This window comes from Oryx dammah, unplaced genomic scaffold (assembly GCF_014754425.2).
Source record: "Oryx dammah isolate SB20612 unplaced genomic scaffold, SCBI_Odam_1.1 HiC_scaffold_27, whole genome shotgun sequence".
Classification (NCBI taxonomy): domain Eukaryota; kingdom Metazoa; phylum Chordata; class Mammalia; order Artiodactyla; family Bovidae; genus Oryx; species Oryx dammah.
This window is the reverse complement of record NW_024070211.1, coordinates 24582793-24726971: the sequence shown is the minus strand read 5'-3', so window position 1 is coordinate 24726971 and position 144179 is coordinate 24582793. Positions and strand designations below refer to the sequence as shown.

At 41.5% G+C, this 144179-nt stretch overlaps 1 protein-coding gene and 1 long non-coding RNA gene across 2 annotated transcripts in view; one reads left to right on the top strand and one right to left on the bottom strand.

Annotated features, from left to right (window-relative positions):
• The window catches only part of LOC120854468, an 18150-nt gene extending 1501 nt beyond the window's left edge, over positions 1–16649 (bottom strand). Inside the window, exons 1-3 of the long non-coding RNA XR_005718995.1 lie at positions 16638–16649; positions 14823–14827; positions 12393–12402 (exon numbers count right to left, since the gene is read on the bottom strand). This is a non-coding gene — a long non-coding RNA (uncharacterized LOC120854468). The remainder of the gene's footprint in view (positions 1–12392; positions 12403–14822; positions 14828–16637) is intronic.
• Positions 16650–33906: 17257 nt separating this feature from the next.
• ACSL3 (acyl-CoA synthetase long chain family member 3) lies at positions 33907–113232 on the top strand. Its single transcript, XM_040228485.1, has 15 exons — positions 33907–34170; positions 79888–80304; positions 89996–90173; positions 91381–91490; positions 92536–92674; positions 94285–94435; positions 95604–95727; positions 96270–96341; positions 98185–98324; positions 100354–100526; positions 102449–102523; positions 103589–103780; positions 105356–105470; positions 106838–106995; positions 111173–113232. The coding sequence occupies exons 2-15, from the start codon at positions 79927–79929 to the stop codon at positions 111328–111330; spliced, it is 2163 nt and encodes a 720-aa protein (XP_040084419.1). The 5' UTR covers positions 33907–34170; positions 79888–79926; the 3' UTR covers positions 111331–113232.
• Positions 113233–144179: the final 30947 nt, after the last annotated feature.

Below are 144179 nucleotides of genomic sequence, written 5' to 3'. Positions count from 1 at the left end.
AGGAGCTGACTGTGGCTCAGATCATGAACTCCTTATTGCCAAATTCAGACTGAAATTGAAGAAAGTAGGGAAAACCACTAGACCATTCAGGTATGACCTAAATCAAATCCCTTATGATTATACAGTGGAAGTGAGAAATAGATTTAAGGGCCTAGATCTGATAGAGTGCCTGATGAACTATGAACGGAGGTTTATGACATTGTACAGGAGACAGGGATCAAGACCATCCCAATGGAAAAGAAATGCAAAAAAGCAAAATGGCTGTCTGAGGAGGCCTTACAAATGGCTGTGGAAAGAAGAGGAGGGAAAAGCAAAGGAGAAAAGGAAAGATATAAGCATCTGAATGCAGAGTTCCAAAGAATAGCAAGGAGAGAAAAGAAAGCCTTCCTCAGCAATCAATGCAAAGAAATAGAGGAAAACAACAGAATAGGAAGGACTAGAGGTCTCTTCAAGAAAATTAGAGATACCAAGGGAACATTTCATGCAAAGTTGAGCTCAATAAAGGACAGAAATGGTATGGACCAAACAGAAGTAGAAGATTAAGAAGAGGTGGCAAGAATACACAGAAGAACTGTACAAAAAAGATCTTCATAACCAAGATAATCATGATGGTGTGGTCACTCACCTAGAGCCAGACATCCTGGAATGTGAAGTCAAGTGGGCCTTAGGAAGCATCACTACAAACAAAGCTAGTGGAGGTGATGAAATTCCAGTTGAGCTATTTCAAATCCTGAAAGATGATGCTGTGAAAGTGCTGCACTCAATATGCCAGCAAATTTGGAAAACTCAGCAGTGGCCACAGGACTGGAAAAGGTCAGTTTTCATTCCAATCCCAAAGAAAGGCAATGCCAAAGAATGCTCAAACTGCCACACAGTTACACTCATCTCACAATGGCAACCGACTCCAGTGTTCTTGCCTGGAGAATCCCAGGGATGGGGGAGCCTGGTGGGCTGCTGTCTATGGGGTCGCACAGAGTCGGACACGACTGAAGTGACTTAGCAGTAGCACATGCTAGTAAAGTAATGTTCAAAATTCTCCAAGCCAGGCTTCAGCAATATGTGAACCGTGAACTTCCAGATGTTCAAGCTGGTTTTAGAAAAGGCAGAGAAACCAGAGATCAAATTGCCAACATCCGCTGGATCATGGAAAAAGCAAGAGAGTTCCAGAAAAACATCTATTTCTGCTTTATTGACTATGCCAAAGCCTTTGACTGTGTGGATCACAATAAACTGTGGACAATTCTGAAAGAGATGGGAATACCAGACCACCTGACCTGCCTCTTGAGAAACCTATATGCAGGTCAGGAAGCAACACTTAGAACTGGACATGGAGCAACAGACTGGTTCCAAATAGGAAAAGGAGTACGTCAAGGCTGTATATTGTCACCCTGCTTATTTAACTTCTATGCAGAGTATGTCATGAGAAAGGCTGGGCTGGAAGAAGCACATGCTGGAATCAAGATTGCTGGGAGAAATATCAATCACCTCAGATATGCAGATGACACCGCCCTTATGGCAGAAAGTGAAGAGGAACTAAAAAGCCTCTTGATTAAAGTGAAAGTGGATAGTAAAAGAGTTGGCTTAAAGCTCAACATTCAGAAAACGAAGATCATAGCATCTGGTCCCATCACTTCATGGGAAATAGATGGGGAAAAAGTGGAAACAGTGTTAGACTTTTTTGGGGGGCTCGAAAATCACTGCAGATGGTGATTGCAGCCATGAAATTAAAAGACGCTTACTCCTTGGAAGAAAAGTTATGACCAACCTAGATAGCATATTGAAAAGCAGAGATATTACTTTGCCAACAAAGGTCCGTCTAGTCAAGGCTACGGTTTTTCCAGTAGTCATGTGTGGATGTGAGAGTTGGACTATGAAGAAAGCTGAGTGCCAAAGAATTGATGCTTTTGAACTGTGGTATTGGAGAAGACTCTTGAGAGTCCCTTGGACTGCAAGGAGATCCAAGCAGTCCATTCTGAAGGAGATCAGCCCTGGGATTTCTTTGGATGGAATGATGCTGAAGCTGAAAATCCAGTACTTTGGCCACCTCATGCAAAGAATTGACTCATTGGAAAAGACTCTGATGCTGGGAGGGGTTGGAGGCAGGAGGAGAAGGGGACGGCAGAGGATGAGATGGCTGGATGGCATCACTGACTTGATGGACATGAGTCTGAGTGAACTCTGGGAGTTGGTGATGGCAGGGAGGCCTGGTGTGCTGCGATTCATGGGGTCACAAAGAGTTGGACATGACTGAGTGACTGAACTGAACTGAACCCCTTCCCAGAGATGAGACTGATTCCTGGGCAGGGGTGAAATTCCTGCTATATCCTGTGGGCAGGAAATAGAATCACTGATACAGAACAGGTGACCATCAGACACCATCCTCTTTTCTTCTTCATCCTATTATCTTTCCCATTGCCTTTTAATGGGACACACGTGAATGCAGGAAAAGCTACCCAAGGTATTGGAAGCTTATCTGACTGCTTTCAGATGGATGTCCTCTAGCGTAAACTTTCCATAGGGCCAAAAAAAAAAAAAAAATTTGTACTTTAAAAAAAAACGTGTTTATTTATTTTTGCCTACACTGGATCTTTGTTGCTACACACGGGCTTTCTCTAGTTGCGGCGAGCAGGAACTCCTCTTTGTTGCCATGGGTGGGCTTCTCACTGTGGTGGCTTCTCCTGTTGAGAAGCCACAGAAGAAGAAGAAGAACATGGGGTCTAGGCTCGAGGGCTCAGTAGTCGCGGTGTACAGGTTTAGTTGCCTTGAGACGTTTGGGATCTTCCTGGACTAGTGATCCATCCTGTGTCCCCTGCAATGGCAGGTGGATTCTTAACCACTGGACCACTAGGGAAGTCGTGTATTCCTTGTTGATGTCATTTCGTCAGCCATCAGCTCATTATTTTCCTCATTCATTTGCTTATTAAATATATACATATATATATACACGTGTCTGCCAGGTGGTATGCTTTTCTTCTCATCTCTTCCTTGAGGACTGAGTGAAGGTGCTGGGCCTGGTTGAAGGAGCTGAATCCAGGTAAAGCCAGTGTGCTCAGGGGTGACAGGAACAGAGGGGACAAGGTTTGAGTGATCTTTCCAAATATGCAGGCCTCTGAGTGCTTCTTGTGATGCATTTATAACTCCACTCCCACTCTTGCCTGGAAACACCTGGAGATTTCAAGGGTTGTTAATTAACTGCTCAAAGATAATCCTTGGAAAGTTCCTATTCTCAAACCAAGTGTCTTTTAACAGTATTTTAAAATTCTCTTCTTAGATAAAAGAGGTAATCAGTGCCATTTATTGGACGCCTACAAGGCATTACTTATTCATTTTAGTTACATTGTTTTAACAAATCTTTACAACAAAACTCCATGGTAGAAATTACTATTTTACCCACAAAAATATGAAGGCATACAGAGGCCTGGTAGATTCCCCAGGTAGAAAGCAACAGATCCAGGATGTAAAACTGTATCTGTACAAGGCCATAGCCAGTACTTCTGTGGGCTTCTCTCCCATATAGGTATACCGCACCCTGTTAGTAAATAACAAGTCATTTTCATTATTAAGTCTTCCTCAGCCTCATCAATCTTATCAGTGTCTATTCAATTCAGTTAAGTCAGTCTGAAACTGATATCCATCTGGACCTGGAATGGACCAACAAGACCATGCAAAAGAACTACATTTTCCAGAACTTCAGTTTCCAGATTGACAACCCAGAGTTCTTTCCTGGATCCCACAAAAGAAATAACCCAGACCTGTCTTGAGCTAATGCTTGAGTCAGAGAATATAACTTCCAGAAGATGACCTTACCCTTGGCTGTGACGTTTTTTACTTTTCACAATTATTGAGAGAAATCTTCTCTCACATTGCCTCATGTTCCACCTGGAGGAAATCCCATCAGAAGGACACGCCTGCGTTAGAATTGAGTTATCTGACTGGTGGATGGCCAGGATCTCGTACTTAATGGTGCAAGCTCCTCCAGTGAGTAAAATGAATCTATTTAAAATATGCAAGGCTGCAATGACTGGCGCTTCACCCTCTTCCCTTTCTGCCAGAGTAGCGCAAGGCAATGACCCCAGATACGTGCATCTGCTCAGGTGGTTGGTGCCACAACTCAGACAGCGGTGTAGGAACAGAACATTCACCAGCCCTGCCCTTTTGGCCCCAGGCTTAACTCCATGATCTCCAATCTACCGCCACTTTCATCTATCTGTTACTCTCCTGCTCTTATTTCTCAGTTGCTCCAGAACTCCACAGGGGAAGAAACAGGTGTTATTATTTACTAATCTCTTCAAACTCCCCTGGTGGCTTCGACGGTAAAGTGACTGCCCGCAATGCGGGAGACCTGGGTTTGATCCCAGGGTTGGAAAGATCCCCTAGAGAAGGAAGTGGCAACCCACTCCAGTACTCTTGCCTGGAAAATCCCGTGGACGGAGGAGCCTGGTAGGCTACAGTCCATGGCGTCACAGAGAGTCAGACACGACTGAGTGACTTCACTTTCTTTCAAACTCCCCACATATAAAGCATCCACTTTCTTCTTTACTTAAAACTCAGCAACCACTGTGGCTTATTCTGGAGTGGAAAGAATGCAACATAAACCTTCTCTATTAATACAATTTTAATTTGCATTATAAATGCTCAGCAATGATTTGTGAAGATGTACTTATTAAAAACATGTAACTCCTTTCCTTGGGCCCATGGCAATTTATTTGACTGTAGGAGGGGTCTGTGGTATGGGCTTCCCTAGTGGCTCAGACAGTAAAAAATCTGCCTGCAATGCAGAAAACTCAGGTTCAATCCCTGAATTGGGAAGATCCCCTGGAGAAGGGAATAGCTACCCACTCCAGTATTCTTGCTTGGAGAATTCCATGGACAGAGGAGCCTGGAGGGCTACAGTCCATGGGGTCACAAAAGCTGGACCCGACTGAGCAAGTAACACTAACAAGGGGTCTGTGGTGGCCTGTATCCCAGCCTGCCAGCCACTCTGATTTCAGCCACACTGAGGTGGAGGGTTCCCTGTGAGCTCAGACCATCCTATCTGAGAGAGATACCCTGTGTTGCTCCATTTTCAACCTCAGAGTCTTCTCTCAAGCTGGACAGCTGCTCACACAACCTGCAAGAATATCCTGGAATGGTGGGGAGTCAGTGTCTACAGGGGCAGCCCTCAGGTAGTGTGGGAGTAATGCCCCAGATTCCGTATCTACCAAATAAATGTATGCATAATTCTGGGAGGCATTGGCAACACTTTGCAGACGATGCCAAAGGCACTGAATGTCTTTTCCTCCACAGAAGTGATAGATCAACACCCTTCCGTGAGCGTGTCTCCTTTCCTCTCTCTGCTCTCTGACTCCTGAGGGATCACCTCTCAGTTCAGCTACCTGCAGCAGTTCTGCCTTTGGGGAAATGCCAAGTGAAGCAACGGCCAAAGAGGATATAACCTGTCCAGGAAGGGCAGATTCCTTCTCCTTTGTGCTGGGTAATCCTTTCCCAACCTACCTGGTACACTAAACACCGCCTCCACCCCAAACACATATGCATGTGTATACATACACACTCAGCCACAAGTGTGCACACATACACACAGAGATAGACATAGAGACACACATACACAGTGACACAAACACAGACGCACGCAGAGACATATATATACACAGACACACACATACAGAGACAGACACACAGAAACACACACATAGACACACACAGAGCAGGCCCTGATCATTGTCTCACGTCACTTCGGGCTAAGTCACTTCAATCATGTCCGGCCCTTCATGACCCTATTGACTGTAGCCTGCCAGTCTCCCCTGTCCATGGGCTTCTCCAGGCAAGAATATTGGAATGGGTTGCCATTTTTTCCTCCAGGAGATCTTCCCAACCCAGGGATCAAGCCTGCATCTCTTATGTCTCCTGCATTGGCAGGCAAGTTCTTAATCACTACTGCCACCTGGGAAGCCCTTTATGTCATTGCTGCTGCTGCTAAATCGCTTCAGTCATTACTTAAGGGTAAAAAGAAAGACCATCTCTCCATCAAACTGTGCCTCGGAATGCTGGCCTTGTCTCATAGCCTGGGCTTGTCTAGCGATCTTAATGTGTCCTGTTTGCTATAACCAAGCCACAGGCTCAAGGGCAAGACAACATCTAATAAAACTGAGAAAATGTCAAGGTTTTAGTTGAGCTGAATTACAATACAGTTTCAAGTTCTTTTGTTGGCTTATCCTTGTTCAGTTCAGTTGAATTGCTCAGTCGTGTCCAGCGCTTTACGACCCCATGAATTGCAGCACACCAGGCCTCCCTTTCCATCACCAACTCCCGGAGTTCCCTCAAACTCGCATCCATCGACTCAGTGATGCCGTTCCAGCCATCTCATCCTCTGTTGTCCCCTTCTCCTCCTGCCCCCAATCCCTCCCAGCATCAGTCTTTTCCAATGAGTCAACTCTTTGCATGAGGTGGCCAAAGTATTGGAGTTTCAGCTTTAGCATCAGTCCTTCCAAAGAACACTCAGGACTGATCTCCTTTAGAATGGACTGGTTGGATCACCTTGCAGTCCAAGGGACTCTCAAGAGTCTTCTCCAACACCACAGTTCAAAAGCATCAATTCTTCGGCGCTCAACTTTCTTCACAGTCCGACTCTCACATCCATACAGACTACTGGAAAAACCGTAGCCTTGACTAGATGGACCTTTGTTGGCAAAGCAATGTCTCTGCTTTTTAATAAGCTGTCTAGGTTGGTCATATCTTTCCTTCCAAGGAGTAAACATCTATTAATTTCATGGCTGCAATCACCATCTGCAGTGATTTTGGAGCCCCCCAAAATAAAGTCTGACAGTGTTTCCACTGTTTCCCCATCCATTTCCCATGAAGTGATGGGACCAGATGCCGTGATCTTCGTTTTCTGAATGTTGAGCTTTAAACCAACTTTTTCACTCTCCTCTTTCACTTTCATCAAGAGGCTTTTTAGTTCCTCTTCACTTTCTGCCATAAGGGCGTTGTCATCTGCATATCTGAGGTGATTGATATTTCTCCCAGCAATCTTGATTCCAGCTTGTGCTTCTTCCAGTCCAGCGTTTCTCATGATGTACTCTGCATAGAAGTTAAATCAGTAGGTTGATAATATACAGCCTTGACGTACTTCTTTTCCTATTTGGAACCAGTCTGTTTTTCCATGTCCTGTTCTAACTGTTGCTTCCTGACCTGCATACAGGTTTCTCAAGAAGCAGGTCAGGTGGTCTGGTATTCCCATCTCTTTCAGAATTGTCCACAGTTTATTGTGGTCCACACAGTCAAAGGCTTTGGCATAGTCAATAAAGCAGAAATAGATGTTTTTCTGGAACTCTCTTGCTTTTTCCATGATTCAGCGGATGTTGGCAATTTGATCTCTGGTTCCTCTGGCTTTTCTAAAACCAGCTTGAACATCAGGAAGTTCATGGTTCATGTATTGCTGAAGCCTGGCTTGGAGAATTCTGAGTATTACTTTACTAGCATGTGAGATGAGTGCAGTTGTGTGGTAGTTTGAGCATTCTTTGGCATTGCCTTTCTTTGGAATTGGAATGAAAACTGACCTTTTCCAGTCCTGTGGCCACTGCTGAGTTTTCCAAATTTGCTGGCATATTGAGTGCAGCACTTTCACAGCATCATCTTTCAGGATTTGAAATAGCTCAACTGGAATTCCGTCACCTCCACTAGCTTTGTTCGTTGTGATGCTTTCTAAGGCCCACTTGACTTCACATTCCAGGATGTCTGGCTCTAGGTGAGTGACCACACCATCATGATTATCTTGGTCGTGAAGATCTTTTTTGTACAGTTCTTCCGTGTATTCTTGCCACCTGTTCTTAATATCGTCTGCTTTTGTTAGGTCCATACCATTTCTGTCCCTTATTGAGCCCATCTTTGCATGAAATGTTCCCTTGGTATCTCTAATTTTTTTGAAGAGATCTCTAGTCTTTCCCATTCTATTGTTTTCCTCTATTTCTTTGCATTGATTGCTGAGGAAGGCTTTCTTATCTCTTCTTGCTATTCTTTGGAACTCTGCATTCAGATGCTTGTATCTTTCCTTTTCTCCTTTGCTTTTCACTTCTCCTCTTTTCACAGCTATTTGTAAGGCCTCCTCAGACAGCCATTTTGCTTTTTTGTATTTCTTTTCTATGGGGATGGTCTTGATCCCTGTCTACTCTACAATGTCACGAACCTCATTCCATAGTTCCTCAGGCACTCTATCTATCAGATCTACTCCCTTAAATCTATTTCTCACTTCCACTGTATAATCATAAGGGATTTGATTTAGGTCATACCTGAATGGTCTAGTGGTTTTCCCTACTTTCTTCAATTTCAGTCTGAATTTGGCAATAAGGAGTTCATGATCTGAGCCATAGTCTGCTCCTGGTCTTGTTTTTGCTGACTGTATAGAGCTTCTCCATCTTTGGCTGCAAAGAATATAATCAATCTGATTTCGGTCTTGACCATCTGGTGATGTCCATGTGTAGAGTCTTCTCCTGTGTTGTTGGAAGAGGGTGTTTGCTATGACCAGTGTGTTCTCTTGGCAAAACTCTATTAATCTTTGCCCTGCTTCATTCCATATTCCAAGGCCAAATTTGCCTGTTACCCCAGGTGTTTCTTGACTTCCTACTTTTGCATTCCAGTCCCCTATAATGAAAAGGACATCTCTTTTGGGTTTTAGTTCTAAAAGGTCTTGTAGGTCTTCATAGAACCGTTCAACTTCAGCATCTTCAGTGTTACTGGCTGGGGCATAGACTTGGATAACTGTGGTATTGCATGGTCTGCCTTGGAAACAAACAGAGATCATTCTGTCGTTTTTGAGATTGCATCCAAGTACTGCATTTTGGACTCTTTTGTTGACCACGATGGCTACTCCATTTCTTCTGAGGGATTCCTGCCCACACGTAGTAGATATAATGGTCATCTGAGTAAAATTCACCCATTCCAGTTTATTTTAGTTTGCTGATTCCTAGAATGTTGATGTTCACTCTTGCCATCTCCTGCTTGACTACTTCCAATTTGCCTTGATTCATGGACCTGACATTCCAGGTTCCTATACAATATTGCTCTTTACAGCATTGGACCTTGCTTCTATCACCAGTCACATCCACAACTGGGTATTGTTTTTGCTTTGGCTCCATCCCTTCATTCTTTCTGGAGTTATTTCTCCACTGATCTCTGGTAGCATATTGGGCACCTACTGACCTGGGAAGTTACTCTTCCAGTATCCTATCATTTTGCCTTTTCATACTGTCCACGGGGTTCTCAAGGCAAGAATACTGAAGTGGTTTGCCATTCCCTTCTCCAGTGGACCACATTCTGTCAGACCTCTCCACCATGACCCGCCCATCTTGGGTGGCCCCACACGCATGGCTTAGTTTCCTTGAGATAGATAGACAAGGCTGTGGTCCATGTGATTAGATCAACTAGTTTTCTGTGATTATGGTTTGTGTGTCTACCCTCTGATGCCTCTCACAACACCTACCGTATTACTGGTTTTCTCTTACCTTGGACGTGGTGTATCTCTTCACAGCTGCTCCAGCAAGGCACAGCCGCTGCTCCTTACCTTGGATGAGGGGTATCTCCTCACAGCCATCTCTCCTGACCTTGAACGTGGTTGTAGCTCCTCTCGGCCCTCCTGCGCCCGCACAGCCACTGCTCCTTGGACATCCTTTCTAGGAACAGTTAAACTATATACATTTACTCTGCTTTCCCCATTTTAGCCAATAGGCTTTCCCTTTAGATCTCAATGCCTAAGTTTTTCCTAGACTATCTTCATTCTTTTGTGTGCATTACTGCTATTTAGTTCCCCTTAGGGTTTTTAGAGGAAGATAGATAGAAAAATCCAAATCTTCTACTTGGATTCCTGGACTATTTCTTGAGATGCTGAATAAAATGATTACTTTAGAAGCAACTTCCCACACAGTCTTTCCCGCTGTCTCACTATAGCCATAGTCTAGAATCCTACTTCATTTGTATCCCCATAGTGGGTTTTTTCTCTTGGAGTCTCCATGTTTGGGGTCCTGTGATAGGTTGTGTTTCCCCAGGAACATACACTGTATTTACCATACAATATATTTGTAAGGGAATATTCCTAAGGCCAACAGCTAGGGTAAGAGTTAGAAACAAGAGCAAATGGGGCAGAAGTGGAAGATGTGCTGTGACGCAGATGCAACGAGGCCTTAATTTCCAAAGAGTCATGAACTAAGAAGGCTTTTGGGGCGTTCTCCTGAGTTGGTGCAAAAATCTGACCTTCAAGATATGGAAGCAACCTAAGTGTTCACCAAGAGATGAATGGATAAAGAAGATGTGGTATATATGTGCAATAGAATTCTATTCAGCCCCACAATAGAATGAAATTTTGCCATTTGCAACAACATGGATGGATTTGCAAGGTATGCTAGTGAAATAAGTCAGAGGAAGACAACTCCTGCATGCTATCACTTGCACTTGGCATCTAAAGAACAAAACAAACTAGTGAATATAACAAAAAAGAAACAGACACAAATATAGAGAACAAACTAGTGGTTACTGATGGGGAGAAGGAAGCACAGAAGGGCAAGACAGGGGCAGAGGATTAAGAGATACAAGCTACTATGTATGAAGTTGGAGAAGGAAATGGTGACCCACTCCAGTATTATTGCCTGGGAAATCCCATGGACAGAAAAGCCTGGTGGGCGACAGTCCATGGGGTTGCAAAGAGTGGGAAACGACTGAGCAGAGCACAGCTGCTGCTGCTAAGTCGCTTCAGTTGTGTCTGACTCTGTGCGACCCCATAGACGGCAGCCCACCAGGTTCTGCCATCCCTGGGATCCTCCAGGCAAGAATACTGGAGTGGGTTGCCATTTCCTTCTTCAATGCGTGAAAATGAAAAGTGAAAGTGAAGTCGCTCAGTCGTGTCCGACTCTTCACCACCCCGTGGACTGCAGCCTACCAGGCTCCTCCATCCATGGGATTTTCCAGGCGAGAGTACTGGAGAGGGTTGCCATTGCCTTCTCCACAGAACAGCAACATGAATAAAATAAATAAGCTACAAAAATATATTGTACAGCACGGGGAATATAGCCATTATTTTATAATAACTGCATATTTTTTAAACTTATTTATTTTTAAATGAAAGAAAGATGCATATTTGAATGATAACAGGTACAATTCAGGAAGAATATAGAGATCATAAACCATTAGACACCTAACAACAAAGAAACAAAGGTACATAAAGCAAAAATCAGAAGAAATGTAAGGGAAAAGAAAAAAATATATAATCATAGTGAGGCATATTAACATTTCTCTGAGAATATTTTCTCAAGTGCAGAAGAAATGAGAAAAACCATTAATAATTTAAATATAATAGATTTCTATTTATATTAATTTTTATTAATCTTATATCCTACATATAATAACTTTAAATGGAGTATAACTTGTGAAAATTGTGATTCTCTAGGCTGTACCCCTAAAAGTGTAAATCAACTGTGTCTCAATTACCTGTCTGGGGACCAGCGCTTGGATGCTGGCTGCTCTGGAAAGAGATAGTGACTTTCGGCATGGATGGGTGACTCAGGCCAGGCAGCTCCTGAAGAGGGCTGACAGCTGAGGGCTGCTGGCTGCCAACCTTCCCAGGAGCTGAGGAAATAGATCTGTCTGCCTGAGGAATGAGGGAGGGAGCTCAGACTGCATCATCCTCTCTTCTTCAATCTTATTTCTTCACCAGTCAACCCTCATCGTCTATGTCCCCAGCCCTCTGTCTAGAGATCTTCTGGGTGAAAAATCAAAGATCTTGCTGTCGTTCAGTCACTCAGTCGTGTCTAACTCTTCGCGACCCCTTGGACTGCAGCACACCAGGCTTCCCTGTCAGGCACCGACTCCTGGAGTTTGCTCAAACTCATGTCCGTTGTGTCGATGATGCCACCCAAACATCTCATCCTCTGTCACCCCCTTCTCCTTCTGCCCTCAATCTTTCCCAGCATCAGAAAATCAAAGATCTAGCAATGTCTTAAAAAACAAACAAAAAAAGCCTGTAAAAGTTGTGGTACGAGGTAGTCTAATTTCTTACAAAAGAAAAATTGAAACATCAAATCTTTTTTTTTTTTAAATATTTTGGTTAATGAAGGTTTATGTTCCAAATTATATTTCTGAAACCTAAGACCTTCTTTTCCAGATACACTATGTGAATTCCGTAGGAAAGGGAAAAACCTTAAGAATAAACCTTGAAGCAATTTAAAAATAAAGACGACCTTCCTTTTGAACCGATGCTAAAAGTTAAGCAGGCCCACAGGCACTGTGAACCAAACTTCTTAAGAGTTTAACATTTGAAAAGATTGCAGTACCAGATGTCCTAGAGTATGTGGCAGGATTCTTAAGTAGTTTAGGGAATACAGAGCAGGCAGCCAGTTAGAAATGAACACTTTTTCCCCCCTAAAATTAAATTCATTCTAAAGTCCTTTAGTGTCTTTATAAAGTTACATGCAAGCCCATTTGGAAGTTTGAACAACTTAACATTCGAGCCACCAGAACTGAGACAATGACTGTTTGTTGTTTAGGCCTCTCAGTGTGTTGGTTGCTGAGCTGTGTATGACTCTTTGCGATCCCATGGACTGTAGCCCGCCAGGCTCCTCGGTCCATGAAATTTTCTAGGCATTTATACTGGAGTGGGTTGCCATTTCATTCTGCAGGGGGATCTTCCTGACCCGGGGATCGAACTGGGGTCTCCAGTATTGCAGGCAAATTCTTTACAGTCTGAGCCACCAGGGAAGCTCTTAGCCTCTCAATGGTGGAACTTATTACTACAGCCCCAAGAAGCCACCCTGACAGTACCTTTTCCCTTCAGCTCACACAGTCTCCCATGAAGGCAGCTCAGAAGTTTGGTGGACTTGATCTCTTTTCATTTGGGCAACTTACATAATTTTCTGAGCATATTTTCTCAGATGTAAAATAAGAACATTAATAATACTGACTGTAGCATTCTTTTGAGTATTAAGAAAGCTAAAATGGAAAACTAAGGCAAAGAGAGGGTCTCATGGCCAAATAGCTACTACCTGAAGAGCTGGGAGTAGATTCGAGCCCAAGGCTTTCCCCGGTGCTAATTAGATGATAAATACATTACTCTACCTACAATCTAACAAGATGGCCCGAATATAAATATCCATTTCTTCTTTACTGCAATAGTTCCAGGTTAGTAAGGAAGATGGTCCCTGTGTGCCAAGTAAAGAAGCACTTCCTGCCTCTGAAGGGAAATTGAGCAGTTTTCTCAAATCCAATGGATTATTTGTAAAGAGAAGGTTTACCTTGAAAGTGCCACTGGAATGCTTTAGGTATTTGTAATCTCAGTTGTCTGGAAGACAGTCAGAGATTCAGAAGTGAGCAAAAATCACCTGATAACAACCCATACTGCTGCTGCTAAGTCGCTTCAGTCGTGTCCAACTCTGTGCGACTCCATAGATGGCAGCCCACCAGGCTCCCCCATCCCTGGGATTCTCCAGGCAAGAATACTGGAGTGGGGTGCCATTTCCTTTTCCAGTGCATGAAAGTGAAAAGTGAAAGTCAGTCATGTCCGACTCTTCGTGACCCCATGGACTGCAGCCTACCAGGCTCCTCCGCCCATGGGATTTTCCAGGTAAGAGTACTGGAGTGGGTTGCCGTTGCCTTCTCCGGATAACAACCCATAGGAAAGCAGAAATGATTCAACTGGCTATTATGTTGAGGTTGTAGCCTCTTCTGCATATTTTTGCAAAGCCTTTTCTTATCCCAACTTCCAGTCTGCAGCTTTGGCAGGGAGGAGCTGGAGAGGGCAAGGGAAAGAGATAGTTTTACAAATGACTATGAAGAAGACCAGGCTTCCCAGGTGGCTCAGTGGTAAAGAATCTGCCAGCCAATGCGAGAGACATAAGTTCAACCCTGGGTTCAATCCCCGGGTCAAGAAGATTCCCTAGAGAAGGAAATGGGACTCCAGTCCAATATTCTTGTCTGGGAAATCTCATGGACAGAGGAGCCTGGTGGCCTACAGTCCATGGGTTGGCAAAAGAATCAGACATGACTGAGCGACTAAACAACAATGAAGAACATCTTCCCTTCCTGGTGAGGCAGACATCCTCACTGTTCCCTTTCATGTTTGGTTCTTTCATTTTTGCCTCTTTGTTGACTCCTCTTTTTCTGTTGGACTTCTACATGTTGGTGATGTCCAGGCTTCTTCCAACTTCTCTTTTCATGTTATACCCTTCCCTTGACGGACTCATCCACCCAGTGGCTTCAGCTACTCCTGGTCCCTGATGTCATCTACATTTCCAGCCCTGATGGCTCTGCTGAACTTTGGCCCCTTGGATCCATTACACATCTCCACCTGGATGTCCCCAGCCGTATTTATCCTCTTCCTCTGAAGCCTTGGTTTCTGTTGGAAAGACAGCATTAACCAAGCAGTCAGCCAAACCAGGAAACTGAGAACACTCCCAGACTCTCTTCTCCTCTCTCTTTTTTTTCCTTTGTGCTCCTTAGTTTTTCTGCCTTATCAACTCCATCTCCTGTGCATTGCTCATTCACTCCTCCTTCTCCACCCCCACAGTCTTTTGTTTTCGTCCTCCTTATCAAAACCTGCTGGGAGCATTGGTCTTTCTATGTCCCATCTTATTCTTTTGCAACCTGCCCTCCAGGAAATGATTAAACAGATAAACAAAGCCACAGTTGGTCATATTTTTCTTTTGTCTAAAAACTTTCAATAGCTAATACTAGCTTTCAAAGTAAATTTCAAACATCCAGACTTGGCATGGCTGACAAGCTCATTTCTGTTCCTTATAGCCTTGTCTCAGGCCACTTTCCTACACACTCCCTGAGCTGTGGTTCACCTGGCCTCCTTACAATTCCAAAAATGTGCCGTGGCTCACCTTGCCTTTGTGCTTGGGCACATACTGTTCTCTCCACCTAGAACACCATCCACACCTTCTCTGCATATTCTTTGCTTGTTTTCAGGGACTTTTATTTTCTTGGGCTCCAAAATCACTGCAGATGGTGATGGCAGCCATGAAATTACAAGACGCTTGCTCTTTGGAAGAGAATCTATGACAGACATAGACAGTGTTTTAAAAAGCAGAGACATCACTTGGCCTACAAAGGTCCCTATAGTCAAAGGTATAGCTTTTCCAGTAGTCATGTATGGATGTGAGAGTTGGACCATAAAGAAGGCTGAGCACAAAAGAAATGATGCTTTCGACTTGTGGTTCTGGAGAAGACTCTGGAGAGTCCCTTGGACAGCAAGGAGATCAAACCAGTCAATCCTGAAGGACATCAACCCTGAATATTCACTGGAAGGACTGATGCTGAAGTTGAAGTTCCAATAATTTGGCCATCTGATGCAAAGAGCCGACACATTGAAAAAGACCCTGATGGCTGGGAAAGATCGAGGGTGGGAGGAGAAGGGGGTGACAGAGGATGAGATGGTTGAGCAAACTCAGAGATAGAGAAGGACAGGGAAACCTAGAGTGCTGCAGTCCATGGGGCCACAAATAGTTGGACATGACTGAGTGACTGAACAACAACAGGGACTTAGCTAGACTGTCGTCTTCTCTTTGAACCATTCTGATAGCCCTAAGCTGACTTGGAGGCTACTCTTTTATAGTCTTCCCTTATCAACCTGTATTAATATTGACCTTCTCATAGGTTACCCTTACTAGGCTAAATATAGTAGGCAGGATCTGGGTCAAACACGTGTGTGATATAGAAGGGATAAAAGACACATTCAATTCTCCCTGCCTGGGAAATCATTCCTTCTCAGCCCAAATCATATGGGGTTGATAGATAACTCCTCCCAGAATTGACAGTAGTGCTCTGAGGGCTCCCTGAGACTCCAAGTTTGGAGAGAAAAGACCGATTGTTTGACATCTGACAGTCAGCATGTTCAATAGAGACACAAAAAGAATAGTAATGATAATAAACTTGGATTATTTGGTGTGGTTACTTGTCAAGGAAACTGGTGGACATCCCTTGTTTGTGCCTCCCAGTAATCCTTTCCTTTCTTTTAATGAACCCATTGGTACTACCTCCTCCAGGCTCCTACTCCACTGGAGGGCATGTGGCTTGGACTGGTCCAATCAGAGCATCCCATTCCCTTTCCCTGAGCAATTGGTTCAGAGATTGTACGTAACCCAAGCCAGACAAATGACACTAAATACCTGGACTTTCTCTACAGCTAAATAGAGACAGATTTTTTTTGTTTCCACTGAGGTTGCTTGGTGGAAATATAAGGTAGAAGTATACACCTGCAGTGACTGGCTGCCATCTTGGCTTCATATGGGAATGAAGTCCATGCCAATGAAGGAAGAGCTGAGAGACAGAAGAACAAATTGCTGCTGATGATGTTTAAGCATCAAATCCTACTTTGCATAAAGCCAGATCTATTTTGTTGTGGTTGCATGATAAAATACTTTACCATTTTTGAATAAAGTGATTCAATTTGGGTCTCTGTCGCTTTCAACCAAAACGGGTTTATTAATACTGAAATTAGGGGGACTTCCCTGGTGGTGCAATGGATAGGAATCTGCCTACCAATGCAGGAGACAAGAGTTCGATCCCCAGTCCAGGAAGAGTCCACATGCTGAGGAGCAACTAGGCCCGTGTGTCACAATTACTGAGCCTGAATGCTGCAATTATTGAAGCTGGTGTACCTAAAGCCATGTTCCACAAGAGAAGCCGCTTTAATGAGAAGCCATCGCACCACAAGGTGGAGTAGCCCCTACTGGCCACAGCTAGAGAAAAGTCCACACATAGCAATGAAGACCCAGTGCAGCTAAAAAAAAGAAAATAAATGAAATTAGGGTAGTCAGCAAACCTAGAGAGAAAATGTGAATACAGAGGACCCTGGGTCTGTGGTCATGGGACAAAAATGTGCTTCCTTCCATCCAAGTTATTGTACCCAGTGACCCTCTGGGCATGTAGCAGAGGAAAGAATACCCTAGAACAGAGGCAACCAAGCCTCGGACCTCAGACCAGCACCTGTCCATGGCCTGTTAGGAACCAGGACACACAGAAGGAAGTGAATGGTGAATGAAACCATCCCCTTCCCTACCCAATCTGTTTGTGGAAAAATTTACTTCCACGAAACTGGTCCCTAGTGCCAAAAATGTTGGGGACCACTGCTCTAGTGGGTGCAGTGGGTCTCAAACTATGGCCCGACTAGAGGAGGCACATATTTTCTCTCCTTCCAAAGAATTTTTTCAAAATTTATTTTGGATTTATGTTTATTTTCAGTTACTAAGCTAAAATGGCAACCCTCTCCAGTACTCTTGCCTGGAAAATCCCATGGACAGAGGAACCTGGTAGGCAACAGTCCATGGGGTCGCAAGGAGTTGGACATGACTGAGCGACTTCACTTTTAGTTATGAAGCAAACATGAGTGCATTTTTCCTATAGAAATTAAAAATAGAAAATGCATAACGTCATCTTGCTTTTATTGATCACTCCCCTCCAGAGGTTACCCTGTATTCAGCTTGTATTCTTTAAGCCCTATAACTCAGTGTAGACACACACAGGAACATATGGATTCTTTCATATGGTGGTTAGGTCGGGATGGTGGCTGTGATTGTGTAGGTTCTTATCAAAAATGCACCAAGAGTAAAGTTACATTAAAAAGTCCCAACTACAGAAAACATTTCCCTCTAATTGTCGTCTAACCCCAGAACTGTCTCTTCCTATAAACCCCATTTATGTATTTAGTAATCTTTTCTAAAAGATTCTTTCTAATCTGGTATTAAAGAGTTTCCTGGATTGATATGGCCACTATGGAAGACACTATGGAGATTCCTTTAAAAATTAGGAATAAAACCACCATACAACCCAGCAATACCACTTCTAGGTATATACCCTGAGGAAACCTAACCTGAAAAGACACATGTACTCCAATGTTCATTGTAGCACTGTTTATAATAGCTAGGACATGGAAGCAATCTAGATGCCCATCGACAGGTGAGTGGATAAAGAAGCTATGGTACATGTATACAATGGAATACTACTCAGACATAAAAAGGAACACATTTGAGTCAGTTCTCATGAGGTGCATGAACCCAGAGCCTATTATACAGAAAGAAGTAAGTCAGAGAGAGAAAAATAAATATCATATATTAATGCAGATACGTGGAATCTAGAAAGATGGTACTGATGAATATATTCACAGGATAGTAATTGAGACACAGACGTAGAGAACAGACTCACAGACGAGGGCAGAAGGAAGGAAGGAGAGGGTGAGATGAATGGAGAGAGCAGCATGTAAGCATATACACTATCATATGTACAATAGATAGCCAATGGAAATTTGCTGTGACTCAGGGAACTCAAACTGGGGTTCTGTAACAATCTAGAGGGGTGGGAAAGGGCAGGAGGTGGAAGGGAGGTTCAGGAGGGAGGCAACATATGTACACCTGTGGCTAATTCATGTTGACATATGGCAGAAATCAAACTAATATTGTAAAGCAATCATCAGTCACTTAAAAATAAATAAACATAATTTTTTAAAAAGTTTCCTGGAAAAGAAAGTGTGAGTTAACCTACATTTCTTCTCATTCATTTTGTAAAAATTACATATGAACACATGCTTAATGTGAAAGATTAAAAATATACAGAAATACATGGAATAAAGTGAAAATCTTCATCTCATGATCCCACCTCACCATTCCCCTTCCCCCCATTATATTGTGTATTTTTCTGGTTCTTCTCCTCTTCATTTTCATATTATATATATACACAGAGAGAGCAGCTATGTATTCTAGAAACTTTTCTATGTAAGTGTAATAAGATTAAAGGATTAAGTTATGAGAAGCAGAGAACAGGCCCTTAGGTAATAAGATACAGGGCAAGGTTTTAAGGAAGAGCACGAAATCTTTGTACAATAAGCCTGTAGAGGGAGGATTGGGCTGCTGAGGTGTTGAGAGCTTGTATGGTGAGAAGCACTAGCAGGACTGTTTCAAAAGCAAGCCTGACCAACTGCCCAATTTTTCCATCTTTCTTCTCAAATCTTGAGGCTGAGTGGTTGGTTGTATTTCTGGCAATAATTAGACTTTAATTTTTTTCTATTTTTAGCCCAACTGCCACTTAAAACTCAGTATTTTTTTAAAACATAGTATCTATTCTTTCCTTTTTCAGATAAATCAGTCTAGGTATGTTCTCAGATGGCTCATATGGTAATGAATCTGCCTGCAATGCAGGAGACACGGGTTTGATCCCTGAGTTGTGAAGATCCCTTCAAGAAGGAAATGATAACCCACTTCAGTACTCTCGTAAGGAGAAGTCCATGGACAGAGGAGCCTGGTGGGCTATAGTCTAGGTATCGCAAAAAGTCAGACACGACTGCACAGCTAACACCCACACTAAAACTCAGTAATTTTTAAAGACATATTATCTATTCTTTTCTTTTTCTGATAAATCAAGCTAGATAACTTTTTTTTTTTTTTAACTACATATGAGTTTCAAGTATGGCTAAATTGAGATGGATGGTCTTTGATGAATGATTCTTTTATTTATTTGGCTGCCTTGGGTCTTAGCTGTGGCATATGGGATCTATGCTATGTCATGTGACCTTTGATGGATCCTGTGGGATCTTTCGTTGCAGGGCGTAGTCTCTCTAGTTGTGGTATGTGGGCTACAGCGGTTTCAGGGTGTGGGCTTAACTGCTCCGAGGCAGGTGGGATCTTAGTTCCCCAACCAGGAACTGCACCCATGTCCCTTGAATTGTAAGGTGGATGCTTTTTATTTTTCTTATTATTTTTTTTAAATGAAGTATTTAAAAATTTATTTATTTATTTATTGGCTGTACTGGGTCTTCTTTGCTGCCTAGGCTTTCTCTAGTTGCAGAGAGCGTGGACTACTCTCTAGTTGCAGGGCACAGGCTTCTGATTGTGGTGGTTTCTCTTGTGGAGCATGGACTCGGTGTGGGCTTCAGTACTTGCGACTCCTTGCCTCTACAGCACAGGCTTAGTGATTGTGGCTCATGGGCTTAGTTGCTCAGTGGCATGTGGGGTCTTCCTGGAGCAGGGATTGAACTCTTGCATTGGCAGGTGGATTCTTTACCACTGAGCCACCAAGGAAGCCTGCAAGGTGGGTGCTTAACCACTGGACCATCCGTGAAGTCCCAAAATGAATGATTCTTGTTTTGAGTTCTCTTTCTTTAACTGGTAGAAATTTCCTCCTCCTCAACCTCTCCTTGCTCTTTCTTCATTACTCTTCCTTCTCTTCCAGTATTCAACTGACTTTTTTTTTAGGATGGGGGATGTGTTTTCTTTATTTTCTTTCCATTTTGGACTCTCATATAATTCAGGCTCAATCTTATTTAACCTGCTAAGTATTTTACACCGAAGCTTAGAGAATGCTGATCACAATTCCAAAATATTTGAGCACAAACCACCAGGATGACTGAAACTATTGCCCTCTTCCCTGGGAAGCAATATAGTGCTGTAGAGAAAATCGTGAGCTGGGAGTCAGACCTGGGTATGTGTCTAGGTTCTGCCACACACTAATTTCAGGATCTCCAGGCAGTACCTAACAAAGTCTCAGTGTTTTCTTCCATAAAACAGGAAAATACTTAACTAGGGTATTTGCTTTTTTAAATAAAATAATATATGCAAACCACTGATTCAATACACAAGTGCTATTTTTCCATTCTAACATTTTGATTTAGAGAATAGTCCAGAAAAAATTTCACACCATCCATTCAGTTAACCAGGACAGAGGAGGAGAGAGTGACACAGACAGGAGGTCTGTCTAAAAGGAAACACTGTTTTACGTTTCTCTTTTATTCACCCAGAAACCTGAGCTTGCATGACTGGTGCAGTGAGAAAAGGAAGCCCTAGAAATACGACTCCTGCTTCACAGACAAGGGATGATGGAATATATAGTAAATGACTCTGTTTGTTTACTAAAGACATAACCACAGTTTCATAATAGTAACAAAATACCTTCCTGAGCATCAGTGAATATCATTTTGAAATCCTTCTTTCATTTTCCTGTTTGTATTCCAGTAAGCGTGTGCTGTGAATAAGTAAAAACTAGAGTAAGCTCTCTCTCACACACACACACACACACACACACAGAGGTACTGACTTATTTAACTGGAAAGAATAGGAGTGGGCTCAAGCACCACTGGATTTGGGGTTTCTCATCACTGTCTCTTTCCTGAGCTGTATTGGGTTGCATGATGGCCTCTAAGATAGAGCTGATCTGGATTCAGCAAACTTTATGCTTGTATCATCCTAACTCAGCTTCTTTCTGAGGATACAGGTGTAAAATGCTTGGAACAGACTCTGCTTGGGTCTTCTTGGACCATATCATGGCCCTTGACCCAGTGGCTGGGTAGGGGAGATAGGATGTTCTGATAGGCAGGTTCTGTGGCCAGTGCAGACAAGGGTTAATGACTAGTACTTCTGCCAGAAACATAGAAATGAAGAGGGACTCTTTCCTAATGTCACAGTTAGGTTTTCCCCAGTTCTAATTACAGCTTGTTTATACACAGGTGTGATAAATCAGGTACTCACTTTAGTTAATGCTTTGATACTTCCACAATTTATATGAGTTTGAGAAATATGCTCCTAAGCAAGGTGTGACCACATAAGGACTACTAGGGTGGTGTGATTTAGAAATTACATACAAAGTATATAAAATAGATAATATATAAAATATAGAAAATGTTTTTATATTTGGGTCTGAAGCCTAGTAATGTTCACAAGATCATTAGAGACAGCATATAAATGAGAATAAACTAACAATATGCAAAAATAAACAGTCTTAAGCATTTAAAAAAATTGACTGTTGTGGCATAGCCTTACTTCATTAAAAATTTCTAGACTAATTATGTCTTTACTAAGATAAATACAAATGATGAAGCTTTTCAAGATCCAGAGGAGAAACAGAGAAAAACTAAAATGACTTCTCTTTTTTGACTTTGACCATAAGTCTCAATTATGTTCACCGGATGCCTCTACCTTTGAAAGAGGGAAAGAAAAGAAGGAAGAATTGGAGGGAAGATAAGAGTGGAGAGGAGGGTATTTGGGATTAATTTTTACCTTCTCAAAAGTGGGATAATGAAATAGAACAATGTAGGTCCTGGTGTAGATGTTATTGTGTTTTGAACACCAGCTTGCTCTCCCCCATCTGAAGCATGTTTACTCATAGTCCTTCCTCACTCAAATCCTGGCAGGAGTTGGCCATTGCTGTCTCCACTCTCAGCTCTGGGGATGGGCTGTGATGAACTTGAGTCAGAATATTTTGTCTCCCAACAGGTAAGGGCCGTTTTAGAGGTAGTGATAGCAACTAACCCAGTCATGGCCAACACGATGAAAGATGTTCCTAGGATTTTTGAAAAAGATAACCATTCTTTCGGGCTTGATTTGGTGATTTGAGACAGAGTAGCTTAGGGTGAGGGTAGCCATGGATAAAGAAGTCAACTCAGGAAGGAAGACAGTTCCAGAGAGGCAGAAAAATGGAGGAGCCTCCTGACACCTGAATCTGGAGGAAGCTGCATGAAAAGCCAACTCTACCTGTAGAGTTTCAATCATATGACTAATAAATGTTGTTCTTTATATAAATTTGGGCTTCCCTGGTGGGTGAGGAATCCACCTGCAATACAGGAGACCCAGGTTCAATCCCTGGGTTGGGAAGATTCCCTGGAGAAGGAAATGGCAACCCACTCCAGTATTCTTGCCTGGAGAATCCCATGGACAGAGGACCCTGGCGGGCTACAGTCTACGGAGCTGCAGAGTTGGACATGACCAAGCGAATATCACATACACACAGAGTGAGAGTGAAAGTCTCTCAGTCTTGTTCGACTCTTTGCGACCCCATGGACTACACAGTCCATGGAATTCTCTGGGCTAGAATACTGGAGTGGGTAACCTTTCCCTTCTCCAGGGGATCTTCCCAACCCAGGGATCAAAGCCAGGTCTCCCAGGATGCAGGCAGATTGTTGACCAGTTGAGCCACACACACACACACATAAATTAGTTTGAGTTGGGTTTCTGTTTCATTGAAAATGAAAATGACCTTAATTGGTTTTCTTGGAAGCACAGGAATATTATTCCTCTTTACATCTCTTCCCCACTGTGTCCAGCCTGATGCTTTTTCATGCAGTGGTTGTTCACTGAATGAATTAATGCATTAATATAGTGGAAAGCTCTCTGGGTTGGAAGTTAAGACCTGCTTGTCTAAATTGTAGTGTATGTAATACAAAAATATGTGACTAAGTAGACATCCAGGCTTCCCAGGTGGGTCAGTGGGTAAAGAATCCTCCTGCAATGAAGAGACCATCTACAGTGCAAGAGATGTGGGTTCGATCCTTGGGTCAGGAAGATCCTCTGGAGAAGGAAATGGCAACCCACTCAGTATTCTTGCCTGGGAAATCCCACGGACAGAGGAGTCTGGCGGGCTACAGTCTGCGGGGTTGCAAAAGAGTTGGACACAAATTAGTGACCACCAAGCAGACACAACCCACCTGTTGGGACTCTAGGTTCTCATATGAGATATGAAAGGATTGGACCAGTTCCCATGCTATTGGTCCTTGCTTTCTGTGAGTTTCTCTTCTGCAGATTCCACTAACTGCAGATACCAAGGGCTTACGGTACGCACAATGCTACACCATTTTATATAAGGCATTTGAGCATCATTGGAGCTGGGTATCCACAGAGGACTGCTGGAGCCAATCCCTTGCAGATACTGAGGGATGGCTGATATTATGCCACTCCCCTTCAGTGAGGAATTACTGATAGTTTATATCTTGGGTCCATTTTGATTTTATTTGGTCAATACTTTCATTTTGCTAGTTAAATATTTTAAATCTTTCTCTGCTCAAATGTAAAAAATGAAGAGGAACTAAAGAACCTCTTGATGAGGGTGAAAGAGAAGAGTGAAAAAGCTGCCTTAAAACTCAACATTCAAAAAACTAAGATCATGGCATCTGGACCCATCACTTCATGGCAAATAGATGAGGAAAAAGTGGAAACAGTGAGAGATTTTATTTTCTTGGGCTCCAAAATCACTGAGTATGGTGACTGCAGCCAGAAAATTAAAAGATGCTTGCTCCTTGGAAGGAAAGCTATGACAAACCTAGACAGTGTAAAAAGCAAAGACGTTACTTTGCTGACAAAGATCCATATAGTCCAAGCTATGGTTTTTCCAGTAGTCATGTACAGATGTGAGAGTTGGACCATAAGGAAGGCTGAGTGCTGAAGAATTGATACTTTTGAACTGTGGCATTGGAGAAGACTCTTGAGAGTCCCTTGGATTGCAAGGAGATCAGACCAGTCAAACCTAAAGGAAATCAACCCTGAATTTTCATTGGAAGGACTGATGCTAAAGCTGAAGCTCCAATACTTTGGCCACCTGATGGGAAGTGCTGACTCACTGGAAAAGACCCTGATGCTGAGAAAGATTGAGGGCAGGAGAGGGAGGGAGCGACAGAGAACGAGATGGTTGGATGGCATCACCGACTCAATGAACATGAGTTTGAGCAGACTCTGGAAAATAATGAAGGACAGGGAAGCCTGGAGTGCTGCAGTCCATGGGGTCACAAAGAGTCAGATAGGACTTACTGACTGAACAACAACAACCACTCAAATGTATTCATTCGATTAACATTTATTGAGTGCCCAGGCACTATATTTGGCACTGGGTTACTGTGGAGTGTGAAACGACGTGGTCTACTGTCTTCATGCATCTTACAGTCCAGAGCTATGCTGATTAATGCAGTGGCCACCAACCATAGGTGGCTGTTGAGCACCTGCAAAGGCTCTAGTCCAAATTGAGATGTGCTGTAAGCACAAAATAAACGCCAGGCTTAAGCGAGTAACCCCAAAGAGTGTCTCATTAATTATTTTTTAAGCTGATTACAAGTTGAAATGATAATAATTGGGATAGATTGAGTTATAAAAATACACTATTAAAATTAATTTGGCTTATTTGCTTTGTACGTTTTAATGTGGCTGCCAGCAAATTTTAAATTACATACACGACAGTGCTAGTCTAGAGCAGGAGACCAGTGATTCTTCAATTTTAATGTTGTCTATGAATCCTCTGAAAAATCTTGTTAAAATGCAGATGTGGTTCAAGTAGGTCTGGGATTGCACCTGACTGAGATTTTGTAATTTTTTTCTCTACAACCAGGTGATGCTGATGCTACCTCCCACGGAGCACAGCTTTAGTAGACTAGAAGTGATCTGTAGACTTACCAAATGGGAAATTAAATGTGGATTGAAATATATGATTGAGGAAAAAATATATATAGGAATGAACTCACTGTAGAAAGAATGACTATTAAGATAAACTAGGGGGCGTCCCTGGTGCCTTGGAGGTAGAGAATCCATCTACCAATGCAGAAGACATAGGTTCAATCTCTGGTCTGGGAAGATCCCATGTGCTATGGGGTAACTAAGTCCGTGTGCCACACCTGCTGAGCCTGGGTCCTAGAGCTGGGGAGGCACAACTACTGAGCCCAGGTGCTGCTACTTCTGAAGCCTGAGAGCCCTAGGCAAGGCTCTACAACTAGAGGGTAGCCCCCGGTCACTGCAACTAGAAAAAAGCACTTGCAGCAACTAAGACCCAGTACAGCCAAAAAAAAAAAAAAGTAATAAAATAAATGAATAATTAATTTTAAAAAACGGTAAACTATATATCACAGAAGCAAGAACTGAAACAAATGTAGTGTGAGGACAGTCTCTCAGTCAAATTTTAAAAAATTACAGTTTGATATTTTGTGAGAGATTTAAATGTACTGTAAATACCATGGCTGGTGTATGTACCCCTCTACTCCTATGCATGCGTGTACAGAATTCAACAGTTGAATTTAGCAAATATCTGTTGAGCTTACTTGGTGCAGGTATTGTCTATCAGCATGTAGAGCAGACCTTAGGGAGTAAGAAGATGAACATGTACTTCTCAAACAGTTCATCATGGAGTTAGAGAAAGATAAACACAGCTGACCTAATATACCGCAAGATGCACTAATCTCATAGTAATGCAACCGGGTGCTTTTGTTTGCTTTCACCTTTCTCTTAATGGACACGTTGTGATTTCCCTGTGGGTCATCTACACCCACCTTCCAATACTTTCCCTCGTGACCTCCACCCTTGGATCCTGGGATGCCGCAAGTGAGTCAGGTCTGGACAGACAGCAGGTACTGTTGTGGACACATTGGGCGAAATGAGATTTCTGTAGCAGAGTTGGAATTTCCAGTGGGATAGGAGTCTTCCAGAACCTCCAGCCACCTTGCTGTCCTGGAGGTGGGGGGAGGGGAGGGTCAGGATGAAGCAAATGCTATCACCAAGGAAGTAGATCTGAGGAATGAAGAAAGTTAAAGCCGCTCTTTCTAATCCTTTGGAGCTCTGCGTCTTACTATCCCTGAAGGTGTATATGCTCCCTTTAATTCGTAACCAATAAACTTTATTTGCTTAAGCAAGTTTAATGTGCATTATCTGTTCCTTGTAACCCAAGGAGGCCTCACCGATTAACCAATAGGATGAACAAAGCAGAGAGAATGGGACAAGTACTTTTGCTTGGGAGCTTCCCAGAGCACTTGACATTGAGTTCAATGCCTTAAATGACAAAGCAAGATCTAATGGACGTTTGGGTGATGGGACTGTGCTCCTTGTTATAATATTTATGGATTCTGCAAACCGAGCAGGATTTCTAAAAATGCCAGGTCATGTCCACAAGAATATGTTCTTAGTTTCTGGGAGAGGCTCTCTGAGTGGCAAGATGACTTTCCTGCCAAAAATATCAGCCAGTTCCTCATGAGGGCTTAAATGTCACCTCTCAGAGTTGTCTTCCCTGACTTCCCTATCGAAAATTCTTTGTTCCTCTTTGCTCCCAGTCATCCCGTTTAAATGTTGGAAGAGCATTCCAGCTTTGGAACAATCTTTTTATTCATTCATTTATTTACTGTTGTTGTTGTTCAGTCACTAAGTCATGCAAGACTCTTTGTGGCCCCGTGGACTGCAGCATGTAAGCCTTCCCTGTCCTTCCCTGTCTCCCAAAGTTTCCTCAAACACATGCCCATTGAGTTGGTAATGATATCTAATCATCTCATCCTCTGTCACCTCCTTCTATTTATTATAATGTCTTACCTTAGGGTATAAGCTTCCTGAAGGTCAGGACCATTTTTGTCTCAATACATGCTATAATTGTAGCATCTAGCACAGTACCTGTCCTCTGGTGGCTCTTAAATATCAGTCAAATTAATGTTCAATTAATTAGAGCATTGAATCCATGTTCAGTTTCCAAATATTTATGTATAGAAAGTATAACCAGTCCAGAGGGAAAAAAAAACAAAAAACAAAAAGGATTCAAGGAGAGAGAGATGTAAGTTCAATAAGGAACTCTAAAAAGAAATAAGACAGTTCCTGAAAGGAGAGGCTTAGGGGTTATTTACTTATTTCACAATTATATGAAGGTTCTTTATCAGAAAAGTGTAGAAGTTTCTCTCTATTGTTAAAAATTCTCTATTGCCTTTTACATTGTTCTTTTCTTCCTTCTTGATGACTACCATGTGGATGTGATGACTAGAACTCTAGCACCTATTTTATGACCTTGAATATGGAAGTCACATATGAAGAAACCACACATTGAGAATAGCAGAACAGAAAGACAGAAGCATTCTGGGTCCCTGGTGGCTCAGGCAGTAAAGAAGCCACCTACAGTGTGGGAGACCTGGGTTTGAGCCCTGGGTTGGGAAATCCCCTGGAGGAGGGCATGCCAACCCACTCTAGTATTCTTGCCTGGAGAATCCCCATGGACAGAGAAGCCTGGTGGGCTCCAGTCCATGGGGTTGCAGAGTTGGACATGACCGAGCAACTAAGCACACACAATGATTTCATGGTGTGGTTGTACTAATCTTGGAGTATCTGGTTCATACTCCTTATTTTTTTTCCAGGCAAGAATGCTGGAGTGGATTGCCATTTCCTTCTCCATTGGATCTTCCTGACCCAGGAATCGAACCCAGGTCTCCCGCATTGCAGGCGGACACTTTACCATCTGAGCCACCAGAGAAACCCAGAAGATGTGTAACCTTCACATATTACAGCCACTATTATTTGCATTTTCAGTTACATGCAGCCAAAATTAATTCTAGTTGATACTCTAGGTTTTCTCTCTCTTTTTTTAATCACATATAGAGTCTCTGTTCCAGAATATCTTTGAAAAATAACAGAAAACTAACTATACTGGAGAGTTTAATATAACTGCCTGAATTCAGAGTTCTTTATAGATATGCTTAAAAGATGGATAGGAAAGTCATATGAGTTAGTAAATTACAGAGGTTTAATAAAAGTATTATAATATAAAAGTGAAGTATTCAGAGACTCATTCATAAAAAAGTAAACAAGTCCAACAATGGATTTGAAGGGATTTTTAGGCATATAAATATGTGTCAGTCCTAAAGGAAATCAGTCCTGAAATTGGAAGGACTGATGCTGAGGCTGAAGCTCCAATAGTTTGGCCACATGATGCAAAGAACTGACTCACTAGAAAAGACCCTGATGCTGGGAAAGATTGAAGGCAGGAGGAGAAGGGGATGACAAAGGATGAGATGCTTGGATGGTATCATCGACTCGATGGATATGAGTTTGAGCAAGCTCCGGGAGTTGGTGATGGACAGGGAAGCCTGGCGTGATGTAGTCCATGGGTTCTCAAAGAGTCAGACATGACTGAGCAACTGAACCGAACTGAAGTATGTATAGCTAAGAAATGTTCACTGCCTTAACTGAAAATTATCATTAATCAAAATGAACTGGGAATAAAAAGAAATATGTGATCACTTTAAAAAGTCAATTAATTTTAGGCTATTTTAATGAAATTCTGACAGGCAAGAACTTGGAATGGTTTCTTTCAAGATATTTTACAATTTTCAGGCCCTTGCTATAGTTTAGATATTCTGTTTTGTCTTCCAGGAAATGAAGGGAGTAGAAAAAGAAAAACGACTAAAGGGAGATAAGACAGGTCATTTGGAAAAGAATTTTTTAAAAAAGATAGTCTAGCCTGGAAAAGAAAGAAGTGAAAGTGGAATTTAAAGCATTTCACGAATTTGAAAGCTGCTTAGTTATGTATGACTCTTTGTGACCCCATGGGCTATAGAGTCCATGGAATTTTCTAGGCCAGAATACTGGAATGGGTAGCTTTTCCCTTCTCCAGGGGATCTTCACAACCCAGGGATCAAACCCAGGTCTCCCACATTGCAGGCAGATTCTTTACCAGCTGAGCCACAAGGGAAGCCCAAGAATATTGGCGTATGTAGCCTATCCCTTCTCCAGGAGATCTTCCCGACCCAGGAATTGAACCAGGGTCTCCTGCATTGCAGGCAGATTCTTTAACACTGACGTATCAGGGAGGCCCTGATAGCTTCCCAAAAGGAAGTTCCCAACCACTAAAGTGGAACAAAGTTGAACTACCTTAAATTGAAGAAAGAGCACATTACTAGAGTGTTTATAGAATCCTATGTCATGGAAAGAGGTTGAGTTTGATAATGTCACTTCCTAGAGATCTTTATAGTCTACAGTGGATATAAAGGTTTCTCAATGTGATATCTCAACCTGTGATCAACCATATACATCCTTTCTGAGCTGATACCCGGGTAGCAAAGGACTTCCTAGAAGGACCACAAGATTGGGATACACAGGATCTCTCAGAATTATTCTGATTCTTTCCTTGAAACTCAGTAATTAGACAATTTCTTGAAATATATTCCAGCTTTTTTTGAAACAAAAGGCAGACACTGTTGGTTGTCCACCTGGAGCAGATTTTGCTGGCACCCTGAACTTATCCCCAGGTATTCCCAAGTCCAGGATATACTGACAGCATCTGTGGATCTCTATCTTAGGGCTTTCTCTCTACCAGAGTGTAAGGCAGTAATTTTTCCCTATTGGGTTTAATATGTAACCCAGGCTCGAGTCTTCCAATTCTGCTGTCTGAATCTTGCTAGTTCCACAATCTGAGGAGGGCTCACAGAGTATCTGATTTGCCTTCATGGCATCTTATATAACTCTGATCTGCAAATAAGAAGCCCATTTTCCTGCAGAGTGGCAGCAATGGGCATATGACCATAGGATCCTTGGGTACTACCATATGCATGCCACCTGACAGAACTCAAAGAATTCTGAAAGGCCCAGCTAAGGAGTCATCTTGAGGTTGATACTTTTTTGGGTGGGACCCTGTACTTCAAAATATGGGATATGCTTTGAACCAAAGGTCAAATGATATTCTGTCCCCACTTGTTAGAATATACTCTCCCAGCTCTAGTGAATGATCTATGATTGAGCTAAACTTATCAGGGAAATTTCATTTGATAGTTACTGGTTTAGGGGAAGTGGGCTGAGTACATCTTGGAAGATAAGAAACATGTACTGACAGGTAGAAGCCAATTTTCCTCTCTGGCTTTGAATGGAATATTGTGTAAAGATAACAATGGAGGGACTTCCCTGGTGGTCCAGTGGTTAAGAAAATGCCTTGCAATGCAGGAGACACGGGTTCAATCCCTGGTTGGGGAACTAAGATTCCACATGCAGTGTAGCAACTAAGCCCGTGCTCTCGTGCCCACATGCCACAATTAGACAGCCCATACATTCCAGCGAAACATCCTGCATGACACAGTGAAGATCCCATGTTCTGCAAATAAGACCTGACACAGCCAAATAAATAAATAAATAAATGCTTGGAGCAGGTGCAGCCATTCTGTAACCAGGAAGAGAAAGAAAATGAACACTGAGAGTGGCCGAGTAAAGACACAGAAGGAGCTGGGTTCTTACACCAGTGAGCCCTTTGAAGAAATCCTGGAATTGCCTTCCTCTGGACATTTTCAGTGAGATAACAGATAATTTTATTGTTTTAGCCCCTTTTAGTCAGAGATGGGTAATTTCCAGTGATGTCCGTTGTGGACACTGTTGATTAGGGCTTCTTACATTTATTCCTTTCCATGGCTACTTCTGTGTTGATGGCGTCCACCTTCCACTATAAAGGCCAAAAATGCTGATATTTCCTGGCTTCCCTTGCAGCTAGAATATGACCATATGACCCAATTCTGGCTGATAGGACTTGAGGAGCAGTCAGTTATTAGCTTTCTGAGAAAGGATTTCCTCCTTAATTAGAAGTGATGTTTAGGAAACATTCTCCTATTCTTTGGCTACACACTATTGTGTTCTCATGTGACACTTGAAACTGTGGTAGCCATCTGTGAGTGTGATGGTCTAAGGAGAAAGCCAGAGTGAAAGATGTAAAGACTCAGGTCCTCAGTGACCTGGCAGAGTCCTTGAACCCATCTTAGATCTGCCCTGCCTCTTGAGTTATATTTAAGTGAGGTACATAAATGTCATAATCTAAGTTGATTGTTGTTGGATGTTCTGCTCCTGAGGCCAGAGCCATCTTAACGTAGAGATCTAGGGCTGTGACATCGCTTCAATCACTGTCTCCTATGTGTGCGCATGCTCAGTAGCTCCAGTCCTGTCTGACTCTGTGACCCTGAGGACTATAGTTCATCAGGCTCCTCTGTCCATGTGATTTTCCAGGCAAGAATACTGGAGTGGGTTGCAATTCCCTCAGCCAGGGGATCTTCCCGACTCAGGGATCGAACCTGTGGCTCCGGCAGTCTCCTGCAGTGCAGGCGGATTCTTTATCAGCTGACCCTGAAAGCCCGTCAATCACTGTCTTCCCCTCCTGTTGCTGCTGCCGCTAAGTCACTTCAGTCGTGTCTGACTCTGTGCGACCCCATAGACGGCAGCCAACCAGGCTCCCCCATCCCTGGGATTCACCAGGCAAGAACACTGAAGCGGGGTGCCATTTCCTTCTCCAATGTCTTCCCCTCCTAATCCACCAGAAATGAAAGAACAAAAAAGTTTCTGTTGAACTTCTAAACATCAGCTGGTTCTGGTTTTACATTTTAATGATGATGAAAAATGCTAGTAGTATATAGTTTGCTATACAATCACAAACTATTTCTGGGCCCCTCCACAGAAGACAATCATTAGGTATTCATGAAAATTACAAAGACATCTCCTCTCAACCGTCCTGCAATTTGGAGAAATAACAAAACTGTAAAAGAAACTGTTGGATGTTTTCATTTAGTTGGCCATTACAGCTTCTGAATTGAGTTTTCCTAAAAAAGAGGGGAAATACAACCAAATTCCCTTATTCTTTCAGATGCTGTAAATAAATATATACTGAAAACCTGTCTAAAAGAAGAGCAGTTATGCATGTATTATTTTATTTAAAAAACAAAACATCATAGACTGTAAATATTACTGTTTACTGTAAGCAAACAGGATGAGAATTTAGAAGGAACATTTTCTTTTAAAAGTATATATCATATCCACACAGCTGCCTAGCCACACACACACACACACACACACACACTAGTAATATTGAGAGATAATGAAGATGTTAGGATGTTGCTGGAATTCTACAAGTCTGCTTTATGATTATCGATGGGGAATAAAAAAAGATTCCTGCCTTGGAAATTACTTATTTTCTAGAGAGTTTTCCTGGTTCTAGAACTACCACTTTGATGGTATACTCTCCCCAGCATGCAGAATGATGGTGGTCTTTTAGATAAGAAATCTTCAGGATTTTATCCTTTGATAGGGCTTCGACAGATTAGGAAGCAACTGAACCTCTTCTAGCAAGAAGAGCAGGTTTCCTGGGTCAGGGATCCTTTCCTTTAGGTAGTTAAATTGGCTTGGGGCCCAAGGTGCGTGAGCTTTCTTTGCTCCTTGCCTCATCACTCCAGACAGCTCAAGTTCAGGCGGCTTCACAGATTTTGAGATTCTCTTGGGAAATCGAGCCCCTGCTTTTGCCCAAGGCTGGCTCATGCACGTCACCTTTCACCTACTTTAAAGATAAGTTTTGCATCGCATGGTGGTTTACTATTCAAGTAGCTATTTCTAGCTCCTTCATTACTTCAAAACAAAATGAAACCCTCCAAATGTTTTACTTCTTGTGGAATTGAGTCTGACAAAACTTACAACTTCGTTCACAGACCACTAAATAATATGTTGAATTAAAGAGAAAAACAAAAAAAAAAAACTCAACCCCACTACAGCTTGCATAACGAAAGCCATCTTTTTAATAGTGTATTGTAGTTGCTATTTTAGTCATTTGTGTTTTGCTTTGTTGGCTTGCAGGAAGGCAGTCTACCTGTACTCTTTTCCCCATTCGTAGGGTCTAAAGTGAAATATAATGGCAAGCACTTCAAAATACAGAAACACGTTCAGCTTCATAAAAAGAAGTTCAGAAACAGTACTGTGGGGTCAACTTTATCCTTTAGAAAACAAGTATCAATCTTGTATATGACTTTCCTGGTAGCTCAGACGGTAAAGCGTCTGCCTACAATGCGTATATAGAGTGAGTGCACCGAGGGGAGATGGGCTATTTGCTGGGTTCAGTGAAGCCAAAGCAAGAATAAAAAACCTGCTTTGAATTCCTGAGCCCCTCTCGCTTCAGACATTTCCCCCAATCATTTTATTTTGCAAAATCTGACAAATCTGTGCAAGAACGAAGCACATAATCCAGTTAAGAGGGAAGATAATGGCGCACTTTTTTCCAGATCTATATTAAGATTTATAGATTACAGCAACATCTGCATCTGTAGTTTTTGGGAGGGGCGAGGCGGTGGTCTTTCCAACCCTACGGGAAGGGCCCTCCCGCAGACCGAGCCGGACCGCTCCTTCTCCACCTACGTCCCGGCCGCACAGTCCAGCTCCCCTCCCCCGCTGCCGTGGTCCAGTCCTTCCCCGCCGACCGGCCCCCGCCCCGCGCAGGCTGCGGCTAGGTCCCGTCCGCCTAGGCTCGGGCGAATGACCCGTAGTAACCCCGCCCCGCCCCCGGCCGCCCGCCGTGCTCCCGGCCGGAATTCGATAGGCCCAGCCCCGCACGCGCCACCGCCCGCGGGCCAATGGGCGGCGGCCTCTCTGCATATGTAACGAGCGCCGGCCGGGGGTGCGCGTCCCGGGCGGTTCGGCTCAACAGACGCTGGTCTGCCGGCGCCGGTGTGCGAGTCTGCGCCTGTCGCCGCGGCTGGGGCTGGGACGAGGCGGTGGCGGCGGACCGAGTAGCAGACGGCCGTCTCCTCGCAGTGCGACCGCGGCGGCAGCGTCAGGGTCCCCAGGAGGCGGCCTAGGGCGCTAGTGCTCTGGGGGCGCAACCCAGGCCTGCGTGGGCCCGAGGAACCGGGGCCCCGGCGTCGCGGTGAGTGCGGCTCCCGTTGTGGGCACGGTGGGGCCTCCGCGTGCGGAAGGGCTGCGCCCCAAGGGCGACCCTGGCCCGGAGGAAGGTTGCGGCCGACCTGGAGGCCCCGGATCCCCGACGTGGCCGCCTAGCCCGGCGGTGCGGGGGTACCGGGCCACTCCGCGGCTAGGGTGGGAGGTGCCGCCGTGGGATCCGGGAAGCGGGTGAGGTGGGGTCCGGGGCCGCAGAGCCCACGCAAACCCGGGGGGGACCGCAGCCCGAGCGGCCGAGCTGTCCGGGGGAGGAAGGATGCGCGGGGTTCCCTCCCGGCGCTTTGGGGGCGGGGTGGGCTGGGGGTTGGCCACTTTCACTAGCCGGGCTCTGACGCGGTCCTCGGGAGGAAACACCCCTGCGGTTTCCGAAACCCCTGCTGGAGGGGCGGGCGGGGGGTGTGTTGCTGCGGGCCGTGAGGAGAGATTGAGGGGTATGAGGTGGGTCGACCTTGGTATTTGTTCTGGCCGCGATCGGAGGCGATGGGCCTGGGATGAATCCTATTCGTTTGGGGTTGGGAGTTGAAGGTTTACTTTCCCTAGGTGTATTTTAATTATGCACTGGTAATGGAATGGGTAAATCCGAGCAACCCGAGCGGGGTAGGAATGATGCAGCCCGTTTCACAGATGGGGAACCCGAGGCCCAGAAACATTGAGCTGGTTTGTCCAGGCTGGCTTTGGAAAATGTGCTCTAAGCTATTATGTATTTTGTTGTTTAGTCGCTAAGTCGTATCCGACTTTCTGCGACCCCATGGACTGTAGCCCACCAGGCTTCTCTGTCCACGGGATTCTTCAGGCAAGAACACTGGAGGGGGGGTGCCATTTCCTCCTGCAGGGTATCTTCGCGACCGAGGGATCGAACTCTCATCTCTCCTGTCTCCTGATTGGCGAGCGGGATTCTTTACCACTGAGTCAGCTAGGAATCGCAGAAAGAATCACAGCTTCTCATTTGCCGTGATTTGGGGGCAAGTTAATGTGTCCAAACAGCAGTTCTCTCCACCTGTAAAATGGGAATAACCACCACCTTAAGAGTGTTGTTAATATACTATGCAGAAACTGTTCTTAGGAAACCTGGAATGTTGTCGGCTGAGAGGTAATAGGCCTTGTGAAATTGACTGTAGCGGAATAAGATGACAAACAGCTGACACTTACTGAGCCTTTATAACATTCCAGATTTCCTATGAAGAGTTTCTGCATAGTATCTCTAAAACTGTTAACAACTCTCTAAGGTGGTAGTTATTCCCATTTTATAGCTGGAGAGAACTGCTGTTTGGACACATTAACTTGCCCCCAGATGACTGCGAGTAAGAGGGGAAGCTGTGATCAGACCCGCCTGTTTGAAAATCTAGAGCTCTCTTATCCAAGCGTTATATTATGCTGCCTCTCTTTGGTGGCTGGCTGAATAGTTGTCACGGTGGAGTTTTGTTTGAGTGGCCAGGAGAGCAGTCATTTGATGATAACCTTTTCTGGTTCCCCAGGTTTGTTTCAGGAGTTGAGGGGTGGTGCTGAGTTGCTCCTAAAATTGTGTGTTAGAAGGTTATTACTGGGAAGAAGTGTGGTGACACGGGAGTGTACTGTATAGACCGTTCTTTTGTGTTCTGGAGTGTTCTTGTGCAGTTCTTAACACTTAGGAATGAGTAAGCCTTCTTCAGTCACTGGCATTTTCCTTTTAGTCTTTTCCTAGTTCATTCTTTTTCTGTAAAAAGAGTTGGTTCTGTAGTAAGATGGCAGTGTTGGGTGTAGGGCTGGATGTACGGGGCTGGGGTGACAAGTCACCTAGTGTCCTTGGGTCTCAGGTACTGGGTTTGTGAGCTATGTGCACTGGATGATTTAAAGTTGTCCTTGAAGGAAGGATGGATGGGGAAAGTCAGTCCCTGCCTGATTTGGGAAGTCAGAGCCCCCCAAAGTCCCAAAGCTTTTCTCATTGCTTGTGTGCTCTTCTGCTGTCCTGTTTAACAATTCCTTATTTAGTTAATTGCTCACTTAGAGCTTTTAATTCCTGTTCTGTGTCAGACAGCATGTAAGGTGCTGGGAATGCAGCAGAGAACAGAATTGATGCCATTTTTGCCTTTATGGAGGAAAGAATATGAAACAGGTCATCATACGAATAATAGATAATTACAAATTATGATATGTATAATGAAGGAACATGTGAATGAGTATTATTATTTTTTTTTTAAATTTATTTATTTATTTGTAATTTTTATTTTACAATTCTGTATTGGTTTTGGCATAGATTGACATGAATCCACCACAGGTGTACATGCGTTCCCAAACATGAGCCCCCCTCCCACCCCCCTCCCCACAACATCTCTCTGGGTCATCTCCACGCGTCAGCCCCAAGCGTGTCATATCCTGCATCAGACATAGACTGGCATTTCGATTCTTACATGATATTATACATGTTTCAATGCCATTCTCCCAAATCATCACATCCTCTCCCTCTCCCTCTGAGTCCAAAAGTCCGCTATACACATCTGTGTCTTTTTTGCTGTCCTGCATACAGGGTCATCATTGCCATCTTCCTAAATTCCATATATATGTGTTAGTATACTGTATTGGTGTTTTTCTTTCTGGCTCACTTCACTCTGTATAATCGGCTCCAGTTTCATCCATCTCATCAGAACTGATTCAAATGTATTCTTTTTAATGGCTGAGTAATACTCCATTGTGTATATGTACCACAGCTTTCTTATCCATTCATCTACTGATGGACATCTAGGTTGTTTCCATGTCCTGGCTATTATAAACAGTGCTGCAATGAACATTGGGGTACATGTGTCTCTTTCAATTCTGGTTTCCTCAGTGTGTATGCCCAACAGTGGGATTGCTGGGTCATAAGGCATTTCTATTTGCAATTTTTTAAGGAATCTCCACACTGTTCTCCATAGTGGCTGTACTAGTTTGCATTCCCACCAACAGTGTAGGAGGGTTCCCTTCTCTCCACATCCTCTCCAGCATTTATTGCTTGCAGATTTTTGGATCGTAGACATTCTGAGGTGTGAAGTGGTACCTCATTGTGGTTTTGATTTGCATTTCTCTAATAATGAGTGATGTTGAGCATCTTTTCATGTGTTTGTTGGCCATCCGTATGTCTTCTTTGGAGAAATGTCTATTTAGTTCTTTGGCCCATTTTTTGATTGGGTCGTTTATTTTTCTGGAATTGAGCTGCAGGAGTTGCTTGTATATTTTTGAGATTAGTTGTTTGTCAGTTGCTTCATTTGCTATTATTTTCTCCCATTCGGAAGGCTGTCTTTTCACTTTGCTTATGTTTTCCTTTGTTGTGCAGAAGCTTTTAACTTTAATTAGATGCCATTTGTTTATTTTTGCTTTTATTTCCAGAATTCTGGGAGGTGGATCATAGAGGATCCTGCTGTGGTTTATGTTGGAGAGTGTCTTGCCTATGTTCTCCTCTAAGAGTTTTATAGTTTCTGGTCTTACATTTAGATCTTTAATCCATTTTGAGTTTATCTTTGTGTGCGGTGTTAGAAAGTGATCTAGTTTCATTCTTTTACAAGTGGTTGACCAGTTTTCCCAGCACCACTTGTTAAAGAGATTGTCTTTACTCCATTGTATATTCTTGCCTCCTTTGTCAAAGATAAGGTGTCCATATGTATGTGGATTTATCTCTGGGCTTTCTGTTTTGTTCCATTGATCTATATGTCTGTCTTTGTGCCAATACCATACTGTCTTGATGACTGTGGCTTTGTAGTAGAGCCTGAAGTCAGGCAAATTGATTCCTCCAGTTCCATTCTTCTTTCTCAAGATTGCTTTGGCTATTCGTGGTTTTTTGTATTTCCATACAAATCTTGAAATTATTTGTTCTAGTTCTGTGAAAAATATCGCCGGTATCTTGATAGGGATTGCATTGAATTTGTGAATGAGTATTATATAGACTGCGATTTAGATGGAAATCTAGTCTAGGTAGGGTTTTTTTTTTTTTTAATGGTGGGTGACAAGTGCTTGGGTGATTAGACTGGGTACTATTAAAAAAAACTTAAATTGGGGCATGATTTTAGATTTATAGAAAAGTTGCAGATATGGGAATATTCCTATATACCATAACCGCTATACCATAACCCAGCTCCCCTGCTCTAGTATTAGCATGTCACATAACCTTGGTTCATGTGTCAAAAGATTAATATTGATACTATACTCTTAACTAAATTATAAACTATGTTCAGATATCACCAATTTTCCCATGAATGCCCTTTTTTCTGTTCCAGGATTGAGTCCATGATACCAGCTGGCATTTTGTGTTCATGTTATTTTAGTCTCCTCTAGTTTTAAATACTAATTTAAGAATTTCCCTTTTATGATTTACTTTTAATAATTTGTAATAGTAAGTGGTATAGAACACTAAGAAAGTAAATATATGGATATGTAAAATAAACTACTATATATCAACCCTTTTAGTGGTTCCAATTTTGTTTAAATTAGGATTGCCCAGTATCAGTATGTAGAAAATTTCTTTCTAAGCCAGTCATCAGTTGACGGGCACTTGGGTTGCTTCCACGTCTTGGTTATTGTAAATAGTGCCGCTAATATACATGTACTCAAATGTTTATTTTGAATTACAGTTTTCATCTTCTCTGGAGTGGAATTGCTGGGTCTCATGGTAGTTCTATTTTTAGTCTTTTAAAGTACCTCCTTACTGTTTCTCTAGTGGCTGCACCAAATTACATTTCCACCAACAGTGTAGTAGGGTTCTCTTTTCTCCTTTAGTATTTATTATTTGTAGACTTTTTGATGGTAGCCACGCTGACAGGTGTGAGCCTCATCACAACCTCATTGTGGTTTTGACTTTTCGTTTCTCTGGTAATGATGTTGAACATCTTTTCATGTGTGTGTTGGCCATCTGTATGTCTTTTTTTTTTTTGAGAAATGTCCATTTAGGTCTTCTGCCCATTTTTAATTTCTTTTTGATAGAGTTATGTGAGCTGTTCATATATTTTGAATATTAACCCTTTGTCAGTTGCATCATTTGTAAATACTTCTCTCATAGGTTGTCTTTTCATTTTGCTTACTGTTCCTTTTGCTGTGCAAAAGCTTTTAAGTCTCATTTGTCAATTAAAAGATGCCTGCCCCTTGAAAGAAAAGCTGTGACAAACCTAGACAGCATATTAAAAAGCAGAGACATTACTTTGCTGACAAAGGGTCTGTCTAGTCAGAGCTGTGGTTTTTCCAGTAGTCATGTATGGATGTGAGAGTTGGACTATAAAGAAAGCTGAGGGGAGGGAGGTGGGAGGGGGTGTTCAGGATGGGGAACACGTGTACACCCATGGTGGATTCATGTTGATGTATGGCAAAACCAATACAATATTGTAAATTAATTAGCCTCCAATTAAAATAAATTAATATTAAAAATAATAAAATATTAAAAAAAAAAAAGCTGAGCACCGAAGAATTGATGCTTTTGAACTGTGGTGTTGGAGAAGGCTCTTGAGAGTCCCTTGGATTGGCAGGGGGATTAAACCAGTCAATTCTAAAGGAAATCAACCATGATTATTCATTGGAAGGACTGATGCTGAGGCTGAAGCTCCAATACTTTGGCCACCTGGTGAGAAGAACTGACTCATTATAAAAGACCCTGATGCTGGGAAAGATTGAAGGAGGGAGGAGAAGGGGATGACAGAGAATGAGATGCCTGGATGGCATCACTGACTCAACTGATATGAGTTTGAGCAAACTCCGGGAGATAGTAAAGGACAGGGAAGCCTGGAGTGCTGCAGTCCATGGGATCGCAGAGTCAGACATGACTGAGCGACTGAACTGAACTGTATTTTTATTTCCTTTGCCTTGGGAGACTGATCTAAGAAAATACTGCTATGATTTATGCAAAGAATGTTTTACCTGTGTTCTCTTCTAGGAGTTTTATGGTGTCATGTCTTAGATTGTGTTGCTCAGTCATGTCCATTTCTTTTCGACCCCATGGCTCCTCTGTCCATGGGATTTTCCAGGCAAGAATACTGGAGTGGGTTGCCATTTCCTCCTCCAGGGGATCTTCCCAGCCCAGGGATCGAACCCACATTGCTTACCTCACCTTTGTTGGCAGATGGATTCTTTACCACTAGCACCGCCTGGGAAGCTCTGCCTTATGTTAGATCTTTAAACAATTTGGAGTTTATTTTTGTAAATGTTTGGAGGAATGTTCCAACTTGTTTTACCTGCAGCTGTTCAGTGTTCCCAGCACCACTTACTGTGGAGCCTGTCTTTTCTTCTGGGGAGATTTTTGAATTGATTTGGTGAGATACTACTAGATGACAATCTTTCATTCTGATGCTGTAGTTAAATGTACATATAGCCAAGAGTTTCGGAACTTTTTTGAGCAACAGTAGTTTTTTAATCTCAGTGTCTGTTCCTCCTCAGAATGTCACTCCAGTTCACATTGCAAGATGTGAAAATGAAGGAGGGACTTTTTTTTCAAGAAGTCATTCTGCCTGCCTTTTGAGTACTTACAGCTTAAATATTCCTGTAATATTTAAACTTTCCCGTTCAAATGAGCAGTTGGTAAGCAAGAAATTTTATGAGTTTTGGACATCAGGCTGGGATTTGGATGTTTTCAGGAAAGCTAGGCCAAAAAAAGATGACAGTTTTTTCTAACTTTAGGTAAGTAGCATTATATTTATCAAAAGTACCTGATGTAGTTTATACTTTACAGAGTGACTTAAAATTCTAATCTCTTAGGAGTCAAATGATGACATGGTTTGGGAAATACAAGCCATTAAATGTGTGACTATTTCAGTTGAATGTGTATTAAACCAGTACAAATAATTCATTGCAGTACCTTTACTGAATGCCATTTGCAAAGTACTGTGCTAGATGTATAATGTGGAATAAATAAAAAGATGAACTTGTAAAGTCCTTGCTTTCAAGGAGATTTCAACTTAATGAATACTAATACACAGATTCAATTTTTTCCTCTTTTTTAAGCTAACATGAAAGCACTTTCATGTTAGCTTATTTGATTCTTAGAGCCTTATATCGTTAGCAGAAATACTGAGAAAAGGGAGATTTAGAGGCAAAATTGCCAGACGTGGTAATTAATAGTAAATGGATTGGAGAAGGGGAAGTTGCATGATGGATGACTAGTTTACCATTTTGGTGCCATCAGTGGAGAGATGATGGGTGAGATTGCCAATGGAGAGACTAGAAAGAAAACTGGAGGAGGCTGAGTTTGCCGAGGAGATGGACACAGTGGCCAGTCATGTGAGAGGGACAGCCTGAAGCAGGTGTCCCTGCTGCTGTGGAGAAGCACTCACCACTGTGGAATGCTCTTGTGAGAAAACTGGAGCACCATCTATTGCATTTAGCAACTTGGAAGTCACGGCTGACCTTGGCAGGAGATACTGATATGATGGTGGGGATGGGGTGGGGAGCAGAAATAAAGGGAAGACGGGGAAAATGGGGATTGCAAGAATAGGAAACCGCTGCAGAGAGTGTTGATTGGTAGCGTGATATATACCTGTGGCTGATTCATATTTGATATTTGGCAGAAAACAAGAAAATTCTGTAAAGCAATTATCCTTCAATTTAAAAAATAGATAAACTTAGTAAAAAACATGCTGATGGGAAAGTGTCTGAATGGAGGAGATTTAGTATAGATGAGGAAGCTGTTACTTGTTGGTGCAAAATGGAGCCTTGAGCAATTTCCAGAAAATTGCCAGGAACTGTTAAATTCCTAAAAATCAGCCACTGACTCGTGACAGTCTTTCTAGAAAACCTCACTACACAGCATTGTGTGAAGCTGATTTAACATGTGACTTACTCTTGATTTTATTCACCTTAATATAGTGTATACTTTCATCTGACTTTTGATCATAGTTTTTCTTTGATAAAGAAGGAGATGTTATAAACATTGAATCTTGTGATTTCTTCTGAGTGCTATTTTTAGTTTCATAATAAATGTTTTCAGACTGCTTCTGTTTTCCTGACATTTTAAGTGCCTAAATTCTTTCTGTTTAAAACTATGGCTTCTGTTTTTACTGAAATATGTTTACGTATGTTTCATGTTTCCCATTTTGAGGAATAAAGAATTGTCAGATGATTCAGTGGGTTTAACTGATCTGCTAATTTTTATTTGGAACTGAAGATACCAAAATAACCAATGTTTTGGATAAACTGGCTAACTATAGTTATCTGCTTGTTTGTGAGGGTATTATGAGGATATGTAGCGGGCATTGATTTATTTATATATATTTCTTTTTTTTAAATTTATTTTTAATTGGAGGATGATTGCTTTACAATATTGTGTTGGTTTCTACCATACAGTAACTTGAATCAGCCATAAGTATATATGTATCCCCTTCTTCTTGAGCCTCCCTCCCACCCCCATATCCCACCCCTCTAGGTTGTCACAGAGAACCTTGTAACCTTGTTGAGTTTGCTGTGTCATACAGCTGCTTCCCGCTAGTTGTCTGTTTTGCATATGGCAGTATATGTGTTTCAGTGCTACTCTTTGAGTTCGTCCCACCATCTTCTTCCCCTGCTGTGTCCACGAATCTGCATCTCTGTTCCTGCCCTGCAAATAAATTCATCAGTACTGTTTTTCTAGATTCCATATATATGCATTAGTATCATTTATATGCATAAGTATCATTAGTATCATTCAGTTCACTCGCTCAGTCGTGTCTGACTCTTTGCAACCCCATGAGTTGCAGCACGCCAGGCCTCCCTGTCCATCACCAATTCCCGGAGTTCACGCAAACTCACGTCCATCGAGTCAGTGATGTCATCCAGCCATCTCATCCTCTGTCATCCCTTTTTCCTCCTGCCCCCAATCCCTCCCAGCATCAGGGTCTTTTCCAATGAGTCAACTCTTTGCATGAGGTGGCCAAAGTACTGGAGTTTCAGCTTTAGCATCATTCCTTCCAAAGAACACCCAGGACTGATTTCCTTTACAATGGACTGGTTGGATCTCCTTGCAGTCCAAGGGACTATCAAGAGTCTTCTCCAACACCACAGTTCAAAAGCATCAATTCTTCGGCGCTCAGCTTTCTTTATAGTCGAACTCTCACATCCATACATGACCACTTGAAAAACCATAGCCTTGACTAGGCGGAACTTTGTTGGCAAAGTAATGTCTCTGCTTTTGAATAAGCTATCTAGGTTGGTCATAACTTTTCTTCCAAGGAGTAAGCGTGCTTTAATTTCATGACTGCAATCACCATCTGCAGTGATTTTGGAGCCCCCCAAAATAAAGTCTGACACTGTTTCCACTGTTTACCCATCTATTTCCCATGAAGTGATGGGACCAGATGCTGTGATCTTCGTTTTCTGAATGTTGAGCTTTAAGCCAATTTTTTCACTCTCCTCTTTCACTTTCATCAAGAGGCTTTTTAGTTCCTCTTCACTTTCTGCCATAAGGGTGGTGTCGTCTGCATATCTGAGGTGATTGACATTTCTCCTGGCAATCTTGATTCCAGCTTGTGCTTCTTCCAGCCCAGTGTTTCTCATGATGTACTCTACATATAAGTTAAATAAGCAGAGTGACAGTATACAGCCTTGACGTACTCCTTTTCCTATTTGGAACCAGTCTGTTGTTCCATGTCCAGTTCTAAGTGTTGCTTCCTGACCTGCATATAGGTCTCTCAAGAGGCAGGTCAGGTGGTCTGGTATTCCCATCTCTTTCAGAATTTACTTCACTCTGTATAACAGACTCCACGTTCATCCACCTTAGTTCAACTGACTAAATTTGTTCCTTTTTATGACTGAGTAACTTTCCATTGTATATATGTACCACAGCTTCTTTATCCCATTCATCTGTTAGTAGACATCTAGGTTACTTCCATGTCCTGGCTATTGTAAATAGTGCTGCAGTGAACATTGGGAATACATGTGTCTTTTTGAACTGTGGTTTTCTCTGGGTATGTGCCCAGTAGTGGGATTGCTGGGTCATTTAGTAGTTTTAGTCCTAGTTTTTTTTTTTTTTTTTAAGGAATCTACTCAAATTAGTGCATATCTTGCAAGACAAAGAGCTCAGGATTCATGAAAGGAAATGTATGAACATTATATGTATAAGGGAAGAAGGTGTACGAGCGTATGTGTTACTGTGCAGTATAGTTCATACAGTCAGAACAGGGCAGGTAAAAGGGGAGACTTGACAGGGGAGGTCTTGTTTTTTTTTTCTCTCCTTCAGAAGTACTTTTTTGGCAGGAAGTGTGACGAAGGCTGAGCGCTGAAGAATTGATGCTTTTGAACTGTGGTGTTGGAGAAGACTCTTGAGAGTCCCTTGGACTGCAAGGAGATCCAACCAGTCCATTCTGAAGGAGATCAACCCTGGGATTTCTTTGGAAGGAATGATGCTAAAGCTGAAACTCCAGTACTTTGGCCACCTCATGGGAAGAGTTGACTCATTGGAAAAGACTGATGCTGGGAGAGATTGGGGGCAGGAGGTGAAGGGGCTGACAGAGGATGAGATGGCTGGACGGCATCACTGACTCGATGGACGTAGGTCGCAAAGAGTCGGACACGACTGAGCGACTGAACTGAACTGAATAAGGTATTGTGAATCCAGCACATGAGCAAACCGGTCAAGCATACATTACTTAAAGGGGACTGCTGCTGCTGCTGCTGCTGCTGCTAAGTCGCTTCAGTCGTGTCTGACTCTGTGCGACCCCATAGATGGCAGCCCACCAGGCTCCCCCATCCCTGCGATTCTCTAGGCAAGAATACTGGAGTGGGTTGCCATTTCCCTCTCCAGTGCATGAAAGTGAAAAGTGAAAGTGAAGTCGCTCAGTCGTGTCCGACTCTTAGCGACCCCATGGACTACAGCCTTCCAGGCTACTCCGTCCATGGGATTTTCCAGGCAAGAGTACTGGAGTGGGGTGCCATTGCCTTCTCCATAAAGGGGACTGCTGCTGCTACTGCTGCTAAGTCGCTTCCGTCGTGTCCGACTCTGTGCGACTCCATAGATGGCAGCCCACTAGGCTCCTCTGTCTCTGGGATTCTCCAGGCAAGAATACTGGAGTGGGGTGCCATTTCCTTTTCCAATGCATGAAAGTAAAAAGCGAAAGTGAGGTCACTCAGTTCTGCGGACTCTTAGTGACCCCATGGACTGCAGTCTACCAGGCTCCTCCTTCCATGGGATTTTCCAGGCAAGAGTACTGGAGTGGGGTGCCATTGGCTTCTTCATAAAGGGGACTAGGAAATACTAATTCCTCAAGAATGAGAGTGTTCAGGCTGTCTGAAGATACATAAAAGATATGGTTAATGTTGAGTGAGCAATATAGAGGTTAGAGAGGTCCTATTGACCAGGGTTGCCAGGAAAAGATCAGCTGAGCAAATGAGACATAGATTGGATTTGAAAAAAACAGTTGGGTTTAAGGTAGAGGTACTCTAATGGGGATGTCCAGGGCAACTGGGGAAGAGCAGGATTGACAAATCAATTGAGGCATCCTCTGTTCAGGGGGACTAGAGAAGCTGTGAGCATAAGTCACATCCCTGGGGAGAAACAAAAACACTGGAGCCTTGGAGTATAAAGACTATTGAGACCTTGCCTAAGACTCATTTATTGATTCCTTCAACTCACCAAGTACACTTGACCCCTGAACAGCATGGGTTTGAACTGTGTGGGTCCACTTATTTGTGGATTCCCCACCTCCCCCACAATGCAGTGTGTACTCCAGCACTGTGTGGTTGGTTGAATCCCTGGATGTGGAACCATGAGTATGGAGGGCTGACTATGAAATTATATAATAATTTATAAAACCTTGTTTTGAGGGGTCAGCTGTAATTGTCAAATGAATGGTAGCAAGGGATGGGAATAGGAAGGGAGACTGGGCAGCCAGTAAGTGAAGAGAACCCTGTGAACTCTGCATTTCAGGTCTGGCCCGAGTTGTTTCTAACACTGCTGTTTGTGGATGTGGTGCTGCCCATACCAGTTAGCCTCTGCGGAGCTGTTTGCTCATCTGTAAACCTTTCTTGCTCAGCGCTCTTGTGAGCTGCTTCTCCATCAGTGCTGTTTTGCTTTTACTTCTCTTTCCATCTCTTCCTTTTACTTGGCTCAAGACTTTTTCTGTTTCTGTCTTATTTCTTTTTTCAGCTTCTTTGAAACTATCAGTTAACGTTGTGTGTTTCCCCCTGTGTTTATGTGTTTGCTACTTGTAATTTACTAGGGCATTTGCATGTGTTTGATTAAATACTGGGCTTCCACTTGTGACTCAGCTGATAAAGAATCCGCCTGGGTTCGATCCCTGGGTTGGGAAGATCCCCTGGAGAAGGGAAAGGCTACCCATTCTAGTATTCTGGCCTGGAGAATTCCATGGACTGTATAGTCCGTGGGGTCTCAGAGTCAGACATGACTGAGTGTCTTTCACTTTCATTTATTAAATACTAATTATTCAGACATGCAGATGATACCACCCTTATGGCAGAAAGTGAAGAGAAACTAAAAAGCCTCTTGATGAAAGTGAAAGAGGAGAGTGAAAAGTTGGCTTAAAGCTCAACATTCAGAAAACTAAGATCATGGTGTCTGCTCCCATCAGTTCATGGGAAATAGATGGGGAAACAGTGTCAGACTTTATTTTTCTGGTCTCCAAAATCACTGCAGATGGTTGCAGCCATGAAATTAAAAGACGCTTACTCCTTGGAAGGAAAGTTATGACCAACCTAGATAGCATATTCAAAAGCAGAGACATTACTTTGTCAACAAAGGTCCGTCTAGTCAAGGCTATGGTTTTTCCAGTGGTCATGTATGGATGTGAGAGTTCGACTATAAAGAAAGCTGAGTGCCGAAGAATTGATGCTTTTGAACTGTGGTGTTGGAAGAAGACTCTTGAGAGTCCCTTGGACTGCAAGGAGATCCAACCAGTCCATCCTAAAGGAGATCATTCCTGGGTGTTCATTGGAAAGACTGATGCTGAAGCTGAAACTCCAGTACTTTGGCCACCTCATGCAAAGAGTTGACTCATTGGAAAAGACCCTGATGCTGGGAGGGATTGAGGGCAGGTGGAGAAGGGGATGAGATGGCTGGATGGCATCACCGACTCGATGCACATGAGTTTGGGTAAACTCCGGGAGATGGTGATGGACAGGGAGGCCTGGCGTGCTGTGATTTATGGGGTCGCAAAGAGTTGGACACGACTGAGCAACTGAACTGAACACTGCTGCATAAATCTTTTTTTAAGTATGTATATTTTATTGAAGTATAGTTGATTTACAGTATTTCAGGTGTACAGCAATATGGTTCAGTCATACCTTTTGAATATTATTTTCTAAATTGGTTTTGTTAGAATAAAACAGTTTGTTTTTCTGCATTGGTGTTTCTGGGTTATAAAATATTCATTATCATTTTGGTCAGAATTATGAAAAGTTGCTACTTCAATCAGAGAAATTTCTTATTTTCAGTTACTTTCATCATGGTTGAAGTGATCCTCGTTCTGATCCTTGACTTTGGCTGTTTTTTTTTTTTTTTTAACCATAGCATTTATAGTCAGAAATCTTCCTATTCTCTTTGAAAACTGACGTGATCCCTGAAGTTGTTGCCTCTGTTTGGGAGAAGGTTGGGTTAATTGAGTTCCTTCTAAAATGAAGTAGGGAGTTTGTTTTAGTTCCATAGAAACCCAAAATGAACCTGAGTGAATTAATCTTAGAACTGTACTGGACATTTTTACAGAAAGAGAATCGACCTTCACTGCAATTATACCAGGAGTCATTTTCCTTTTGTACTGTAACTTGCCATACTGCTAGTGTGTTAAGAGTCTGAGAACTGGTGTTCATTGTCGACTCTGAAACCGGGCCTGCGTTCTAGACTGGTGCCTGTGTATTCTCCAGCATAGTGCCCGGGTAGTGCGCTTCTTAGAGATGAAAAATGTTTAGTTTGTTTAACACTTTTTTGAGGTGTAAAAAGATGTTGTCTCCAGGAGCATCTTGAGGTGGAAGGGTTGTGAGAGGTAGTGGCTAGTTGGGAGTGAGGTGTGAGTTCAGAGGAGGAGCTCAAATATAAGGAATGAGGTTGGCGTGGCAGAGAAGAGGGACGCAGGGCAGCCAGGTTGGAAAACACAATGGAAGTTTCTTGCAAAACTGGGGCTAGAACTTCCATGTAATTCAGCAGTTCATCTGAAGAAAATGTTCCATATTAACTCAGAAAGTGTGCGTATGCCCTTGCTCATTGTAACACTGTTTGTCCCCACTTTTAGCACAGAACTCCTAAGACTGTTGGAATTTCCTGATTGCTCAGAATCTTATTCAAAAAAGCTCCTTTGGCTCACACCTGAGTTTACGTTAATGAAGTGACTTAGGACCCAGTCCCTAGAGTACCTCAGGACAGGGCTGGTCACCAGAAAGACCCAGGGATTAGAGGGCTTGAACTTTCAACCCTTCTCATTGAGGATTTGAACCCCTCTCCCCATCTCCTGCAAGGGGTGAGGGGACTGGACTCTGAGCTCTGTAAAAACTCTTGAAAAGGGGATATTCAGTAAGCCTCCGGGTTGGTGCACATTTCTGTCCAGGTGCTGGGAAGGCAGCACCCCTGGAGGGAGTTTGGAAGCTGTGTGGTCCACTCCCCGGCCCTGGCCCTTTGCCCTGTGCATCTCTTCCATTTGTCTGTTTCCGAGTTGTATCCTTTATAATGAACTGATAAACATAAGAGTGTTCCTGAGTTCTGTGAGCCATACTAGCAAATTATTTTTTTGTTGTTACTTTTTCAAATTTATTTTTATTTGGAGGCTTACAAATTACTGAACCTGAGGAGGAGTTTGTGGAAATCCTGATTTACAGCTGGCTGGAGACTTGTAACTACCAACTGGGGAACAGTCTTGTGGGACTGACCTCTATCATGAAATAGATTATAAAACTCAGACCAATTCTGGCTTAAAAATTATCTCTCAAACTTTTATCAAAGGAGTGTATACACACAGTGGCTAAGGCTCTGCTCCCAGTGCAGGGGGCCCCGGTTTGATCTCTGGCTAGAGTGCAAGATCCCACATGCTGCAATTAAGAGTCCGCATTCTGTAACTAAGACCCATCGCAGCCAAATAAATATATAAATAAACATTTAAAAAAAATTTCCACAAAACTTGGGAGGCGTTGTTCATGGCCTGGCAGTGTTGCGGAGCCATCTGCTGCCAGTGGGATTCTTACTCCGTTATTGGAAGGATGACTGTACACCCTTGTTTGTCTGGAATGCCTTCAAATTCATCTTAAAATAGTACATGCTTTTACTCTCTATCCTTCTTTGCTGATTAATTATAGGATTACCTGATTTGTAGGTGACTTGGTGGTGGTTTTTTGGAAGATTTCTTACACCTGGTGGCCTGAGAATTCACAAGGCTGTGTCTGGAGTGCAGGTTCGCACTCCCCCCCACCCCCACATTCATCGGCTCAGTACTTAGCAGGCCCTTTCAGTTTGAAGTCTAGGATTCCTCAGCTCTGGGATAGGTTATTGCAGAATGCTTCAGTAATTTCTGCCTCTTCATTTTCTTTGTTCTTTCTTCATAGAACTTTTAGTGGAACTTGGCCTTTGGGATTAATTTGACACCTGATTAAAAAAAAAAAAAATCTTCTTAACCTCCTGTTCTCTCCCTCATTGCTTTTGCTTTCCTTTCTGGAAAAATATTCTTAGCTTCATTTTCTAATATGCCTGTTGACTTTTAAGCTTTAGGTGTTACTCAGTTACAAGAACTTTTTCTGTCTTCTGTATGCCATCCTATTCTTGTTTCATCCACAAGATGGTCTCTCTTATCCCTTTGAGAAAATTAATTACATACACATATTTAAAGTGTTTCCTCTGTTTTCCTACCTCTGTTTCATCCCTCTGCCCCTTTTTTGTCTTCATCTCTTTCATTGTGATTTTCTGCCCAAGTTCACCCCTCCAGGCTTCCAGGCCTGGTGATTTAGAGCTTTATCTTCTGTTCGGATGTTTGGTTCTGATATATCTTTGTGTTTTTAGTTTTTTCCCATTAACAAATTCTTAACATTGGGGTTAGATTTAACATTATGAGGCAGATTATGATCATGCTATTCTGCTGCATAAAAATCTGAATGGCTCTTCAGAGGCCTGAATAATGTCTAAATCATTTAGCATCTAGCATGGCACACAGGGCAGTGGGGTGAGGTGCAGTGTTTGCTTCTTAGAACTGCTGTCATGCCACAATTTGGTGGCTTAAAACAAAGGAATTTATTCTCTGCTGCTGCTGCTGCTAAGTCACTTCAGTCGTGTCCGACTCTGTGCGACCCCATAGATGGCAGCCCAATAGGCTCCCCCATCCCTGGGATTCTCCAGGCAAGAACACTGGAGTGGGTTGCCATTTCCTTCTCCAATGCATGAAAGTGAAGTTGCTCAGTCCCTATCCGACTTAGCGACCCCATGGACTGCAGCCCACCAGGCTCCTCCATCCATGGGATTTTCCACGCAAGAGTAATTTATTCTCTAATAGAGGCCAAAAGTTTGAGTCAGCATTACTGGGCCGAAATCAAGGTGTTGTCAAGCCTGGGCACCCCCAGGAGGCTCTGAGAAACAAAGGAAGCTTGTCACTCTTCAGTCCCTGTGGCACCCCTCCAGGCTTCCAGGCCTTCATCTCTCTGCTTTATCTTCGCCTTGCTTTCACGGTGGCAGTCAAATCTACTGCCTCTGTCTCTCTCAAGGACATCTGATGGCATTTGAGGCCCAGGAGTGTCTCATCTCAAATGCCTTACTTTAATAACACTGGCAAAGACCCCTTTTCCAAGTAAGGTAATGTTCACCGCTTCCGGGGATTAGGACACGATACCTCTGAGGAGGTTAATCAGCCTACGGCAGATACTTTTCTTAAATGGCGCTTTTGTTGAATACCTCTGCCTTTGAAGATACCATTACTGCCTGCAGTTTCTTCTCTTCTTGTCTTCAGTTCAGTCCAGTCCCTCAGTCGTGTCCGACTCTTTGTGACCCCATGGACTGCAGCACGCCAGCCTTACCTTGCATCACCAGCTCCCGGAATTTACTAACTCCTGTCCATCAAATTGGTGACGCCATTCAACCATCTCATCCTTTGTCGTCTCTTTCTCCTCCTGCCCTCAATCTTTCCCAGCATCAGGGTCTTTTCAAATGAGTCAGCTGTTCACATCAGGTGGCCAAAGTATCGGAGTTTCAGCTTCACCATCAGTCCTTCCAATGAACACCCAGGACTGCTCTCCTTTAGGATGGACTGGTTGGATCTCCTTGCAGTCCAAGGGACTCTCAAGAGTCTTCTCCAACACCACAGTTCAAAAGCATCAGTTCTTCGGCACTCAGCTTTCTGTATAGTCGAACTCTCACATCCATACATGACCACTGGAAAAACCATAGCCTTGACTAGATGGACCTTTGTTGACAAAGTAATGTCTCTGCTTTTTAATATGCTGTCTCGGTAAGTCATAACTTTCCTTTCAAGGAGTAAGTGTCTTAATTTCATGGCTGCAGTCTATATATAAGTTAAATAAGCAGAATGACAATGTATAGCCTTGACGTACTCCTTTTCCTATTTGGAACCAGTCTGTTGTTCCCTGTCCAGTTCTAACTGTTGCTTCCTGACCTGCATACAGATTTCTCAAGAGTCAGGTAGGTGGTCTGGTATTTCCATCTCTTTCAGAATTTTCCACAGTTTATTGTGATCCACACAGTCAAAGGCTTTGACATAGTCAATAAAGCAGAAGTAGATGTTTTTCTGGAACTCTTGTGCTTTTTCCATGATCCAGCAGATGTTGGAAATTTGATCTCTGGTTCCTCTGCCTTGGGGCTTCCTGCATAGCTCAGTCGGTAAAGCATCTGCCTGCAGTGGGGGAGACCTGTGTTCAGTTCCTGGGTTGGGAAGATCCCCTGGAGAAGGAAATGGCAACCCACTCCAGTATTCTTGCCTGGAGAATCCCAAGGACAGAGGAGCCTGGTAGGCCACAGTTTGTGGGATCTTAAGAGTCGGACACAACTTAGCTCTATCTTTCTTTTCTTTTCCTGTGCCTTTTCTAAAACCAGCTTGAACATCTGGAAGTTCATGGTTCACGTATTGCTGAAGCCTGGCTTGGAGAATTTTGAGCATTACTTTACTAGCGTGTGACGTATGAGTGCAATTGTGCGGTAATTTGAGCATTCTTTGGCATTGACATTCTTTGGGATTGGAATGAAAACTGACCTTTTCCAGTCCTGTGGCCACTACTAAGTTTTCCAAATTTCTTGTTATATTGAGTGCAGCACTTTCACAGCATCATCTTTCAGGATTTGAAATAGCTCAACTGGAATTCCATCACCTCCACTAGCTTTGTTTGTAGTGATGCTTTCTAAGGCCCACTTGACTTCACATTCCAGGATGTCTGGCTCTAGGTGAGTAATCACACTATCATGATTATCTGGGTCATGAAGATCTCTTTTGTACAAAAATGTATGGGTCAATAAATCTTTGTTGAGATTCAGCATTTATTGGGGGTCAGTTCAATTCTAGGACTTGTCTCGTTAGAGTAATTAACAAAGCAAGGTAAAGTTAGTATGCACCTGTGTCAAAGCTTCTCCAAGGCAAATTTCTCAGAAGGAATTTGCTAAGTCATAGGAATTTACGTGTTTAGCTTTTGCTGCCAGATTGCTCTCCATAGTGGCTACACTTCCCCCAATAATGCCAAGAGCTGCCTTGTTTCCTGTATCCTCACCAATACTTGTGTTTTTTTTTGTAAAAAAAAAAAAAAAAAAATCTGATAGGGGAAAATTATACTGAGTTAATTTGTATTTCCTTGATGACTAGTGATGTTGACCATATTTTTCATAGTTAATAGATATTTGGATTTTTTCCTGTGAATATACATATCCTGTTTTCTAGTGAGTTGCCTTTTATTTATAGAAATATACAAATATGGATATAAATTGTTCATAGTGTTATTGCTGTCCTTATTTATATATGAGGAAACTTACACAGAAATAAGTTAAATTGATAAGATCCCTCCCATCCCTATGGACAGATGGATAGTTAAATGAATAAATTAATGAACATGTCTAGAATCATAGCTAATAAAAAAGGGAGCAGGCATTTTAGACTGAGATTTATCTAATTTTAAGGCCTGTCCCTTTTAAAGTATATCTGACTGTCTTGTAGGGAATGAGGAATTTAATAATGAGGCAGTGATGTGCTGAATTTTGACTCAAAATATTTAATTATTTGCTCTACTTAACTGTTAGCTGTACTTACTGGCTCTGTGAGTTTAGGCTGATGTTTGTTAATGTATTTTTTTTTTAATGACTAATGACAGCTAACCTACCTGCTTTAAAAGTGACTAAGACAACATTGAGATAATATTAATAAATTATTATATACACAGTGAAATACTATTATATATCTAATTCTTCTTGACCATTGTAACAATGAATGAAAACCTCAATATACTTTATAAAAAGTTTTGGATATATCTTTTTTTTAATAGACTTTATTTTGAAGAGTAATTTCAAGTTCACAACAAAATTGAGCAGAAGGTAGAGAGATATCCCATATATCCTGTGTCCTCCCATATTGCACAGCCACCCCCATACTCATCGTCCTGCACTAGAGTGGTACATTTATTATAGTCAATGAACCTATACTGACGCATCACTATCAGCACAACTCTTGGTGTTGTGCTTTCCGTGGATTTGGACAAGTATGTAAGTCATTTATCTACCATTATAGTATGGGCGAACTCCGGGAGTTGGTGATGGACAGGGAGGCCTGGCGTGCTGCAATTCGTGGAGTCGCAAAGAGTTGGAAACGACTGAACGACTGAACTGAACCGATAGTATCCTCTGTGCTCTGCCTGTTTTGTTCATCCCTCCTTCATCCTTAACTTTTGGCAACCTTCTGCTGGCTCAATAGCTTTGCCTTCTCCAGAATGTCATATAGTTGGAGTAATATAGTATGTAACCTCTTAGATTGACTTCTTTCACTCAGTTCAGTTAAGTCGCTCAGTCGTGTCCGACTCTTTGCGACCCCATGAATCGCAGCACGCCAGGCCTCCCTGCCATCACCAACTCCCAGAGTTCACGCAGACTCATGTCCATTGAGTCCGTGATGCCATCCAGCAATCTCATCCTCAGTCATCCCTTTCTCCTCCTGCCCCCAATCCCTCCCAGCATCAGAGTCTTTTCCAATGAGTCAACTCTTCCCATGAGGTGGCCAAAGTACTGGAGTTTCCGCTTTAGCATCATTCCTTCCAAAGAAATCCCAGGTCTGATCTCCTTCAGAATGGACTGGTTGGATCTCCTTGCAGTCCAAGGGACTCTCAAGAGTCTTCTCTTGAGAAGACTTCTTTTGAACACCACAGTTCAAAAGCATCAATTCTTCGGCGCTCAGCTTTCTTTGTAATCCAACTCTCACATCCATACATAACCACTGGAAAAACCATAGCCTTGACTAGACGGACCTTTGTTGGCAAAGTAATGTCTCTGCTTTTGAATATGTTATCTAGGTTGGTCATAACTTTCCTTCCAAGGAGTAAGCGTCCTTTAATTTCATGGCTGCAGTCACCATCTGCAGTGATTTTGGAGCCCCCAAAAATAAAGTCTGACACTGTTTCCACTGTTTACCCATCTATTTCCCATGAAGTGATGGGACCAGATGCCATGATCTTCGTTTTCTGAATGTTGAGCTTTAAGCCAACTTTTTCACTCTCCTCTTTCACTTTAATCAAGAGGCTTTTTAGTTCCTCTTCATTTTCTGCCATAAGGGTGGTGTCATCTGCATATCTGAGGTGATTGATAATTCTTCCGGCAGTCTTGGTTCCAGCCTGTGCTTCTTCCAGCCCAGCGTTTCTCCTGATGTACTCTGCATATAATTTAAATAAGCAGGGTGACAATATACAGCCTTGATGTACTCCTTTTCCTGTTTGGAACCAGTCTGTTGTTCCATGTCCAGTTCTAACTGTTGCTTCCTGACCTGCATACAGGTTTCTTAAGAGGCAGGTCAGGTTGTCTGGTATTCCCATCTCTTTCAGAATTGTCCACAGTTTATTGTGATCCACACAGTCAAAGGCTTTGGCATAGTCAATAAAGCAGAAATAGATGTTTTTCTGGAACTCTCTTGCTTTTTGCATGATCCAGCAGATGTTAGCAATTAGATCTCTGGTTCCTCTGCCTTTTCTAAAACCAGCTTGAACATCTGGAAGTTCACAGTTCATGTATTGCTGAAGCCTGGCTTGGAGAATTGTGAGCATTACTTTACTAGCATGTGAGATGAGTGCAGTTGTGTGGTAGTTTGAGCATTCTTTGGCATTGCCTTTCTTTGGGATTGGGATGAACACGGACCTTTTCCAGTCCAGTGGCCACTGCTGAGTTTTCCAAATTTGCTGGCATATTGAGTGCAGCACTTTCACAGCATCATCTTTCAGGGTTTGAAACAGCTCAACTGGAATTCCTTCACCTCCACTAGCTTTGTTCATAATGATGCTTTCTAAGGCCCACTTGACTTCACATTCCAGGATGTCTGGTTCTAGATGAGTGATCACATCATCGTGATTATCCAGGTCGTGAAGATCTTTTTTGTACAGTTCTTCTGTGTATTCTTGCCACCTCTTCTTAATATCTTCTGCTTCTGTTAGGTCCATACCATTTCTGTCCTTTGTCGAGCCCATCTTTGCATGAAATGTTCCCTTGGTATCTCTAATTTTCTTGAAGAGATCTCTAGTCTTTCCCATTCTGTTTTCCTGTTTCTTTGACCGCTGAGGAAAGCTTTCTTATCTCTTCTTGCTGTTCTTTGGAACACTGCATTCAGATGCTTATATCTCTCCTTTTCTCCTTTGCTTTTCGCTTCTCTTCTTTTCACAGCTATTTGTAAGGCCTCCTCAGACAGCCATTTTGCTTTTTTGCATTTCTTTTCCATGGGGATGGTCTTGATCCCTGTCTCCTGTACAGTGTCACGAACCTCAGTCCATAGTTCCTCAGGCACTCTGTCTATCAAATCTAGTCCCTTAAATCTATTTCTCACTTCTACTGTATAATCATAAGGGATTTGATTTAGGTCATACCTGAATGGTCTAGCGGTTTTCCCTACTTTCTTCAATTTCAGTCTGAATATGGCAATAAGGAGTTCGTTATCTGAGCCACAGTCAGCTCCTGGTCTTGTTTTTGGTGACTGCATAGAGCTTCTCCATCTTTCGCTGCAAAGAATGTAATCCATCTGATTTTGGTGTTGACCATCTGGTGATGTCCATGTGTAGAGTCTTCTCTTGTGTTGTTGGAAGAGGGTGTTTGCTATGACCAGTGCTTTCTCTTGGCAAAACTCTATTAACCTTTGCCCCACTCCAGTCTGTATTCCAAGGCCAAATTTGCCTGTTACCCCAGGTGTTTCTTGATTTCCTACTTTTGCATCCCAGTCCCCTATAATGAAAAGGACATCTTTTTGGGGTGTTAGTTCTAAAAGGTCTTGTAGGTCTTCATAGAACCGTTCAACTTCAGCTTCTTCAGCATTACTGGTTGGGGCATAGACTTGGGTTACTGTGATATTGAATGGTTTGCCTTGGAAACGAACAGGGATCATTCTGTCATTTTTGAGATTACGTCCAAGTACTGCATTTCGGACTGTTCTGTTGACCATAATGGCTACTTCATTTCTTCTAAGGGACTCCTGCCCGCAGTAGTAGATATAATGGTCATCTGAGTTAAATTCACCCATTCCAGTCCATTTTAGTTCGCTGATTCCTAGAATGTCGACGTTCACTCTTACCATCTCTTCTTTGACCACTTCCAATTTGCCTTGTTTCATGTACCTGACATTCAGGTTCCTATACAATATTGCTCTTTATAGCGTCGGACCTTGCTTCTAATACCAGTCACATCCACAGCTGGGTACTGTTTTTGCTTTGGCTCCATCCCTTCATTCTTTCTAGTGTTATTTCTTCACTGATCTCTGGTAGCATATTGGGCACCTACTGACCTGGGAAGTTCCTCTTTCAGTATCCTATCATTTTGCCTTTTCATACTGTTCATGGGGTTCTCAAGGCAAGAATACTGAAGTGGTTTGCCATTCCCTTCTCCAGTGGACCACGTTCTGTCAGACCTCTCCACCATGACCCGCCTGTCTTGGGTAGCCCCCTAGGGCATGTCTTAGTTTCATTGAGTTAGACAAGGCTGTGGTCCTAGTGTGATTAGATTGACTAGTTTTTTGTGATTATGGTTTCAGTGTGTCTGCCCTCTGATACCCTCTAGCAACACCTACCGTCTTACTTGGGTTTCTCTTATCTTGGATGTGGGGTATCTCTTCACAGCTGCTCCAGCAAACCGCAGCCGCTGCTCCTTACCTTGGATGAGGGGTATCTCCTTACTGCCGCCCCTCTTCACCTTGAACGTGGAATAGCTCATCTAGGTATTCCTGCACCCGCGCAGGAGTGTTGCTCCTCCGGGCCATCGCCCGTTGCCTCGGACATGGGGTAGCTCCACTTGGCTGCCGCCCCTCGTGCATGGGGTCCTGCACCGTCACAGCCTGGCACTCTCAGCTGCTGCCCCTGAACTCGTACATGGGGTAACTCCTCTTGGCTGCCACCCCTCGGGCAGGGGGTCCTCCTGGCTTCTGCCCCTGACCTTGGACATGGGGTAGCTCCTCTTGGCTGCACTATTTGTGCCGGTCGCAGCTGCTGCACATTTATTAAATAGTAAAGCACTTATATAAATGACTATAGTTAGTATTGCCTTTATTGAGAGTCAGCTAGATTGGGATACAGAAAGAAGTGATTTGGGAATTTTAGTTCATCTCCTTAGGGTGGAGAAGAAACAAATGCTATGGCAAAGTGACAGGTAACTGTCTCATAAGTTTGCCTAGATTTGATCAGGTACCCAAAAAGGGAAAAGGAAATCCATTGTGCACATAGGTTAATTGTTCAGTCGCTCAGTTGTGTCCTACTCTTTGTGACCCCAAGGACTGCAGGACGCCAGGCTTCCCTGTCCACCACCAACTCCTGGAGCTTGCTCAAACTCGTGTCCATCGAGTTGGTGATGCCATCCAACCATCCCATTCTGTGTCATCCCCTTCTCCTGCCTTCAGTCTTTCCCAGCATCAGGGTCTTTTCCAGTGAGTCAGTTCTTTGCATCAAGTGACCACGTATTGGAGCTTCAGTTTAAGCATCATTCCGTCCAGTGAATGAATATTTAGGACTGATTTCGTTTAGGATGGACTGGTTGGATCTCCTTGCAGTCCCAGGGACTCTCAAGCGTCTTCTCCAACACCACAGTTCAAAAGCATCAAGTCTTTGGCGCCCAGCTTTCTTTATAGTCCAACTGTCACATCCATACATGACTACTGGAAAAACCATAGCTTTGACTAGATGGACCTTTGTTGGCAAAGTCATATCTCTGCTTTTTAATATGCCTTCTAGGTTGGTCATAGCTTTTCTTTCAAGGAGCAAGTGTCTTTCAATTTCATGGCTATGGTTACCATTTGCAGTGATTTTGGAGCCCCCCAAAAAAGTCTGTCACTTTTTCAATTATTTCCCCATCTGTTTGCCATGAAGTGATGGGGCCGGATGCCATGATCTTCATTTTCTGAATGTTGAGCTTTAAGCCAACTTTTTCACTCTCCTCTTTCATTTTCATCAAGAGGCTCTTTAGTTGTTCTTCCTTTTCTGCCTTAAGGTGTCATCTGCATATCTGAGGTTATTGATATTTCTCCCAGCAATCTTGATTCCAGCTTGTTTTTCATCCAGCCTGGCATTTCACATGATATACTCTGCATATAAGTTAAATAAGCAGGGTGACAGTATACAGCTTTGACTGTATTCCTTTCCTGATTTGGAACCAGTCTTAATTGTATTATGACTGTAATTAACTAGGTTAAATTTATTATGAAATAAATAGAATTTCATAGATGATTTGATAAACCCAGTGTCTTGAATTCTAAACCTTAGAATTCTACCTCTTCACATTTGGGAGCTACTCATATTCAGAAGTTCTAAAAGTTAAGAAATGATGTGAAAATGGATCTGTTTCACATGTATAAATGTCCTTTGTGTAGTTGCTGGGTTGAAGCATTTAAAGCCCCTAAAGAAATCTAGAGAAGCAAATTTTGATTAGAATTTTAATTTAATGCTAGTTACTAGTAGTATTATTAGTTAACATTAATATTAGTTATTAGTAGTCCCCCTAAAAATGACATGTAGAATTTAAATGAAAACATTAACAAATAGAATTGTATGTGAATACATTTAGATTCGTTATCATTACTACTCAATGGTATTTTAAATCTATGTTACAGATTCACAGCAAGTTGATGTCTTTCTTGATGTTCAGTTATATTGATTAAAAAGGAAATTCTATCCACGATTCTAGTGATTCATACTTAAATGTTAAATGTTTTATAGAGTAGCGAAGTTTTGATGGCCTTCACTCGATCCAGTATTTTACATTTGGATGGTAGCAGAAAGTATTAGTTGCATGTATAGTCGTGCAGCAGAGAGGAATTATTCAGAATTTTTTTTTGTATGTGTAGGTGATTAGAATTTTGGAAGGAGATGGGACAATGTCAAGGTTGCTGCTCCCTTGACTTCACATGAAAAGATTTCTTAGCGTCAGGCCAAATACTTCTCATAGCTATCAAAGGTAGATTTCTTTTTCTTACACTCTCTGCTTTTAAAACACAAGCTAGTTTTTGAACGTTTATGAAAAAGCTGCAGAGGGCAGGAAAAACTGGGCACATCAAAGAATGGAAGAGAGGAGCAGGAAGGCAACTCTTTGTCTTAGTAGCTTTTAATTTTGAAACCTGTTCAGATTAGTGGTAAAATAATTGAGTTTATGAAAAGAAGAAAGCATTTTATGGAATGGGACTGGAGTGGGATCCCAGAGAGTGGGCTTCAGTAGTTCTTTGTTGTAAAATCCAAGGACATGTAAATCTTTGCGTGGAATATTAGATATGCAAAAAAAATACTAGTATATGTATTTTCTTAAACATAAATTTGTAATCCTCTAACTAAAGCTCATGGAAAGAAATTCTCAAAATTGACTAGCTGGCTAAGGAGGCTGAATGGACTGGTACCAATTCCAAATACAAGATGTGTTAAGCATAGTTATTTTCCATTATTATTGTATAAGGGACTCAAGGATATATAAGTGATGTCAGCCTCTTCTAACTTTTGGATCTTTATTGTGTGCTTAGTTGCTCAGTTGTGTCCGACTCTTTGCGACCCCATGGACTGTGCTTGCCAGGCTCCTCTCTCCATGGGGATTCTCCAGGCGAGAATGCTGGAGTGGGTTGCCCTGGCCTCTTCCAGGGGATCTTCCCAACCCAGGGATTGAACCCAGGTCTCGCACATCGCAGGCAGATTCTTTACCGTCTGAGTCACCAGGGACGCCCTGAGCCACCAGGAAATCTTTATTAAATCAGTAATAATAGCAGCTGGGAATTGTGTTCTTATTATGAGGCAAGTGTTATCTTCTTCACATGCATTAGGTGTTTATGTGATACAGATATTTCTCTCCCCATTTTACAGATGAGGAAACGAGGGTTAGGTAGTTTATCTCAGGTATTTAGTATGAATGTTCTGAATGTTCATCGGAAGGGCTGATGCTGAAGCTGAAACTCCAGTCCTTTGGCCACCTCATGCGAAGAGCTGACTCATTGGAAAAGACCTGATGCTGGGAAAGATTGAGGGCAGGAGGAGAAGGGGGCGACAGAGGAGGAGATGGTTGGATGGCATCACTGACTCAATGGACTTGAGTTTGAGTAAACTCTGGGAGTTGGTGATGGACAGGGAGGCCTGGCGTGCTGCAGTCCATGGGGTCGCAAAGAGTCGGACACAACTGAGCGACTGAACTGACTGACTGACTGACATTTATTAAGTAGTTGAGCTAAGTATTAAGCCTAGTCTTTTTGGCTCCATAGTCTAAGCTCTCAGTAAGAGTACAGTTGAATCGACTTTAGTACCTTCAGAATCAGAGGGAAGAAGAAATTATCAAGGTAAGACAAAATATTAATATTGGTACCCACAGTTATATATATATATATAAACAAATTTAAAATGCTACTAAAACTTACATTGTGTTTTGTAATTTATGTAGAGTACTTTCACCTACTTTCCTGTTTTTCTCTCAAGGGAGTTTTGTGAGGTATTTGTTATCACCCCAGCTTTACAGTGAATGTGAAGCTTGGGGATGCTGATTGACTTGTCCATGTTACACAGCAGGTGAATGAGGGGCCGTCATCAAACCTAGAGCATAGCTGTAGTTCTGAAAGGAACAGATATGTTGAGCAGTTTTTGTGTGCAATCAAACCAGTGTTGCAGGTAGTAGGACCTTTAGTAGATCTTATAAAAAGTGTATAAATAAAGCAAATACCTGTCTGCTTTGAAACTCCACATGAAAAAGAAATTTGTACCAAAACCAGCTATACTAATAACTAGCATTTATCATGCCTTTGCATTTTTCCAGAGTCACTTATTACCTGTTCTGTGCTTAGTCACTCAGGTCATGTCCAACTGTTTGCAACCCCATGGACTGTAGCCCGCCAGGCTCCTCTGTCCATGGGGATTCTCTAGGCAAGAATACTGGAGTGGGTTGTCGTGCCTTCCTCCAGGGAATCTTTCCAACCTAGGGATCGAACTCAGGTCTCCTGCATTGCAGGCAGATTCTTTACCGTCTGAGCCACCAGGGAAGTCCCCCTTATTATCTACTGTACTTTAAATTACGTGCATGTGGGGAAATAAGGTACAGAAAAGTTATTTCATTAATATCACACTTAACTAGTGGTGGATCTCAGGCTGTAATTGGTTTGCTTAGTTCAGGAAATGATTAATGGCAGGATGACTGGCTCATTCTGGTTTGCTTGGGACTTCCCCAGTTTTAGTACTAAAAAGTCCTGAATCCCAGGAAACCCTAAAGTCCTTGGCAAACCAGAGTGGTGGGCTATCCTGATTGTCCCACTTTGTGACGGACTGGGGATAGGAGTAGGGTTGCCATACAAAATACCAGGCATCGGAATTTCAGATAAGCACTGAATAATGTTTTACTATGTGTCCCAGATATTGCATGGACGTAGGTTCGCTGAAATTTGTTGTTTAATTGAAGTTCAGCTTTTAACTGGACTTAATTTCTGTTGTTAAATCTGGCAACCCTAAGGAAGAGTAAAGGGCCGTTCCAATGGGTAAATCCACTTTACTGCCTTCCTGCGTGTGAACCTCAGGCTTTTATACATTTATCTGTGTAAGAGAAGATCACCTGGCAGTTTCCTTTTCTGGGGTGCTTGACTCATTCTTTTCGCCAGGTGGCCAGAGATGTGAGCGATCAGGATGAATGTATGAAACCTGATTTTGCCAATGCATTAAAACTTGTGTATGTTGATTTGAGCAGTTCTCCTTTACTTGGCAGGAAATTTAACCCAGATCTGAACTCCTCTCCTCTTTGTTGGATCTACCAGCTCAATCTCATAGACCACCCACATCATCTTTAGACTTTGTGTTAAAAAGTACTTCTGTTTAAATAGTACATTCATGTGATTCAGAATGAAAAGGAAGTAAGGGCTTTCCGTACTCCTTTCTTACACTTGTTCTTTTTCCCACCAGGGAGACAATCTCATCTGATGGGAAAATGTTAAGTTTTTGAAATGAATTTGTAGAAGCCTTCTCATTGAGGGTTTTTCCTTGTTTGTTTTGTTATTTAAAACGGAGAACTGTTTTCTTACTTCTTTTCCCTTTACCCCCCAAAGGAGAGGGGAAAGTACCTTCTATAGAAGACAGAATTGGGTTCCACAGGTTATTTAAATCTCCAGTGTTTGATGGTCTTTTGGTACTTCTAAATCATTTTAGGAGTCCTTTACATCAGTAGAATATAGTTTTGAAATAGAACTAGTTTAATTCCATCAACATTAGTGGTGAGCAAATTAGGATTTAGTGACTTGAACAATGACTTACAGTAATTGGTTGCAGAGCTGAGATTGGTGTAGGTGTGTGTGTATTTGAGTATTCTTGTGCATAGATGTATTTATTAAAATCCTTGTTCTAAGTCAGGCAGAAAAAGATAAAGATTCCCCTGTCTAATTTCTTTGTTTCTTATTTAATTTTATGACAAGACCCAACATTTTTTCTTTTTTCGAAAAAACATCCATCTTGGACTTTATTTAGAAAAGGAAAGTGGAATAAAAGTAGTAAATTTAAATTACTTCAATCAAGGTTAGGGAAGTCAAGGTACTGTATTTGTAGTTCAAGGAGAATACCCAAGAGTCCTAAGTTATTTCAACTATTAGTATAAAAGGACTGAAAATCTAAAAAGTACAGTGGAGGACTCAAGATTATGTAAAGTTGTCTCTGTTCAGCAGCTTTTTAATTTTTAAAAATATTTCCAAAATTTTAATTTTGAAATTTAATATTGCTTTTCCTTTATTGAAGCATAGTTGATTTACAATATTGTGCATTTCAGGTATATGGCAAAGTGATTCAGATAGATATCTGTATTTTAGATTATTTTCCATTATAGATTATTATGAGATACTGAATGTAGTTCTCTGTGCTATACAGTAAATCCTTGATGCCTATCTATTTTATGTATAGTTTGTAGCTTTTAATCCCATACTCGTGATTTAACCTCCCTCCCTTCCCCTTTGCTAACCATAAGTTTGTTTTCTGTGTTTTGAGAATCTGTTTCTGTTTTCTGTAGATCCATTTGTATTATTATTTTTATCCTTTTGAGAAAGCTGAATTTTTTTTTTAATAGTTGATTTACATTGTTAGTTTTGGGTATACAGCAGAATGATTCAGTTTTTATGTATATAAAGAATACACAGAAGAATTCAGTTATATATATATAAATATGTATACTCACTTGTATATATATGTAAAGAACATATGCTGCTACTGCTGCTGCTAAGTCGCTTCAGTCATGTCCGACTCTATGCGACCCCATAGACGGCAGCCCACTAGGCTCCTCTGTCTCTGGGATTCTCCAGGAAAGAATACTAGAGTGGGGTGCCATTGCCTTCTCCAGTAAAGAATGTATAATAGAATATAAATACTTTTTCAGATTCTTTTTCTTTATCAGTTATTTGCAAATACTGAGTATAGTTTTATGTACTATGCAGAAGGTCCTTGTTGGTTATCTATTTTATATATAGTGGTGTGTATATGTTATTTCCAAGTGCCTAATTTTCCCTGCCTCCCTTTCTCCTTTGGTAATTATAAATTTGTTTTCTCTGTCTTAGGGGTCTATTTCTGTTTTGTAAATAAGTTCATTTGTATCTTTGTGTTTAGATCTGCATATAAGTGATATCTATGATATTGTCTTTCTCTGACTTAGTATGGTAATATCTAGATCCATTCATGTTGTTGCAGATGGTGATATTCTTTTTTATGGCTGTGTAGTATCCCATTTGTGTGTGTGTGTGTTCTTTACCCATTCTTCTGTCAGTGGACATTTAGGTTGCTTTTCTTCAGGACATTCAGAAGCAATAGTTTATGGGTATTGAACTGCCATGAACATTGGGAAGCATATGTCTTTTTGAATTAGAATTTTCATCTTTTCCAGATATTTGCCCAGGAGTGGGGCTGCTGGATTATATGGCAGTTCTGTTTTTAGTTTTATACTGCACCAGATTGCATTCCCACCATAGGATGGGTTCCTTTCCTCCACACCCTCTCCATTATTTGTTATTTGTAAATTCTCATTGTGGTTTTGATTTTCATTTCTCTACTAATTAATGATGTTGAACATCTTTTCATATGCCTATTGGCTGTCTGTGTCTTCTTTTGAGAAATATCTATTTAGGTCTCCTGCTCATTTTTTGATTGTTTCCTTTTTTTTTTATTTTGATACTGAGCTGTGTCAGCTGTTTGTATAGCTGTTTGTACATTTTGGATATTAATTCCTAGTTAGTCTCATTGTTATAAATATTTTCTCTCATTCTGTATGTTGTCTTTTTATGGTTTCCTTTGCTGGGCAAAAGTATTTAATTAGATCTTACCTGTTTATTTTTGCTTTTATTTCATTTGCCTTGGGAGACTGGTTAAATTTATTTCTAGGGTTTTTTTTTTTGGACACAATTTTTTTTTAAGCTTTTTATTTTGTATTGGTGTATAGCTGATTAACAATGTTGTGATAGTTTCAGTTGGATATTGAAGGAACTCAGCCGTACATATACATGTATCCGTTCTCCCCCAAACTCCCCTCCTATCCAGGCTGTCACATAATATTGAGCAGAGTTCCATGTAGTATACAGTAGATCCTTGTTGGCTCTCCTTTTTAAATATAGCAGTGTGTACATGTTCACTGATACACAACTTTAAATGGGATTTTTTAAACTGCTTTTCAGTTTTTAATTTAAATATATTTATGGTGAAGACTTGAATTTTCCTCCCTCCTTCCTTCCTTTCTCTCCTTTTCCCTTTCTTCCCTCTTCCCTTCTGATGTGTCTTTAGGGCCAAAAGTTTTATTTTCTGAGATTAGAATAAATAAAAGCCTCGTAGTTTTCTTAAAAAGAAAAGATCAAACTATTATTTCCTCATCACATTTCCTAGTTGTGAATTGAAAGTTCATTTAATCCAGATGGTAACATGACTCAGTCCTCTAAAAATGTCCTTAATAGACTTTCTGGTCCAGAATCTCTTGACCTTTTTAATTTGTTGTATTGAGGAAGTACTTACATGGATTAATGGGCTTGATTTTTAGCTGTACAGTCTAATTTCATTCATAAAACAGTAACAGCTGTGAGGTCAGATTTCAGATTTTAAAAATTATTGAAGATTTTATTAATATTTGAAGTTTTAGAAAGGAAAAATCTTTTTCAGCAAAGGAAGAGTGAGAATAAGTGCAGGTAATAAATTAGCTTATATGTTAGAGTTACAAATTTTCCTACAGTTGGGTCTGGGTGGTGTGTTTTTGTTTTTCCAGCAGTGCACACAGTAAGTGAATGTTAAAACCATTCTTCTGAAGCAGATGTGTATGTTTCAAATTTTTATTAGGGTATTAGTATTGGGAGTCAGGGAAGCAAACATGTTCATCAGAGCCAGGGGCCTGCCTAAAGAAGCACTTTACTGATTGCAAACCATAATTGCTGGCTGCATTTCCCATTACAACTCAGTACAGCCTAGTTCTGGGAAGGAAGTCTTTCTTTCTGCCCTTTTGACCCCAGTTTCTCATTTCAAAATAAGTAATTTGGATAATTTATCAGGACTCTTTTGGTTCTGTAGGAATGTGACTGCGACTTTTGTGGAAAGGAGAATATATAAGTAGTGAGGGCCTTTTTATCTTCCTTTCCCCCCTTTTAAACTAATAATAAAGTATTAGCTCTAGAGTTTAGGGAGTGTGGGGAATTAAAGTTCAGATGGGCTTTGGAGTCAAACATGTTGGTTAAAATTTCACCTCATCTGTTAGATGTGTCTTTGGACACGATCTGCTTGAAATTGGGTTTTTGTGACAATTAAAATGAGATGATACAAAGCTCCCTACACCGTACTTCCTTGCTTGATACTCAGAATTGCTTCCCATTTATTGCAAGTTGGGTGAAAATTATAGTTAGACTTCATGCCACCAAATACAGACTTTTGCTTTTCATCGCTATGCAGTTCACTTACTTAAACTTTGTTAGAGATAAAATGCTAAGCTGAATATTTTTCCAGATATGAATATTTATGTAGTTTGGATGCATATTTGGGGGTTGTAGGCTACAAGGAAGACAGAGGGGAATAGAATTGGGTGGTGGGCAAGGTTAACCAAGACATCAGTTAATTGTCTGTGGGCATCACAGTGCCCCCTCTGGAGCATTTTCTTGTCACCTTTTCTCGCTGTGTGGGTTACTCCCTCTGCCCCCAGTGAATTTGTAGGAGGATTTTCAAGTGTAAGGGTTCTTTCTCTGCTCTGGAAGTTGAAGTTTCCGATGCATTTTCTTGGTGGGGGTGAGTGTAGGAACGTAGAAGCCTCTGTATTGGCAGGGTGAACATAAGGGTTATTGGTCTGGTTCTCCCTGCGGCTGTGACAGGTCATGGATTCAGAGCCACTCTTGTTTCCACTGTCAGTTCTCCAACTTGGGGAGGTTGATGGGCTGAGACAATGTTACGTGGCATCTCTCCTGAGCCGTGACGTTGTTGTAGATGAACCATGTTTGAGCAGGCAGAACCATGGAATATTACAGTGTGAAGGTAGTCCATTTGACAGCCTGTGCCCCCTACCCTATAAATTCAGGCATTTACAGTTTTTTTTTTTTTTTTTTACTGTTACTGAAACACGTTGTCTCTGGAAGCTTTTCATATGAGGATCCGTAGCTTTTTGTGGGGAGGGGGAGTTAATACAGGTTGTGTGGCTATGATATTACTAATACCCCTTGGTAACATAACATCAGAATTTCATATACTCCTGAAGCATATTATTTGAAGGTGACTTTGCAGGTGAGTATTAATCTCCATTACTTTATGTATAATTATTTTCATAACTCCAACTTCTGTCTTCTGTTTTCTGACAATTACTCATAATTCTGTCTGCCCTCCTTCTGCCTCCACTCTAAGTCTCCTGTGTTCTTCTCAAATAATAGATGCCACACAGGGAAAGATTTCCTTTAACTTGATCATTATGAGTTTAAACAAAAGCTAAGTAAAATTATGTAAGATGTAAATAACTTATTTTGACATAATACAGTTGACCATCTATATAGAATATTTTAAAAACATTTCAGGTGTTTGAACCTAACTAGGTATAATCACACAATTTCACATTTAAAGATTTAGTGTTGACTAATCTTTCATTGCATAAATAATGATGGTGCCACTCACTTAGTCTGACTCTTTGCGACACCAGGGACTGTTTGCTGCCAACTCCTCTGTCCATGGGATTCTCCAGGCAAGAACACTGGAATAGGCTACCATTTCCTTCTCCAAAATAATGATAGGTCATCTTCTAAAGTTAAACTTGACTCATCTTATTATTTTAATTAGCAGTTGTCCCTGGTGGCTTAGATGGTAAAGCGTCTGCCTGCAATGCGGGAGACCCGGGTTTGATTCCTGGGTCAGGAAGATCCCCTGGAGAAGGAAATGGCAATCCACTCCAGCACTCTTGCCTGGAAAATCCCATGGACGGAGGAGCCTGATAGGCTACAGTCCAAGGGGTTGCAAAGAGTCGGACACGACTCAGCAACTTCACTTCAACTTCAAAAGTATAGTAAAGGTGGATGTTATTATAGTCTTCAAAGATTAATGCACTTTGACCAATTAGAGCTGCTTTCAATTTTTTTTATAATTAGCACGGTACGTTGAAGTCCGTCTAGGTTAACTACATTACATATAACTTATTTTTAATGGCTGTATATCATCTACTCTGTGGATGTATAAGTTCTTAAACCATTCTTTGATTTTAAATTGTTTTCTGTTTTCAGTTAAAAAAAAAAAATTCCAGATAATTTTCGTATCTAGTAGGATTTATTCAGCAGTTCAGGGATTAGCAGCATCCAGTCTAGCAGACAGAAAGGAGCTCCAAAGAGCTGTACCAAGCAGGAGATTTTTTCTTTTTCTCCCGGCAGATCATGTGGCATACAGGATCTTAGTTCCTGACTAGGGATTGAACTGTGTCCTCTGCAGTGAAAGTGCAGATTCTTAACCACTGGACCCCCAGGGAAATCCCAGCAAGAGATTTTTATAGATAAAAAGAAGTGAGAGAAAGGAAATTATGCTGGGCATTTGCTGCTTGGTTCAAGAGGGTTACTTTCCTTTATATGGAGCAAAGGGGTGGGAATGGAGCTGGGTCAAGTAACTTGTGCTGAGCAGTCAGGGCTGATTGGATGACAAATGTCTGCAGTTTCTGGGAAAGCTGAGCACAGAAACTTAGCCAGGTTGTACTTTGGTGACATGGGGTTTAGCATGAGCTACTCCATCTTGGGCCTAATCTGGTTACTTCAGCAGTTTTTTGCCTTTGAAGCAGTAGTACCTTCATCCTCTAAGCCTTGCCTGCCAACTGTACTGCTCACCATAATTCCTTGTTGTTGTAGTCATCTCTCCTTTTGTTCCTTGAATACTAGAACCTCAGGCTTTCTATTACTCGTTACTCCTATCCTATCATGAGTCTTCGTGGTTTCAGTCTTTCCAGTACCACAGCCTTTCTGCTCCTTGGCCTCCTGTCTTTAAATGATCTCATATTCCAGTCTGCCTCTGCTTCCCCTTTCTTCATTACTATATCTACACCTCCCCATGAGCAGTAACTAAACACCCTCAGCAATCCTAACTTCAGACATTCTATGTAGACTGCTTACTACCTCCTGTGGTTCCAACTTACTCCTTTTTAATACCTCAACTCCAACAATTCTATAACCCAAGCCAGGATCTCATTCTGCTGATCTGTTTCCTTCTCATAAACCTCTGCCTCCTCATGGTATTCCTTCTCAAGTTAAAATTCCCTTATCAGTCATTTTATTCACTGCCTTGGAAATAGTCTTCGTTTCTTTGTCTCCCCCTGCCCCGCTTTACCCTGTTTTGCTCTGGTGCTTGCCTACTAAAACCCCGCCGTTGGTTCATTCCGCTCTCCCTGGTGCGCATTTGTGCTCCGCCAGCTGACCCTGTCAGGGAAGCGCACGGCTGGCTTGGTCGGTCTCACTGCACATCCACGACTGCCGACACGGGCCTTGTGAGCTGCCTGTGAGCCTGCCGTCTCCTACTCCACTCACCTCCTGTTTTCCTAGATGACTGTCATACACTTTTCTTTCTCAATTTTCTAGTTGTTTCCTTTCTTTCTCCCTCTTAGCCAGTGTTGCTTCCTATTACTCGGATCACATAGAAGCACCCAGAAGAGGATCTCCCACCAGCTCCTTCCCACCCACATGCCTTCCTGTTCCTGTCTGAGGCCAGCCTCTTCCACTTGGGTCCCATGCTCACCCTCTCTCCTACCCAAAGATGTTACTGTCTTTTGCATACAGTTGACCCTTGATAGCTGTCATCTGCATCCATGGATATGGAGAGCTGACTCTACTGTGTCATTTTACGTAGACAGATGGAGTATCCCAGGAGTTTCCTGGAAACGGTCCTCCTAGGATTCAGAGTAATGACTGTAATCCTTATCTTTCCTCTTTTGAGTCATAGCCATCACTGTCCTTGCAAGCTATACTATCTCTTACTATACGTTTTATTTTATTAGCCACCCTACACGGCCTGTGGGATCTTAGTTCCCTGACCAGCGATCGAACCTGGGCCCTGGCAATGAAAGCATCAAGTTCGAGCCACTGGACTGCCAGGGAATTCCTGTGTCTCTTTATTTTTAAAACAAAAGGAATTGCTTTGTTCTGCCCTATTACTCATTTCTCTAATCCTCTTCCTAGAGATCTCTTGTTATTTTTTCTTTAACTGTCTGCAGCTGGGCTCTGATCTTTAGCCTCGGGTCTTTTCAAGGTCGATAGTGACCTTCACATTGTCAAATCCAGTGTGTAATTCTCAGCCCTCCTCTTTTTTTTTGGATTAAAAAAAAAATTGTTGTCTTCCCTTGTGGCTCAGCTGATAAAGAATCTGCCTGCAATGTGGGAGACCTGGGCTTGATCCCTGGGTTGGGAAGATACCCTGGAGAAGGGAAAGGCTACCCACTCTAGTATTCTGGCCTGGAGAATTCCACGGACTATATAGTCCTTAAGGTGGCAAGGAGTCGGACACAATTGAGTGACTTTCACTTGACTTTCCTTTCACTTCCCTTTTTTAAAATTGTAGTAATATATAACAATTTTCCATTGTAATCATCTTTAATTGTCTAGTTCATTGGCATTAAGCATATTAATGTTGTGCACCGTCAGCTGTCTACAGACGTTCGCATCATCCGGCAAACACAGCTTTCATTCCCTCGGCCCCTGGCAACTCACCGTCTCTGTGCCTTTGCTTATTGTAGTTATCTCATATAAGCGGAGTCAGATGTTTGTCATTTTGTGTCTGCCTTATTTCACTTGGCATGATGTTTTCAGAGTATAACATGTATCAGAACTTCATTCTTTTTTTAAGGCTGAATAATATTTCATTGTGTGGCAGTCACATTTTGTTTATACATTTACCTATCTTGAATATTCAGCTTGTGTCTGTCTTTCAGCTGTTATGAAATGCTGCTGTGAACTTTGGTATACAGATATCTGTTTGAGTCCATGCTTTCAGTTCTCTTGGAAGTATACCCACAAGTGGAATTGCTGGATCGTATTAACTCTGTGTTTAATTTTTTAAGGGACATCTGTTTTCAGCAGCAGCTGTACCATTTTACATTCCCACCAGCATCAGGAAGTGTTCCGGTTTCTCCACTCCCGCCTCCCGCCAGTGCTTGTCATGTCCTTTTTTTTTCTTCCTTTCTGATAATGGATGTGAAGTCTCAACTCAGTGGTGCCTCGGTTTACATTTGTCTTGTTGACTGCACGTGTAAAGCTGATCGGTCCTCCTCGACTCCACCCTCCTGTTCCTCTGCAACACTGGCTCCTCCTCTCCTGCCCTCTCCTGGCCCTTCTACATGTTGGCATGCCTCAGGGCCTGCCATCTGCATGTGTTCTCACATCCGAGGTCATCTCAGCCAGTCTCACAGTTGACATATCATAAATAGGCTGAGAATTCCCAAAGTTATCTCTCATCAAACAGAACTAGTTTGTTTTTGGTTGCAGAATCTGCCCTCTTGCCGTCTTCCCTTCTCAGTAAATGCAGCTCAGTATTTTTTCGATGTCTCAAGCCCCAAACTTCAGAGTCGCTTTGACTCCTCTTTTTCTCTCTCACTGTATCCAAAGCTGTACCTTCAAAACAGAGTCTGAAGCAGGTCTTTTCTCACTGCCTCCTTCGTCCCCATTCTGATCTAAGCCAGTATTATCATCCGATCCCCGTCAGAGCCCCTGCAGCAGCCGCAGTCATCCTTTGCACAGGAGATCAGATGGTCTCACTTGTGCCAGCTCTGTTCTCATGATGGTGCCAGCCCTGCAGGATCTGGTCCCTCTCAGCATCCTCTCCACCCTCATCTCCGCTCACTGTCCCCTTCCTCCCTGGGCTCAGCTAGAGTGCTGTTCTCCCAGGTATCCAGGTGACTGTCTACTCACACCCTGGGAGATGCCGCCTCTTAACGTTTTATGATGCAGCGGTTGTCTGCTCTCCCGAATTTATTCCCTTGCACCTGCTTTGTTTTTCTCAGTAGCTCCGGTTACCTCTTGGTATATAGTGATTTTTGCGTCGTCTGTTTGCTTCCCAGATTTTGTTTATGACTATGACTTCATCCTCTGAAAGAGTTCTGGGTGTGGAGTCTGTGTTCAATACTTGTTTGGCAAATGAATGATTGAATTCTTGTTTTTATGTGCTTAGTAAGCACTTGCTTTTCTGTAGAATAGTGTTCTGAATGTGGGATTGCCAAGCGTGTGTGTGTGTGTTTTAAATACTGCCAGATTACTTCAGTGCACTCTGGATATTGTAGTCTTTGACATGTCTGTGAAACTTTTGGATTGAGATTAGTATGCCTTCATTTGAATCTTGATTACAAGTTTAGGGGAACATATTGTCTGTATGTTTTAGCCATCTGCTTTCCCTTTTTGGGGCTTCTCTGTATGTGTTCTTTGCCCAGTTTTCCTTTTTATTGTTTAAATTAAAAAACAATTTATTGAAATTCTTTGTATATCTTGTCATGGTTTTTTTTTTTCCCATAAATCTCAAAATGTAGTTGATTTATAGTGTTTCAGGTGAAGAGCATAGTGATTCATTTATATATATTCTTTTTCAGATTCTTTTCCATTATAGGTTCAGATTCTTTCCCATTATAGATACAAGATATTGAATATATTTTCCTGTGCTGTACCGTAGGTCCTTGTATTTTCTTTGAACCTGTTTGGTTTATAGTAGTGTTTATCTGTTAATCCCAGATTCCTAATTTATCACCTCCCACCCTTTTCCCCTTGGTAACCATGTTTGTTTTCAATGTATGTAAATCTATTTTTGTTTTGTAAAGAAGTTCATTTATATAATTTTTTTTGGACTTTCCATATAAGTGATATATATTTGTTCCTTTTTGATGTTTTAAAATCGTGTTTCACTATAAAGAAATATTAAATCTTTAAAATTTATATATAATTCAGTTCAGTCGCTCAGTCGTCTCCGACTCTTTGTGACTCCATGAATCGCAGCACGCCAGGCCTCCCTGTCCATCACCAACTCCTGGAGTTCACTCAAACTCATGTCCATCAAGTCAGTGATGACATCCAGCCATCTCATCCTCTGTTATCCCCTTCTCCGCCTGCCCTCAATCCCTCTCAGCATCAAGGTCTTTTCCAATGAGTCAACTTTTCACATGAGGTGGCCAGAGTATTGAAGTTTCAGCTTTAGCATCAGTCCTTCCGAAGAACCCCAAACTGATCTTAATCTGTAAGAATTGATAAGAAAATTTGGAAAACTGTGACTAGTGAAGGCCTTATCAGATATTTAAAGCAGCAGTTCTCAAATATTAGTGTACATTAAAATCCCATGGTTGCTGTTTAAAACCGAGTCTACCAGTAGTTTTCAGCTTGTAGGTATTGGGAAGGTGAGAAAGGGAAAGATGGGTCTGACGAATCTCCATTAAATATGCTCTAAGGTAGTTCTGCGGAGAAGGCAATGGCACCCTACTCCAGTACTCTTGCCTGGAAAATCCCATGGATGGAGTAGCCTGGAAGGCTGCAGTCCATGGGGTCGCTGAGGGTCGGACACGACTGAGCGACTTCACTTTCACTTTTCACTTTCATGCGTTGGAGAAGGAAATGGCAACCCACTCCAGTGTTCTTGCCTGGAGAATCCCAGGGACGGGGGAGCCTGGTGGGCTGCCGTCTATGAGGTCACACAGAGTCGGACATGACTGAAGTGACTTAGCAGTTAGCAGTTCTGAGACTTCCTGGTGGCTCAGAGGTTAAAGCGTCTGCCTGCAATGTGGGAGACCTGGGTTCGATCCCTGGGTTGGGAAGATCTCCTGGAGAAGGAAACGGCAACCCACTCCAGGTACTCTTGCCTGGAGAATCCCATGGACAGAGAAGCCTGGTAGGCTACAGTCCACGGGGTCGCAAAGAGTCGGACACAACTGAGTGACTTCACCTTCACTTTCACTAAATGGCACCCTACTCCAATACTCTTGCCTGGAAAATCCCATGGATGGAGGAGCCTGGTGGGCTGCAGTCTATGGGATCGTGAAGTCGGACACGACTGAGCAACTTCACTTTCACTTTTCACTCATGCCTTGGAGAAGGAAATGGCAACCCAGTCTGGCGTCCTTGCCTGGAGAATCCCAGGGACAGAAGAGCCTGGTAGGCTGCCATCTCTAGGGTCGCACAGTCAGACACGACTGAAGCGACTTAGGAGCAGCAGCAGCAAGACAGTTCTGAAGGGCTGGTCCATGGACCACAGATGAAGGAGCACTGCTGTGAACCTGTCCCTCGTGTGGTGTGGTGTGTTAGCAGGGCTGTGGGCAGGTACATCCAAGAAACAGAACAGGGTCGAGAACTGAATCCAAGTGTGAACTGTAACTTATTATTGAAGGTGATGCTTTGGTTAATTGAGAAAATGATTTATTTAATAAATGGTTCAGACAGTTCATCTGAAGGAAAAAGTTAGCTTTCTCCCGTACACAATGGAGAAAAATAAACTCCATGTTGATTAAATATAAAGATTTTGCAAATACTAGAAAAAATATAGGGCATAGGGTGCCAGGGGTTTAATCCTGGCATGGATGAGGCCTTCTTGAACTAGGTTGGAAACCTCGACACTGTGAAGGAAAGATTACTGGACTTAATGGTTCAGGTTTGCTTTCTGGAAGGTGATCGTCATATTCTGAGGTGTGGCAACATAATGCAGTAGCTGTGACTGGTTTCCTAATGTGGATGAAGAATGTGGCCATTCACATCAGTAAACAAAGGATGTTGTGGCCAGGAAGCCACAAGCCTCTGCAGCTGCCTGAACTGAATCCTCAGGAGATTCAGGTAGAGAACAACAGAATGCTGGCCCTAGAGAGTTAAGGTGCATATCAAAGGAATGATTTCAGTGAGCCGGGCTCTTGCATATTCCTATGCATAGAAAGGCACTAATAAATTCATTAATTTGGTGTTTGTTTTTTTCTTCAATTATCAGAAATCTTTTGATGTGCAACTACCTGGTTTGTTTCTGCAGAACTCATATATACCCTGGCTCCATCCTTCGCTCTCTGCAGCAGTCCTTCAGAGCTATCTGAGAGCCTGTCTCCTGGGCTTCAGTCCTCAGTATGTCTGCAGAATAAAACGTGAACACTCGACTTTTTGGTTGTATATTCTTTTTATTTCAGTCAACACTAATCTAAGTTTTCTATAGATACTTGAGCAGATAGGAAGGATGCAATTGACCAAAGTTTTGTTATTTTACCTAGTTTATCTAAAACACTGTAGAAAAGTCAGATGTCTTATTTGCATGTGACTGTTGCATCTAGGCTGCATTTGACACCGCTTGCCTCTCTCCTCCCTTGACTTTCCTAACCCCGCCCTCTCCAAGTTCTCCTTCATTGATCTTTTCCTTGGGATTTCCCCTTCCTCAGTCTTGGCATTGGTTTCCCTCCAAAGTTTTCTGTTCTTGAACTTATCTTGGAGATCTCCTGTGTGTTCTCTTTGGGCAGCTCTGACTCCTTTTAACTTTCATAGCTGGTGTGTTTGGATGACTCACAGACATCTTAAACCCATTATGTTCAGACTTGTATTCCCCTCCCTTCCCCGAGTCTTCCAGCCACTGACCAGCCTCTTCATTGTATTTCGGTCTCGGTTGAAGGCACCACACTGTTTGCCCTCCTTTCGTTGCCTCTGCTGTAACTTGCGGCTTTATTCTGCTTGCGATTCAGGTACAGAACCACCCTCGGGTATTAAAGCAGAAAGATTTCAGTTGTTGGAAAGGCTGCAGGCACAGCTGCCACCTTTGCCACCCTCTGGGCAGTTAGGAGCTGGGGATCCTAGCTGCTTGTTCCATGTCATCCTCTACACAGCCTCCTGACCCGTGGAGAGGATTATTTGTTATCTTCTATGTGATTTCCTTCCCTCCAGTTCCTACTGCCTTCAGGTTATCCTTGGTGTACAGTTTTTTCTAAGACTGTGTGTTTCTGTTCTTTGGAATGTAAACTAAGTTTCTTCCTCAGTATCAAAGGCCACAACAATTTGATCTTTAAAATTTGGGGCCCTTAATACCCTGCCCTCATCTCCTCATCCCTACCCTGCTCTCCTGGGTGGTTGATTGTTTCCTGAACTTTTGGTGTTTGTTCACGCTATATGGTATCATCTATTCAAAATCTCTCTTCCTCTGTCCACACTTTGAAGATCATAGTAAATTACTGTTTGGGCCAAGAAGACTTTTCAGAAAAAGCCTGAACCCACCTCTTCCTTTTACTGTACTCTTCCTGAAATACTACTTATTCTCAGTGATTAGTACTTACTGAAGTTTTTATAGTTTCAGCTCTTATATTTAGCTCTATGATCTGTTTTAAGTTAATTTTTTGGTATGGTATAAGGGGTTCACCTTTGTTATTTTACATGTAGCTGTCCAGTTGTTCATTGATTGTTGAAGAGACTGTTTTTTCCCTGTTGAGTTTTTTGCTGTCTTATTGAAAATCAGTTGTCCTAAGGTTTATTTCTGGATTCTCAGTTTTGTTCCATTAGTCTGTATGTCCTTTTGCTAGTAGCACAGTGTCTTGATTAATACTGCTTTGTATTAAATTTTGAAATTAAGATGTGTGAGCCCTTTAACTCTGTTCTTTTTCAGAAGTTTTGGCTGTTCCAGCTAGTTTGATTTTTTTCCCTGTGAATTTTAGAAACAATTACTCTCTTAAGAGTAACAAACTCTCTTAAGTGAGCAGAGATTTTGATAAGCTTCAGTATTGAATCTGTACATCAGTTTGGGGAATGTTGCCATTTTAACAATATTAAGTCTTAAAATCCTTAAACAATGTTTTCTGTTTACGTGTTTAGTATCTTTAAACAATTTTTTGTGGTTTTCAAGTTTTGTACTTCCTGTTATATCTCATCCTAGGTGTTTTTGAAAGGGTTGTAAAAAAAATTGTTTTCTTACCTTCACTTTTCTTTATTCATTGCTAGTGTATAGAAATACAGTTGATTTTTTTTTATATTTACCTTATGTCATGCGATCTTTTGCTGAATTCTATGTTAGGTTTTCAGTGTATTCATTAGGATTTTCTATAATGCAGTCATATCATCTGTGGATAAAGGTGAAAAGTGAAAGTGAAGTTGCTCAGTTGTGTCCAACTGTTTGCAACCCCATGGACACCAGGCTCCTCCATCCATGGGATTTTCTAGACAAGAGTACTGGAGTTTGTTGCTATTAGTTTTTTTAAATCACAGTATTTTTAAATTCAAGGTAGAAACATGCAGTATTGAATTTCAGAGTACTTAATGAGGTAACATCATTCTCCTGGGTTATTAAGTGCCTCTGTTCTCTGCAGTTCTGGTATCCTGGAAGTGGTAGGGCTCTTGTTTTCATTGTACCACTTGTCTGTATGGAAACCTTCAGAGGCTCCGCATACCCTTTCTGGCAGAAATCTAGATCCTTTGGACTCATTCTTTAAGGTACTATCTAACATATTGTCAAAGAAGAGAGCTGGGAATGAACAGAGCCCAGAGATGAGTTGGGAGTCTTTGGCTTCTCACAAAGTCTTTGGCTGCTTCTTTATGTGTGAGCAAATTCAGAGGGGTTCCCTACCTTGTAAAAATTTCAGAATTTGTGGTTTAATTTTTGAAGAATGGTTTCCTTTAGTTCTCTGAGCATAGTTGTAAAACTACTTTGATACCTTGTCTGCTGAGCCTGACATTTGGGGTCTCTCGAGGATTTCTGCTGCCCAGTTTTCCCCCCTGATGTGTGGGTCATACCTTTCTGTTGATTTGCATGCCTCCTAATTTTTTGTTGTAAACTGGAGATTTTAGATATCTTGTAGCAGTTCTAAAGACTAACGCCCCCCTCTCCTTTTCCACACCTCCCTGTGGTGTTTGCTTGTTTAGTGACTTAGCTGACCGGTTTTGGTGAAGTTCACCTTTTCTGCAGTGGGTGTCCTCTGATGGTGCTCCTTCAGGGCCCAGCCTTGTGAACACATGCAGTTACTTGGAAGTACCCTCTTCAGGGGGTGACAGCACGGTTTTAGTAGGGCTCCCTTGAACCATCTGTCTCCATGACCTGCCTCTGCTGGCGCCACACCCAGCACATATTGTCCACTGCTAGCGAGCTGACTGCTTTCTCGTTTTGGACAAAGCCCTGGGCCCTAAGATGCCCCACAGTGTGTCCAGTTAGATTAGATGGTCTTTGTAGGAGTTGTGTTTGAGGCAGTCTTTGAGCTTCCCTGGCTCCAGGAAGGGTCTTCCTCAGTGTCTCTTTCCATGATTCTGTTCAACTTCTCTGGATGCCAAACTTCCCTTCGGCATGTTTTCTGTTGTGGACCTACCAGCTGCATCTTAGGTGCTCACTAAGTGGTAGGGCCCTTGTTTTCGTTTACCGCTTGTCTGTACGGAAACAACGGTGACCAGTGTCTCCGTTGTTTTCTCCAGTGCCGTAGAGCTTGAACTTGTCTGTTCTGTGTTCCATCTTAGTCAGTCCTAAGTTAGTGACTGCTAAGGGGTTCTGTATCCTTTCAGCCTGCTTCTCTGGCTTGTGGAGAACTTCAGTCCCATTGCTCCAGGGGCAGCACTTTGTCCTCTGCTCTTGAATGGGGTCCTGGCCTTGGCTGCAGCCACTGGTGTCTGGAGCTGCTCTCCCCGCGTTGACCTGATGAACCACAGTGCCCATGTTCGTGGTCTGCTGCATCCGCAGTAGAACTTCTGCCCTGAGCGGAGACGGGGCGAAGGGATTCCTCGGGGCTCTTGGCCACACTTCCTGGAATAGAATTTCTGCAGCGTGGAGGTGAAGAGTGTCAGAAATCACAGTCCTGGAGGTAGAGCTGGGTGGAGTAGTTGGTAGTTTGTTAACTGATAGTATCAGCTACCCGTGGTACAAAGGCCGCATCCTCTGCCTAGCACCCTTCTTCCCCACTCGGCTCAGGTATCACAGGCCAGAGAGGCCCACCCGCGTCCTAGAGTGGCCTCTGCAGCCTTGCCTGGTCACCTAGTGTTTCCCTGACTCTTCCCTGCACTCTTTCCTCATGGGGTTTCTCACCCACTACTTGGCGCTGGTTGTCTTAAACTCTCCCAAGGAATGTATCCGCTCCAGAGGAGGAGAGGCTTAGGCTCTTTCCTTCTCCGTTCCAGTCCCTGACTTAACACATAGAAGATTCTCAATAAATCTGAGAAATGCAGCATATAAAATGATCAAAGTCTGCTGCCTTCTTGCTTTATAATGTAACCTGTCTAAAGTGAAAAATATCTAGAATCTCTGTGGAAAGGGAATTTCATGCGGTTTGCTGCGGCTGCCTGGAGGGAGACAAGGGGGCGCCCTGGGAAAGAAAGCAGTGGTTCCAGGGGCTGGGAGAGAGGAGAATGTGGCCTTTGTACTAAGTGTTTGCCATCCTGAATGTGATGAGACCCTGAAGAACAGGAAGTGGGTGCAGTGTTGGTCTCCATCTTGTTGTAGGTCTGCTGGCTTGCTTTCTCCTCACCACTGGGAAGTCTTTGTGGTTACTTGAGGTTAGGTTGGAAAAGCCACCTGTTTACAGAATGATGTGGAAGCTTTTCTGTAGAAATTCCATGGTTAATAGATAATGGCACAAAATGAGTGTCCCACAAATAGCAGGAGTGGACAGTATGTTGCTGGCAGCCAATATACCAGCGGCCACTTATTAGGGGGGAGGCGAGGGAAGTCATCTGCCTAACTAATGTGAAGACTTTTCCTTTAAAATTATTGGAGAATGATTTTTGACCAATAACTTTCTTTCTTTTCCTTCTAGATTCTTACAGAAAGCTGTTAATTCTCCTTTTTGAACACTATGAATAACCACGGGTCTTCAAAACCGTCTTCCATGAAGCTGAAACACACCATCAACCCCATTCTTTTGTATTTCATACAGTTTATAATATCACTTTATACTATTTTAACATACATTCCATATTATTTTTTGTCTGAGTCAAGACAAGAAAAATCAAACCGAACTAAAGCAAAGCCTGTAAATTCAACACCTGACTCTGCATACAGATCTGTTAACAGCTTGGATGGTTTGGCCTCCGTATTATACCCTGGATGTGATACACTCGATAAAGTTTTTATGCATGCAAAAAACAAATTCAAGGACAAAAGACTCTTGGGAACACGTGAAATCCTAAATGAGGAAGATGAAGTGCAACCGAATGGAAAAGTTTTTAAAAAGGTAATGTGGTCTTTCACGGCCTTTGAATTTGCTCTGAATAAAGAAATGGTGGCAAGGGACAAATGCTACCTGCTTCTAGTGGAATTTGCTGATGTGGCAGGAGAAATGGAGGTACGAGGGACTAGACTGTGCTGTTCCCTTTCCGTACCCCTGGTTTGGATTTGTTCTGAATTTTACAAAGATATTGAGTGTGGAGCACTTTGAGCCACGTGTCTACAAGGCTTGGAATAGAAAGTCTAGGGCAGTTTGGGTTTGAAATTTGTAGTTTGTATTCCCTGGTAGTTCCAGAAGCACCTGTGTGCTTGAGATTGCTCTGGGTTTTGGGGTGTGACCTGCTTTTTTATGATTATAACGTAAGTTCTATTGGATGTTTAATGTCTTGGTACTTTGGTTGTAACAAGTGCCGTGTTTTTTTTCTTTTGGAGAATTTCTTTTCACAAATACTAAGCCATCCGTTATTGATTTGAGAACAGGGGATAAGACCTCCTTTACTTGCAGTGTCACCTAGTGGCTCAGAGCCCGGGCTCCAGATCCAGGCCACGGGTGGAGATCTTGTCCTTGCCACCCACCAGCTGTGTGTGACTTTGGAAAAGCTACGTAACAAGTTTGCCTCAGGGTCTTTATCTTTAACATGGAAGTAATGATCCTTCCTGACATTTTATTAGCATTCCTGATGAGCCAGGCTGCTTTAAGAGTTTTACATTTATCAACTTAGATAAGACTTAAAAAGCCCCACGGGTTAGTGTGATGCGGGTGTCCCTCCTTTACAGATGACAGCTCTGAGGCACAGAGAGGTCACTTGCCCAAGGGCATCGCGGCTGGAGGGGCTGCCGCTGGGACCAGAACCCAGGCTGACCAGCTCTGTGCTCCTTAGACTAATCCCAGCTCAGAGCTGCTGAGAGAATTGATAGAGAAAGAACGTGGGAGAGATTTTGTGTGTGTGTGTGTGTATGTGTATATGTTCTGTATGTGTGTGTGTGGAACAGTTTGTGGTGTCTAGTGTAAACGCTGTAGTTTCCGTTATCATTTGGGAATTCACTGGGCAGAACTGTATGAGTGACTAAAGACATGGCGCAGCCCCTGTGAAGAATGGAAATGGCGTGAAAATGCTGTTTATAAACTCAGGTGTGTGTCTTTCTTATAAACTGTTCTTGAAGCTCTGGTAGGTGAAAATTGAAGATAAAGTTTTTTTTAGAGTCAGTAAGATGATCTGCAGTTAGTTGAGAATTTGGCTAGGTTATAGGTTTAATACCTGTGTAGGTGAAGTTGTTTTTCTCTTAACTACCTTTTCCAACTACATCCTGACTCCAGCTGCCCAAGGAAGTCCCAGATCTTGGAGGAGAGTCCAAGTAAGCACAGCGATGGAATGAGATGCTCGCATTTCCTCCTGTTACTGCAGAGAGAGAGAGAGAGAGAGAGAGAGAGAGAGAGAGAGTGTGTGTGTTGTTTTACTTAATGTGTAGGGAGGGGGTGGTGGTGGGGTTGAGAATGATATTGTTTTACTTAATGGTCCATTTTTACCACACAAATTCTAGTCATCTTCGAAACATAATGGAGATGTCAAGCAAGTTAATATCAGTAAGTCCTAGAAATAAAAAAAAACTCTATTTTAACTCTGGTCAACAGAATCTGTATGTGTTCCTAACCATCAAATAGACTGATGTTTTATCTAGTTTTATATGGAACAGTCCTGACTTGTACTTGTTACTCAGACATTAACAGTGCCCCTTACAATCTCGAGAGTGATTTGGATAAATCCTATGTTCACTCTACTTTTAAGGCATTTTTCCTATTTCTTTTGCTGACTTAGTTTTTTGCCTCACTTAAATGATTTTTTTGGGGGGAGGGGGTGCTAAGTTGAAATCTAGCTGTGGTTAGTTAACGGCACATCTCGAGAAATTGAAGTCATATGGTTAAACATGTCTGATTACTTGTCTTTAGCCTATAGATTATAATTTGCAAAATACTTTATTATAGTGGTGTCTGATTTTTTTCATATTTAGTCACTACTTTTTATGGTTATACATACCATCATCCATCATTCTGTCTTTGCGAGATCTGGTAGTTATAAAAGGTGATGAAAACACCTTTTAAGTGCTGAAGTTTTTCACTCTGCCTTCTTTTTCTGTGCTTTTTGTATCTAAAATAAACATTCACTTTTGTCCTTTGACAGCTCCTACTGCTATTTGAATTCAAAGATAGGGTTCTCTTACTTTTAATGTAGCATATATCACAGAAATCCTATCTTAGCAGCAAGCTTTATTTTTCTCCAGTCTCTCCCACACACTACATGCGTTCTATGGAGTTAGCACTATCTTTCAATCATTCATCATTCACAGCAGCAAACTAGTTCCCAAGTATTTGAAAAGGAGAAAAATATGGTGAATATGAAATTCTTCTTAATTCAAGTATCTGTATAATTAGGACAAACTCCTGGAGCTATCATAGTTGTTCCTTAAATGTGGCCGGATAACCCAGTGGTCACAAGCAAAGTTGTTATGCCCTCCGCATGTTTTTGTATGTGTGTTTGTATGTATGTGTGAGTGTTACGTGGTTCTTTTCCTCCCTCCTGGTGCGTTTGTATTCATTGTTTATTCAACAGAGAAATATTTGAACTCCAGTAAAAGAGAAGTCAAGAAAAACTGTTTTCAGTTAACAGTCTTTTCTGTCTCTACTACGTCACTGTCAGAGGGTCTGCCTAACACTGACATTTGCCATTGAATTTGCATGTGATTCATCAGACTTTTTCCAAAAGCCTTTATATAAACTTTGATATAAAAAATACAGAATATTTCTTCTTATTTGAAATTAGGCTCATTGGGAAAGTGAAAGTGAAGTAGCTTAGTTGTGTCCAATTCTTTGTGGCCCCATGGACTGTAGCTTACCAAGCTCCTCTGTCCATGGGATTTTCCAGGCAGTAGTACTGGAGTGGATTGCCATTTCCTTCTCCAGAGGATCTTCCTGACCCAGGGATCGAACCCGGTTCTCCTGCATTGTAGACAGACGCTTTTACTGTCTGAACCACCAGGGAAGTCCCATTGGGAAAGTAGGTTTTGTGTATCATAAACGAAGCAAATATTTTCTGTTACCTTTCTCAAGAATGTATGCTATACCGCGGGTTAGCCAAGACTCCAGTTTCTGTTGGTCTGCATTGCAACTGTGGGCTTGGTCTGCACACTGGACAGGGGTATTTCCCCTGTGTCTTAAACTAGGCTCCCCCACCCCTTGGTTTCTTATTTAACAGCCATTGTCTTGCAGCTGTAGCAGAGCTGGCTATGAAAGAATAGTGGGAAGGGGACCTTTCACAGCCTGCCCTTCAGTGGAAGAGTAGAGTTGCTTAGGCAGTGTGGCCTTTGATCAGAGTTCTTACTGAGAGTGGGAAGTATTTTTGCTGAAGTGTATCATCATTTAATGGTTTCCATATTTGAAGATAATCTTATGTTGGAAAAGAAGGCTAATGATGAGCAATATCCAAAAGTTGTCTCTCTATTTTGGGAGACTGAGCTTTGGGGATTAACACTAGACTATCTGGCATGGTTGAAACAAAGATACTGAAACCTTCATTTCAAATCTATGAACTCTGAAGCTTGGTTTCCATTTTATCTTACCCATTTGTTTTGAGCTCCCAAGGGAAGGTAAGTGGAAGAAATGGTGGTGGTGATGCTTCTGCTATAGTTTTGCCCATGATAGTGTGGGCATATTATAATAGTGTGGGCAAGCTGATACTGTCAGCTTCACCAAGACAGGTCTCTGGGGGGATGAGTAGAAGAACAGAAGGCAGAGAAGCAGAGGCTGCTGTGTTCTTGAGGCCCAGCAAGCTTGTCCAGGACTGTTGTGCTGTCAGATTCTGAGTCTCAATACGGTTTTATAAAACTGTGGCCGAGTGAAACATGTGGAACCAGTGTTGGTAGCTCCTGATTTCAGACTTCCTTGAAGCAAGTGCTTGTACTGATGTTTTTTGAAATTAATTAACAATGAAGTGATGATTTTCTGGAACAGTTTTGAAATACATGCACTTGTAATAGAACAGAGTTGCAAAGATTAAATTTTTTTTTTTTTACAGTGAAACAGAAAACATGAACCCAGCTTAAACATTTAGTGATCTAACTACCAGAGACACTTTACATTTTTTCCCTATATGTGTTACATACCTTAGAAGAAAATAGAAGGAATTATGCAGTCATAGTGCTTAGAAAGAGAAGTTTCACTGTGTTACTTCTTCTGAATTGTTCAAAAAAGATACTAGAAATACTTGTTTCTGTTCTTAGGAGTTGACTTAGCTTTTTTTCCTCTTAGTGCCTGCTTTTGTGTTATTTCATTCTTGAGTCACATTTTTATCCTGTTTGCACATGTATGACTTCTATTTTTGATTTATTAGGATATTTACATGCTTGATTTATATAAAAAATAATGGCTGATCTTTTGGTCAGAATTTGTGGTTACTCTCCCCAGCCAGAAGTCTTGATTTTCCTTTCCACACTAGCTCCTCACCCTGTCATTGCCATTTATTAAAGGCTCTCCTGTGTACCAGGTGGCTCCAGGTGAAACCCAGGAGTCTGATTCTTTTCTCATTTCCCTGCTCACTGCTCTTTCCACTCCCCCCCGCCCCCTCCTTTCTTTTAAGCAAGTCTTCTGCTTCCACTCTGGCCTCTACTATTAACTCAGTCCATTCAAACACAGACCTTTTACACTTGTTAGTCAGGCTGCCTTCCTCGCCTGCTCAATAACACCCCAGCTCCTTTTCGTAGTGCAACTGGAGTGTGTGGTTTGGTGCTTAGACTCTGGAGTGAGTCTGCCTGGATTCGTATTCTAGTCTGTCACTTAATAGCTGTGCGATTTGAGCAAATTATGTTTATTCCCTTGATGCTTCAATATTCCCATCTGTAAAATAGGGATAATAATAGTAACTATCTTAGAATTCCTGTGAGTGTTACTTGCAGTATGCTTAGCACATAGTAAACATTAGTTGAGGTTAGCTGCCTTCTTATCATCATGGTTATCACCAATTGTCCAGATCTACTGAATATTTTCACTCTCTCTGGCTCCCTCACAATAATTTCTTTAGAATGATGCTCATTTGCAGAGAGAAATGTAAACTTAGTCGAAGGTAGGAAGTATATACTTTTGAAATACCTCTATTCTGCATGGTTAAAGTAAAAGTTTTAATGCTGATAAAGATTAAACTCAGCTACCTGAAAAGTTAATTTTTATAGACTGTCTCATTCTCCAGGGCCCTGACTGGTTAAGTATTCTGTGATTTTGTTTTATAGCATGTTCTGTATCTTATCTCCATTTTATTTTTATAGTCCTCTTTTGAGATAAGAGGCCTTCCTCATCAGCATAATCCAGGCATCTAATTTTATAGGTTCCTGAACAAAAGTAAATTCCTGAGTCCTGTGGCTCTGGCAGCAACAGTTTGAGTGATAGCACTGATGTTTACTTGTGTGTATGTCACACCTGTCACAGAGTAAGAATACAGCCAATCAACTGTGAGAGAGCAAAGTGACTGGAGGCATCCTTTAGCCCTCGAGTAGGTTTACAGATGAAGAAACTGCTCAGACTCCATGGTACACTAGTTGTGTATTTTCCTGACTCAGGACAGTCAGACATGTTTCTGTCTTATGGGTCACAGAAAAGAATATTTGAGGTGGGAGTACAGGACGTATACGATTGAAGGATGATCAGAACAAAAGAAGCCGTGGAAGTTAAATGATCAGGTGCATATAGACTTTTTAAAAAAGAAATCTTTTAGAAAATGAGTCTTCTGGAGGAGAGGTGGAAGACTCCAAGGCCCAGAGTGAACTGAAGTTGTTCAGTTGCACCAGTTCTTTCCACACATTTAGCAAATAATTGCTGGGTGCCCGGTATGTGCTGATAGTAGCCTCGGCACTGGAAGACAATACTGAGCAAGACACACAGGTTACTCTTCTCCGGATCCTACGTTTATATGGGAGGAAGAGAGATGATAAGTAAGAAGGTAACAGATTTAATTGTAAAGAAATAAAGCTGATTGGAGATCAGGGGTAGCCTCTCCGAGTCAGTGATGGCCTAGTGGAGGCCTGAAGGACTCCTAGCGTTGTGAAGATCTGATAGGAACCCTCTCTGCAGTGGGACAGGATGGCGCAGTGGCTCTGAAGTAGGAATGAACCCAGCTGGGTGAAGCAAGCGGGTGCAGAGCTCATAATGGCACTCAGACCGGAGACTGAGTGCCTCCTTACATTTTGTGTCCTAAGCACCTGTCTTGCCTCATCCCGGTTCCCGCGCTGCCTGTTTGAAGAACAGAAAGGACAAAGTTGTATTTATAGGCAGTGAGTCAGGACAACAGAGGGTTTGAGACAGGCCCAGAGACACTGCCAAAGTCGGGGGCCCTTAGGACTTTGTAAGGCAGACTGTGGTGTTCTGATTCCATTCCTACTGGAGAGGCAGAACACTTGCAGGGCAGTACGTGGACTTAGGTTTTTAAAAACTCACTACTATAGGGAGAAGGGGATAAAGAGGAATGAGTGGAAGTTGGCCACTCAGCATTCATTAGTTCAGGAGAGATGGGCTAGGATGACAGGGTAAGATGGAGGAAGTGACTGTTTTGAGGGGAGTATCAGTTAAAGTCATCCTTAGTTGAATATTCAAGTGAAAAAGTAGCTTGGATATCCAAGTACGAGTCAGGACTAGAGATGGCAATTTAGGAAGCTCTTCAGAGTCCTAGTGAGTTGGATTACCTTCAGGGACACTTCAGCCACTCTCATACCCTGGGGACTGCAGACTGTGTGTGTACATGTATGGTATTGAACTTGGTGGTAGGAAAGCAAGGGAGTTTCTGTTTAGTTTCTAATTTCTCAGTGGAGTGTGAGATAGTGTCATCAGGTGGAAATGGAGAAGGGAGAGAGAAAGAGTGGAGGACATTTGAGTACAGAGGTTTCAGATAGGGTGAGAAAATGAATATGCCAGGGAAATGCAGTAGGATTACTGGATGGTGAGGTCTGTGATCCTGGATTTAAAAAGTTTGGTATTCTTCAGCAGTTCTTAACAGTATAGGCAGGGAATAGAATAATTTAATCTCCAGGTTGGACTAACCATAGGGACCAAGTCAGGATCAGAAGCCTTTTCTAGCAGAAATTAGATAAAATTACGGTGTAGGGAGAGTCCCCTAAATATAATCTTTACGGGAAAGATCACTCCTAGAAAATTCAGTGGTTTAAAGAATTAAATTCAGAATTCCCTTACACTTGAATTAAACTCTTACCTTGATTTCTTTGCAGCATCTTTTGAGTTTATATATTTCGGTCATATATCTAGTGCTTTTTCAGAGCACATATATTCTCTGAAACTTATGAAACTTATTTAGATTCTAGAACCTAGGAGGTAGCTCATAGGCTTATCTTTGGAGTGTGAAATTCTTAAAAATTATAATTCAGTTCCTACACATTTTGGCTGGATTCTCATCTGCTTTCTCACCCCCACAGAGCTCCTTTTGAAGTCATTGGAGCTCCTTGTGCTGAGCATTTCGTGGGGGGAGGGTGCAGTGAGAGTTTGGGACTACTAAAGTTAAACAAGTATCTTAATTTCAGTTGCCTTAACCATCAAGTTCAGTTCAGTCGCTCAGTTGTGTCTGACTCATTGCGACCCCATGGACTACAGCACGCAAGGCTTCCCTGTCCATCGCTAACTGCCAGAGCCTACTCAGACTCAGGTCCATCACATCAGTGATGCCATCCAATTATCTCATCCTCTGTCATCCCCTTCTCCTGCCCTTGATCTTTCCCAGCATGTGGGTCTCTTCCAGTGAGTAGTTCTTCGCATCAGGTCGCCAAAGTACTGGGAGTTTCAGCTTCAGCATCAGTCCTTCCAATGAACATTCAGGACTGATTTCCTTTAGGATGAACTGGTTGGATCTCTTTGCAGTCCAAGGGACTCTCAAGGGTCTTCTCCAATACCACAGTTCAAAAGCATCAGTTCTTTGGCACTCAGCTTTCTTTATAGTCCAACTCTCACATCCATACATGACTACTGAAAAACCATAGCTTTGTCTAGACGGACCTTTGTTGGTAAAGTAATGTCTCTGCTTTTTAATATGGTGTCTAGGTTGGTCATAGCTTTTCTTCCAAGGAGCAAGTGTCTTTTAATTAATTTCATGGCTGCAGTCACCATCTGCAGTGATTTTGGAGCCCCCCAAAACAGTCTCTCACTGTTTCCATTGTTTCCCTATCTATTTGCCATGAAGTAATAGGACTAGTTGCCATGATCTTTGTTTTCTGAATGTTGAGTTTTAAGCCAACTTTTTCACTCTCCTCTTTCACTTTCATCAAGAGGCTCTTTAGTTTTTCTTCACTTTCTACCATAACGGAGGTGTCATCTGCATATCTGAGGTTATTGATATTTCTCCCGGCAATCTTGATTCCCACTTGTGCTTCATCCAGTCCAGCATTTCTCATGATGTGCTGTGAATATAAGTTAAATAAGCAGAGTGACAATATATAGCCTTGATGTACTCCTTTCCCAGTTTGGAACCAGTCTGTTGTTCCATGTCCAGTTTTAACTGTTGCTTCTTGACCTGTGTACAGATTTCTCAAGCGGCAGGTCAGGTGGTCTGGTATTCCTATCTCTTGATGAATTTTCTAGTTGGTTGTGATCCACACAGTCAAAGGCTTTGGCATAGTCAAAGCAGAAGTAGATGTTTTTCTGCCATGAACTGTACAGTCCATGGAATTCTCTAGGCCAGAATACTGGAGTGGTTAGCCTTTCCCTTCTCCAGGGGATCTTCCCAACCCGCGGATCAAACACGGGTCTGCCACATTGCAGGCAAATTCTTTACCAGCTGAGCCACTTGGGAAGCCCCTTATCCATCAAAGAATTTATTTCTGAAGTCCAACTTGGAATTGGACACTAGAGGGCAGTATTCAACTGTTTTTCCATTTTTATATTCATCCAACCTGCTTATTTCTATTATTGAAATGCATTTTTGAAAATGAATATGGTTAGATGGTTTTAAGGTGTGTGAGACATATGTTAATGACACAGGCATGTTTGGGAACTGTCCATGTATTTTTGCAGCAAGAGTAGCTTTCTGTCTAATCTGTGTAAAATTAAGGATTTATGGTTTGATCTAAGTTGGAGAAAATTCCTAAAGACACTTGAAAGGGGATTGCTACTAAGGTAAGACTTGATGTTACCTGCACAAAGGAGATGATGAAAGCCCTGCCGAGCCAGTGAGTATTCTCCAGAGGGGCTTCAGTGACTAGTATAGCTACACCCTACCTGGCTGTATCAGTGGAGACTTGTCTGTCAATACTTTGTGTATCCAGAATTAGTTACAGCAGTTCAAATTGAATGGCCATAAACATTTCTGTTAGCTTGGGTCTGGCCAGTAGTGTCTGTTGTGAATCATACTGTACTATCTGATATTGAAATCCAATAATTCTTAAGTAGTAGAACTTATTTTTAAAAGAAAAACAATTGCCTGAATGATAAAAATTTAGCAGAAAATTTGCATTGTCATAGAAGATACCACAAAATAGCTAATTTTCAAAATAGAATTTTCCCTTGAAACTTGCTTTCTAGCTTTGTTAGAACAAAATAGTTTATATACAGACATAACTTTCTGTTGAAATTTGGAACATATCCCAGCATCCTTCTGGAGATTAATACTTTGATGATTGAAAGCTCTTTGTGTGTGTTTTTTTGTTTGTTTTATCAGGTTATTCTTGGAAGCTATAATTGGCTTTCCTACGAAGATGTCTTTGTGAGAGCCTTTAATTTTGGAAACGGCTTACAGATGCTGGGTCAGAAGCCGAAGACCAACATCGCCATTTTCTGTGAAACCAGGGCTGAGTGGATGGTCGCTGCACAGGCCTGCTTCATGTATAATTTTCAGCGTACGTGGGCTTCCTTACCTTCTCCAAGCATGGACCTAGTGTTGTGGGAGAGATGATACTATTTATGATAAGTATTTCCTCCTGAGATAAAATTCTGATGTTAATTTTCACCTTTGTTACAACTTAAGACATACTGGTCTGTTTTGGAAAAGGAACCAGTTGTGGAACAAATTACCCACGTAGTAAGAGGACTTGAACCTATTCTGAGGGAACTTTCTGGGTCTGGGGAACTAAATCTATACCTGGGGTCATTGCTCTGCTATCCCTTCTCAGAATTGTCCTTTAAAGTTAGTGTCATCTTGTTAGGCCATTTCTACAGTTGACAGCTGGCCTCTAAAGCACTTCCAATACTCAAACCTAGCTGCTAGTTAAACGATAGGGAATTTTTATGTTGTATAACTATAACACAACTTGTGGAAGTTGTGATGCCTGTGAGGTAGTCTAAGAAGTTTCGTTCTGAGGTTATGGTGTCAATTGTGGTATTAAACATGGACATTGTTTTATACTTCAGATGAAATAGAAAAGATAATTTTTATCATCAAGTTTCTTGTTATAAATGCCTCCACTGTATTTTGTTTTTAAACTGGTATACCTTTTTGTTTTCACAGGTTTGGGTTTACAGTGTGTTTCTTTTAAGAAGCTTTAGTTATCTCTTAAAGTGACTTTGTTTAATTCTTTTGAGTTAGGTGGAAAGCGTATAGAAGTCCTCCTCCTCCTCATTATTATTTAATTTTGACATTTCTAAGACTGTTTTTCTTAAAATTTTTCTACTTTAGAATAAGTAGTATTACCACTCATTAGTGCTATTTTTTTAAAGAAATAATATCTTAAATATGACATTCAGTGTGTTATTTTATTGGTATATTTTTTATATTTTAATATCAAATAGTTAACATCCATGACTTTGACATTTTAGAAGTCAAATATAATTCCTTTCAACATTACAGTTCCAGAGTAGCATCTGTAGGTGAAAGAAAACAAAATTTTAAAACGTTGAAATTTTGTGGGGGAATTATAGAAGAGTGAGTAGGCGTCATGTTAATATATTAAAATAATTTAGAATAACACAGCACAATTAGATCACAAATTATGGATCTAACATTTTAGGGTTTAGATGTTCCGTCAGTGGTCAGAGGCTTTATTTAATTGCACTTCGTACGTCTATGAAATGTCCAAGTATTTGACTTGCCCTTTCTTTTCCCTGTAGTTGTTACGCTGTATGCTACTTTAGGTGGTCCAGCAATTGTTCATGGATTAAATGAAACAGAGGTGACCAACATCATTACTAGTAAAGAACTCTTGCAGACAAAGTTGAAGGTGAGAACTAGTTTTCTAATAACTGTCCCGTACTTTAGAATTTTCAGTATCATGAGTTCATTGTTAAACTTAATTCTTTTATGATCTTTAAAATCTCTATAAATGTTGGGGAATATCATAATTTAGTCTCCTTTAGAAAAGAAAAAGTAGATTTCATATATATTTGTGTTTAAGTTGCACATAGAGCTCCAAATCCGTGTGGAAGGTGAAGGGGTTATAGGTTTTCTATCTTGTGCTCATCTATTTTCAATAAATTTTTAATTTTAAGGGTTATTTTTAAACTAGTAATTCACTTATTCTGAAACATTGAGTACAAGTTTCAGAACTTTTTAAAGGGAAGTTAATGACTTTATGAAACTATGGGAGAAAGAAATTTTAGTCTCTGAACTCTCTATGAAAACAATAATATCTGACTCTTTTTTTTTTTTTTTTAAACAAGCTTATAAGAGCATTCCCTTCCTCTCTCCCCATATCTTTATTTGCTTCTTAAAGCATGGGGAACATTTGGCTACCCTGTAGTTCAGGCAGTGTTTATAAGCCCATTTTTGCAAATAATTAATTTTATTGATTAATTATACCACAAGAACAGGTATACACAGTAAATCTAATGTTGTAAAACAGCAACATATATTCCAAACCAATAGTTGTCCATCTGAAAAAAGGGGTAGTCATGCCAGTGCACTTCACCCTTGCTTTTTTGAGGCAAGAAATTAACAATTTGAAACATGGTAAACTACTTTTCTTGTGCCCTGGATTATTTGCCAAGCTCGTTAATACAGAGTAATAAAGAATATGCTTCTCAGGTGGCGTAGTGGTAAAGCCTCCACCTGCCATTGCGGGAGATGTGGGTTTGATCTGTGGATTGGGAAGATCCCCAGGAATAGGAAATGACAACCTACTCTAGTATTTTTGCTGGGATATTCTCATGGACAGAGGAGCCTGCTGGGCTGTAATCCATGGGGTTGCAGAGTCAGACATGACTGAGCATGCACACACATTCACTCATGTTCAGAGAAAAATGCAGTGAATCCTTGTGTTTTTCCAGGACATCGTTTCTCTGGTCCCTCGCCTGCGGCACATCATCACTGTAGATGGAAAGCCGCCGACCTGGTCTGAGTTCCCCAAGGGCGTCATCGTGCATACCATGGCCGCCGTGCAGGCTCTGGGAGCCAAGGCCAGCGTGGGTATGTGGCGGTTCCTTGCTTCCTTGTGTATGTTCTGCAGTGACTGTGTTCTCTAGACGTGATCCAGATATCTGATTCTAAAGTTAGATCAAGTGATAAACTGGTTTTCTAGATCATCACTTTGGGAAGAAGGGTCACCCTAAGTATACCATCATCTACCCTTTAAAAAAAAACTTAAGGAAAAATACAAACATTAATTTATGAATGTTCTAAAAGTAGTATTTATTTGAAATTAATTTAAAATACTTTTATACATGATACAGTTTTCCTGTTCTCCTTTTTAGATGGTTTAAAGTTAGTTTTAGAAATAATGTCATTAAACTTGTAGGATTTCATAAAAACTGTTAGGATGGTGGGACTATACTTCACTTGGCTTGGAAACAGGGTTATGCTGAGGTTAATTTTGTGCATGTTGAATTTAGGTGCACATGGGACATTTAAATACAGCTTTGTAGTGGGCAGTGGTGTGTACAAGTCTAGTATGCTGGAGTTAAGTTTGGAGTTAAAAGATTTAGAAGCTGAGAACAGGTTTTAATTAAAGCCAAGGGAGTAGGTGACACCCATAGAGAAAGGTACCTTCAAAGGCCACCACGAGTTGCCCGGAGAAGAAGGAAGAAGATGGGTGGTGTGTGATTCATGGGGGTCGAGTGGAAGGAGCCTCTCAGAAGGCGGGAGTCTCTCATAGGACGAGGTGCCCTGGAGGAGCCTAGTGACACAGGGGCTGCAAAAGCACCATTGGGCTTCTTGGCCAGAGTCTCTCCAGAGAACAGCTTCTAGAAAGTGGTGGCAGTGGAGAATGGCACCATGGGACAAAGGAGTGAATGGCAGGTTAGGAAGCAAGAACTTGAGTAGTAACAGTTATCAAGAAATACATCTTGATGGGCAGGAGAGCAAGGGTGCACTTGGGAACAAGTTTACAATGTTTTCCCTGTTTACTGAAGAAGGCCCCATTTAGGGTAGTCCAAGAGTAATTCAGGCAGAGAAGTGGTGCTGTCCATGACCTACTTCTCTTTGTTTTTCTGCTGTGTCACCTGTCTGGGATGTTGGCTCCTGTTCCTGGGCTTGTGCCAAAGGGGGAAGAATTCTGAGTATAGCCATGTTAGCTTCACACTGTGAAGTAGAGAACAGTTTTAGCAAATGCCTAGGTACCCTAGTCTAATTTCTTAGTCGAGTCACTGGCATAGCCTTTTGTCTCTCTGCTTCTGTTGTTTCCTTTTTGAGTTAGGTAGCCACACAGTAGCTAATGTGATCCTTGTTGCGGACAAACCCCTGTTCAAAATGATGTTGCTTTCCACGCAGTGTGAAATCCAGAGTCGTGGGCATGACCTTGGAGACTGAATGATGGGGTTCTGGCAGTTACTTCACCTTCGTTTCCTGCCCCTTTTCCTAACATTTTCTCACCTGGTCTTGCTTTATTTTTCTTCATAACTCTTATAAATTATAGATTTGTGTACATCTGTCCAAGTAGACTATGTCTCATATGTAGGGACTTAATCTATTTTATCGACCTTTGTGTGAGTACAATTAATAGTTGTTGAGTTAACAAATGATTATGAAAAAATTGGTGATATAGGTAAATTTCTCAGGAGTATGTGTCTTCTCTAATGCAGAAAACAAACCCCTCAGCAAACCAGCGCCCTCAGATATTGCAGTGATCATGTACACAAGCGGATCCACAGGAATCCCCAAGGGGGTCATGATCTCTCATAGCAACATCATTGCTGGGATCACTGGGATGGCGGAGAGGATTCCGGAACTAGGGTATGTTGGTATTTACGTTAATTACTTATGTTAATGTCGTTTCGTAGTATATGATCAAATTAGTCCTTCAGAGTCTGTTTATAGTTAAGCGTTTCTTCAAAAAAGACATTAAAATTACAAAATAATTATAGTTGTAGGGTTTAAAAGGTATCATTGTTAATATTTACTTTTTACTTTAAAAGTGCAAACTTGACCTGATTTAAATGTCTTAAATATTTTAATCAGTTCATATTGTTACCATCTAGTCATTTTTATACCTCAGTATTATAATTCCAGTGAACAGATAATACTTAGTGGATATATTTATTGAGCTTCTGTATTCAGTCTCTGATTTTTCCTTTTAAGACACAGTCAGGTAGTAGCAGGGGGAGAGTGGGTCTCTGGGAATGGGAAAGAGATCAGTGAGGAAGCCAGATGGGAGGGAGTTTTAGGGAAGTGAGGATAACATTCCCAGAGATGGAATCAGTATTGTGATGACTGATCTTGTACAGCGGTTGGATATTTTTGTTGCCTTTAAGTGTAGCAATTATAAATACACACATGTTACTGTGGAATTGAATTTGGAGATGCAGATAGAAATCTCTTATGTATGCATAACTTTCAGGAAAAAAATTAAGAGCAAATAGTTCCTTCTAGGAAGTTGCCCTTCATATTTTGACAGTGGAAGCAGTTCTTGAAATAATATGCACATGTATACATATACATTTTATTATATAATGTATAATTTAACTTTCGGAACAAGAATCTCTTCCTGAGATTCCTGGCAGGCAGTTGTGGATTCTCTTTGAACTGTCCTTTTTGATATCCCATTACTTGTCAGATCCCTCCTTGGGGGATTTCTTCTGTGCTTCAGAATCCCTCATGTTTTTACACCCTCCGAGTGCTGGTCTCTTCTGCTCTAGAGCTTTGCTTGTGCAGTGCTCAGTGAGGGAGCACCTTCCAGGAGGACTGGGAGCGGAGCCACCTCCTTGTGTGTCTGCCTCCTCAGCTTCAGAAGCAGCTGTATTGCAGTTCTCCTCCCCTGACACCCCAGGCTCTGCCATCCACACACACGCACACGTGGAGCCCAGAGGGCCCTCCCGTCGCCTTTTAAAGCTTGCCCCACTGCAGCCACTTTTCATAGAAACAGCACCTGACTGTTGCCTCTTGGATCTTCCTTTTCTTCTAGGGAGAAAGATGTTTACATTGGATATTTGCCTCTGGCCCACGTCTTAGAATTAAGTGCCGAGCTTGTCTGTCTCTCCCATGGATGCCGCATCGGCTACTCTTCACCACAGACTTTAGCAGATCAGGTAACAGAATTTCTGTGATTTGAGATACTAAGAAACCATAACCAACACAATATTGTAGAGTAATTAGCCTCCAATTAAATAAATTTATTTTTTAAAAATGGCCAAAAATTAAAAAAAAAAAGAAACCATAATTATCTTTAACAAAATTTTCATTCAGTATGATAGTATACTATAAGGATAACAGTTAATCATTTCAAAAGAACTTGCCTTTTAAGATCTATTTAGAATATGAGTTGATTAAAATGGGCTTCCCTTGTGGCTCAGCTGGTAAAAAATCCTTCTGCAATGCGGGAGACCTGGGTTTGATCCCTGAGTTAGGAAGGTTCCCTGGAGAAGGAAAAGGCTACCCACTCCACTGTCATGGCCTGGAGGATTCCATGGACTGTGTAGTCCAGGGGGTCGCAAAAAGAGTCGGACCAATGGAGTGACTTCCACGTCATGTCACAGATTAAAATTACAGAATTTTGTAATATATTTTTAAAGCATTTCATTGAATTTTTAAAATAATGATCACTTTATGTAAACCTATTTTCTCTCTGTAGTCTTCAAAAATAAAAAAAGGAAGCAAAGGAGATACATCCATGTTGAAACCAACACTGATGGCAGCTGTCCCGGTAAGAATTGACCATTAATCAATATTGAGTGCTAAAAAAAAAAAAAAAGCATCTCCAGAGTGTAACTGCTAGTGGAAAAGACATTGTTGACAAGGTAGTTTATGTAGGATTTACTCCTTATTTGTTACCTGTATTACCTTGAGCTCTGAAGTATTTATTCGGTCATGTTTTATCATTTTCATCTTGTTTTTTAAGCAATCAACTTAATAGTAGTTTCAGCTTCCATATGATATTATCAACTCCTTTCCTTAAAGAGCTTCTTGCTCAAATCAGTTTTGTGATATCTGTTTGCTGTTAGTAGAGACCTGAAGCCCAGCAGGAGATAGGAGGAAAGGTTGGAGATCATCTTCTCCCAAGAAAATCATACCTCCCAAGTCCCTTAGGGAGAGTCTGGCCTGGACACCAGAAAAAAGTGACAGAGAAGTTGGTGCCACTTTGAATTGCCCAAGAATCACTGTGATGGCTCAGATGGTAAAGAGTCTGGCTGCCATGTGGGAGACCTGTATTCCATCCCTGGGTTGGGAAGATCCCCTGGAGAAGGAAATGGCCACCCACTCCAGTATTCTTGCCTGGAAAATCCCATGGATGGAAGAGCCTGGCAGGCTGCAGTCCATGAGGTTGCAAAGAGCTGGGCACAACTGGATGACTGATGCAGAAGCACTCTGCCTCTTAATTTAGGCATAGGGAGGGACCTGGGAATGAGACCAATAGAAATGGGGTGATAGTGATTTTCTGTGCCCCTAATGTACATTTTACAAGACTTTCTGATTTTGTTTGAATTTTAACTGGATACTGAATATTCTGGATGGCTCAGCGGGTAAAGAATCCTCCTGCCAGTGCAAGAGACGCAGGAGACACTGGTTTTATCCCTGGGTTAGAAAGATCCCCTGGAGAGGAAAATGGCATCCCACTCCAGTATTCTTGCCTGGAGAATCCCATGAACAGAGGAGCCTGGTGGGCTACAGACCAAAGGGTTGCAAAGAGTCAGACACGACTGAACTGCTGCACCCACCACATGTTCACATTTGAGCATTATTATGTAGTTTTTCCAAAGTCAAATATAAATGATCAGTAGTTTTGGAGTTTCAGTAGGTATGCAGTTTCCTTAATAATATCCTTCTTTAAATTTTTAATTCATATAAATATTAAATATAGTATAAAATTGTGGAGAGAACCTATTTCAAGTCAGTAAAGTGTATGTCAGAGTAATAGCAGTAGCAAGCAAAATACAGTGCAGGCAAGGAAATTTTTTTCCTGGGTGCAGCATTAAAAATCAAAACAAGCAAGCAAAATGACCCCATGGTTTTTGTAAGCCAAGAATGTAGTACTTCATATCTTCATAAGATAAAATTATGAGAATTTAAAAAGCCATTTCATATAGGTGTTCATTTATTTAGTGAGTTTAGTTTTTAGCTCAGAATAAGTAAGATAACCTGGAGAAGGAAATGGCAGCCCACTCATGTATTCTTGCCTGGAGAGTCCCATGGACAGAGGAGCCTGGCAGGCTGCAGTTCATGGGACTGCAAAGAGCTGGACACAGCTGAGCACACACACACAAGTCAGATAAATAAACAAAGCAGTGTAAAGAATCAGTGATGGCATATTACTGCCCTAAGGTTTTTAATATCTCCCCCTTCTTTACTATTGCTGAACATCTATTAAAAATTACTTTTACTGAAATCTCATTTTTAAACAAAGTGTGGCTCTATTTTAAAAGTTTATTATTGACGGAGTGTCTCTTTTAAAATGTCTCTATTAATGGAAATAGTAATCTGATGTTAAGCTTTTAAATAAGGTAGCCGAGAGCATTGTTGACTGTATTAAGTCATTTGTATATTTTTAGGAAATCATGGATCGAATCTACAAAAATGTCATGAATAAAGTGAATGAAATGAGCAGTTTTCAACGCAATCTGTTTATTCTGGCCTATAATTACAAAATGGAACAGATTTCAAAAGGGCACAGTACTCCACTGTGTGATAGGTGCGTAAAGGCTCTCCTTTTCCTTCATAATTTGATCATTTGTTCACATTAATTATCTTAAGGGTCTCTAAAAATTCCATCTTGCATAAGAATATGAGCAATTAAAGAAGCTTTCAATGTTATTTGAAAAATATTATCACCAAAAATTTTATTGTACTAATAGTGTGTTTATATCTTTGGTGGCCGCTTACATGAGTTTAATTGTTTTGAGAAGTAGTTTCTCTTTGCTTTTAAATTTATTTTGATATGAATAGAAAATGGCAACCAGATATTAAACGTTTTGTGACCTATTCCACCCCTCCCCTCCATGGCACTAATAGAATAAGTATATTTAACTGTAAAGTATTTGAGAAATTAGAAAGTAACAGTATGACATTCAAATTACTTTTATGGGGATATTAATATAGTTTTCAAATGTGTCACATTTAAAGCTTTATAATTTTTTCCTACCTTTTACTAATCTCTCCAGTGAAATACATAACTGCTTTGTAAACCTATATATATATATATATTTATATATACACATATATGTATATATAATACACACATGTATTTATACATACATATAATATGCATTTACATGTGCACATATGTTTATATGCATACATATATGTATTTATACACACACATATATGTATTTATATACTTTCCTGTAGCTCAGATGGTAAAGAATCTTCCTGCAATGCAGGAGACCTGGGTTCAATCCCTGAGTCAGGGAGATCCTCTGGAGAAGGAAATGGCAATCCACTCCAGTATTCTTGCCTGGAGAATCCCATGGACTGAGGAGTCTGGCGGGCCACAGTTCATGGGGTTGCAAAGAGTCAGACACGACTAAGTGACTAACACTACTATATATACAAACATATATATTAGATATATTTATATACACACTTATATTTTAAATGGTTGCCTTTTGGTCTTTGCCTTTTTCAAAGTTATTAAAATACAGACAAAGCACTTCCCCTCTTTTCATCAAGATAATAAGCAGTCTTTAGTATATTTTCAGAAGCATTTCAATTAGATATTTCAGTTGTTTCCTTTTTAAATTTACCAGATACTTTGAATTAGTGAAATTCTAAAGAGCTAAATTGCTATTTACAGATATGTATACATTTCTAATGAAATAAGCTAAAGGAAAAAAATAATTTGCTTTTAATAATAAACTTCATGAAGATATAGTAAAGTTATTCAGTATTAATATGTATTATATAATGATATAAAACTAATTATTCTGGTCATAAGCGAAGAATTTCTGTTACTATACAAAATTAAACCTGGCAATTTTGAATTCTAGTATTTCTTACAGTTCTTAAGAGAAAATCACATTTTCTTGGTCGAGTAAACTTAGTTGGATAGACATTTAGATTTAAATAGTGGGTCAAGAGAATCTCTTAAATTGGCTTTGTGGCTTTGGATAAGTCACTTGATCTCAACATCTCATTCCCTGGTGGCTCAGAGGTTAAAGCATCTGCCTGGAATTCAGCAGACCCAGGTTTGATCCCTGGGTAGGGAAGATCCCCTGGACAAGGAAATGGCAACCCACTCCAGTACTCTTTCCTGGAGAATCCCATGGAGGGAGGAGCCTGGTGGGCTACAGTCCAGGGGGTCGCAAAGAGTCGGACACGACTGAGCGACTTCAATTTCAATTTTGCTTTATTGTATTTCACAAGTAACTGTGGTTTTCTTTTTAAACGAATGGAAGGTTTGTGGTGACCCTCTATTATCAGATGTTTAGCATTTGCTAGGAATAAAGTATTTCTTAATTAAGGTATGCGTTGCTGTTTATACATAATACTGTTACGCTCTTAATAAACCACAGTATAGTATAAACATAATTTTTCTATGTACCAAGATAACAAAAATTGAAGTGACTTGCTTTATTGTTGTAGTCTCTCTATTGCTATGGTCTGGAATGGAACCCTAAATTATCTTCGAGGTGTTCCTATATATCAAAATTGGGAGATTAGTCTAAATGATTTGGAAAATCCCATTCAGCTTTAAAATTCTGTGATTGGATTTTTTTTTTTAGCTTTATTTTCCGGAAAGTTCGAGGCTTGCTAGGTGGAAATATTCGACTTCTGTTGTGTGGAGGTGCTCCACTTTCTGCAACCACACAGCGATTCATGAACATCTGTTTTTGCTGTCCTGTTGGTCAGGGGTATGGACTCACTGAATCTTGTGGGGCTGGAACAATTACAGAAGGTTAGTGTTGCTGCAGAGTGGTGTCTACAACAGAGGCTGGGGTACAACTCCTGGCCCTTTTGGTATGGGTTGTTTTTTGCAAGTATATAGAAAATCAGTTAAAATATTTCCGTAAATCCCAAGTACTGTGATTGTTGAAATCAGTTTTCAGAATGTATTCAGTTCAGTTCAGTCACTCAGTCGTGTCCAACTCTTTGTGACCCCATGAATCGCAGCACGCCAGGCCTCCCTGTCTATCACCAACTCCTGGAGTTCACTCAAACTCAAATCCATTGAGTCGGTGACACCATCCAGCCATCTCATCCTCTGTTGTCCCCTTCTCCTCCTTCCCCCAATCCCTCCCAGCATCAGAGTCTTTTCCAATGAGTCAACTCTTCTCATGAGGTGGCCAAAGTACTGGAGTTTCAGCTTCAGCATCATTTCTTCCTAAGAACACCCAGGGCTGATCTCCTTTAGAATGGACTGGTTGGATCTCCTTGAGGTATATCTAAATGTCACTAGTTCATCTAGAGGAGTTTTTCATGTTAAACTATGATAGGTAGTATTAAAAACTACTTAACACTTAGCAGCAGCAGCATTCTAGAAAAAAAGGTTTAGTAACAAACATTAGCTATATTGTATACATATATGATCTTGTATCAGTTATTAAATTTCTTTTTATGTAGAAAAACTAGTGTGTTTGTTTAGTTGTTTAGGTTTATTAAGGGTCAAATTCAGAAATGTTTATTGAGGTGAGTGGTTTGTTAAAATAAGTGCAGGGGGAAACTAGAGAATCTAATTTTGGTTTGGAGAATCTAATTCCCAGAAACTTATCATGGCGACAAGTTTAGATGACTGGTCCATTACCCAAGTGGTTCCTAGGTGACTGTCTAGTGCCCCATGTGCCCTTTTATAGAGGAAAGTTACTTTGTTCTCCAGTCCAAGAAAAAACTATGCTTCTCCTTTGTTTTCTCTAGATATTTGTAGACACTAAACCTTATTCATTTTCCTTTCTTTGCCCTAAGTGATTTTGTGTACCATTCTTATGCCAGGTTTATCCTGCACTACTTCCATATTTTCCAGTTTTCGGTTGGGTTCTTTATCGTTTTCATATTTTTGGAAGCTGCTTGTAAGTCTTGTTTCACAGAATATACACAAGCATTCTTAAAAACATGCACATTCAGTTCCTAAGGAGCCTTACTTTCTTTGATTTTTAAGGTTTCCATTGGTTGTGCGATTAAGCAGTGATGGTTTATGTTGTAAATAATCTGTAAAGTATCATGTATCAAACTTTTATTTCTGATATTTGAATGGTCCTTGAAACCTAATGCAATAGTAATTTATAATCGTGAAGTCTTGCCCCAGATCTTTGAAAGTGAACAGTCTGAACCTCCAGCCTGGCCTCTGAACTCTGAGTTTAAATAGGGTATGGTAGCATAAGCTGATGTGAGGGGAGCTTCAGAGGTCTTACTTTGAAGACTGGAGAGGTTATTTCTCCTGCAAAGCTGTGTTAAGTCAAGTAAGAAAGTGGAATAGCTGTAAACCGTTGTGCTCCTTCATCCTTAAAAATAGGGAAGGCAGAGTCATGAACCAAGCAGCTACTTAGTGGGTATAAGAAAATGTGATGGTACGGAATCTGGGGAAACGAGCAGGCCTGTCCTGTCTGTTAGGGGCTATAGTTGTTGCTGTGCTGGAAATGTGGACCCATGGTTCTTGGAGATTCTGACTCTTCTGTAAAATGTCTTGTTTATAACCACTTCAGATTAAAGAAATGAAACACCTCAGTGTGGGCTACACAGCCTGGTTCACCAGTGTGCTGCTTCTGCTTGTAAAGATTCTCTGGGGATGTCTAAGCTTTGGGATAAATCTTTGTAATTAAAAAAAAAAGAAGAAGCAATTTATTAACTACCATAATCAAATCCTTTTTTTTGTTTACGTCTTAGTGTGGGACTACAATACCGGCAGAGTGGGAGCACCATTAGTTTGCTGCGAAATCAAATTAAAGAACTGGGAGGAAGGTAATAACCTGTTTTAACCACAGAGCATTAATTTGTATAGTATTAGAATTGTTCTTCATTTTCTTCCTTATTTTAGAATATAAAATCACCCATAAGTGCTTACTTTTGTCTTTTATAAATAGAAATATTTTTATCTAGAGCTATGAGTGAATTTATTTTGCTTGTTTCAGAGATGATTTTGAAGAATTGTTTTTTTGCTTGTTTTATTATTACATAAATGCAAGTAAGAATTATGGGGAAAATTTGAAGATTTATTAAATGAATAATGCCCATATATTGCAAATGATCATATTTTATAGAAACAAAATCACAAAATTCATTCTATGAAACAGAAGATTTTTACCTATTTTTTTCTTTTTTCTTTCTCTTCTCTGAGGGCTTCAACCCAAAATTATCAGAAGGAAATTTTTACTATAATTACATAAAAATCTCTTGCTCATTCCATTTAAATACTAGTCATTTTTAAAATATTTGATCCTATGAACATGTGCATATTATTTCTGGTTTGTTTGGATGGACTTTTCTTTTATACAAGGAGATTCTAAGCCTTGGGTGTCACTTTTCAGCTGTCTTTTAGCAAAACTAGTGAAAATGTTTCATAAACTTGGAACCATTCTGAAGTTACCTGTAAGGAATAAATCCTCTAAATATGTGCTAGTTTGACTTTATACTGAGATTGATTCTCAAAATGCACAATTTAACACTTTTATCAATTAGTATGATATTTAAGCGTCTCTACAGAATCCTTAAAGGTACTGACCTGCACAGTACATACATATGTAACTGTTTTATACACTAGATGTTGGGGTTTTTAGTTTATTTTTTTTTCTTGGAATAGTAGTTTGAAAGCAGAAGTGCTATGGTTAAGCAACTGAAAATTTGTAGCTAGATTTAATAATGAATTTTGTTCATAGTGTTTGCCTTACTTTGCAAAACCCTAATTGGATCAAAATCAGATGAGCCTATTTGGAAACTAGCTTCAAATATGGAAAATAGTTTCAAATATTCACCTGATGCGTGAGGGATAAAACTATTCAATTAACTCTAAATCATTCTGTTTATTAGGTGGATACTTTAATACCGATAAACCACATCCCAGGGGTGAGATTCTTATTGGTGGCCAAAATGTGACAGTGGGGTACTACAAAAACGAAGCGAAAACAAAAGCTGATTTTTTTGAAGATGAAAATGGACAGAGGTGGCTCTGTACTGGAGACATTGGGGAGTTTGACCCTGATGGTTGTTTGAAGATCATTGGTGAGCCAGCTGATACTGTTTTCCTTTAAGTAGATGTTCCTGTAGTGTCTTTTCAAAAAAGAGATTGCATATTTAGAGAAGTTGTTTAATCGTGTAAGAATTCATCTTCCTGTAATGTTGGTATGGTCTCTGTATCAGCTCTGGAATGTAAAAATGCACAAGAGGGACTGTATGGAATTTATAAGGCTTGACATGTTATGAGGCCTTAAGGTCTATTCAGAAGTGGTATTTTTAATTACTATTAGATAACACTTAAAGAGTCCAATTCTTAGTAGGGAGTATTCATTTTTGTGTGCTGTGCTTAGTTGCTCAGTCATGTCCAACTCTCTGCGACCCCATGGACTGTAGCCCACCAGGCTCCTCTGTCCATCGGAATTCTCCAGGCAAGAATACTGGAGTGGGTTGCCATGCCCTCCTCTGGGTGATCTTCTCAACTTAGGAGTCAAACTGGGGTCTCCTGTATTGCAGGTGGATTCTTTACCAGCTGAGCTACCCGGGAAGCTATCATTTTTGTGTATGTAGAGGTTATTGGGCAAGACTCTTGCCTGTCTGAAGCATTTGCTTCCCTTGCCATTGAGAGCTAAGGAATGCCCGGCAGCTCAGTACCAGGACTGATAGGTGAAAAATACATTCCCCTGCTTCTCCTCTTGGGTTCTTTGTCTCAGTTAATGGCACTTCTATCCCAGTCATGACATCTAGACACTGGCAGGAGATGAAAGCCTCAGTAGCCAGCTCTCCATAGTTAATCCATATTCCACTGCTTTACCTTATAAAATACACCTCAAGATCATTCTGTCCATCTCTCCCTGTTTCTGTGATTGTAGGTCAGGTCTGCACCTTTTGCCACCCTGTTGCAAGAAATTCCTTTCTGTTGCAGTGCCTGCCTCTGCTGAATGCACCCTCTCGTGGCCACCACATGATTACTGAACCCCTATCTCACTGACTGCTTTCTTGCTGGAAACCTTTGAGTGGCTCCCAGAGGCTCAGTTGAGGGTAGCCCCGCTCACCCATGTGCCCCCATTGCCTTTGTGCTGCAGTAGTGCAAACTGGCGCAGCTCTGTTCTTTGCCAGTGCCATTCCACTTGGCTGCAGCTCAGTCTTCTCTGAAGACTCAGTTCAGGCCTCACTTGCAGGAATTCTCCCCAAATCAGCAAGTTGGAGAGTCTGAGCACTTAGCACTGCCATGTCGGACTGAAGTGATGTGGTTTTTCATTCTGCTTCTCTTTGGATAGACTGTGAGCTTTCACATGCACTTGAGTGTATATTCTTGACCTTTCTGGTATTAATGTGTCCCGAGGACATAATCTGTTGAGCAGAACATACCTGAAGCCCTGAGGATGGGGTCCCTTAAGAAGCTAAGTTTTTAAAAGAAATATATTCAGTGGTACAGAAATAAAGGCCTCATTTTATTATGTGTTTTAAATTTCAGCATAGCTCTTATAAGGAACTTAACTGATCGCAAATTACTTAGGGGATGGCCAGTATTTGTGGGGAATGGCCAATATTTGTATGTATTAAAGATGTGTTAATACTATCCCTCCAATGTGCCCCGCTCCTGGCCCTGTTTTTGCACAGATCGTAAGAAGGACCTTGTAAAACTACAAGCAGGAGAATATGTTTCTCTTGGGAAGGTGGAGGCTGCTTTAAAGAATCTCCCACTAATAGACAACATTTGTGCGTATGCAAACAGGTAAGAGCATAGAATTTATGCTGCTTAAAACATTTGGTAATGCTGTCGGCCCTTCCTTTCTCTGCTGGCCTTCTTGGTAAAGTTATCCCGAGACCTCTTCCTTCTCATGCGTTTTCCTCTTCTCATTACAGCCACTGGCTGACTCTTGCTTTGTGATGCTCCTTTCTATCATCCTCTGTCTGATTGCTGTTTTACGTCTTGGTGCAGAGTCCCATGTGATAGGAAGGTGAAGGAAATAACCCTCCCGCTGCTTTGGTTCTCTGAGCTGCTTGTCCTTCTACACAAGGAGGCTTCCCGCAACCAGTCTAGAGGAGAGGGGAGTAAAGAAGGAAATTGGTTGGCCAACAGTCCTCTGCTCAGTTCTTACTACCCCTTCTCAATTTCAGCCTGCCTGGGGCCCCAGGAACCCCAAAGGAGGGCTTCCTTTCCCCCTTAAGCTAAGTTAAGCTGTGGCTTCACACATAGCGTCTCTCGCCCATGATGATTCAGAGGCAGCTGGGAAGGAGAGTTTAAAGTTAAAATCCCAGGAATGCACTCTTGGGAAATGTGTTGGAATTTCAGATTGACACACTGTTCACATTTTTCCATAACACTACTGTATGTGGCAATCGTTCCCCAGTGGTAGTGATTGAGTGTTTTGTGGCCAGCCTAGAAGACTTACTGCTGCAGTTAACATAATACTTATTATGAAAAATAAAATCTGATATTAGAAGAACCAGTTTAGAAATAGACTTTGAGGTACAGCCCACTTTAGAGATTTATCATATCGATTTATAAATGATTGTGCCCTCTGTTAGTTATGAAGTGTTTTCTTTAGTGATGCTAACAGTTCTGGATTTTCTGGTGTGATATTAACCAGCACTGTCTTTCTTCTGATGATGCTGTCATTTCTTCAGGGGACTGGTTTCTGTGGGTGTGCTTAGAGTTCCTCTAGAATACAAATTCTCATGATAACAAAAGAATAAATATATATAATTACATTAGTTTGACTTGTTGCCATAATTTTTTAAAAACAGCTTCTTACTTTCATTAGCTTTTATTTTTATTTAGTCTATTGATGTGAATTTTTAAAGATAAATTTTCTAATTTAAAAGCATGATTCATAATAGTTATTATATACATAGCTGAAATTCATCATGAAATGTCAGATTAAGGTTTATTTAGCAATGAATTCTGCCAGAGTGTCAGAACGTGTTATGAATCAGACAGTAAAATTGGCTGTTGCATGAAATAAGTGTGGCAAATATGCCTTATGTGTATTCTTTAAAATGGTAGAGTTGGTTACTAAATTTGAGTGTAATCAGTAACCACAGTTAACATGGTATGCCATTTAGTGCCCTAACGAAATTATCCTGTATATATTTCAGTTATCATTCTTACGTCATTGGATTTGTTGTGCCAAATCAAAAGGAACTAACAGAATTAGCACGAAAGAAAGGACTTAATGGGACTTGGGAGGAGCTGTGTAACAGTAGTGAAATGGAAAACGAGGTACTTAAAGTGCTTTCTGAAGCTGCTATTTCAGGTGAGTGAGAGTGTTAACTGGTTCTGGGAAAGGAGATGGGAAGAGAATACTTAAACTTGTTTATTCCGTTTTTGTTACAAGGGCTTAGGTTACATTTCCTGCTCAGAAACCAATCATATTTTCCTACCATTAGTCGGGAGAAGAACATGCTTGTCACCCCTATTCAAGTTCCTCTGGGGACACACAAGGCCACCACGCCCACCACTGATGTACACGTATCAGAATGTTCTCTTCTCACAGCTTCTGTTTTCCGGGTTGGCCCTTTCTCCACTCTGCTCTGCTGTTTCCAAGGCCCTGCTGGGCTTCCCAGACACCCCAACCCACAGTGAACAGTCCAAGACTCTACATTGTCAGTGTGGTGGTGGTTGGCTGTACTCACGTATCCTCTACCCATTTTGTATGTGTGTGTGTGTGTATTGTGGAGGGGGCACAGAGAGACGTAGTGTGATATTCTTGGTTTAATAAAAACAGCTATACTGTCTGAGTCATCAGCGTTAAGTAAAATATAAGTGTGCATTTTTATTCTCCTTAGATATGTCATTCAAGATAATGAAAAATGTAGATCTCATTTAATCAGATGAAGTTATTCTGACCCTTTATTTCAGCAGTAATTATGTTTTGTAGCATGTCAGCCTGAATATAGTTTCCAGCTTTTCTAGGTAACTCAAAATCCTTGCACTGATGCTGAATTAAGTTTAGGTTTCTAATTAAAGTTAGAAACCTATATTGTTTCTCTCTAAGGTGGAATACTGAAACAATTAAGCATAATTTAAAAATTTATATACTTAATATATATTTTTTAAAAGTAAATTTTATAAACAGACATATAATTTACACACCAAACAACTCAACCATTTAGTATACAGTAGTTTTTTAGTATGTTGGCAGAATTGTACACATTGCCATACCAGTTTCAGATTGTTATCACCTCATTGTCTTTGTCATTACCTCAAAAAAGAAATATTGTGTCCATCAGCAGGCACTCCTCATCATACCTCAGACCTCTTAGTCCTTGGGAGCCACTGATCTTTCTGTTTCTGTAGATTTGCCTGTTCTAGAGTTTTTGTACAAGTCGAACCATGTCGTATATGGGTTTTTATGACTGGTTTCTTTCACTTAGCATGTAATGTTCATCTCTATATTTTTGTCGTAGCGTGTATCAACACTTCATTTCCTTTTATTGGCCAAAGTATTGGAACTTCAACTTTAGCATAGTCTTTCCTATGAATACTCAGGGTTGATTTCCTTTAGGATTGACTGGTTTGATCTCCTTGCTGTCCAAGGGACTCTCAAGTTTCTGCAGCACAGTTCGAAGGCATGACTTCTTTGGCATTCCCCCTTCTTTATGGTCTATCTCTCACATCTGTACATGACTACTGGTAAAACCGTAGCTTTGACTACACATGGACCTTTGTCAGCAAAGTGGTGTCTCTGCTTTTTAATATACTGTCTAGGTCTGTCATAGCTTTCCATCCAAAGGGTAAGCATCTTTTAATTTCATGGCTGCAGTCACCATCTGCAGTGATTTTGGAGCCCAGGAAAATAAAATATGTCACTATATGGGTCTTTATATATTTTAGATATATAAATCCTTATCAGATATGTGATTTGTAAGTATTTTCTACCATTGTTTGGGTTGTGTTTTTACTTTCTTGATGGTATCCTTTGAAGTACAACAATTTTAATTTTTATAAGGAACAGTTTCCTTTTTTTCCTTTGGTTGCTTGTACTTCACATTTGAGAAGCCACTGCCTAATCTAAGTTACAAGTAAATATTTTCTTTATTTTCTTCTAAGAGTTTTGTAGTTTTTGTCCTTATATTTGGGTCCTTAATCCATTTTTATATATGATGTGAAGAAGGGATCCAACTTCATTTTTAAGCCAAATCTATATTTGATTCACACCAGAGAAAAAGAATCAGTAGGTTAAATATATTTAACTATGCAAACTTTTAAGGCAGGCAATTGGTGTACCTTTTCACTGGGGCCGGCTGGACAGAATTGGCAATCTGTAGGATAGACTGTTGAAAAAGTGGACTGGAGCTCTTAGGCAGGGATCAAAGCCCTTGTCCATAGGCAGAATTGCTTCTTTTTTGAGGGGGGGGCCTCAGCTCAGCTCTCAAGATCTTTGAACTGACTTAGCCATATCTATAAAACCACTTTCAAATTGAATAACTGGGAACTCCAGCCTAGTCCAGATGATGCATAAAACCACCACAGTCCTCCTATTGTCAGCTTGGCACCCACGTACATTTCCTTACACCATAGTTTAAGTTCCAAGAAAAGACAGTAACAAAGTCACACTGTCACCTAACATTAAACAGTTATCTTGTGTGCAACTGAAAATACATGAACCTTTTCTCCAGAAGTGTTTGCACACCCCTGAGTGATTTTTTAACTCTGCTACTTTGATATCCTGTAACTTAAATACTGTGATATAAAGTCAACTTATAATATATTATGACAAGAGAACTGGGAGAAGAAAACAAAAGTATTTGCTTACCATATATACAAACATATTCACAGCAAAATAAAGAAGGAATACTCATAGTTTTTATTAGAGTCCCCATTTCCCCAACCTGTCACGTGATTGTTGCTGTGTTCATTTTTCTAAAACGTGGTGTAGAGTATATCGCTGTTGCTAGCGTCATTTTGAGTGCAGTGCTGACTGTTTATAGCTGAGCGTGGGCTTCCAGGGCTTGTGTGCGAGTCTCCGTGCATCTCAGTGTTGTCAGACTCATGTCCCTTAATGCTTGGTCCCTACCGTACTGCTTTTTCTCATGGTGGCTTTTCCAGTTAGAAACCACTCCTGAAATACTTGTAATCTTTGAAGAATAAAACTTTGTTATTTGAGTTAATATATCATTTTTGTTCCCAAGGCACTTATATCTTGAATTCAGTTCTTTAAAAATATATGTATTATTATGGCTAAATGTTTACCCTTTTCCCAATAGTATACCAATTGAGAGCAGAAACTATTCATTTTTGTATTTTAAAACAATGTTTACTAAAGCATTTTACACAATAATTTTTGCTGGTAAATATTTGTGAAACAAGTGCTGAAAAGTAAATCAGCCTTAATAAGGAAATGTGCTTCTTCAGATCTCATTCGCCCACCCCCCCCAATCCTTCACCTCTTGCGGATCTCCTTGGTATCGAGCGGTGTGTGAGAAACACAGTAGGGAGCACACATTCTTCCTCAGAGCTCACGGCGACTATCCTGGCTCAGTCACTAGATTTCTGTTTTAACTTTATTATTTCTTAGTTTTTAAAGTGATTTTTAGAAAATGATTTCTTTTATTTTTGGCTGTGCTGGGTCTTTGTTGCTGCGTGGGCTTTTTCTCTGGTTGCAGAGAGCTGGGGCCACTCTCTTTCCAGCACGTGAGCTTCTCATCACTCAGGTTCTCTTTGCCGTGGCTTCTCTTGCTGTGGAGCACGGGCTCTAGGGTGCTCAGGTTTCAGTGGTTGCAGCTCCCGGGCTCTAGAGCACTGGCCTAATAGATGAGGCGCATGGGCATAGTTGCTTTGAGACATATGGAATCTTCCCAGATCAGAAATTGAACCTGTGTCTCTTGCATTGGCAGGTGGATTCTTTACCACTGAGCCACCAGGAAAGTCCTCTAAAGTGATTTTTTAAAAAATAAATTCAAAGAAAACAAATAGGTATAAGATCAAAAGTGACACTTGCTTTTTTTTAATCCTGGATACTAGCCCCTTGAGGCATATGGTTTATTTTGTCTGTATCCTCGTCCTACACATCTAGTTGCATGTAAGTTTATGTAGGGTTCAAACACAAAGCAAAATCATTTTTTTTAAACCTAACAATATATGGCAAGTATCTTTATATACCCCTACCAATAGATCTGACTTATTTTTAATGAATGAATTGTGTACATTTTATGCCTATATCATAATTTACCCAACTCATTCTGTTGATGGACATGTAGATTTTCTAAACAGTTTTTTGCTATTATAATTCTTATATATATATATCTATGTTTTGCTTCTAGTATTTCTGAGGTATAAATTGCTTAGAAGTGAGATTTATTAGCTGTAGGTTTTACATTTTGATGGGTGTGTGGAGACTGAGGAAGTTAAAACTATTTGCTAAGAATTTTAATTGTATATTTTTCATGACTCTGTGTTCACTTTTTAATTTCTTTTTTCCACAATCTCAGCAAGTCTGGAAAAGTTTGAAATTCCAGTAAAAATTCGTTTGAGCCCTGAACCGTGGACCCCTGAAACTGGTCTGGTGACAGATGCCTTCAAGCTGAAACGCAAAGAGCTTAAAACACATTACCAGGCGGACATTGAGAGAATGTATGGAAGAAAATAGTTATTCTCTTTCAGCATCAGTTTGCTGCAGGGAGCTCAGATCAAATAGGAAAATACTTGAAATGCATGTCTCAAACTGTGAGGCAGAGTCCATTCCTCATATTAAACCTAAACTGTTATTTCTCATGACATCACCATTTTTAACTGACAGGATTAGTAAAATATTAAGACAGCAAACTTGTGTCTGTCTCTTCTTTCTTCCCCTCCTCCAGTTCACTTTACCACCTAGGACTGCACTTGTCAGCATGAGGACTTTTATGAGTCATATTGGGGAACAGTGGTTTTAAAACCTCAAGTTTTTAAACATGATTTATATGTTCTGTATAATGTTCAGTTTGTAACTTTTTAAAGTTTGGATGTATAGAGGACTAAATAGGAAATATAAGAATTGGTTATTTGGGGGGCTTTTTTACTTACAGTATTTAAAATGCAAGGGTATGGATGTGAAATTATGTAAATTTCATTCAAATGCTTATGAATCAAATCATTGTTGAACTAAAGATTTGTTGCTGTGTAATTATTGTCTTGTATGCATTTGAGAGAAATAAATATACCCATACTTATGTTTTAAGAAATTGAGACCTTGTGAATATATGCCTCACAGTGTCTTCTTTATATATTTATTTTTCTTAGGGAAAAATGAAGTTGGGTTGGTGCTGCATGAAACAAAATAGCAATAGAGGGTTACGGTTTCATAGTAAAGAAGAAAACACAGCAAGGGTATCACCAGTGGATCATTAATTTCTAGTAGCTGACCATCAAAATATCTAGTCTTCTAGTTAGCTATGGAAACTAGGAAAATATCTAAATTTTTAGAATTGTTCCCAATTCTAAAAGGTAAGGTAGAATTTAAAAACAATAAATCAAAGGATGGAATGTTATTCTTTATTTTCACTGACTGCATATATATACATTGAATTGTCTGTGATTATGCCATATTAATGCTGGAAAGCTATTTCTCATTTTACCTTTAGTCGAGCTGTGTAGTGAAACATCTCATATTAAAATAAGGATTATTTTCTTGGATAGTTTGCACTGGGTGTGTATGTGTCAGGCTGTTGGTGGCTTATTAAAAATGCACCTTATTTTTTCTACCATAACCTTTCTACACTAGAAAATGAAATAATTTAGAATGCTTCTAATAGTAGCATTCTTACTATGATACACGAGAATTTCACTTTATAATGAGGTGAGTTAATTTGCAGATTTTTCATGTCATTGTGGAAATTGTTTATGATTCTGAAAACATTGTATTATAGTATGTCATTTCATATATATCGCTTGCCTATTGTTAAGAGTAATATTGTACCAATTAAGATGTGTTCAGATTAGGATGTAAAAAAATCACAGGTACCCTGTTTTACATGTCATATTAGGTATCTTTTTGAGTCTCAGTTACTTTAGGCACCAAGAGGCAAAATAAAAATAAATATATATGAAGAGATATGAACATAGATCTGTGTAGGATATGAGAGAGCTGCACCCTGTGGTTTTTGGTCATTTCAAGAGCACATCATATTTGGAGATACTGTAATGCAATATTTTTGTTTTAAACATTTCTTGTATTCTTGTATATATTTGTATTATGTTTTGAATGCTTTTCTTGTCATAGTTTAAATTTTCAGTTTGAAAAAACTGCCAAGAAGAAGTAAAAATAGGAAAAATTAAATGGTGTATCTCTAAAATGCTGCGATCTGAAAATTAAAGTCACCTTGGGTGGAGAGAATTTGTTTCTGATGCTTTATCTTTAGAATAATTATTTGCTTTCAAATGATGTTTGGAAAGTAGAAAAAACGGTTCAGTGTTTCAAAGGAGAGATGTCAATATAATTGTGACTTGAAATAGTGACAGATGAATATGTAGCTTATCACTGATTCAGAATAAAAGTTATTTTTCAGAAACATCTATAATGCTGGCTTAATCTGTAAACAGTCCTATTTTTCTCACTTTTTATGGTTCCCATCATTCCTAAAATATCAGATACCAGGTGTCAGATGACACGGAAGAAATGAGATTAAGTAGCATCCCCTTTCCAATTACTTTAATCCAAACCATCTCTAGTGACTTGGAAACGGGTATGTTTTAATATTATCCTTTCAAGAATAAAAAGTTGGTTGATTTGAAAAAAAAAGGGGGGTGGGTGGGCTACAGATGAGATGGCTGGATGGCATGACCGACTCGATGGACGTGAATCTGAGTGAACTCCAGGAGTTGGTGATGGACAGGGAGGCCTGGTGTGCTGCGATTCATGGAGTCGCAAAGAGACGACTGAGCGACTGAACTGAACTGACCCAACAACTATAATTTGAATATAAGAAAAATAAATATTGGTTTAACCAGAAGAACTTGAAGGGAAACTTCTAAGAATTATCTAACAGTCTATTTTCAGTTATGTGTATCAATTCTAAACGGAAAATTTTCTGAGAACTGTTGTTTTCTGGAAGTAAGCTATATAGAGAACTGTTGAGTCTCTCCTGAAACAGTCTTACTCGTGTCCAACTCTGCAATCCGTGGACTGTAGCCTGCCAGGCTCCTCTGTCTGTGGGATTTTTCAGGCAAGAATACTGGGTAGGTTGCCATTTCCTCCTCCAGAGGATCTTCCTGACCCAGGGATTGAACCCATGTCTTCTGCTTTACAGGCTGATACCTCTTGAGCTATCAGGGAAGCCCAACAATATGTCCAGCAGTTTACAATCAGGTAGATGGGTGGCCATCTCTGCTTTGCGCCAGCCCCCCACCTCTATCCTTCTTCCCCTCTCCCCACGTCCCCACTCTCCGTGCTGATATTTCTTAGCTTAAACTTCTTTAGAAAGTTTTTTATTGACAACAGAACAAAACAAAGTGTTAGCTACTTTCTAAATGCTACTTGGTTTAAGTAATGGGTTTGATGTCCATGATCTCTAAAGCTTGACGTTTTTTCAGTAATGTTTAATCTGGGATGACTTTGCTTCTAAAATACACAAGGTTTTGCAGTTTTCAAAAAGTATTCCCTGTGATTCAGCTTTGAAGCTTAATAACTCTCTGTGTGGGTTCTTTTGTGATAAGAATTATGTACATATGTGATGTTTTAGAGGAGATGCACTTTTAAATTGTACATAATGGACCACACTGGAATGTACTGTACACTTTATATACTGAAAATCGGTTGTTCACTGAATTCATTTTCAGTGTTTTCTTGTTATTACTCTTTCTGCCTGAAAGAGTGCACATCAAAAAGAAACAAGATAGCTACTATGTGGTATGGACTATATATCTGTGACTTGACATGAAGTTTGAAGAATAAAGATAGGTAAAAAATTTCTGATATTAAAACGCAATATTTTGTTTTTCCAAAGAAAGAAAAGCTCTCTCCATAAAAGTTAATTGACATCCCTGAAATAATTGTCTTTCTTGGGCTGGCAATCCATTTGAAGGGAGATTTGATTCTAGGAGTTCTGTTCTTGATGTACTTTGCTACCATCTGTCCTCACTTGCCCTGAGCCCTCTGAGTCCTGCCCTTCCTGTCCTCCCTTGGGTTTTGACAGCACAGGAGCCATGCTGTCTGCTAAGTCTGTGGTGATAAAAGGTTTTCTGCACATAAGCGTTCACATAGCATGAAGTCTTGAGATGATAAAGTTTAGCGTTAAAATTTGTGGGGTAAAAGTAAATTCAGTTGCTCAGTCATGTACTCTCTGCGACCCCATAGATTGCAGTACACCAGGCTTCCCTGTCCATCACCAACTCCTGGAGTTTACTGAAACTCATGTCCGTTGAGTCGATGATGCCATCCAACCATCTCATCCTCTGTCCCCTTCTCCTCCCACCTCCAGTCTTTCCCAGCATGAGGGTCTTTTCCAGTGAGTCAGTTCTTTGCATCAGGTGGCCAGGGTATTGGGAGTTTTAATTCAGCATCAGTCCTTCCAATGAACATTCAGGGCTGATCTCCTTTAGGATTGACTGGTTGGATCTCCTTGCAGTCCAAGGGACTCTCAAGAGTCCTCCAACACCACAGTTCAAAAGCATCAATTCTTTGGTGCTCAGGTTTCCTTATAGTCCAACTCCCATCCATACATGACTACTAGAAAAACCATAGCTTTGACTAGACAGACCTTTGTTGGCAAAATGTCTCTGCTTTTCAATATGCTGTCTAGATTGGTCATAGCTTCTCTTCCAAGGAGCAAGCGTCTTTTAATTTCATGGCTGCAATTACCATCTGCAGTGATTTTGGAGCCCCCCAGAATAAAGCCTCACTGTTTCCACAATATCCCCATCTATTTCCCATGGAGTGATGGGGCCAGATGCCACGATCTTAGTTTTCTGAATTGAGTTGAGTTTTAAGCCAACTTTTTCACTCTCCTCTTTTACTTTCATCAAGAGGCTCTTTAGTTCTTCGCTTTCTGCCATAAGGGTGGTATCATCTGCATATCTGAGGTTATTGATATTTCTCCCAGCAATCTTGATTCCAGCTTGTGCTTCATAGAGCCCAGCATTTCTCATGATGTACTCTGCATATAAGTTAAATAAGCAGGGTGACACTATACAACCTTGATGTACTCCTTTCCCAATTTGCAAGGTGGCAGCAATAAAATAGCTAGATTTTGTACCAATGTTGAATCCTGGGGTTGTGGGAGGAAGTGTTCTGTCCTGCCTGATGTCTCAGAAACCGGCCTTCAGCTGCCATTTATGTTGGTTTCTGATAAGACTGGGTATAAGTACCTTTGTACTAACTAAAACTTTCGTAAAAAGTAGGTCTTTGAATGTAGTCTTGTAACTAAGAGAACATCTGGGGAACTTCAATGTTTGTTTTATTTGAATCAGTTTAAAAAGATTATTGTGCCTAATTCCTGTCATTAGCTTTGCTCAGATTATTAAACATAGGCAGCTTAATGTTTCTGCCATCCTAAATACACCTTATACTTTTAGGATGAGGTTGCTAGGTCATGGAAAGATTGTCATGTAAAGATTCCTCTGACATAACCTATAAAAACAGCAGGCTATATACCAGTGTAGCCTGATTTGAGTCATGAAAATAGGTTATTCTTCAATTGGGTTCCCCCCAAACTTTACTCCTATCTCTGATTCCCTTCTCATTGGTCCCTGTGCAGCTTGCAGACTGTAAGGGCATGTCTGTTTAGAAATCACTTCTCATCCCAGGACCTTGACATGGGACTGGCGGACTTGAACAGATTCAAGTGTTGAAATTATTACGATGCATATGTTTGTCCACATTTAATGTTACATGCATTTTTCTAGTCCCTCCAGGCTTCTAAGAACAGTCTTCAGCAAACCCCCATCAATGCCCCCTTTTACTGAAACCTTTGAATACTGTTCACTTTGGTGGGATTCATTCAGAAGCAACTTCTACCGTTTGGTTGGGGTTCAGGCTGGGTTGGAAAGGGAGGGGATGGGATAGGAAGGTGCTGATGTGTAAGGTGTAACACCCTAACAGCCCAGCAGTGTGTGCCCTGGGATCCAGCTCCCCCCTCCACCCTGCCCCCATCCTGTGGAGAGCCCACCCCAGGTCCCCCGCACCCTTTGGGCACTTAGCAGGCAAGCCCAGGGCGTGCTCCCCTCCTTTGCTTACGTACTTGGCCTGCCCTGCGATATAGCCCTCTGCTCAGTTGTAGAGCTGACGCCAGCATCACTTATCTACCTCTGGGTCTGAATGACTTTTGCCTCAGGAGAAGTGCATCAGGACCTTGGAGAATAAAAAAAAAAAAAGAAAAAATTCCCACAAATGGAGAAAAGATAGGTATTCTATAGCCAGTCACAAGTAGCCACCAGAATCTAACTTAAACCTGTTCAGCTGATCAATAGTTCATCTTATTTTGAAAAGCAAAAGTTCAGAAGAAACAAAATTTTCTTTTTCCTGACCATGAATTCCACTTCTAGGCATCTAAGAAAATACCTGAGATGTGGCTTGAGAGTTCCTGCACAAAGACCTTTATTTTGATGTTTATAGTAATACCTAAACAGCTAGGTGTTATGTAACACTCATCTGATTGATTGCATAGGCAAGAAAAGTATTGCTACCACTTCTTATATTTAATGTTATGCATTGTTTGGGAAAAGAAAGTGGGAATAAAAATTCAGTAGGTCCTTCTGGTCATGAAATTGTGTATGTATATGTATGTACAAACGTGTTGTGTGTATACTGCATTAGAGAAGAGCCCGGAAGGAAATGTGTTCACAAGGTGGTTTATGAAGTGGGACTGACTTTTCTCTTCATATTTTCTTAAAAACTTTTTACAATGGCATTACTTACTGCTGTCATAAAAATCCAAGCTTATGAGAACAACTTTTGGCTCAGCAGTAAAGAATCTGCCTGCAATACAGGAGGTACAGGTTAATCCCTGGGTTGGTCAGATCCTGTGGAGAAGGAAATGGCAACCCACTCCAGTGTTCTTGCCTAGGAAATCCCATAAACAGAGGAGCCTGGCGGGCTACAGTCCATGGGGTCACAAAGAGTCAGTCATGACTTAGTGACTAAACCACCACCACGAGAACAACTAGTTTAAAGCTTTATTTTTCTGATCCTGGAAATAATAATTTTTAAGAAAGATGGCTAGAAATTGTCTCATGTTTTGGTAAAGAACTAACCAGAAACTTGTGTTTTCTAATCTGGTATTTATATTAGAGTCCTAGGGCTGTCATAAAATAGTACCACAAATTGAGTGATTAATGCGACAGGAATCACTCATGTTTCTGGAGGTGTCAGCTGGGCTGGGCCCCTTCCTTGTCTCTGTTTCTGGAGGTTTGCATGATCTTTGGCATTCCTTGACAAGTAGATGCATCCTCCAATCCTCTGTCTTCACGTGGCATTCTCCCCGAGTCTTCACATCATCTTCTGGGTCCAGATTTCCTCTGTTCATAAGGACTTGGTCCTCTTGGGTTAAGGTCCGCCCTAATGACCTCGTCTTAACCAGACCATCAGTGACGTCTCTGTCCCCAGAGAAGCTCCCCTTGGCTTCCCCAGTGGCTCAGTTGGTAGAGAATCTGCCTGCCATGTGGGAGACCCAGGTTTGATCCCTGGATCGGGAAGACCCCTTGGAGAAGGAAATGGCTACCCACTCCAGTATTCTTGCCTGGAGAATTCCATGGAAGGAGGATCCTGGAAGGCTGTAGTCCATGGGATCACAAAGAGTCAGACACAACTGAAGCAACTTCAATTTCCTTTCCTTCTCTGAGGTTTAGGATCTAGGACTGTAGTGAATCTTTTTTTTTTTTGGTGGCGGGGAGAGAGGGACACAATTCAGCTTGGAGCTGAATTTGGGTGTTTTTTGAAACGCTTTCTTCAATTACACTCTTGCTTATCAGTCTTGTTCTGCTTGTTCTATCATTATAATGTGATATGTGAGTACCTGCCCCTATCTTCCACCCTTACATTAAAAAAAAAGTTCCTCTGGTAGTTCCTTCCCTCTTTTGAATAGCTTTATTTCCACATCCTTCATCTGATTTTTTCCTCTTCTTTACTGTTTCATGACTCTGTTTGAGTTTTATCATAACTGAATTCTGTGGACATTTTTGTCCTTCAAGCAGACCTTTTCTAGGCCCTTCATGTACATTCAATAGATCATATACATCCTTCTCCCCCTCTAACGTGCAACTTTATCAGTATCAGGTCAGGTGGTATATTGTTTTTCAGATCATCCATTTAAGTAAGTATAGATAATTCGCTAATATTTTCTGTAAAAAAATTGTTGGAGATAGTTGCTTTACAATGCTGTGTTTTTGCTGTAGAGCAAAGTGAATCAGTTATCTGTATACACATATCATTCTGTTTTAGATTTCCTTCCCATTTAGGTCACCACAGAGCATTGAGTAGAGTTCCCTGTGCTGTACAGCTGTCTCACTAGTTATCAATTTTATACATAGTAGAGAACTGCGAAAAAGGCTGAGCGCCGAAAAATTGATGCTTTTGAACTGTGGTGTTGGAGAAGACTCTTGAGAGTCCCTTGGACTGCAAGGAGATCCAACCAGTCCATTCTGAAGGAGATCAGCCCTGGGATTTCTTTGGAAGGAATGATGCTAAAGCTGAAGCTCCAGTACTTTGGCTACCTCATGCGAAGAGTTGACTCATTGGAAAAGACTCTGATGCTTACAGGGATTGGAGGCAGGAGGAAAAGAGGACAACCGAGGATGAGATGGCTGGATGGCATCACTGACTCGATGGACGTGAGTCTGGGTGAACTCCAGGAGATGGTGATGGACAGGGAGGCCTGGTGTGCTGCGATTCATGGGACTCTCAAAGAGTCGGACATGACTGAGCGACTGAACTGAACTGAACTGAGAGAAACACTGGGCTGGAAGAAGCACAAGCTGGAATCAAGATTGCTGGGAGAAATATCAATAACCTCAGATATGCAGATGACACCACCCTTAGGGCAGAAAGTGAAGAGAATAAAAAGCCTCTTGATGAAAGTAAAAGAGGAGAGTGAAAAAGTTGACTTAAAGCTCAACCTTCATAAAATTAAGATCATGGCATCTGGTCCCATCGCTTCATGGCAAATAGATGGGGAAACAGTGTCAGACTTTATTTTGGGGGGGCTCCAAAATCACTGCAGATGGTGAGTGCAGCCATGAAATTAAAAGACACTTACTCTTTGGAAGAAAAGTTATGACCAACCTAGATAGCATATTGAAAAGCAGAGACATTACTTTGCCAACAAAGGTCTGTCTAGTCAAGGCTATGGTTTTTCCAGTAGTTATGTATGGATGTGAGAGTTGGACTGTGAAGAAGGCTGAGCGCTGAAGAATTAATGCTTTTGAACTGTGGTGTTGGAGAAGACTCTCGAGAGTCCCTTGGACTGCAAGGAGATCCAACCAATCCATTCTGAAGGAGATCAGCCCTGGGATTTCTTTGGAAGGAATGATGCTAAAGCTGAAGCTCCAGTACTTTGACCACCTCATGTGAAGAGTTGACTCATTGGAAAAGACTCTGATGCTGGGAGGGATTGGGGGGCAGGAGAAGGGGATGACCCAGGATGAGACAGCTGGATGGCATCACGGACTCGATGGACGTGAGTCTGAGTGAACTCTGGGAGTTGGTGATGGACAGGGAGACCTGGCGTGCTGCGATTCATGGGATCACAAAGAGTCGGACACGACTGAGCAACTGAACTGAACTGACTTAACAGATGAATTTATAATCATAAAATTTCTAGCAATTCAGAAATATGGATTGAAAATGAAAACCTTTCATATACACACAAAATATTTTAAGAGCATATTATGGGCTGAATTGTATCCAAGTCCTGACTCCACCCCCCTCCACCCCGCCCAGTTCATGTGTTGAAGCCCATGTGTTCTCAGCACTTCAGAATGTGACTCTTTGGAGACAGGGCCTTTAGCGAGGTAATTAAATTAAAATGAGGCCTTTAGAGTGGGCCTTCCCTGTAGATCAAATGGTAAAGAATCTGCCTGCAGTGCAAGAAACCCGGCAATTCCTGGGTCAGGAAAATCCTCTGGTGAAGGGAATGGCAATCCACTCCAGTATTCTTGCCCAGAGAATCCCATGGACAGGGAGCCTGGTAAGCCACAGTCTGTGGAGTCGCAAAGGGTTGGAAACAACTGCGCCACCAACACCACTACTAATCCCGTATGGCTGGTGTCCTTACAAGGAGAGATTAGGGCACAGACACACACACAGAAGGAAGAACATGAGGAAGCAAGCCAAGAAGAGAGGCTTCAGGAGAAAAAGCCTTGCTGATACCTTGACCTCTGATGTGCAGCCTCCTGAATTGTGAGAAAATAGATTTTGGTCATGGTATTTGTTTTAGCAGCCCTAGCAAGCTCATATAGAACAAAATTGGACCACAATGTATATTTTGAAACTAGCCTTTTCATTGTGAGTGGACAATGATCATCTTCCTAGGTCAGTACACATAAGTTTGGTGATGGTTTTGTTGCTAAGTCATGTCTGCCAGGCTCCTCTGACTATGGAATTTCCCAGGCAAGAATACCAGAGTGGGTTGTCATTTCCTACTCCAGGGGACTCTACACATGGACATCTCCAAATGGTCAGTACCAAAATCAGATTATATTATTTGCAGCTGAAGATGGAGAAGTTCTATACAATCAGCAAAAACAAGACCTGGAGCTGACTGTGGCTCAGATAATCAGCTCCTTATTACAAAATTCAGGGTCAAATTGAAGAAAGTACAGAAAACCACTAGGCCACTCACTTATAACCTAAATCAAATCCTTTATGATTATACAGTGGAGGTGACAAATAGATTCTAGGGACTAGATCTGGTAGACAGAGCACTGAAAGAACTATGGACAGAGGTTCGTAATATTGTACAGGAGGTGGTGACCAAAACCATCCCCCAGAAAAAGAAATGCAAGAAGGCAAAGTGATTGTATGAGGAAGCCTTACAAATAGCCGAGAGAAGTGAAAGGCAAAGGAGAAAAGGAAAGATATATCCAACTGAACGCAGAGTTCCAAGGAAGAGCAAGGAGAGATAAGAAAGCCTTCTTAAGTGAACAAAGCAAAGAAATAAAGGAAAACAATAGAATGAGAAAGACTAGAGATCTCTTTAAGAAAATTAGATGTATCAAGGGAACATTTCATACAAAGATGGACACAATAAAGGACAAAACTGGCAAGGACCTAACAGAAGCACAAGAGATTAAGAAAAGGTGGCAAGAATACACAGAAGAACTGTACAAAAAAAGATCTTAATGACCCAGATAACAACAAAGATGTAGTTACTCACCTAGAGCCAGACATCCTGGAGTGTGAAGTCAAGTGGGCCTTAGGAAGCATTACTATGAACAAAGCTGGTGGAGATGATGGAATTCCAACTGAGCTATTTCAAATCTTAAAAGATGAGACTGTTAAAGTGCTGCACTCATTATGCCAGCAAGTTTGGAAACAGCAGTGGCCACTGGACTGGAAAAGGTCAGTTTTTATTCCAGTTGCAAAAAAAGGCAATGCCAAAGAATGCTCAAACTACAGCACAATTGTATTCATTTCACACGCCAGCAAGATTATGCTCAAAATCCTTCAAGCTAGGCTTCAGCAATACATGAACTGAGAACTTCCAGATGTACAGGCGGGATTTAGTAAAGGCAGAGGAACCAGAGATCAAGTTGCCAACATATGCTAGATCATAGAAAAAGCAAGGAAATTCCAAAAAATCATATACTTCTGTTTCATTGACTATGCTAAAACCTTTGACTGTGTGGATCACAACCAACTGTGGAATATTCTTAATGAGATGGGAATGCCAGACAACAGTACCTTTCTTCTGAGAAACCTGTATGCAGGTTAAGAAGTAACAGAACTGGACATGGGACAATGAGCTGGTTTCAAATTGGGAAAGGAGTACGTCAAGGCTGTATTTTGTCACCCTGCTTATTGAACTTATATGTGCCATATATCTTGTGAAATTATGGGCTGGATGAAGCACAAGCTGGAATCAAGATTGCTGGGAGAGATATCAATAACCTCAGATATGCAGATGACACTACCCTTATGGCAGAAAGTGAAGAGGAACTAAAGAGCCTCTTGATGAAGGTGAAAGAGGAGAATGAAAAAGCTGGCTTAAAACTCAACAGTCAAAAAGCTAAGATCGTGGCATCTGGTCCCATCACTTCATGGCAAATAGAAGGGGAAAAAAATGGAAACAGTGGCAAATTTCATTTTCTTGGGCTCCCAAATCAATGCCAACAGTCACCGCAGCCATGAAATTAAAAGACACTTGATCCTTGGAAGAAAAGCTATGACCAACCTAGACAGCATACTAAAAAGCAGAGACATCACTTTGCCAACAAAGGTCCATCTAATCAAAGCTATGGTTTTTCCAGTAGTCATGTATGGATGTGAAAGTTGGACCATAAAGAAGACTGAGTGCCCAAGAATTGATGTTTTTGAACTGTGGTGCTGGAGAAGACACTTGAGAATCCCTTGGGTAGCAAAGAGATCAAACCAGTCAATCCTAAAGGAAATCAACCCTGAATATTCATTGGAAGGATTGATGCTAAAGCTGAAGCTACAATATTTTGGCCTTCTGATGGGAAAAACTGACCAATTGGAAAAGACCCTGAGGCTGAGAAAGATTGAGGGCAAGAGGAGAAGGGGATGACAGAGGATGAGATGGTTGTATAGCATCACTAGCTCAATGGACATGAGTTTGAGCAAATTCCGGGAGATAGTGAAAGACAGAGAAGCCTGGCATGCTGCAGTTCATGAGATTGCAAAAAGTTGGACAAAACTTAGCAAGCAAACAACTCCAGGGGATCTTACAGACCTGAAAGGTTGTTGTTGAATCACGACCCTGGGATTCTTAGCCCCCAGAGGAGAAGAATTCAATCCGGGGCCAGAGACGAGGCTTGATTGCTCAGAGCTTTTGTGTAATAAAGTTTTATTAAAGTATAAAGGAGATAGAGAAAGCTTCTGACATAGGCATCAGATGGGGGCAGAAAGAGTACCCCCTTGTTAGTGTTAGCAATGAAGTTACGTACTCTCCAATGAATCCAAAGAATGTCTGGAGGTTGTAAAGACCTCACCAGACCTACTCCCATAATTTACATTTTAAGATAACAGAATTAGCCAGAAGGTTTAATCCAGAGACTGTCTTTAGGCAGAATACATTGTTATATAATCCTAAGGAATGTAGAGATGGAGAAAAAGTTTGTCCTTTCTTCCTCCTTGAGAATTCCAGACCCCTCTCTCCTTGGGGACCCCTAGACTTCTTATCAACCTGCCTAAGAAATGACTCTCTCAGACCCAGGGATATAACCCACATCTCTTGCATTGCAAATGGTGTCCTGAATTGGAAGGTGAATTCTCTACCGCTAAACCACCAGGGAAACCCATGCATAAGTTTACCTAAGTAATTAATAATTTGATCTTCTTGTGGCTTCATGGTATTCCATAGCATGAATGTATTGTTATGTATTTAATTATTTTTTATTGCCAGACATCTAGGTTATTTCAGTTTTTACTACTAGGATCAGTGTGACAATAGCCAATCTTTACTAATATTTTGTGCCTAAGTGAAAACTCATCTACAGGACAGCTCCCTAACAGTGGACTGGCAGGCTATTCAACTGGTCTTTTGTTTGAACTGTATGTAACCTAACTCCTCTGGTAAATTTAAATTCTGGAGGGTAGTGATTTCTTTATATCCCCCAAGTCTAGTGTACTATGTCTTTCTTGTAAGAGATTCTGAGTAAGTGTTTTCTACAGATTTGTGTTCATCACTTAGTCTTTAATTTGGGCTAAAATGCAGGAAACAAGGGGAAAGAAGTCAGCCACTATGGACCCTGTGTTGGGTTAGGATCTTTGGTCAAGTGTTTCCTCCATCCATCCCTCCCTTTTCCCCTGATTATAAATCATAATTTATTATGCCTTTTGAGTCATTCTGTTTCCTAGGAGATAGGCTAATAATAACAGAAAGCCCAATACTGTTTCATGAATCAAGCAGAAGAGGAGGACATAGGTATTTTCTTTAGAACTTGAGGTAGCCTTGCTGTCATTTATCTTGCCTTCCCTCCTCTGCAGCATTTATGGGAAGGGCTGCATAGGGATAACTGATGCTTCTGTCTGCAACCGTCTGCCATCCCTTCTCCTCCCATGAATCAGCAGCCCCGAGGTGCTGTCCACCATGCATGTGGATGGTCATCAACTGCGGCTTCTCATTTTCCTGATGGGGCAGAGACACAGCCCATCTCCTGCAGACTCGGGGGACTCTGGGCAGCAGGAAAGTCTATTTCCAGAGGCAGAGAGAATGGTGGACACAGGCACTGTAGCAAGACACCCACGACTACTGGTCACTTCCCTGCCTATGATGTTGAAACCGATGATGGTCCTTGGGTACCACACGTTGGCTATGTGCAGACAGGAAAACGACAATACCCTTAGAATGGAGTTTTGTTAACTTTGGTTGAGAGTGGGCAATCTAGCTATCCTGTTCCTGACATGCAAGTCATTCTAGTAGTTTCTATTTTGGTTTGCATCTGATGATGAGAGCCACATTTTCCATTAAAATTTTCCATCCACTAGTTTCCTTTTTCTTAAAAAAAAAAAAAAACTTTATTGAGGTATAATTTATATACCATAAAATTCACCCATTTTAAGTGTGTAATTCTATGATATTTAGTCAATTTATAGAGTTGGGCAACCACCACCACAAGCCAGTTATAGAGTATTTCTCTGACCTCATAAAGATGTCCCACGCCCATTTATAGCCTCTCTGAGGGCTTCTTTTGCTTCCTCCTGCCTCCATCCTGGAATTTTAAATTCTTTCTCAAGGAAGGGGACAGAATTTGCACTGTGGACCCTCTGGAACTTCCTTTGTTAGTATGGCATCAGTGCAAACAGTCTGGCTGTTGGTTTTCTAGACTCTGTGGCTTCAGAGGCTGGCTTCTTCAGGGAGACCTCTCCCCTGACACCTGCAGACACCTGCTGCCTCTCCCCTGGCGACTTTACCCAGAGCCTCTTGCTAGAGAGGACAGACACCCATTGGAGTCCCAGAAGGCTCCCCTCCTGTCTCTGCCCAGTCTTTCTATGGGGCTCTTTCACCTTGATGGGCTTCCCAGGTGGTGCTAATGGTAAAGAACCTGCCTGCCAAGGCAGGAGACACAAGAGACGCAGGTTTGATCTCTTGGTTGGGAAGATCCCCTGGAGAAGGACATGGCAACCGACTCCAGTGTTCTTGCCTGGAGAATCCCATGGACAGAGGAGCCTGGTGGGTTACAGTCCATGGGGTCGTAAAGAGTCAGTCACGACTGAAGTGGCTGAGCACACATGCACGCTTTCACCTCGATGGAGAGATGGGGGAGGAAAGAGATGGCATGTCCTTGGGACCACAGACAGACTTCTCTGGGTTCATGGCGCAGACCTCCCCACGATGCCCTCCCCCTCTGCTTGGGGGAGTGGTGGTGGGTGGGTTTTCTTCTGTGGCTTCTCCCATCCCATGAGGCTGCACTGTCATCTTCCCACGCTCTTTCTTCCGGTTTTGACAGCCCTGGGAGTGGCTTGCCATTTCTGCTGTTGAGCAGAGCACCAGTAGATGGAGTGTCTCCCTCAACCCGCCTCAGGAGGCAGTCGAATGACTGCAACCCCAGACCCCTCTTCTCTGTCCCACTTCATGTAGTTGTTTGTTTGCAAAAGTCGCCAGGCAGATGTGCCTCTTGTGAACTGTAGTGTGGACTGAGATCCTCTCACCAGGAACTGGGCTCCTTGAGCTGAGCTATGTCGAATCTAAAATCTTTGTTTTCCCTGGGCACTTGGTCCACAGCAATCCCTTCACCTTTTGTTTGGGTACTTCACACACACCAGTGCTCCACGTGCACACACAATCCTGAGGCTGAGAAAACTGAGACTCAGGGACATTAAATAAAGTAGACATGGTCACACGGCAGAGATACACACAAATGGGGCCTGTCTGCAGATGGGAATGTAACAAGGCTCATGGAAGAAATCTTGTACCCAATACCAGGGTATAGATTAAAATGAAGGTACAATCCTATGATGGACTATTATGTGTTTATTAAAATTCCTCTATATAAAATTATTTAGGGCTTCCCTGGTGGCTCTGTGGTAAAGGATCCACCTGCCAGTGCAGGAGACACTTAAAAAAAAAAAAAAGTTTATTTATTTTAATTGGAGGCTAGTTACTTTATAATATTGTAGTGGTTTTTGCCATACACTGACATGAATCAGCCATGGGTGTACTTGTGTCCCCCATCCTGAACCACCCCCCACCTCCCTCCCCATCCCATCCCTCAGGGTTGTCCCAGTGCACCGGCTTTGAGTGCCCTGTTTCATGCACTGAACTTGGACTGGTGATCTATTTCACATATAGTAATATACATGTTTCAATGCTATTCTCTCAACTCATCCCACCCTTGCCTTCTCCCACAGAGTCCAAAAGAGACACGGGTTTTTATCCCTGGTCCAGGAAGATCCCATGTGCCATGGAGCAACTAAGCCCCTGTGCCACAACTACTGAGACTGCCCTCTAGCGTCCAGGAGCTGCAACTACTGCGCCCACAGGCTGCAGTTACTGTAGCCCACACTCCCTAGAGCCCATGCTTCACAAGAGAAGCCAGCACAATGAGAAGCCAGTGCATCACAGCTAAGGAGTGGCCCTCCTGCTGCAAGTAGAGAAGCCTGTGCAGCCGTGAAGACACAGCACTGCCAACATAAATAAATGAGCAAAATCATAAAATTATGCAATTGAGCAATTGAGCCAGTTACAAGCTATGGGGGGAAAATGGAGCTTATGAACGCACAGAGTGAAAAGTTCAGGCCAGCATGGGGTGTATAACACCCGTATTCACTGCATAGAACAATGCACATTATAAAGCACATGCAAATAAAAAGGAGAACGAGGATAAAGAGAATGAATAAAAGGGGTCATAACATCATGCGGAGAAGCTAAGTTGCTTCAGTCGCGTCCGACTCTTTGCGACCCCATGGACTGCAGCCCACCAGGCTCCTCCGTCCATGGGACTTCCCAGGGAAGAGTACTGGAGTGGGCTGCCATTTCCTTCTCTAATGCGTGAAAGTGAAAAGTGAAAGCGAAGTCGCTCAGTCATGTCTGACTCTTAGCGACCCCATGGACTGCAGCCTACCAGGCTCCTCCGTCCATGGGATTTTCCAGGCAAGCGTACTGGAGTGGGGTGCCATTGCCTTCTCCGAGACAAATATAAATACAATATAGACTTCTGGAAGCATAACTCCCCTCTGGTAACTCCCCTTACACTTCTAGATCTTTCTTCAGCTTCCCTGTGTGGGTGTACCTCTTAGCCAGTCGTTTAAACAGACTGTTGCTCAGGCTCAGCCCCTAGCCCTCTTCTCTCCCATGGTAATCTTGTCTAAGCCCCAAACTTCATTACTAAAACACACTGGGAACCCACAGCCAGGTGGCGCTGTTGGTAAAGTCCCCATCTGCCAATGCAGGAGACGTAAGAGATGTGGGTTTGATCCCTGGGTCGGGAAGATCCCCTGGAGAAGGGCATGGCAACCCACTCCAGTATTCTGGCCTGGAGCATCTCAGGGACAGAGGAGCCTGGTGGGCTACAGTCCGTGGGGTTGCAAAGAGTTGGACACGACCAAAGTGACTTACAGTCCACACTCTGCCTTCCCCAGCTGTCTTCCCTGAATACCAATCCAGAGACTCTGTTTACTGAACAACTATATTTAAAAGTCCCAAAGCACCTCTAAATTAAACCTATAATGATCCTGTCCATAAAACAAGCTTGGCTCTTTCAGTATGCTCTCTCTTAGTGAATATAACCATTTATCTATCTAGCATGACCTGGGTGTCATCTTGGGCTTCTCCCTCACGCTCATTTCCACTAGGCACCAACTCCTGTGTATCGCACTTTCGAAATCTCTCCTGGGTGATCTGTATCTCCTTCCATCTCTGTTACCACCGCCGTAGTGCAGTCTGTCACCAACACCCACCTCAACTGTGAAAATAGCCTCCTCACTGATCTTTATGTGTTCATTTTCTGTACTCCTGATTCTTCCCACACTGGTACCAGATTGATCTTTCCAAAACATAAATCTAATCATGCCTTAAATAAAAGTCTTATTGAGGTATAATTCACATACCATATAATTTACCCATTTAAAGTATAAAATTCATGCTTTTTAATATATTCACAGAGTAGTGCAAACATCTCCATGATCTAATTTTAAGCATATTTCCATCACCCTCCAAAGAAACTACGTATCAGTTAGCAGTGACCTTCCATTGTGGTATATTCCAGCCCTAAGTGACCACTAGTACTTTCTGTCTCTATGGATTTGCCTATTCTGGGCATTTTCTATAATCATACAGTATGTGGCCTTTGGGGACTGGCTTCTTTTACTTAGCATACTATTTTCAAGATTCGTCCATGTTGTAGCATTTATCAGTCTCAGCTGAATGAATGAGTGATGGATTTGGGACCTGAGGATGTCGTGGGTGAGTTCTACTCTAGCACCAACCAGCTATGTAACACAGTTGCCCCTCAGTTTCCTCTGGGATTGGATCCAAGACCCCCTCAGATATCAAAACCCATGGGAGTTCAAGTCTCTTGTATACGATGGCATGGTATTTGCATAAAATCTGCACAATCCTCCTGTATACTTTAAATCATCTTTAGGTTACTTATAATACCTAACACAGTTGCTGGCAAATGACAGATTCAAGTTTTGCTTGTTGGAACTTCCCGGAACTGTTTTGGAATATTTTCCATTGATGGTTGGTTGAATCTGTGGATGTGGACCCCGTGGATAGAAAGGGCTACTTTCTATATTGCTTCTTTCTCCCAGGCTGAGTGTTCTGATCCATAAATGAGAGCTGTAAGCTGGCTGTGATGATTCCACTGGCTACAGTACACAGAGGCTTAGATTAGTACCTGGAGATGCTGATGCTAGAGAAATGGGTTGATTCTATGCAGTTTCCATGGGCACAAACTATGCTTTTTCCTGGTCTAAACTCTTGTTTACAGGTCTTGGGTTATCTCTACTTCTCCCCATGGGTCAGAATCTGGCTCATCCTTCCAGGCTGAGATGAAAACTCCCCTCCTTTTGCCATCTTTTCTTACTACCCGAACCTCTGACTTCTCACTGTCTTGTATTACTTCTTTGATAATTTATTCTTCTACGTGTTTTGTTTCTCTTTTTTTCTAGAAGTGTTGTTAGTCTGATAATATCAGGCTAACAACACTATTAGATCCATAGATTGGTCTTCTAGGTTTTCATATATATATATTTAAAACAGCTTCATTTATTTATTTACTTACTTATTTTCAGCTGTGCTGGGTCTTTATTGGTTTTTGGAACTTCCTGGAATTTTTTGGGAATATTTTCCATTGGTGGTTGGTTGAGTCTATGGCTGTGGAACCCATGGATACAAAGGGCTGACTGTATATTGCTTCTTTTCTTTCGTTGCTTTTTTCTCTAGTTGCAGGGAGCAGGGGTGACTCCAGTTGTGGTGTGCGGGCTTCTAATTGCTGTGACTTTTCTTGTTGCAGAGCATGGGCTCTAGGCCCATGGGCTTCTGTAGTCGTGGCTCCTGGGCTCTAGAGAACAGGCTCCGTTGTTGTGGTGCATGGGCTTACTTGCTCCACAGTGTGAGATATTCCTGGACCAGGGACCGAACCTGTGTCTCCCACACTGGCAAGAGGATTCTTTACAACCAGGGATGCCTCTCTGCTGTCTTTTATATCATCTATTTTTATCTCTAGTATTTTGAACCTGATTCTGGTAAAGTTATCAGGGTTTTATTTTCCAACTCATTTGATGATTTGTTCTGTTGACAGTTAAAAAAATTTAATAGCTCTTATTTTGGTCTACAATTTTCCTTTATTTATTTAGTTTTATGGTACAGTTACTAATTAGAGTTTTCTTTTCTTTTTTTTTCTTTTTTTGAGTTCTCATCTATACCCCATTTTTCTTTAAACTGGTTGGAGTCATTAAAAAATAAAGGTCTTTATCCTGAATGGCTGGTTATCCTTGTGTTCATTCAAATTAAAGTGTGAGGCAATAAAAATGTCCTGTATGTGGGCAGCACCTGTCAACTGGAGGGCCTTAGAGATTTAGGGCATCCTAAATGCCAGAATGCAGAGATATTTCTAGGGGGGCCATTTGACTTGTTTTGAGGAGAACTCTCTGGTGTTTAGGGAACTGGGCGGGTGGGGAATGCTGTCTGGCTTCCAGGCGTTTTAGATGAGTGCAGTGGGCCACAGCAACTGCTTCTTGTACGTACCTTCATTTCATTACTCTCATCATTCTTGCTGTTTCTGAGTTCTGAACCTCACTGGGGATTGTCTATTGGCAGAATAGACAACTTTTTTTTTTTTTTCCTGAAATGGATGCCTTTCCACACAGATTCACCCAGACTGTGATTTCTTCTTATTTTCATTTTAACATGCCTTCAGCCACCTTTTAACTTCCAGACCTGTGTTATCATTAAGCTCCCCACCCCCTTTAATTCTCTTCACTGTTGCTGGTTCATGTCCACTTAAACTTTCTGGTTACCATTTTAACAAAAACTCCGGAAGGAGAATGAGTTAAATATATTCAACCTTCATATAGAACTTTCTATGCTATTTATTTAATTAGCTATTTGAATCAACATAGTTTTCTGCTTATGAGGCTGGGTTTTTAAAATTGAAAAACTGGGCTGTTGAGGATCATGCTTATTCTTTTTCTTGTTTGTTTTGATTTTATTTTGGAGTATTGATTTTTAATGAATATACATTTTATTGGAATATAGTTGCTTTACAATATTGTGTTAGTTTCTTTGTACAGCAAAGTGAATCAGTTATACCTACACATATACCCACTCTTTTTTAGATTCCCTTCCCATTCAGGTCACCTACCGTAGAGCACTGAGCAGAGTCGCCCGTGCTATACAGGAGGTTCTCATTAGTTTTCTGTTTTATATATAGCAGTAAATATATGTCAATCCCAGTTTCCCAGTTCATCCCACCACTCACTCCCCTCTTGGTAACCACACGTTGTTTTCTAATCTGTGACTCTGTTTGTGATTTGCAAATAAAGCAATCTGAAGTGTCTTTCTGGATTCTACATGTGAATGGTATTATATGGTATTTGTCTTTTTCTTTCTGAATTACTTCACTCAGCAGGACAGGCTCTAGGTCTGTCTATGTCACTGCAAATGGCATTATCTTGTTCCTTTTTAATGGCTGGCTAATGTTCTGCTGCGCATATACACCACCTCTTCAGCCATTCCTCTGTCGATGGACTTTTGGGTTGCTTCCATGTCTGGCTATTGTAAACAGTGCTGCAATGAACACTGGGGTGCATGTGTCCTTTTGAATTCTGATTCTCTCTGGATATATGCCCAGGAGTGGGATTGCTGGATCATAAGCTACCTCTATTTTAGTTTTTTAAGGAGCCTCCATGTTGTTCTTCATAGTGGCTGGATCAGTTCACATTCCCACCAACAGTGTAAGAGGATTCCCTTTTTTCTGCACTCTTCACACCTTCTCCGGCAGTTACTGTTTGTAGATATTTTGATGATGACCATTCTAATGAGTGGGAGATGATCCCTCACTATAGTTCTGATTTGCATTTATCTAATAACTAGTGATATTGAGCATCTTTTCATGTGCTTGTTGGCCATCTGTATGTCTTCTTTGGAGGAATGACTATTTAGATCTTCCACCCATTTTTTGATTGGGTTGTTTGTTTTCTTGATATTGAGTTGCATGACCTGCTTGCATATCTTGGAGATTAATCCCTTGTCAGTTGCTTCATGTGCAAATATTTTTGCCCATCCTGAGGGTTGTCTTTTCATTTTTCTTATGGCTTTGCTTGCTGTGCAAAAGTTTTTAATTAGTTCCCATTTGTTTATTTTTGTTTTTATTTCATTATTCTAGGTGGTAGATGATGTTTATTCTTTTTGTTTATTTTCAATGAAGTATGCATGCAGGCTAAGTTGCTTCTGTCTTGTCTGACTCTTTGTGATCCTATGGACCATAGCCCACCAGGCTCCTCTCCATGGGATTCTCCAAGCAAGAAGCCTGGAGTGGATTACCATGCCCTCCTTCAGGGGATCTTCCCAAATCCAGGGGTCAAACCTGTGTCTCCTGCATTGCAGGTGGACTCTTTACTGCTGAGCCACTGGGGAAGCCCCCTTAATGAAGTATAGTTGATTTAAAATATTGTGTTAATTTTTGATGTGCAGATAAGTGATTCAGTTGCGTGTGTGTGTGCATATATTCTTTTAGATCATGTTTATTATCTATTTCATGGATTCTAGCCCAATTTTTTCTATGTGGGTGCTCCATTAAGGTTTTTCATCTGAGCTTTAACATTTAAGCTCCCCATTTTTCTTCCTGTTTCCCAATTTTATCTATCCTCACAAGTGCAATTTCTCCTAAAATGGACTTACATCTGGAGAGCCATTTGAATCTTCACCTTATGGCCTTTCTATTTTCTGTCTTGACTATGCACTTCTGCAGGATTTGAAAGAAGTAAGAAAATATGATAAGTACTCTATCTAGAGAAATTCATTCTGTAACTTATCTTCAGAGTGACAGTCCTCTTGGCTTATTTTCTTTCCAGGGGAAAGCATAACCTGGACATTTTATCCCTTATCTCTTGCCTTGTTTGGTTCACTGGGAAGCATAGGCTATTTCATCTTGTTTGTTCTTGTTTGTTCTCTGGGTCAGGGGTGACGTCCCGTCTTCCCCATGGCTCTGAATATGTTGGGGAGCACCCTTGCGTGACCCTCCCCCCCCACACACCCTAGTATACTTTGGACATTTTTCCCCTCAAAAGAAAATCAAATTAGTACTTTCATTTTATCTAAATAAAAATGATCAAGCAGAACAATGTGACACAGTCCTTAAATCCCATAGGCCGCATTTTTGGCAAATAGCTACATCCTGTAACCATCATTCCCATAATGTCCAGCTTACTCATCCTCAAATGCATGGCTTTTTCTTGGCCCTGGAATGTTCCATCTCAATTAAATGTGGAGGACAAAAGACATTCTTCTACACTGTGCATGGAAAAAAAAGTCCATCATGGAGACTTTTCTCATCGAACTGCAGAAGAAGAAAAATTGGTGTCCTGCTGGGGTCTCCCAGCGGACATGCCTGGCCCAGCTTGGGAGGAAAGCTAGAAGGTTCTTTTCTACTTCATATCGTGTACTTGGAAAAAATCATGGTCTGCCTTTTCTTTCTGTGCTTCAGTAATTAATAAAACCACCACAGTTAATTCACAACATCTATTCAAGGTATTCTCACAGAATCAAATTTAATAAATCCATAATAAAACCCCTTTGGAATTAGACAATATAGTCAAAAGAACATTGATTTTGGGAGCCTGAGTTACACAACTTTGAATAGTAACTCAGCATCATTCTCTATCTTTCTGTTTATTACTGTGGTAAAACATGTAATATAAAATTTACCATTTTAACCATTTTAAGTGAGCAATTCACATATTCACAAGGTTGAGACAGTATTGCTGCTACTGCTGCTGCTAAGTTGCATCAGTCATGTCCGACCCTGTGTGACTCCATAGACGGCAGCCCACCAGGCTCCCCCGTCCTTGGGATTCTCCAGGCAAGAACACTGGAGTGGGTTGCCATTTCCTTCTCCAATGCATGAAAGTGAAAAGTGAAAGGGAAGTCACTCAGTCGTGTCCGACTCTTCGAGACCCCATGGACTGCAGCCCACCAGGCTCCTCCGTCCATGGGATTTTCCAGGCAAGAGTACTGGAGTGGGGTGCCATTGCCTTCTCCCTCTTCTTTTACAGAACTTTTCATCATCCCAAACTGAAACTGTGCCCATTAGCATTAATTCCCATTACCTGCCCTGCCCTCCAGTAGTTGTTCAGCGTTTTGTCTCTATGAATTGAACTGACCTATTCTAGGTACCTAGACATGTACAACAATTGTCCTTTCGTGTTTGTCTTATTTCACCCAGTGTAATGCTTTCAAGCTTCATCCATGTTGTAAAATGTGTCAGAATTTCCTTCCTTTTAAAAGCTGCATTCACTATATGTATGAATGTAGCACATTCTGTTTATTCATTCATCTGTTTATAGATATTTGGGCTGCTCCCATTTTAAAATTGTTTGGTGACTAATGGTGTGTTGAACACAGTCAGACACCAGTGGGTGACTGAACAACAGCCATGCTGTGTTGAACACTGGAGCACAAATATCTGCCGGAGTTCCTGCTTTCACTTCCTTGGGATGTAGCACCAGATTAGGAATTGTGGGACCAGAGGGTACTTCTAAGCTTAAGGTGTTAAGGAATCATCAAAATTTTCTGCATCATCAGAAGCATTTTACAGATGAGGAAAATGAGGCTTGAAGAGGTTACATTACTAGTGCAAGGTCACAGAGCTGGTCTCTAAAGAGAGTTGCTCAGTTTAGATAAATATGTGTGTAATAAGTCTAGACAGAACTTTCCATAAGTAGGCTCTCAATAAATGTTTATTCTCTTCCCTTCTCCTTCCTGTTTACATCTACTCAAGACCCCACACTCCTTCATGTTCTTTACAGATCTCACAAAAACAAACAAACAAAAAAACCCCCTGCATCTTGGCTAAAGTGATTCAAGAAACTTCTTATCCTTTGAAAGTGCCAGCCCCTTTCAAACAACCCATGGGCTAATGACAAACCATCCATCTGTGTCCATAGTCTTTTGTCAAACTTTGGTGGCTGCAGTTAATTTGTAGCTTAGGATTCTTGAGAGTTATAGGACTGCTTTATCAATTGCTTTAATATTCAATTTTCAGAAATGAAGATTGATCTGCCCTTTTCCCCTCCTCAAGCCCAAATACACAGGATGGAGGTAGTGAGATCACTCTGGGGGTAGATGGGCTTAGCAGGAAGCAAAGGATAGGGTGTGTGAAGTTGAATTTGAAGGCTCTGCTGAACTTTCTTTGTCCCAAGCTCTGCTCCTTGGGGTCTGCCTTTAAACTTTGCCTTCTGGCTGACAAGTGACCTTCCTCTGTCCTCACTCTTTAACATATGCCTGTAGGTCAGATACTGGACATGTAAGTTGATGTGATTGGAAATCAAGCTGTCACTTCTTCCAGGAGTATTTAATCTGACTGAGTTCTGATAGTGAAATCAAAGGTGTCATGTTATAGGAGTTCCAACAGGCTGGTGGGTGAGATGGTTGGCCTTCCATGATGACATGGAAATCGTGCCTCGTAGGGTAGCTGTTTTCCATATGAAACACTGAAGTTACCTGTAGTATGTTCTGACTTACTGACTAGAAGTGGGTGAAGCTGCTAAGCAGAACAGTTTGGGAGAAGACAAAACCTCAGGCACCCTCGGTTCTCTCCTTTTTTGGGCCAGGAGGAAATCGATTTATTCCTGAAAAAGGAGATCACCAATCTAAAACCCAGTCATGGAGGAGTTTGGACGTCAAGATGAGGAGAGAAGGAGTTGCATTGCTTTGAGGATGGGGAGGAGAGAGGTAAACAGAAGCCTCAAGTCTCAGGCACTGGGACGCAGGACAAACCGGTCCAGGAGGTGTAGTTCCCACTCTGTCCACACGATGGTGTAAAAACTCCGCTCTCAGCCTCTCCTCCGAGGCGAGATTTGTAGTCTCAGCAAGACTCCTTGTAGACTGATAAATGAAGCCTTCACCGTGGCGAAGATACCTTCTGACATTTTAAGCATTCAGATTGAATGTTCAATTAGAAATGGATGGAGTTCCTAATAAATTAAATGAAATTACGAATGTGTACAAATGTCTCTGCGAGGGATCAGTGCCAGACGGAAGTGAAAGGAGAGACTGGACATAATGCTGGGTGGGGTGATGCAAAGCATCTCCCATTCCCAAAGCATCTTGAAGTCTAACTGAGGATTCGATCCTTCATCACATTGGGCTTTTACTGCAGACGGCTCTGCTCTGGGGGCTGTGCCAGAAGTCCCCTGCCTGTAGAGAGCTTGCATCCTGTTGGGAAGATTAGACAAGTTTGATAAGAAAAATATGGTGATATAAACAAGCTAGATAAGAAAAATATGGTGATATGCACTGTGGGAAAAGTATTAAAATTGACAAAGGGAGGTGGAAGGCTGCAATTTTTAAATCATGTGGTCTCTCTGAGAAGGTGACATTTGGATAAGACCTGAAAGACTGATGGGGCAAGCCATGGGGAATTTTAGGGGGAGATCGTTCTAGGCAGAGGGTACAGCAAAGGCAGACGTCCTGAAGTTGGGGGTGTGTTTGGCTGGCCAGTGTGGCTGCAGGGTGAAGGACGAAGAGCAGTAGGGTATGAGTCAACAAGATACTGCTGAGGGTAGACTAGGGGATTTTGAAGCAGATGGATCGTGTAAAACCTTGTAAGAAGTTATAAGAATGGTGGCTTTTATTTTGGTATTGATAGGAGCCATTGAGGATTCTGAATACAGAAGTGACAGGATTCTGACTCATCTTTTAAAAGGATCACGCTGGCTCCTGAACCGAGAAGGGGCTAGAGGTAGGAGCAGGGAGACCAGTTAGGAGACCACTGAGATGCTCTTGGTCAAGGGATGAGGGTGGCTTGGGCCATGGTGATAACAGATTTTGTATGTGTTTTGAGTCAACAGGATTTAATGGTAAATTGAAAGTGTGAGAGAAACAGAGGAGTCAAGGATGACTGCAAGGTTATTTCTCTGAGCAGCTGGACAGATGGAATTGCCATAAACTGAGGTTGGTTGGGGGAGCAGGTTTTGGGGGGAAAGATCAGGAGTTCACTTTTGGATGTGTGGAGTTTTGAGATGACTTGGAGATGTTCATGGGAAACGATTAACATCTGTGAACCTGGAATTCAGTGGGGGTGGGGGGTGGGGGGTGGGTCCGGACCAAGATTTGAATTCAGGGGAGGGATCTGGGTAGGGGTGCAGATATTTCAAGGTGTAGACCAGAGTGAGACTGGGCTGGAGGATGAAATCCAAGGACAGAGCCTGGCACACACCGGTGTTTAGAAGTTGAGGCATTGAGGCGGGGCCACAGGGGTGACAGGAGGGCAAAGCAGGGAGGCTGGAGGAGACATGACAGGCATGGTGTCCTGGAAACCAAGTAGGAGAAAGGGCAGAGGAAGGAGAGCTCTGCGTGTCAGCACGCGAGTCACCCTCTAGCAGGGCGGGTTTCTTAACCTCAGCTGCCAATGTTTGGGGCTGGAAATCCTTTCTTGGGGGGCTATCCTGTGAGCTGTAGGATGTTTAGCAGCACCCCCCAGTTTCTCCCCACTAGATGCCAGTAGCACCTCCCTCCCAGTGATGACAAGAAAAAAAATGTGTGTCCATCAGAGTGCATGTTTCTTTTTGTTTGTTCGTTTTTAAATAAAATATGTTTTATTGGAGCATAATTGCTTTACAATGTTGTGTTTCTGCTGTATAATGAAGTGGATCAGCCACACATATACATGTATCCCCTCCCTCTTAGACCTTCCTTACCCCCTCCTCCATCCATCTAGATTATCACAGAGCACCGAGCTGAGCTCCCCGGCGCATGTATCTTTTTGAATTAGAGTTTTCCCATAGCAGCACTATTTACAATAGCTAAGACGTGGAAGCAGCCTATATGTCCACTGATAGAGGAATGGATACAGAAGATGTGGTATATATTTATATATACACAGTGGGACACTACCCAGCCATGAAAAAAAGAAAATAATGCCATTTTCAGCAACATGGGTATTGGGTATTATTGTACTAAGTGAAGAAAGTCAGAAAGATTTATCATATGATATAACTTATATACTCCATGTCCAGTTCTAACTGTTGCTTCCTGACCTGCATACAGGTTTCTCAAGAGGCAGGTCAGGTGGTCTGGTATTCCCATCTCTTTCAGAATTGTCCACAGTTTCTTGTGATCCACACAGTCAAAGGCTTTGGCATAGTCAATAAAGCAGAAATAGATGTTTTTCTGGAACTCTCTTGCTTTTTACATGATCCAGCAGATGTTGGCAATTTGATCTCTGGTTCCTCTGCCTTTTCTAAAACCAGCTTGAACATCTGGAAGTTCACAGTTTGCATATTGCTGAAGCCTGGCTTGGAGAATTTTGAGCATTACTTTACTAGTGTGTGAGATGAGTGCAATTGTGTGGTAGTTTGAGCATTCTTTGGCATTGCCTTTCTTTGGAATTGGAATGAAAACTGACCTTTTCCAGTCCTGTGGCCACTGCTGAGTTTTCCAAATGTGCTGGCATATTGAGTGTAGCACTTTCACAGCATCATCTTTCAGGATTTGAAATAGCTCAACTGGAATTCCATCACCTCCACTAGGTTTGTTCACACTGATGCCTTCCAAGGCCCACTTGACTTCACATTTTAGGATGTCTGGCTCTAGGTGAGTGATCACACTATCGTGATTATCTTGGTCGTGAAGATCTTTTTTGTATAGTTCTGTGTATTCTTGCCATAAACTGGTTCCAAATAGGAAAAGGAGTACGTCAAGGCTGTATATTGTTACCCTGCTTATTTAACTTCTATGCAGAGTACATCATGAGAAATGCTGGACTGGAAGAAACACAAGCTGGAATCAAGATTGCCGGGAGAAATATCAGTCACCTCAGATATGCAGATGACACCACCCTTATGGCAGAAAGTGAAGAGGAGCTAAAAAGCCTCTTGATGAAAGTGAAAGAGGAGAGTGAAAAAGTTGGCTTAAAGTTCAACATTCAGAAAACAAAGATCATGGCATCTGGTCCCATCACTTCATGGGAAATAGATGGGGAAAGAGTGGAAACAGTGCCAGACTTTATTTTTTGGGGCTCCAAAATCACTGCAGATAGTGACTGCAGCCATGAAATTAAAAGACGCTTACTCCTTGGAAGAAAAGTTATGACCAACCTAGATAGCATATTGAAAAGCAGAGACATTACTTTGCCAACAAAATTCCGCCTAGTCAAGGCTATGGTTTTTCCAGTGGTCATGTATGGATGTGAGAGTTGGACTGTGAAGAAAGCTGAGCGCTGAAGAATTGATGCTTTTGAACTGTGGTGTTGGAGAAGACTCTTGAGAGTCCCTTGGACTGCAAGGAGATCCAACCAGTCCATTCTGAAGGAGAGCAGCCCTGGGATTTCTTTGGAGGGACTGATGCTGAAGTTGAAACTCCAGTACTTTGGCCACCTCATGTGAAGAGTTGACTCATTGGAAAAGACTCTGATGCTGGGAGGGATTGGGGGCAGGAGGAGAAGGGGACAACAGAGGGTGAGATGGCTGGATGGCATCACTGACTTTATGGACGTGAGTCTGAGTGAACTCCGGGAGTTGGTGATGGACAGGGAGGCCTGGCGTGCTATGATTCATGGGGTCGCAAGGAGTCGGACACGACTGAGTGACTGAACGGAACTGAACTGATAACTTATATGTAGAATCTAAAATAATGGAAACAGATGAACTTATTTACAAAGCAAGAATAGACTCAGTTCAGTTCCGTTCAGTTGCTCAGTCGTGTCCGACTCTTTGTGATCCCATGAATCACAGCACGCCAGGCCTCCCTGTCCATCACCAACTCCTGGAGTTTACTCAAACTCACAGATATAGAAAACAAATTAATGGTTACCAAAGGGGAAAGGTAGAGGGAGGGATAAATTAGGAGTTTCTGCTTAACAGGTACACACTACTATATAAAATAGTTTAACAGCAAGGGCCTGCTGTATAGTACAGGGAACTGTTATCACTATCTTGTAATAACCTAATGGAAAAGAATATGAGAAAGAATATATATGTATGTGCATAATTGAATCATTTTGCTGTTCAAACTAACATAACATTGTAAATTAACTACCTGAATCACAAAAATGTGTCCAAAATGTACTCCAATATTTATTGCAGCAATATTTACAATAGCCAGGACATGAAAGCAATCTAAATGTCCATTGACAGATGAATGGATAAGGAAGATGTGGTACATATATACAATGGAGCATTACAGCCATAAAAAGGAACGCATTTGAGTCAGTGGTAGTGAAGTGAGTGAACCTAGAGCTTGTTATAGAGCATGAAATAAATCAGAAAGAAAAAACACATATCATATATTAATGCATACATATGGAATCTAGGAAAATGGTACCGATGAACCTATTTGCAGGGAAAGAATGGAGACAAAGATGTAGAAGATGGACTTGTGGTCAAAGTGGGGGAAGGAGAGGGTGGGATGAACTGAGAAAGTAACACTGACATGTATACGCTGTCTGTATAAAACAGATAGCTAGTGGGAAGCTGCTGTACAACACAGGGAGTCCAACCTGGTGCTCTGTGATGACCTAGGGGGTGAACTGGGGGCAGGGGAGGGAGGCTCAAGAGGGAGGGGATACACATATATATAATTTTGACTGTTTTGCATTGTACAGCAGAAACCAACATTATAAAGCAAATTTTCTCCAGTTAAAAACAAAACAAACAAACAAACAAAACGTGTCCAGACATTGTCACAAGTCCCCTGAGGCTTAAAGTCACCTGCGATTAAGAACCATCGCTCCAACTCAAGGTCTGAAGAGCTAATGTTCAGGGGAAGGAAGATCTCTCAGCGAGTGGGGAGGAAGATTGTGGAAGAGCTGGTCAACCTGAATTTGACTTTAGAGGTGGGGTAGAATCCTGGCAGGGGTAAAGGGACAGAGTGGGCCAGGGCGTCTCAGCCAGGGGACCAGTCCTAATGCTTGACTACCGGCTCTGTGGGGAGACCAACAACTTCCTTTGGAGTCATGGCAACAATCCTATCATTTCCACCGTTTCCGGCTTTTGGCACAAGCATATTTTCATGACATCTTTCTTCCTCACAAAGGAAGGCTGGAGGTTAAGGGAATTTTTTTTTCTTTGAAATATGATTTAGAGAGATGTAGACAAAGCAATACATGTTAAACCGTTTAAAAGCCGTGATTGAAAAAGAAAACTACTCTTCCCCAGCCCTCACCTCTGCCTCCTCTCCACCCCTGGCATCTTTCCAAACGGATATAAGAGAAGCTTGTCTTTCCCCCAGTTTCCAAATACCAGGTCAAATCATTTTTCCCCTATTGGAACACACAATTAATTTGTTGCTTTGCTTAAATCTGACTCAAAAGCTCTCCTCCCCTCCAACACACACACACTCACACACCCCAGACTAAATAAAACAGTCTTTTTTTTTTTTTTAAAGCAGAAACTCCATGGACACATTAGGACTTTTACTAAGCACCTGTCAGAGTAATCATTTCCCCACCATTCTTTTACTAGACATTTAGCCACTATGTTCCAAGGGTAAATTTACATTGCATTTACCAAATTCTCAACAGGAAAAGACTTCAGTGTGGAAAGGGGTAAGCAGGATTCTGCTTTGACAGTGGAGAGGTTCAGATACAGCTCAAGGTAATGGCTGGTTTAAGCAGAAGGTGTGAGGACTTTGGAAGGAGGGACTTTTTGCAGCAGAGGAGCAGGAAAACTCCTGGATACTTAGAGGAAACGGGCTACTGGTGTCACATTGTCTTCTTGGAACTTGCTGGACAACTTCCCAACGGCGAGTTCCAAAGACGATCACGAATGAGGAGATGACGTTCTGGTGCAGATTCTGTAAAGCTGGCTAAGGAAATGGCCTTTTCCCACAGTTTCCAAGGTTAGTCACCCATCACAATCATCAGGGTTGCCTAAAACCATGGGGCCCCACCCTTGGAGCCCCAGGTCAGTCTGTGTGGGGTAAGTTCACGGCATCTGTGGTTCCCATATGTTCCTCAGGTGATTCTGACCAGCCCTGGACTCCCCATTGGCATTTGGGAATTATTTGCCCAATTTCAATAGAAATGAAGACATTGTAGGTCTTAGACAAGGGAGAGGTCCTTTAACTTTGTGACCCTGACTTCTCCATTTTTTAAAAGTCAACAAATTGATATCTAAATGAATATGTTAATATCATAGAAGATATATAGCTGAGAAAAATGGCTTTTTGACTTTTTTGTTTGTTTTAGGGAGATTCCTGTTGAACATCTGGCAAACTTTTTCATTCTTCTTCTTCTTTTTTTTTTAATTCTTCCAGTTCATCTTGGCCATGAACCCTACCATTTAGCACTATTGTACTCTGGCCGGTGATACGCTGGCAGGGCTTCCCCAGTGGCTCAGCAGTAAAGAACCTGCCTGCAATGTAGGAGACACAAGAGATGGCAGTTTGATCCTTGAGTTGGGAAGATCCCCTGGAGGAGGGCATGGCAACCCATTTCAGTATTCTTGCCTGGAGAATCCAGTGGAAAGAGGAGCCTGGCAGTCTACAGTCCTACAGTTCTACAGTTCATAGATTTGTAAAGAGTTGGACACAACTGAAGTGACTGAGTCACTCACACACACACACACACACACACACACACACACACACTCACAATGCACGCCCTGACATAGGCACCTGAGATGAGATTCTGCTGGCCAAAGCAGTTTATACGTGTTGGTGTTCATTTGTCAAAATAGTTTATACATCTTGGTGTGCAATCAGCTGAAGTGATGGACTTCATTCCTTCTCTCTTTTGAGGTCTCAGTCTCAAAAAACTCATCCCTCTTGTTCTCTTCAGGATATCTTTGGCAAGCTTGGCTGTATAACTCCATCATTAGGGATGGGGAAAGTCAAACGTTTCCTAATGAATGGCCACTGTCATGCCATCCCTTTTTCATTAGTCATGATGCAAAGCCACACTCAGCTTGCAGGGCTTTACTTCACTGCCTTATGTCTGCCATCCTTATTTTTATGGTCACATCCCAGCACCATATGAAGTGATCTTTTTCTATGAGCAGTGGAAAGAACATGACTGATGCAAGACCACTCTTCAAAGATCCTCATTTACTCTGAAACCATAAACGTACAATGATGTGAAATATTTAAGGAGTGTCTCCTCTGTAGGATCTTAAAGGCTCCCTGCAACGTCCTAACTAGCCTTGATCAAAGAGTTGAAGGCAAAAGTCTACCTGTGTCCATTTCATTTGTTTTCCCCACCATCAGCAGGGGTCCTTTCTTCTTTCCCAGGTGGAGTAATATTTGCAAAATGGCTCATTCTCTGTGAAGAGAGATGGTTCACTTACAAGGCATTTTCAGAGATGAATAAACATAATGATAATAGCATTTCTGTTAGCACTTATCAGCAACTAAACACTCCACTAAGCCTCATCTCATTTAATTTTCACAACAATCTTGAGGGAGGTATTAACATTATGGTCATTTTACAGATAAGTAAGATTGAGGCTCAGAAGGGTTAAGAAACTTACAAGAAGAGGGTGTTGAGAGGCAGAACTAGGCATGGAACCAGGTCCGCTTGATTCTTGACTTCATGTTTTTTTTAAACGTCTTTGCTACATTGCCCTCTGTGGGCTTTGGATATGATCTCTACACCATGGAGGCACTGGATCCAGAAGCAGTCTGGCCAATGTGGATTCCTGTACATCTTTCCAAGAACACCATCTATATATGAAGGCTGCTGACCTCA

Bases quoted from the DNA above. Each gene is read 5' to 3' on its own strand.
- ACSL3 (XM_040228485.1), top strand. From the start codon at position 79,927: ATGAATAACCACGGGTCTTCAAAACCGTCTTCCATGAAGCTGAAACAC. The intron at 100,527-102,448 runs GTTAGTGTTGCT...TTTACGTCTTAG, and splicing joins GGCTGGAACAATTACAGAAG to TGTGGGACTACAATACCGGC. The intron at 105,471-106,837 runs GTAAGAGCATAG...TATATATTTCAG, and splicing joins ATTTGTGCGTATGCAAACAG to TTATCATTCTTACGTCATTG.